This window comes from Monodelphis domestica, chromosome 2 (genome assembly GCF_027887165.1).
Source record: "Monodelphis domestica isolate mMonDom1 chromosome 2, mMonDom1.pri, whole genome shotgun sequence".
Taxonomy (NCBI): domain Eukaryota; kingdom Metazoa; phylum Chordata; class Mammalia; order Didelphimorphia; family Didelphidae; genus Monodelphis; species Monodelphis domestica.
Window position 1 is genome coordinate 333768228 of NC_077228.1, and position 121896 is coordinate 333890123.

A 121896-nucleotide genomic window follows, 5' to 3' on the forward strand; every position below is an offset into this window, starting at 1 on the left:
CATTTTTTTTCCATTTTCACACTTCCTTGTCATTGTAGAAAAGGGATGGATAGAAATCATTAGTAACTATTAGGGTCAAAATTAACTCGAGCCCTTCTAAGGCCACTAGCTTGCTGCTGCATTTTCTCATTCATTTTCCCTTGAGACAGAGTCAGTACCATATGTGTAGGTAGTGCAGTGAACAACAGCTATGGCTTTGGGGAGCTGGAGGGCAGAAAGAAGGTCAGTAATAAGGTCTGCTTTGGTAATACATTTTCTAGCTGATGTTAAGAATCCCCTCTTAAGCCATAGCATGCCAATGGCGTGACATATGCCAAATGCATAACGAGAATCCATGTAAATTGTGACTCTCTTATCCTTTGCAATGACACATGTGTGTTTTAGAGCTGTGAGTTCTGCACATTGTGCTCTTACATTTGAGGATAAGGAAGCTGACCAGAGAGTGGCAAATTCAATAACTACCATAGCTCCTGTATAGCACACACCATCCTTCATAAAAAAAAGAACCATCTGTGAATAATATTAATTCTGAATTATCCAAAGGGGTGTCCAAAAAATCATTACAAGGTGGACACTAAAGATGTACAATCATGTAATGGTTCTCTGGAAATTGGCAAATCCGGGAGCAAGATTGCAGGATTAAGAACTCCACAGTGTTTTAAGATGATTTTTTTTATTCAATAGGATTGTTTTATATCACATGATTCTTTGATAAGTAAACGCTTGTGTCCTATGTCTTAATAATAATTCCTCAACCTTGTGTGGGCACATTATGGTCAAAGGGAATCCTAATACTAAATTGGCAGATTTGGTTACTAATAAAGCTGTGACAACTAATTCCCTAAGGCATGGTGGTGCTTCTGAAGCAAGTGGGTCCAACTGGGCAGAATAATAGTCTATCAGGCATTGAGCAGGTCCTCAGTTAGTCCTGAGTTACTCAGTCCTGAGTTAGAATACCTGAAGCTACCTCTCTCTATTCAAGACATATAAGGTGAATGGCTTGTTGTAATTTGGGATGCCTAGAGAAGGGGCAGACAGGATAGTCTGTTTTAGATTCGAAAGAGCTATCAGATGTTCCTTTTTCAATTTAAGTGGTTCAGGGACCGAATTTTTTGTGAGTGATACAAGGGACTTAGTGATTTCCCCCTAGGAAGGGATCCACTGCCTACAAAATTCTGTTGCTCCAAGAATCACCCTCTTCTTTTTAGTGGAAGGAACACTTAATTTTTGGCTACTTTCAACACGTTTAAGAGAAATAAGATGGGACCCAACAGTTAAAATAAAAACTAAATATTGTACTTTGGCGAGACACCACTGAACTTTGTCTTTGGAGACTTTGTGACCTCTCTTATGTAGTTCCAAAAGGAGGTGTTTACTGTCCTCTTGGCATGCTTCAGCATTAGGTGATGCCAAGAGTAAATCATCCATGTATTGTATTAAATGGCTGTATTTAAATTTAATGGCATTAGTATCAGCAGTTAAGAATTGTGTAAACGAAGTAGAGCTGTCCACAAAACATTGGGGTAAACAGGTCCAGGTCCATTTGGAACTCTTCCATGTCAAAGCAAAGATATGTATGGGTATTAAAAAAAGTGTGGCACAAGTCTACTACAGTAAAGTATGTAGCTGGGCTAGGAATAAAAGAAATAATAGTGTTTATGTTGGAAACTGTGGAGTGTCTCTTTATAACGTGATTGTTAACCACTCTCAAATCCTGGACAAATCAATAGAGATACTTGCCATTGGGCCCCAATTTTTGTTTCTTAACAGGGTGGATGGAAGTATTGTATTCAGATTTATAGGAATTATGATGCCTTAATTAAAAACTTTGTTACTAGTGTAATGTCCTCAATTGCCATCTTCGAGAGAGGGTACTGAGGAATGGAAGGAGGTGGGATAGATTTTGTTTTAATTTGGACAGGGACAGCCAATTAAAGTTGGCCAACATCAGAAGATGATGTGGCCCAGAGAGACTCAGGTATATCATTTGGGATTTGAAAAGTAAGAGATTCCTATATGTCCTGAGTGTCCAAAAGAAGTACCAGGAGCAAAGTTAAGGTTTCCTCTGGCAACTCTAATGAGATAGAGCCATTATGAGAGCAATTTATTGTTGCTCTCAGTTTACTTAGTAAACCTCTCCCCAGTAGATTTATAGGGGAGCCAGGCATCAAGAGGAAAGAATGCTCCACTCACAAGGGTCCCATGGGTACCATCCTAGGGGAAAGCTTTGGAACCTTTAGGGGTATACACAATACCCCCACTACCTTTATTGAGCTGATGGAATTGCAATCTGAATCAGGTCTGCTCCTCAATACAGATCTTGAGGCTCTTATGTCCAGAAAATGGTCATAATAAGTGTTACTAACCTTTAAAGTCATGTGAGGTTCATCACTATGAGGTGGGGAGGAGTGAATAGGGATGATGGGTAGTAAGACATCAGTGTCTGGAAAATCAAAGAGTAAAACATTTGATTCCTGTGCCCCAACCCCCCATACACCTTCATAATCTTGGGGTATTTTCTTGGGTTCCTCCCTGAGGGCCATTAGCACCCTGATTAGTTTGGAGATGAGCTCTATTTAAAATACACTGTTGAGGGATCATTTGGCTTGAGTTATCAGTTATTTGATGTAAATTTCTAGAAAAGCTATCAGTCCTAAAATAATTTCTAAATTCATTATTGTAATTATAATTTCTATATCTATTATTCCTTTAATTATTGTTTCTGATTATTTGGAAGAACTTTCTACAATTCATCATTATGTGGCCCTTCTTTCCACAGAAGTGGCAGGTAAGGGATTAATAATTAGGTTCTTGGAGAGGGGCAAGTGCTATTGGTTGAGTATCATGCCATTTTTCTTGTTTATCAATTCTTTCAGTTAAAGATTTTAATTCTTTCTGGATATTTTCTAGTAGATCATTAGTTTTTTATTGTTTTTCTTTATTGTCTTTGAAGTCATAAACAGCCATAAGTTTGCCTTAACTTATCAATGTCCATTTCAGGCCACTTTGGGCAATTTGTTTTAAAATAATCTTGGAGTATCACGGAACAGTTGTTTACAAAATGTCTTTTTATATGTCTAATACCACTTTCTGTAGAAATATCAAGGTCTAGGTACCTACCTCCCAGTTCAATGAGTCTATCCATAAATTGGGAGGGTGTCTCATCATCAGATTGTTTCAAGCATTCAAATTTAGTCCAACCACCAGGTCTTTCTGAACCCTCCCTCATTGCTTTTAAAATGGTGTCCATAACATATTGTAGTTGCATATGTTCATTGTGATTGTTTTAGTTCCAATGAGGATCTACAGGTAGCCAGTGTGGTGCATTGCACCCCCTGACCTTATTAACATGAGAGATGATCTTATCCCTTTCATGTTCTGTCAAAAATGCATGGAGCAATTGCTTAACATCCAGAACAGTCAAAATGAAAGAATATATTGGCTATCTTTTTTGTGACAAGGATAGGTTTATCTTCGTAACTAGGAACATCTCATTTAAATTCTTTAATATCCTTCAGTTTGAAAGGTTTATATTGTCTTAATGTTAAGACATCCCCATTTGGTGTCAATGTGGGCACTTCCCTTAGGAAAATAAATTCATAGGAATCAGTCAGTGCTTATGGTTTTCAAGGAGGTCTCTGTGTGGATACTGAGGTAGTACAAATAGGAACCTGTATGGTAGGGGGATGAGGGTTTTGGGGGGCTGAGATTGGTAATGGGGTGAGAGAAGTAACAGGGCAGAAAGGGGCATCAGGAGAAGGAGATGAGAGGGAGTTTTAGCCAGGAGTTGCTCAAAATGAGCAAGGATTTTTTCCATCAGAGACATATGAGAAGAGTCCATTTGTATTTCAAGAGGAATGGGATTTTCCTCTCTGAGAAGTTTGGTATTAGGCTTGTAAAAATTTGAATTATACATTTTAATGGGATCCTCCTTTTCTACTGGCTCGTGTGAAGAGTGTTTAAAATTTTTGAATTGAATTTCTAATGCTTGTATTTTTGCTTGAAATTTCCAATTTTCAGCCTTTTACATCTTAATATTAATAAGTAAGAAAAGAAGAATTCCTAGCAGCATTAGGAAAAGGAGCCATTCATGAACCTTAATGGTCAATTTGAGAAAAGTCAAAAGGCTTTCTTGTAGAGAAACGATCGTGTTGTTTTGTTTTTATTCTCTACAATGATATAATGTGGCTGTATTGGATTTTTTTTGAGTTGTTGTTGTTGTTTTATATATATTTATATATATTGGTTCTGCCTTTAGGGGGCAGAAAGGTAGCACTATAGGTCAGCAGAAAGGGGGGAAAACCCAAAACAAAACAAAAACTGAGTGTTCAATATTAGCCTCTAGTGGCAGGAGTGAGAATGTTTAAATTAAGGATTATGGGCTGGTTTTAAGGGTGAGGACTCCTTTTAGCTGGAGTGGGAAATTTTTTCTTTTAAGAAGGCATATAGCACGCTGGGTGGGGTGTTTTTGGGAATAGGATTTAGTTAGGAGAGATGACCAGTACCCCCATTAAAAGGGAAAATGAATCCCCCACTGCTGGACTGGACTTTTGGGGGCAGGAAATTTAAAGCTCACCAGTATCAGGAAAAGCAAGCAGCAGGGACATCAGAAGGAGTTAGCAGGAGCAGCCTCTGTGAAGGAGAGACCTGGCTACCCAGCTCTCCTGGTGGGCAGGTGTAGGCAATGATCCTGAGAAGGCTTTGAAGGGTTTTCAGAAGGGATAAGAGAGGAGAAGGAAAAGGAGAAAGGAGAGAGGGAAAACCACAGCAGGAGAAGAAATCTCTTCCTCTAGTTCTTAATCCCTTTGTGGTTGCCATAAATTGTAGGATTTTTAATAATAATCAAAAGAGAGGGGAAAGAAAAAGGATTCTTTCAGTCAAGTGAGCAGAGCAAAGAGAGACAGAGTCACACCTGTAGCACTTTACCAAAAGCACAAGCTCCAAAAAAAGATCCTCACAGCATGGGTCTCAGTCAAATTTATCTCCTAAACATCCTTATGTAAAATGAGGATGTAACTTAAAAGGATGCTGGAAGTATAGCTCAGGTGTTGCAAATTTTCCATCTGCACAGCATACATGTATTATTTACATGTTTTAAACAAATTGTGAACAATATGGAGTTTGTGCTTTCGCATATAATTTTTTTACATATTTGTTGATTTAAATATTTTTTGGTGGTGGGGGTGTTTTTTTTTTTTGCCAGTGGTGAGGATTACTAAGCTATAATAACAAAATAAATAAATAAATATGTGTGTGTGTGTGTGTGTGTGTGTGTGTGTGTGTGTGTATCTGCTAAAAAATGAGAAGAAAGTTGTTAGGAAAAGGAAAAGTGACAAAGATTATTTGGAAAGCGGAAAAAAATAGAAAATTACAATGGTTTAGGACATGGCCACAGAGGAATGGAGTTGTCCACAGAAAATTTGATCTTGGTGTTGTCCATACTTAAGTGATTGATGAATGTTGAACTAAAGTGATTATTTATATTAAACCAGACCAATAATATATTACTTATTATTAAGTATTGGTTAATCATAGAATCATATGGCTGAAAGACCACAAAGGTGAAAGTGAAACTTAAAGACTACCTATGGGGGGCAGCTGGGTAGCTCAGTAGATTGAGAACCAGGCCTAGAAACAGGAGGTCCTAGGTTCAAATCTGGCCTCAGACACTTCCCAGCTGTGTGACCCTGGGCAAGTCACTTGACCCCCATTGCCTAGTCCTTACCACTCTTCTGCCTTGGAACCAATACACAGCATTGATTACAAGATGGAAGGTAAGGGCTTAAAAAAAAAGACTTCCAGTTTCCAATACTATTATTTTACAGATAAGGAAGTTCAGAATAGTAAAATAATTTACCCAATTATAGCTAGCATTTATGTAGCTCTTTTAAATCTGAAACACACTTTATAAATATTGTCCTCACAAAACTCTGGGAGGTAAAATACTATTATTATCCTCAATTTATAAAGAAGAGAACTGAGTCAAAGAGAGGTTATGTGACTTGTCTGGGGTTACACTGTATTAAGTTCCTAAGTTGGCTTTGAATTCAGGCCTTCTCTCATTTGGATCTATCTATTGTACCACACACAGGGTAACAACTAGTTAACATCGGTCAGTACTCAGGTTTCATAAGAGCATAGATTTAGGTCTGAAAAGGACCTTAGAGGGTCATCTAGTCGAATCCCCTCTTTTTAAAGAGAAGGAAACCAAGATCTAGAGAGTTTTATTTTTAGGTCATCCTTCCCTCAACCCCCGATTTTTAGATGAATTCAGGGCTCTGTCCTGGTTCCTTTCTCAGTGGTCTCATAAGCTCTCATCAACTCAACTATTATCTTCACACAAATGACTCCTATACCTATCAGTCCAACCTTTTCCAAGCTCCGCTCTTGAAACTACAACTGCCTGCAGGACCTTTCCTCCTTTATGTTCCATTGTCATCTTAAACTCACAAGTCTAGAACAGAATTTGTTCATTGTATTTCCCCCTAGCACCTTATCACCTCCTGACTTTTCTAAGTCATTCAAAGCCACCACTGCTCTTCCTGGAACCTATAGGAAGCCACTGAAGTCATCTAGTTTAATAGCCTAGTACTCATCCTTGATTCACCACTCTTACCCACTCCACCCCCCACCCCCACCCCAGTTAAGTCAATTGATGAGTATTGTTGATTCCACCTTCTTAAATTGTCTCACAATCCCTTCTCTTTTTCTTATATATCTATAATCCTCTTGACCTATTATTTTCATTAATTAAGCAATCAAAAAGCATTTATTCGGTGTCTATACTATGTTTCAGGTACTGTGCTAGATACTAGGGATACAAAAAATTAGCCTTATAAATGGTCTTATATGCATCTTCACCATGCCATCTCCATATAACTTCCAAAATGATATAAATCAAATCTAACTATACCACTTCAGGTTCAGGGCTTCTGTGATTCCCCATAATCTTTAGGATAAAATGAAAACTGTTGTTTGACATTTAAAGCCCTTCACAATATTACACACAATTTCCCATGTGAACTTCCATTAAGATGATCCCTGTACCAATATACCTGCTCTGAAACTTATAGTCTTATAACACTAAATGGGGCACTGAAAAGTTAAGTGATTTGCTTAAGATCACACAAATAGTGTATATCAGAGGTGAGATTTGAAGTTAGATCTTTTTAACTCTCAGTCCAATTTTCTACCTACTCTATCACATTAATCTCTCAGTCAGTCCATCTTTCCAGGCTTATTACACATTGCTCTCTTTCCCATATTTTATGCTCAAATCAAATTGATGTATTCACTAACATCCCTTACATGATATTCTGTCTCCCAGTTTCATGACTTTGCCCAAGATTCCCACCTTCACTTTAACTCAAAGTCTAGAAAGCTCTCCATCCTCACATCCACAAATATGCCCCAGCTCCTTTCAAAGATCAGTTCAGAGTTCAAAGATCAGAGAGCTCTTGATTCTTTCCATTGTGAATGCTCTCTTACAATCATAGTACATTTATTTTGAATATGTCCTATATTGACTTATCCACAATCATATTGTATCTTTCTAGTAGAATGTAAGTCCTATGAAGGCAGAGACTATCTCCCTTCTGTTCTGAGGCCTCTAGACATTGGCACATAATAGGTATTTGAGAAAAGCTTAATTATTGATTGCTTGTCCAAAGTCATACAACTAAAAAGTGGCATAACTAAGGTTCAAATCCAGCTACCATGCTGTTTATTTATCTCTAGTCCAGTGCTTGGTAAACTATGCTCTACTGTGTAAAAAAATTAAAAAATGATAATGGTGAGTCAAATAAAATATAGATAGAAAAACTGTTCAAAACTGTTCAAAAACTGTTTGGATACTTTTGATAGAGGTAATCAAAAGTATCCTCAGTGATGAAGTGAAGCTCAAATGTGAACTTCCCTTAAGGGCCAGGTGTAAGGATGCTAAAGAGATTCTTATTATAAAAATAAAGTATTTATTGAAATATATAAGGATGAATAAAGGATTTCTAATTCTAAGGAATCCTAAATCCACCCAAATAAACTCCCAGATTTCACAAGGAACCACTTCTGTGTTTCACAGGCTACACTACTCCTCCCTGATCTGACTAACCCAGATTTATACTATCTAAATAAAAATTACTGCTCTTATCCTTATAATTCTTAACTTCACCTTCAAATTCTGAAATAGCAAAGGCTAGCTCATTGAGTCTCAACAAGAATCAAGTTAAGACTCTGAGTCTTAATAGACTCAGTCCAAACCAAAGACTAGGTTTTTCTTTGGTCTTCCCAGAGTTAAATAATCTAATATATATATATATATATATATATATATATATATATTTATTTATTTATTTATTTATTTATTTATTTATTTATTTATTTATTTATTTATTTACAGATAGATTGGTAGATAGGTAGATAGGGGGAGAGAGAGAGAGAGAGAGAGAGAGAGAGAGAGAGAGAGAGAGAGAGAGAGAGAGAGAGAGAGAGAGAGAGAGAGAGAGAGAGAGAAATATAGATATTCAATAGTGTTTCCCAAGTTGGGAAAGGAAAACACTGAGCTCCTTCAGATCTTTCCCTCAGATAGAGAGAGGCAAAGATATTACCTCCTCCAGCCCTGAGAGAGAGTCTCTGAGAGTGTGTCTCTGCCAACTGCCAGAGAGAGTAACTGACACAGAAAAATGGTTATAACTGTCACATCTGAAATTAACATGCTCTCTCAGCTCTGTTTCAAACTCCAGTTCTTTTCTCAAGCCAGTCACTTTACTTCTTATCCCTAAACTAATAAAACAATACTTATTTTCTAATATCATCCTTACAATTTCCCCCCTTCAAGCATATGGAAAGATGAAAAATCTCTCCTATATGCTCACTATTCTATGTAATTCTGAAGCTATACCTAATCTTATCATTATTATATTTCCTAAAAATAGCCTAAATCAAATTTTTATCTTATCCTATTCTTATGGCTACATTTTATCAATGCTAACCTGTACTAGAGATATAAATGAAAGAAAAGAAAATTTCAATGAAAACAAATAATCAATGAAAACATATCTGCAGAAATTCAAGTGCAAATCATACAGTTACAGAAATTCAAAATGGAAAATACAAAATGTAAACTTTTAAAAAACTTTTGAAACAATAAAATACAGTTATAAACTAACTTATGTTTTACAAAAAAACTGAAGTCTATCTAAAATAATAACTATGTAATACTCAAGCAAACTTCATTTTACAAATTCTATTTGAACAATTCAAATGAAACTTTTTACTATGCTAAGTAAGACCTTATTCTATTGCTAATACAGAAAACCAAAACTAACTACATTAAAATTCAAAATCAACTTACTATACTAATAAAATCAACACTTTGTAATAATTTAACTATATACACACCTAAATAAATATACAGATCTGTACAATTTCTACACCTATGTATATGTTATGTACAAACTACATGTTGCAGTAGGAAAATAAACTCCCCCCCCCTTAAGATAGTCTAAGAAAAACTTTAAGATTTTCTTTTCAAAGATATGTATGTTTTCTTGATTTTATCTCTTAGGAACACATAAAGTCTTCCTGTGAGATCAGATCTTATTATTTTAATGTGTACAATTATTATTATTTTCCCAAGGTGATTTAACTGTATTTATTTATTTCTATGAATACTCGTCACCTGGTTATCATGGTGCAGAGTTTGTGAGAAATGTATCCTATATGTGTATGTTATTTTGTAGTGAATACTTACCAAATCTTTAAAGTCACCTTCTCTGCTACTAGAGCCCAATACTTTGGGCCCCAAGACAGAAGAGTGGTAAGGGCTAGACAATGGAGGTTAAGTGACTTGCCCAGGGTCACACAGCTGGGAAGTGTCTGAGGCCAGATTGGAACTTAGGACCTCCCATCTCTAGGCCTGACTCTTAATCTGCTTAGCTACCCAGCTGCCCCCTCTATTAAAGTTTTTATGTAAATGGAATCCCCAGGTTTTATTGAATGGAGTGCATAATCTAACAGACCCCCTTGAGTTAAAATTCCCATTTCTTGTAATTCTCTAACCCTGTTTTGTAATTCTGTGATATATTCAGCAAGTGCAAGATCACCTCCAAGCATAAATACATAAGCTGTTTTAAAACTTTTTGTCTGCAGTGGTGAATGTCCAAATAATATTTCATATGGTGAGATATGCACATCTCCTCTTGGTCTAGTGCGCAGATGGAACAGTGCTAGAGGCAAAATCTCTGGCCACTTCAAATGAGTTTCCATGCATAATTTCCCAACCATACTTTTGATTTTTCTGTTTAGTCTCTCTACCTGCCCAGAACTTTGAGGGTGATATGGGACATGAAATTTTGGCATTATACCCAGATTCTCATAAACTTATTTTAGAACCAAATCTGTAAAATGGCTCCCTTTGTCAGAATCTACTCTTAGTGTCAGAATCTACCATATTTTGGAATGATCTCTTTCAACAGGATTTTGGCTACAAAGCTTGTGTTTTTACTAGATGGAAAAGCTTCTGGCCATCTAGTTAGTTGGTCCACTATTACTAGACAAAATTTAAAATGTCCTGATTTGGGCATGTTGATATAATCTATTTGCAAATGCTCAAATGGTGTATGAGCTACTGGACAACCACCAAAAGCCTTGCTTAAATATGTTTTGGTTAAATTGTACACACACAGAGCAAGCTGAGCAGATCTTAATTGTCACAGTGCTAATTCCCAGAACTAACCAAGTTCTTTTAAAAGTATAAATTAATGCTTGTGTCCCAAAATGATCCTTTTTGTGTATTGCTTAGCAGATGTAAAAGTAAAATGCTTTTGGAACAATTGGTTTTCGCACTGATGTTATCCAAATCCCATTTTATTTTCTAGATCCAAAATTTTGCTCCCACTTCTGAACCTCATTGTCACTATATGCTTTTTCTAAATCTGTGATAACTATAACAGAGAGATTCATAATGCAAGCTGGAGCATTTTGGGTAACATATTGTACATCATATCTGCCATACTATTTCCTCTGGCAACTAAGTCTTGTTTTAAAGAATGCCCTTTGCAGTGAATCACTGCCAACTCTTTTGGTAGTTGGAGAGATGACAGTAATTCTCGAATTATTTCTGCATGAGCGATTCTTTTCCCAGTAGATGTTAAAAATCCTCTCTGAAGCCAGAGAGAACCAATGGCATGGCAAATTCCAAATGCATATTTGGAATTAGTATAAATATTTGCACGTTTGGCTCTTGCAAGCTCACATGCATGTTTTAAAGTAATTAATTCTACTCCTGAGCACTTAGGTTCCTAGGTAGTGAAGCAAACTATAGGGTCTCAAATTCACTTACTACTGCAGCACCTGTAAATCTTATTCCATTGTACATGTATGATGATCCATCTGTGAATAAGATAAGGTCAGGTTTGTTAAGAGGTGTGTCAGACAGATTTTCTCAAGGCCTTTCTATTAATTGCACTACAGTTTCACAATTGTGCAATGGTTCTCCCTGTGTTGGCAAATCAGGTATAATGTAGCTGGATCTAAGGTGTTGCATCTCTTTAATGTTATATGTTCATTCCCCAAAAGCACTGTCATATTTAGTCATGCATTGATCTGAAAATGCCTACATTCCTAACTTTCAGAGAAGTGCCTTGACTTCATGTGAACTATAAACTGTCAGTGGGCAGTCTAACACTAAATCTGCAGATCTGATAACAAGCAATGCAGTTGTTGCCACCCCTATTAAACATGGAGCTATTCCTATAGCTATGGGATCTAGTTGACCAGAATAACATGCAATAGGATGCTTATTTGGTCCTAATTGTGTCAGAACACCTGAAGCTATTCCCTTCCACTCGTGGACCTAGAGTGAGAATGGTTTCAAATAATTAGGGATACCAAGAGCAGAAGCTGATAATATTGCCTCTTTTAACTTTGCAATTGCTTGCAAATGCTCTAGTTTTAGCTTCAGTGAATACTTCTCAGTGTCTTTTGTTAAAGTAGTCAGTGGTTTTGTAAGTTCACCATAATTAGGTATCCACTGTCTGCAAAAACCTGTGCTTCCTAAGATAGCTCTGAGTTGCCTTTTGGACTTAGGGGAACTCAGCTTTTGTATGTCCCCTCTTGTAGAGCTCATACAGAAGAAGTTTACTATCACATAGGCACACTTTTGCAGATGGTGATGCTAGAAGTAAATCATCTACAAAGTGAATAAGTTTACTGTCCTTAAACTGAATATTTTTCAATTCTTTGTTTAAGATTTGAGAAAACAATGAAGGACTTTCACAGAATCCCTGTGACAAACAGGACCATGTATAATGATTTCCCTGCCATGTGAATGCAAATATCTTTTGTGAGTCTTCGTGAATAGGTATTGAGAAAAATGCAGAACATAAATCAACCACAGTAAAATTTTTGCCTGACTTGGGATAGATGAAATGATAGTAATAGGACTTGGCACAACTGGGTAAGATTTTACCACATGATTGTTAATAGCTCTTAAACTTTGAACAAATCTCTATAGAGTATTTGCCCTTCAGCATCTAGCTTGGGTTTTTTAACTTGTAAAATTGGGGTGTTATGTTCAGAAATACATGGTATTATTATGCCTTGTTGCAATAATGAATTTATTATTGGTGTAATCCCATCAATGGCCTTTTTTCTAAATGAGTATTGTGGAATGCATGGTGGCGGACTTCCTTTGGTCAGCACTTTAATAGGGGTTGTTGATTTTAATAAACCTACATCTGTAGATACCCATAAGTCTTTTGGAATATCATCTAGTATCTGATAGATGTTATTCCTTTCCCCCTCTGATTCTACTGTATCTAGAAATAATATAGGGAAAAGGTTTAGGAATTCTTCTGGGAGATTTAAAGAAATATCTCTTGGTGGGGTACATACTATTGTTGCTCTCAGTTTACAAAGGAGATCCCTACCCACTAGATTCATTGGGGAATTTGGCATTAAAAGAAAAGATGGTTCTACACTTAGAAGTTCAAGTGAATCCATTCTTGGTTCTAGCTTTATTTTACTTTTTGAGGTCTTCCTGTCACACCTACAACTTCTATTGAACCCACTGCTTTGCACTCCTCAGGGGATTTCTGCAACACAGATTTGGTAGCACCTGTGTCCAAGAGACAGTCATAAACTTGTGTTCCTATTTTTAGGGTTATATGGGGTTTTGTGCTATTTTCTGGAAAATGCACAGGTATCACAGGAGCTAACACACTAGGATCAGGAAAACTCAACACTTGCTCCTGTTCCTCATTTTCTAATTCTTCATTGATTTCTCTTGCACTAATTTCCCACATTTTTAAAATCTTTGTCATTTTCATTAGTTTTTATTTCATCTCCTATACTTCCTAGTCCCTTTTCTGCATATATTGTATTTTTAACTACACGGGCCTTGGCACACCTTCATAATGGAGTTGTACCTTTTTTCCATATCAAGTTTTTGGGGATTCCCACCAGCTACTTGGGAATATTTTGGATGAGCACCTGCTTTGGTATATTCTTGCATGGTATTCAGGTCTGCAGCTTGTTGTGAATTATGGTAGCATCCAGAATCAAAATAATTTGGGTAGTTTGGTCTCCCATACTAGAATGCATTATTAAATCCATTATTAAGCCCATAATTTTAATATCCATTTTGCCTGAATCCATTAAATCAATTAAATCTATTGCCTCAGTTTCCCCTGAAGCTTTGTCCAAAGAATTGTCCCTTAAATCTGCATTATCTCATGAGATGACCAGGTGTGTTACAAAGAAAACATCTTGGGGTTTGTCTGTATTGTCTGGGGTTGTAATTATTTCTGAGTTGTCTATAAGTTCTTAGTGTGGCTACTGTTTTACATTCCACTTTTAAATAGTTATAATAGTTAGCAAGTTTTTCATTACCCTGAATAGAAATCCAGGTCCTAGGACCTTTCACACATTCTTCCCCCTGGGTCCAGAGAGAACAAATCTAATCCTTTTTCAGCATGATAGACCTTCAAAACTTTGAGTCATACTTCATGTTCCTCCATCCCAAAAAATATTCTCTAGGCTAAACATTTACATTTCCTTCAAGTGATCCTTGAATTACATGGTCTACAGTTTCACTTGTATATGACAGAAACAAAATACCAATGCCAACTCTGCTCAGTAAGAGGTAATGGGAATGCCAGAGTAAATATAGCAAAAAGTCTGTCATTTTAATTCAAAAAACCTGTCCTTTGCAGGATTTCTAGTCTCAAGATGCATTTTTCATCAGACCCTGTCCTCTAACAATGGAGATTTGTGCTCAGGAAAGTGGAGAAAAGGTCATTGTGAGGTGGATAGATCAAAGCAAGACACACCAAATTTAAGGCTTTCTGGTGTTTTTCCAGAACCAGTGGAAGAAGTCTGACCTTGATATGCTATGAAGAACCACCTAGATAGACTTTAAAACAACCAGATCTATTATCTCAATTAACAAATCTTTAATAAATGCTTACTATACATAGGGAATTTTCCAGTGAGGAAACCCACTATAGATTCACACCTGTGTTTCTCATACTTGAGCCTTGAACAAGTTTGATGTCATTACTATTGAAAGTAAATTGTTTCCCTTGAGTGGGGGATGGCTGAACAAATTATTGTTTATGATGGTGATGGAATACTATTGTGCTATAATGAATGATGAAAAGATGGACTTCTATAAGAACTGGAAAGACCTACATGAACTGGTGCAGAGTGAAATAAACAGAACCAGGAGAACATTATACACAGTAACTGAAACATTTTGGGATGATCAAATGTAATTGATTTTGCTACTAAAAGCAATGCAATGATCCAGGCTAATTCTGAGGAATTTATGAGAAAGAATTCTATCCACATCTAGAGAAAGAACTGTGGGAATAGAAATGTAGAATAAAACATATGATGTATGTAAATAGTATGTATAGTTATAATTATGTATATTTATATATATTTGTGTATAATAGGTTTCTTACAAGCTTTTTTGTTTTCATAGTATTGCAAATTGATTTTGAATTTTGTTATCTTTATATAGTTTTGTGTTTTCCTGTACTAGAATAGTCAAAAGTTTGGTCTGATTTTTTTCATAGTATTTGTAAGATACATTTTGAATTATTTTAGATAGGATTTTGTTTTCTGTAACAGTATAGGTTACAGTGTGTTATTTTGTTATTTTATTATTGTGTTTTGGCAAATGTTTGCATTTTGAATTTCTTTAATTATAATGTTTTGACTTGCAGTTTTGCAAGGATATTCCATAATTTCTTTTTTCTTTTTCTTGAAATTCTCTTTCTGTCTTTTACATAGTTTAGTTTAGAATAGTTTAGTATAGTGATAAACTAGAATAAGTTTAAGATAAGAACCATATTTGGGTAATAAAATATTGGTTTAGGTATAGAATAAGAATAGTTTGGTTTACTAAGCTCATTTGGGAAGACCCTATTCCAAAAGGATCTCAAGGGAGAAATAGAAATAGGTAATTAAGAGCCAATTAAGTAATCTGGTTAATTAAGAATAGATGGCTAGTCAAAAGTAAAGGTTTCAGCATAGAGAGTTGGAAGTGTACCAGAGAGGCCCTTAAGGGTGGAATTCTAAAGAAATCAGAGAGGGATGGAATTCCAAGAAAGCCTATAAGGAAGGAGCAGTTGCTCTGGATCTCTCAATGACTTCTCTCTGGGAGGTGGACACTTAAGAGAGGATTAGCTCAATTTTCCAGTTATCTCTTTGGGGAAAGTTTGGAAAACTAGATCTGGAAAGTCAACAGCATGAAGAGAAGAAAGTCTGGTCATGAGAGAGTTGCCTGGAAAGAGAGAGAAGTAGAAGGCAGGTGGAGTTGATCTCCCCAGACAGGGAAGTTCAAGTTCAGCCAGCAGCTAAGGGGACCCTGTGGAGAAGTGTGGACCCCTGCTGTGTGAAACAGATGAACTTTTATTTGATCCTTGTGAAGCAGTTGCTGAAGAAGTTTTTTCTTGATAAGGAATTTATATTAATGAAGATATACTTTAGGATAGATTAGTTAGTCAGAATTAATTCAATAGATAAGAGAGGGAGTGAGGCTATTCTTGGTTTCCAAGTACTAAGTGTTCTCTTGTGGGAAAGAAATTGGGGATAGGGGTTTATAGTTAGATCTCATTAGATTAGGGGAAATTATAGTTACCACAGCTAAATACTACTATTTCCTTTCCTATCTTTTACTTTGATTACTTTAATAAATAAGAATAACTTTTACTATAACTGATCTCCAACAATTCCTTGAAAGCAAATATTACCTTGATTCCCTCAATAGTCAATCACTAGTGACAGCTATTACAGTGATCAATAACCAGGGCAAGATTCCCTTTTACATCTTTACAGGCATATGATTTGGGGTTTGGGTTTTAAAAGATAATTAGGAAAATAAATAATATGGAAATAGGTTTTGAGTAATAATATATGTATAATTCAATGTAATTGCTTGTCAACTCTGGGAGGGGGGAGGGAAGAGAGGAGAGAGAAGACATGAATCATGTAACCATGGGGAAATTTTTTTAAATTAAATTTAAAAGTAAGTAAATTGTTGTCAATAGATTCTTAACTATTAACATTTTAGTGTATCAGGATACAAAAAAAGAAATACTACTTCAACAAATTAAACCACTCTGTGTACATATGAACCCAAATCGACAATTTTAATAATGTTTTAACTCCTTTAATATAAGCATTTAAATTCAATTTAATAAACATTCATTAAGTGTCTACTATATTTATTATTAAGTTCTTGGGTTTAAAAGTTTTTGTTGTTGTTTTTAATGAGGCAGTCAGTCCCTTATCACAAAGAGCTTACATTTTTCTTGGGAGCACAAGATCATAGATTTAGAGTTAGAAGCCTCCTTAGAAGTAATATACAACAAAGTGTCCTCTGTCAGGAAAAACTGAGGCACAAAGAATTTAAATGGCTTGTCATGCAAGTAGTAAGTAGCTGAATTAGAATTTAAACAGCCAGTAGGGAAGAAACACCATAATCATAGATGGGTATAATAAGGAAGTATTATGTGATGGGGCAAAGGAAAGATCCATTCAGGATTCTCAAGAAAAATGTGAGGAGGGAGAAAATATTTTTGCAGGATGGAGGTTGGGAGAAAGAGAATTAGAGAATGACATAGCAGCATGAGAGACATCATAGGATAGTAAATGGGACACTGAACCAGAAATCAGAAAGATATAGGTTCAAATCTTACCTCAGAAATTTACAAACTGTATGACCTTAGATAAATCCCTTAAATTCTCTTTGCTTCAGTTTCTTCACCTGTAAAATGAGGAGATTAGACTTGATGACTTTAAGATTCCTTCTAGTTTTAATTCTGTGTTCTTATAAGGGAAGCCTTCATAGAATAACTGGTACCTACCCTAAAACTTGAAATAAGAGAAAGACTGCAGTTCTTTACCAGCATGAATGTAATAAAATATTTTATGCTACAAGAAATGAAGAGATGGTTTTAGAGAAACCTGGGAAGAATCATATAAACTAATGCAGCATGAAGTGAACAGAACCAGAGCACAATTAGAGCAATATTTTAAAAACAAAGAGTTCTGAAAGAATTGAGAATTCTGATCAATGCAATGTTCATCTGTGATTCCAGAAAACTTCCAATGGCAAGTGCTACCCACCTCTTGAGAGAGAAATGATGAATTGCTATGCAGAATGAGGACTACATCTTCAATGTGACCAATGTGATATTTGCTTAATTATGTTTATTCTTTCTCTTCTTTTTATGAAGAGGTGGGATAGGAGAGAGGAAACATAAATGCTTCATAATTTAAGGAACACTGTATTTAAAATTTTTGTAATTTATTTAAAATATTTTTCCATGGTTACATAAGGAACACTTTAAATATAAAAATGAATATTTAAATTTGGAGGGAAGAACAGAAGGAAAACCAGGAAGAACAGATAAACAATAAAGTTTAAAAGCTATAGGTGGATGTTATAATTTATATAAAAATAAAAATAACCTGTACATAGTCAAGACCTGGAGTTTCATGTACAATACTCTTTTCTACTTGGTATAGAGAAATGTTGATTTTATTTAATATTTGTTAAGTTTGTTTTGTTTTATTTTATTTTTTTAAAGAGGGACTCTAAGAGTCAAAGGTAAGGAAGGAGGAGATTCTAGTAATGGGAAATAGCCTATAACAATGCAGAAAGGAGAAAACCTAGCTCTAGGTAATATGGATCATGTGAAAGAGAGCCATGTGAAATAAGATTGAGAAGAACCATACTGGAAAGTGTCTTAAACTCCAGACTAAGGACTTGGCATTTCCCCCCATGAGTTATAAGAAGCCATTGAGGGCTTTTGTCATAGGAGTGATGTGGATCATGTTTCTTATATGTATGCTCTTGTGAAGATTCTTTTGTAGTGAAAGTTGAATTGGGGAAGGGAGAACCTGGATATAGATAGAGCAACAGGGAACTAAGAAATATTTTCAGGTGAAATCAGTTATGGTTAGAACTAGAGTAGAAACTGAGGGAAGGAGTGGGGTATTTGTAAAAAGTAACAGAGCTTAAAAAATGAAGTTTTTCTTAGTTTAATTCTAGTTTTGGAGATTAAACAAATGATGAAAAAAGTTCTGAAATCTTTTAATTATCTTATATCACTTATATACATTGTGATTATAGCACAGAACTCATTAAGGAAAACTTAGAATACAAAAAAGTTCTATTTCATTCCTAGGGATCATAAAGTTAAGATCACTTTTTATTAACAATTTTAACAAATATAAAATCTCCTAAATTATCTCTTATTTTGTTTTGAGGAAAAGACTATAGACAAATAGTTTGAGATAAATTCAAGGGTAGTCTTTTCTTCCAATGGCAATCCGTAATTATATTATAATCATTATTATTGCTTTGCTGCAGTAACTTTTGGATACCATAACTCTTCCAATTAGCCAGGTTCACAACATAGGAATCACCTTCAACTCTACTCTCATCTACCTTTCCATTTTCAATAGTTGCAAAGCCAAGCTGACTCTATCTAAATCTCACATCATCTCCTTTCCCCTAGAGTCAAAAAGATTTGAGTTCAAATCTTAACATTGACATTTAGTTCTATGACATTTAGTTCTATTATCTTAGGCAAGTTGGCACATCTTTCTCAATCTCAGTTTTCTCAGCTATAAAAAGAAATAATAATAGCTCTTTGCTTCCCTTATTGTGAGAATTTTTAAAAAAAGATAATACATATAATCACTTTATAGATTTTAAAGCATTGAATGTTGGTTGTCTCTTGAACCAAGGATGACGATTGTCTTTGTGCGTTTTTGTGCACAAAGACACCTGTGCATGGAGATTTAAGTGGAAAAGTCGATGCACAGAGACAGTCCCACTCTCTTGGCGTTGGAAGTCTGGGTCCAGTGGCACGAAAAGTCGTTACACCTGGAGACTTCCTCAGCTGCATTGGATGGCCCTGTTGTCTTTTGTGCTCCATCACGCCCTAAGCACTCCACAGTGCTTTGCTGCATCACCATCTCAGCCATTGAACCTTCTTGTTGGTTTCTTCTGCCTGTTCCACCGAAACAGTCTTCACATGCTGGGTGAGCAAAGCCCTAGTTCACCAGGGGTCGACGTCAACCTGATGGCTACCCTCACAAGGTTTAGCCGGCCTGTCAAAGCTGTTGCCTGGGGTGTGGCCGCTGCCGCATGCTAGCAGCTACTAGGAGCCACAAGTGAGAGGTGGGTGTCAAGTGAGGGTCAGTGGCTGGAGAGCTGCCCTAGAAGGGCACAACAAGCCCTCCATAGCAGAGATATTACCCTTCCCTGAGCACCCCATACACCCCAAAGCATTGAATAAATATTAGCTAGTAGTAGTAGTAGTAGTCATCCCACCTCTTATTACCTATCAAAGTAAACTCCTTTTTTAAAAGTTTTCAAAGCATTTTAAAGGTTTTTTTAAATGAAAAAAATTTTAATTCAGCCTCTCCCTCATCTCCCTATACCACAAAAGGCATCATTCAGCAAAATATATAGATTATCTATTTTGTGTTTCCACTTCTTAGTTGATTCTTTGGAAGTGAACATCCAAAAATTATTTTCAAATATTAAATCTGTAGCTGTATATACTGTTTTCTTGGTTCTCCTCATTTCACTCTTTACTATCTTATGTAGTTCTTTTCAAGTTTTAAAAAAATCAATTTGCAGGCCCTAAAAGGGACAGCTGGGTAGCTCAGTGGATTGAGAGCCAGGCCTAGAGAAAGAAGGCCCTAGGTTCAAATCTGGCCTCAAACATTTCCTGGCTGTGTGACTGTGCAATTCACTTAACCCCCATTGCCTAGCCCAAAGCACTCTTCTGCCTTAGAACCAATACATAGTATTGATTGTGAAATTAGAATCTGTTACCCTAAAAACTATGATTCCCAGAAAAACTACAATCCCCAGCAAAAACTATAATTCTCAGAATCCCACTCATTTCCTGTCATTATAGGCTGACATAGATAGGATATAAATTGGCTGAAATTCCATGTCTAGCTCTTTTCCTTCCTGTAGGCAGCTTTGGTGGAGCAGGGATTTTGAACAGGTAGAAAACTTAGTCACGTGGTTCTATTTTGTCAGATAATAAACTTTAAAAATACAATATTTGAAGTATTCAATATTAATTTAACTCTTACATGATTCTTAGGTGGAAGGTAAGGGTTTTTTAAAAACTTGCTCATCATTTTTTATAGTGTACTAGTATTCTATCACAATCATCCAACAATTTGTTTATCCATTTCTACTTAATGAATATCCCCTTAATTTCTAGTTCTTTGCCACTTCAAAAAGAGCTATTATAAATATTTTGTAATATATAGGTTCTTTTCCTTTTTTTCCTGAACTCATTGGGAAATAGATCTAGCAATAGTATTGCTAGGTCTAAGGGTATACTTAGCTTTATAGCTCTCTGGGCATAACTCCAAATTGCTTTCCAAAATGGTTGGATTGGTTCACAGTTCCACCAACAGTGCATTGCTGTCCCAAGCAAACTCTTAACTGCATTGCCTGCTTCCAGTCTCTCCCCTCTCCAAACTGTCCTCCCAAAATTTGCCATCTCAATATTTCTAAAGCACAGGTCAGACCAAGCTGCATCTATGCTCTAAAAAAGCAAAACAAACACACACACACACACACACACACACACACACACACACACACAAACACAAACCACTCCCTTCTGATTTTAGTGTAAAATATAACTTTATCTGTTTGGTCTTTAAATCCCTTCATAACCTTCCTCCAGCCTACTTTTCCAGGCGGATTATATATGACTCCTTCTTCTTCATTCTGCATTCCAGCCAAAGAAACTTACTTAAAGCTTCACATACATAACATGTTATCGCCTAGCTTTCTAAACCTTGGCACAAGCAGTCACCCTGGCCTGGAATATTCTTTTTTTGGTATCCTCCTTTTGGAAGCTCTAGCTCCCTTCTAGGATCAACTTGAGCTCCTCCTCCTTTGCTGATTGCCTCCCAGTACTCAGTGGTCCACAGTCCTCAAATTGTTCTGTTTTTGAGACATTCTGTGTGTTCTTATCTGTGAATACTTCCTAAGACAAGACACTATTTCACTTTGATCTTGCATCATCAATTTTGCATCATGACTAGGAACTAGAAAATGCTTGATAAATGCTTGCTCATTGAATTGAATTGAATTGGAAGAAGTTATCTTTCACATCAGAGCTGTGCTCAGCATTACATAATAACACAGTATGCCCAAAGTACACTCCCATAGTTTTTATCTAAACGGGAAACAATGAATCCAAACTTGCTTATCAAGGAGAAACTATGTCAACATTCTGCTTGTAATAAACACCTAGTTAGATGCATATATTAATAATTGCAACACCTATTCAGTTCTCTTCTATCTAAACAAGTTCTTTTCCACCATACAAGATCACCTTAAAAATATAAGATTGCCTGATGCAAAAAGAGCCATCGTTGGGGCTACCTTGAACACTAGGCTCATTTACTATAGTATAAGTTCATTATGGGTATGCTATTAAGAAATTTATCTGCCCTGTCTAGCATTGCATAATTTTTAAAAATAGCTGTTAGACAATGTTCTTTTCCTTCAGTACTAATTGAGAAGAATGACCACCTACTCAAAAGAATCTGGAACTTAACCTTAATGTGGCAAAGGTTATTTAATTTCATCTTCATGAGCCAATGCTACAGGTGTTATAGCAAGTAAGTACAAGGAATGGGAGCGGGAAGGCTCCTTTTTATTAATAAGATTCATTCCCTCCCCTCCTTCCCAATTGGCAGGTTACTAAGAGTTATAATTGAATCAGACAACCCAGCAGATTGGCAAGCATTTTACAGTCCCAATCACTTACACAGGTTTTAACTAATCAAAGTAAAGCAACCAAATCTGTAATCTATCATGTGTGCCTCTTCATGTCCTTCTGATGTGCATGTGGAGAAAAGGAGCTTGAGCTAGGAACATGAAACAACTCAATTTCCTTTTCTTTTTACTCCATTATACAATCTTATGAGATGAGTCTGCCATTTTGTTGGCACCTGTTCCTCACAGCAATTGGAGGTATTTACAAGCAAAAGTAAAAAACTCATCTTTTGAACATTATCTCTGTTTTATTAATCCATACCCTCTCTTCTCTCTTTTTTTTTAAAAGACAGCTGAGACACAATAGGCTTCTTCAAGTCAGGCATTTGATCTAAACATTTAATATATGCTAACAATTTGTAAATGACAGAGTGAAAAAGTCAGGTAGGTGGAGAGAATATAGCAATGGAGCAGGGAATGATGCAAAATAGTGTAGGTGAAAAAGTACTGAGTTTGCAATTAGAGTAACAGGGTTTAAATACTATCTCTTGTTAGTGACTACTTGCATAACATTAGACTGGCAACTCTCAAACTTTTTAGTCTCAGGACACCTTTATACTCTTAAAAATTATTGAGGGCTCCTCAAAGAGAAGATCTTGTTAAGGGGAATGAAATCTACTAATATTTGTTGTATTAATTTTTTTTAAATTTTAGTAATGTTATTGAAATAGTTTTAATCATGAAGCCCTTCTTAAAGAGGACCCCATGACTATACCTTGAGAACCACTGTTTTAACCAAAGCTTCTGGTTCATGTTTCTCCACTGTAAATTAAGTATTGGACTAAATGAGTTAAGGCACTTTTCATCCCCAAGACTCTAATCCTTTGGCACAGGAGACCTAGGGTCTAGTGACGGCTTTGCCGATTCTGCCCAAGTTCTATTTCCTTTAGGCTTCAAATTTTTCATCTTTCAAATATGGGGATTAAAAGCTCTCTAAGGTTCCTTTAGCTCTGTCATTCTGATGACTAGTATTTTAATGTAGTTTTGAGTATAATTAAGTAATCTCCCAGGATTGCCATTATCAGACAATTATAGTGTTGCCATAGTAGTTTTGACTGAGGAAATAATTTTTGTCATGTTTTTCTTTATATTGTAGAAAATATTAATGTAAATATCCTTTAATGTTCTCTTTAAGAGCTATATTTGTGTATTTGAAGACAAAATAAAGTTTTCATATGAAATAAATGCTATATTCCCTTAAAAGCATAGATTGGGAAATGATATTTTTCTTGCCTTTAAAAACACAGAATATCTTTACAATATTTTGGTTAAGACTTATCATTGCTCATTTGTAATCAACAGTGAGTCACATTTTGGCAATTTCAGGGGATATTAGTAAGCTACTTAAAGGAATTGCATAGAAGACATACTCTGTAGGTTGTAAAATAAGATAATCTGTTTTTACAATATCTCTTAAAGGCATCTGTTTAGTATTCATCTAAGGAAAAGATATTATTTCAGTCATTCACTTTTCAAAGAAGAAAATTAAAATATTTATATAGATACATCCTACTTTACGTAAGTAAGAATATAAAATTCTGGTCTTGCCAAAGTAGTGGTTACTATACATTTTACAAAAGGACTTTTGTAAATCTATCTCTTGCTCTATAAAAGATCTCATTCAGTAAAAGGTTCACTTATTTTTAATTTAAATTTTTATTTCTATTTATATGTGTATGCAAATCTTTTGTTTTCATATCACTTTTATTTCATTTTTTAAAATTCAATTTTATTTTCAGTTCCAAATTCTCTCCCTCCTCCACTTGAAAAAGCAAGTAAAGCAAAACCTGTTAACAAATGTTATAGTAGGCAAAATAAATCCTTGCATTAACCATGATAAAAAAATACCTTAATCTATAGTCTGAGTTTATAACTCCTCTATCTGGAGGTGGGTAGCATATATTACCATGCACCCTTAGCAATTATTTAAATAGAAAAATTATGGTGCATTTTTAAAAGTTTAAACCTTTTAAAAAATTATATGTAGAAACAATTTTTGACAAGTATTATATGACCTTTGGTGATTTAGATTCTCTTCCTTCTTCCCTTCCCCCTCGTTCGCAAAGGTAGTAATGATATAGGTTATATCAGTGCTATCATGAAATACACATTTCCTTATTCCTCATGTCCTGAAAGAAGATGTATTATACCTACAATAAAAACTCATGAAGGAAATAAAGTAGAAAATGACATGCTTTGATCTTCAATCAGACTCCTACAGTTGTTTCTTTAGCTGTGGACAACATTTTTCATCATGAGTCCCTTGGGTTTATCTTGGAAAATTGCTTTGCTGATAAGTTAACTGTCAAACAACATTTTTGTTACTATATACAATGTTCACCTGGTTCTACTCACTTCACTTTGCATCAGTTCATATAAATCTTTTCAGGTTTTTTTTTTAACACATTCTATTCATTATTTCTATGACACAATAGTATTCCATTACAACCATATACCACAACCTATTCAGCTACTCCCTAATTGATGGACATTCCTTCAGTTTCCCAATGGTGAATTTTAAATGGTTCATTTTGCAGAAATTCCGTTTGTCAACTTTACAAAATCAGATATGTCTATATAGAAAATATCAGGAAAAGTAGAAGTAAATTTCTATGGCACACTAAGAGATAAAATACTGTTTTTAAAATTCCAAAAGTAATTTAATGTTTATAAAAACTTCAGCATAGTATCTGTCAAGATATTTGATACAAAAAAAAACCCAACTAAAAAATGTTCTCTGAATATACAGGTATACCATAAAATGACAATATTTGAAACTGAAGGTAGGTTTAGTTTATCATTTATATCTTTGGATCATAATCAATGATGGAAAAGACCTTTGTCTCATTTTATAGATAACAAACAAAAGTACTTCAAATAATAAATGACTTGCACATGTTCATAAAAGTAGTACAAGGTCATCCGCTAACCAGAACTCTTTTAACTTCATCTGTGGAACCTGTCCTACCATCTTGATCTTGATAAGTAATTTGATTAATAATTCTTCGGAGAGGCAGTTGAGATGAAAAGTGAAAAACCCATGTCAGAATGAGAAATACTTGGTCAAGTACAGGTCCTGCATCTGAAACATACTGGGAAAATAATTTGACTTCCAATTGCTTCAGGTAAAACTCAGACTATAAGTTGCTGAATAAGTATACTTTTTGGTGGAGGGAATCACAGATCACAGTTGGAAGTTAAAATTTGGAAGGAACCTTAGAGGCCACATAGTTCAAAACCCACATTTTATAGATGAGGAAACAGAAAGTCAAAGTTAGTTGTCTATGTTTGTATAGTAATAAATGTCAGAGACAGGATTTGAACTTTGGTTTTTTGGGCTTCAGGTACAAACTTTGACTCTCTTATTGAGAGATTCCCTATACCGATGAAGTTACAAATCTGATGTAAAATGAACTACATTAATAATAGCTAGACTTCCATAGTTTTATCTATACTATGTATCTGGCACATAATATAGGTGATTAATATTGCTGAATACTGTCAAAAGATGAAATTTTTTGGTCCCATTAAATGAAACATCTTTGCTGTTACACTTTTCTATGATCAAGCCTTTCAGGTCTATAAAGAAATAAATCCTCATTATGTTGGGAGAACTATGAATCAATATTGCAGCAATAGTGTTAATTCCAAAGTAGTAGTATATCTAAAAACTGCCCTCTACATCATAAACATTAGATGTGAATCGTTGCATGTCTATACAGGAAAGAATTAACAAAATCTAATTACAGTTTGAGAAACATGCTTCATGTACTTACTTTTATGGAACAAAAATAGATCCACCCATTAAATTGGAGAGGAATTATTATCACAGTATCTAGATTTTTAAATATCTTGCCAAAAGGCATGCTTATCTTAAGAAAACATCTTATTTCCAAATACACTATAAAGTGTACATGTATTTTGTATTATATCCCATAGTATTTTGTCTGGATTTTGCTCCTAATTTCCTTCTAACTCATGTCATTTGTATGTATATACAAGCCAACAAGCATTTATTAAGCACCTACTATGTTTCAGGGAACTGTGCTAAACTCTGTGCTACATGATATAGAAATACGTTGTGCATGATAATATATGTATAACCCAGATAGAATTGCTTGCCAGTTCTGGGAGGGGATGGGAAGGGAGAGAGGGAGGGAAACAATTTGAATCATATAACTTTGGAAAACTTAAGTGGAAATTTGTTATTACATGTAATTGGTAAAATAAAATATCTTTATAATAAAAATTAAATGTCTTATTGATGAAAAACATTGTAACTCTCTGAGAGCAAGAATTCTGCCTTATATCTTAATAAAAATATGACTACAAATAATTGTATTGATTTAGAATCTTGAACCCTAGAGACTGCATTTCCTACAATCTCCTTTTCCTTTTCCTGTTTGTGTGTCTCCTTAATGGAGTTTTGAGTTTCTGTTTCTGTCCATGTGGTCTCTTGGGCTGGTATCAGTGGGAAGGAGGGAGCGTTTTAGGTGCTTGGTGGAGTTTTTTTAGTTCCTCTTTGCTCTAAGTTGATTTTAATAAACAGTACTAAAATAATACTTGGAGTATTGAATATTAATTTTAATCCTTGCATGTTTGGTGATTCAATGAAGGAACTTTAGAACTCAGAGCTTTTTTTTTTTTTAAGACCAGCAGCCCCACAGTTTAAAACTGCTACTGGTTTGCAACCAAAAGCTGCTTTTCTGCTGGGAGTTTTCAAACCCCAACTCCAGTCACCCAGCTGAGGCTCATTCCTCTAACTCTCCTTCTGCCTTTTGAGCCACTGGCAGCTGTGAGCATTTTACACCCCCGCCTGCCTGTCACTCTCCTACTGGGCCAGCTGACTTAATTTAGGGGACTTGGTGAAGAAGCTGCTCCCTGGCCATGATCTGGAGAGCAGCCCAATCAACTTGATTGGCCATTCCTGCCTGCAACTTGGCCAAACCTTGACTAAACTGTAAGCCTACTCCTCCCCCACTGCCTCAAACTGCTACCTCAGCTGTGGCACTCTGGGCCCACCCTAGTGCTACTTCTGCCTGCTTCTGCTGCCCTGATTGCGTTCTAGCAGGTGAGTATAAGCTCACAGCCAGTGTAGAAGGGAAGCTCCTTACTCCACTGGACAGCTGATTGCTGTCTAGGCTCCACTAGGCTCTTTGCCTTGGCTGGGAGGGTCCTGGCCCTCTTTTAACAACCCCAGCTTAACTCTTACCCCTCCTTGCTTTACCAAATTTGCCTTACTTCCATCTCTCAGTTTCCACCGGATTTTGTAGTCATATCCTCCATTTTGGCATCTGGCAGTCCCTAACCACACCCCTTACCCTGAAAACTGCCCCTAACCACCCCCCCCCCATTCCCTCCCAGTTGTAGTGCTGCCTCTTGGCCACTAGAAGTCAATATTGAGCACTGATTATTTTCTACCCTTTTTTTCTTTCTCTCTTTTCTTCTTCCTTTCCCCCTCTTCCCCCCCCTTTTTCCTGCTTAGCTAGAGGGTTTTTTTGCTGCCACTAGATGGCAGCAATAAATGATTAATTAAATTTTTTTCCTAAAAATCCAATAAAAATCATAAAAAACAAAATAACCTAATACCCTCACCTTCTACCCCACCCTTTATAATAATAATAATTAAAAGATAAATCAATAAAAATACACATTTTTTATTTTTTTATCAAAATGCTAAGCAGCATAAATGCTACTGTGCATGAAAGTCTTCTGCTTTTTACCGAATTAGAGTCATGTAAAATTCCCTGCTCCTCCTTGTACTCCTACGAAATTTCATTTTTCTAATCTTCATTCCTAAGACAAAAAATGCTACTATATGAGAGATTAAAGCAAAAATGCAGGCTGACTTCAATCAAAAAATTTCAAACACTTACATGATCTAATGAAAAATAATGATCCCATTCAAAACAAGTCTGAAATTTGCAAGCCCATTCCTGAACCACAAATAGAGGATGATCCTATTTCTCCCAAAATAAAGATGAAAAGGGGGAGGAGTCAAGATGGCAGGGTAGAGGCAGCAAACATTCAGACATCTGAAAACCCTTCCTTACCAATTGCAAACTAAATTCTCCTAGAGGACTGAAAACCAAACCTAACAACAAGACAGAGCCAAGGAACCCTCCTGCTGGACTCAACTTAAAAGGTATGCCCCTAAAAGCCAGAATGCAAGAACACTCCAGTTTAAGGGGAAGGAAGAAGGAAGGTCCTGGGACCCCTCCCCCACCTAGAGTGCTAAGGTTCCAGTGGCAGCTGGAACCGCTGGGCAGGCAAAGATGCTGGTCTGGAGGGAGTACCTTGCGGGCAAAGCTGTGAAAGGCCCAGAGCATCTAATACAGGCAGTGGAGAAGCAGATAGAGGAGAAACACAGAGTGCAGAGTGGGAGGCATAGTTGCAGCAGTGGAGACACTCCATATTGCTTCCCCCTTCCTGAGGTTTTGGCCCCAGGGCACATCCAGTAACCCAGCCAGACTTAATCCCATAAAAGTCTCCAGAGGATAGGGAAGCTCAAGCTCCAAAGCCCCTCCCCCACAGACTGTGCTGAGAGATTTGGTGACAAAGCTCCAAGGGTGAAGGTGGAAATAAAAGTCCAAAACCACAAAAAAATGAGAGGAGCAAGAGCTCAGGCAACAGCAGGGAGTAAAGAAGGGATAAGTATGAGCAAATAACAGAAAAAGAAATTACAAATGACAGCTTCTATACAGGAAATGAACAAAGAGCAAATGGAACAGAGGATGAGGGAACTCCAAGCAAAAAAACAGAAACCTCAGCGAATTGGATACAGGCTCTGGAAGAACTCAAAATACAACTCAAAACACAATTAAGAGAGGATGAAGACAACTTTAAAAGCAAGATAAGTCATCTGAAAACAGAAAATGGTGTCTTGAAAGCCAAAATTAATCAGATTGGAAATGATGCAAAGGAGATGAAAGAGAAGGCAAAGAAGATGAAAGATGACCTCCAAATAAAATCAGACCAGATGGAGAAGGATGACCAAAAATCCAGGGATGAAATCCAGTCTTTAAGAACCAGAACACAATAATTAGAAGCAAGTCACTTCACAGGGCAGCAGGACACTATAAAACAAAATCAAAAGAATGAAAAAAATTGAGGAAAATATGAAGCATCTTGTTCACAAAACAGAAGATTTAGAAAATCATTCCAGGAGAAACAACTTAAGAATCATTGGTCTACCAGAAGACCATGACAAAAGAAAAAGCCTGCACATCATACTACAGGAAATTATCCAAGAAAACTGCCCTGATATTCTAGAACAAGAGGGAAAAGTGGAGATTGAAAGAATCCACAGATCACCTCCTGTATTTAATCTCCAACTGACAACACCCAGGAATGTATAGCCAAAGTCAAGAACTATCAGACTAAGGTAAAAATATTACAAGCTGCTAAGAAGAAGCCATTCAGATACCATAGAACCACACTGAGGATAACAGAGGCTCTGGCTGCATCTACACTGAAGGACCAAAAGGCATGGAATATGATATTACAGAAAGCAAGGGAACTAGGTCTACAACCAAGAATCAACTACCCAGAAAAACTGACTATATTCTTACAGGGAAAAGTATGGTCATTTAACAAAACAGAAGAATTACAAGTATTTGTAAAGAAAAAACAAGACCTGAACAGAAAATCTGATGCCAAGCAAGAGGGGAAAAAAGAAAAACAAAACAAAACCCCGAAAAAAAGAGACCCAATAAGTTAAAATGTTACGTATCCCTATAAGAAAAGAGGTCATTGGTAATCTCAAAATGGAGATGAGACACCTCTCTCGTATACATCAGGTGTAGACCCTTCTGCAACATCTCTGCAACATCTTTCTCATGCTCTGAAACTCCTGGCTGATCTTACCTGATCCTTCTTCTAATCCCCCATTCTTTCCTGCCCTTTCTCCCACCCCACAACTAGTCCCAACCCCAAAGAAATCTCATTCTGCTATCATACCTGTTCCTACCCATGTTGCCTCAGCATCCCCACAGTCAACTTCTAAGGAATCACAGACATCAGATGACTACTTTGAATTTCTTTTCCCCTTAAGGGAAGTGCCAAAATAGACACAATGAGGATGTGGTAACCTTAAGACACCATATAACTTTCACTCCCCAGGAAATTAGAGAACTGAAATACTATATATCCTCTTTAGAATGTGAACCTATTGTGGTAACCAAGAAAATGGCTGATATTTTTTATCAATATGACCCATCCTAGAAGAATGTTGAGAATTTGCTCAATGATTTACTAATGGAACATGAGAAAAATAAAATCATCTCTCATGTTAACAAGGTCCAGGCACGTGGTACATCACACTGGCCAGTTCAGGATTCTTCATGGAATTATAACAGTACCACAGACTGGTTGCAATTACATCATTGTAGGGAAGCTATTATAATAGCTATGGTAGACTGCTCCGAGGATAGGGAAGCATGGTCATAATTTGAAAGCCTTAGACAATAAGATGATGAGATGGTCTCACAATTCATGGATAAGCTCATTGAGCTTGGGGGTAGATATCTAGAACTTGATATTTAAAAAGACAAAGATATTAAGCAAATAAAGAGACATTTTGTCAACAACTCTTGCAGGGTGGTTCATGATTATTTTAAGATGCATTGCCCATGGTGGTCTCAGATGGACCTTGAAGAGTTGAAAAACACTGCTGCTTATTTCTTTAAAGGCTAAAGGTTAAAACAGGAAGAGGCTAATAATGTCATAGAAATCTTGAGAAAAAAATCAAATCTTTAGAGCATAGGATTGATAAACAAGACAAAGGGCATGGTGCTAGCCCCTCTCCCAGAATCTATCAGTCCCTTACCTGCCACTTCTGTCATAAGAAGGACCACATAATGATGAACTGTAGGAATTTTTCCTGGGCAATGATGAACTATACCATCCAGAGAAATTCTTTTAGGAACAATTACAGGAATGATAATTATAATGGTGATTTCAGGAATCATGATTTTAAGACTGAAAATAATAATAATTCTAGGGACATAAATCAGGCACCTGACAACTCATACCAAATGACCCCTAAAGCAGTATATTTTGAATAGAGCTTGCCCCTGAACCACCCAGGGAGCTACTGCCCTTCAGGGGGGAGCTGAAGGGGCACAGGAATCAGAGGACACAACCCTTGATTTTCCATACCCTGAGGTCTTACTGCCCTTTGTTCCTATCCACTGTCGCCCCTCCCATACTAATGAGCCCCATGTAACATTAAATGTTTGTAACACCTATTATGATTGTCTTTTGGACACTAGAGCTTCCTGGTCTGTATTGAAGAGTACACCTAATTCAGACTGCAGTTCTATTGGCTCAGTTAATGTCAGGGGGGTACAAGGGAAACACCTAAAAGTTCCCAAGCTTTCCCCTAGAATAGTGTCCATAGGATCACTTAGTGTGGGATACTCTTTCCTCTTAATGCCTGACTCCTCTTTAAATTTGCTGGGGAGAGACCTTTTGTGCAAGCTTAGGGCCACAATAACTTGCTCTCCAGTTTGCTCTATGACACTGGAACTGCCTGAGGAATCCTTAACTTTACTCCCTGTACTTCTTTCAGATTCTCATGAAATGAAGGAGACTCCTATTTTTGAGGTCCAAACTGATATGATTGAGTCTCTCTGGCCCACATCTTTTTCTGATATTGGCTTACTTAAAATGGCTGTCTCTGTCCAAATTCAAATAAAATCTAGCCCACCTCCTTCCATTCCTCAGTACTCTCTTTCAAAGGAGGCAATTGATGGCATTACGCCAGTAACAAATTCCCTGATTGTCCACAGCATCATAATTCCCTGTAAATCTGAATACAATACACCCATCCTGCCTGTTAAAAAGTCCAAACTAGGGCCTAATGGCAAGAATGTCTATTGTCCAGGATTTGAGAGCTGTGAACAATCATGTTATAAAGAGACACCCTGTAGTTTCCAATATAAATACTGTTATTTCTTCTATTCCTAGCACAGCTACATACTTTACAGTAATAGACTTGTGCTCAGCTTTCTTCTCCATACGCATTCATGAGAACTCCAGGCATATCTTTGCTTTCACCTGGAAGGGTTCGTAATGGACCTGGGTTCATCTGCCACAAAGGTTCGTGGACAGCCCTACTCTGTTCACACAATTCTTAACTGCTGATACAGATGCCATAAAATTTAAATATGGTTGTTTAATTCAGTATCTGGATGATTTGCTCTTGGCCTCACCAAACACCGAAGCATGTCAAGTAGATAGCAAACACCTCCTTTTACAGCTACATAAGAGGGGCCACAAGGTCTCCAAGGTACAAAGTTCAGTGGTATCTCCCCAACGTATAATATTTAGGCTTTATTTTGACTGCTGGGTCCCATTTAATTTCTCCCAAACATATTGAAAATATCCAAAAAGTTAAGTGTTCCTACCACTAAAAAGCAATTGAGAGCTATTCTTGGAGCAACAGGATTTTGTCAACAGTGAATCCCTTGCTATGGGGAAATCAGTAAGTCCCTTGTAGCACTCACCAAAAAACTCAGTCCCTGAACCACTTAAATTGGAAACAGTACACCTAACAGCTCTTTCACATTTAAAATAAGCTATCCTGTCTTCCCCTGCTTCTAGGCATACTAAATTATGATAAATCATTTGCCTTATATGTCAACGAACAAAAAGAGATAGTTTCAGGGGTTCTAACTCAATTTTTGGGACCTGCTCAACACCCAGTAGCCTATTATTCAGCCCAGATTGACCCAGTAGCTGCCAGAGCACCACCATGCCTTAGAGGAGTAGCTGTCACAGCTTTATGAGACTTTTGCTCTATGACTATATCTAATACAAGGACAAACGAACCACAAAGGAGCATAGAATTTGACTTACAAAGTGCCAAATAAGCACAAAAAAAGGTGAAAGAAACCAAATCAATCCTACAGGAATTGATGACATTCTGCACAAAAAGCACAATGAGATCATGTGTGAGACTCAAGGTTGTGTCTATTTTAACATGTGTTAAATATAGGACTTCCTTGTACCACACTCTATATCAAGCATATAACATTGATTGCTCTAGCTCCATTATCCTGAAAAAATGAAGGAAAAGGTTGAACCAAGAAATTCTATTTCCCATTTGTCTCAAGATCTAGTCTCTTTTTCTATTTTCTCTCATGATGTAACAACTTACTGTAGTCCAGACTGCTAAATTGGGTTAGTGACTAATTGTTGTTGTACACTTATGGGACATGAAACACTACAAGAACCTTTTGTGAGTTGTGATATTTTTCCCCTTCTTTCCAGATTTTCTTCTTCAAGTTTTGTTTTTATATTTTTTATCTGACTCATGTGATTTTTTTATTTTAATTTCTTTGATTCCTTGATGTTATTTGATACTTGATTCATGTGCTTTATGACTTGACCATGTATCCCTGTGTAATTCCTACATCCATCCCTGTATCCTCCTCAGGAGGGAACATTTTAGGTGCTTGCTAGAGTTTTTTTTTTTAATTCCTCTTCCCTCTAAGTTGATTTTAATAAATAGTATTAAAATAATACTTGGAGTTTTGAATATTAATTTTAATCTTTACATAATTCTATCAGACAAAAATTCTATGAGCATTTATGCTATACTCAATAAATGCTGGCCAATTGGAGGGGGGGGAAACCCACTGGAGATGTAAAAGGCAAAAGACAATCCTTGCTTTCAAGAAGTTCACAGTCTAATGGAAGAGACACCATGCAAACAACTACTTGCAAACAAGATACATACAAGATAAACTGAAGATAAATCTCAGAGAAGTATCACCAGGGTGTGCTGAAGCCAGCTCATATTAGCTCTCACAAGTTAATTATACCATTTTCAATATAAGCATTTTTTACCTTGGAAAACTTCAACTGTTACAAATCAAAACTATTATTTTGTTGATTGTTTAGATCTAAGGGATAGAGAAAATGGTAATAGTTCAGTTTAAACATAAAAATATGTCCCCCATACATTGTTGTGGGTTTGTTGGTTTTTTTGAGATGTCTGTTAAACTTTTACTAGCACACTCTTGGAATGTGAATAACAATGAGAAACAACGGGAAAAGCTTCTTAGTAAAGGTGAGTGGGTACCTTAGCTAAAACTTGAAGGAAGTCAGGAAAGCTAACAATCAGAGAAGAGGAGAGAGAAAATTCCAGACATTTATTATAAACCCCTTGAACACAGGATTGGAAAACATGCCATACTTACATTCCTAGCATCTAGCTCAAGAGCTTCTATGTATAAGGTGTCCAGCAAGTGTCTGTTGAGATATATTCAACTTCTGTTAGGCATAAATGACCCTTCTTAAAATCTGACTTTAAAATATGATAAATTATAGAATATAATATAAAACATGTAAATATCCCTATATTAAATTTCCTTAGTAACCCTGAAAAAGACTCATATTTTGTGTAATTAGTGTTTAGTATCCAAGTGAAATCATATAATTTTACTAGCACTCACATAGCTTGGGGAGGGGGACAGTGTGAATTTATAAGTGCCTCAGCTTTTTGAACTGATATACACCTAGTATTCTTTTCTCTTGTATTCCCCAGGCCCATTCAATTTCCTTTCCTAAGATAATAATTATTGGCCCCTAGCCATGGACAAGTATAATAAAGTCATAGTCATTAGTCCTGGTCTCATAAAGTCTGGGACTGACTTCAGTGTTTGTAAATGAAGAAAAATTAATCACTTTCTTGCATACATGTGAGCTGTCATTGATTGTCCCTGAGGCTACAGCCTAAAATATGCTGTAAACTACTATACGCTGTTGTTCATACCTTTCTTGACCTGACCCGCCCATATGCTATTTGTAGACACCAATGATGGGTGAGTGTCTATTTTCATGGTTGTTGGTATGTCTATATCAAAGTTCTATAAATTGCAGTTACTTATCAAGTTTAGGAGGCCTCCCATTATACTGGATGAAGAGGGGCTTCTACTCAGAAAGACAGTAGTTTACATTTCTCTGTGCTGGATTGGAAGTAAAGAAGTCAGAGGTTCAAATCTCACTATGACACATGCTAGCTGGAGGTCATGATCAAGTCACTTAGACTTTCTAAGTCTCTATTTCTTTATCTATAAAATGACTATAATCATAGCAGTCACATTAGAGGAACATTGTGAGGATCAAGTTAGATAATGTATGTGAAGGGTCATATGTGTGTGTATGTAGGCACACACATATATGATGCTATACACATACATGTGATTTAAAAAATTAGAAATGTTGGTAATGATAATGGCACTCACATTTACTATTTCTTCCACATACTTATTATTGATTAACTCTGGAATAAAAGACCTCTAAGATATAAATGCATAACAATTGCATTGCCCTGCCAATCTCTGCATTAACCAACTAAATAACCAACTAAAGGATTATTTAATTGGTAGCATATTACTATAAATACTGTGTCAAGAAGAATTATGTGACCTTAGACAAGTCCCTAAATCCATTTCTGAGAACATTACAGCCATGATGGATGATCCTGAATCAATATAATGGGTAGATTTTGGTTGATTAATTTCATAAATTTCAGGGAACTTTAACAATAATATCACAATTATTAAAAACCTATAAAAATATATTGAAATTTAGAAATATTTTAAAATTATAAGAACCCAAGTTTGTTAGATTTTATATATAATTTTATTATATAATTTTGCATTTTATAACCCTTGTCATATTTATAAAATACAAGAGTGAAAATTTGTGTGAAAATTTGAAAGCTTTGATGGTGCAATTCTCAAGATTTCTTTAAAAGGCTTAAAAAATCATGGATACTGTTATTACCAAATATTCATACCAAAATAAGTGAATGATCAATGACTACATTCCCACCATGCTTATTTTCCCATCTACACTAAATTTTTGTGAGAATAATATGCATATGCATGGAAGTTATTCTTGATCAAAGTTTGGAAACATAATAGACAACATTTTGACAAACAATATCCTATAGTGGACAACATCATTACAGTCATTAAATTGAGTGAAAGGTTCCAAAAATACAAGAGTCTACTGCATTTATTGTCTATTGATTGTAAAACTTTTGATTTATTGGAACAAAACATCATCTCTGACAAAGTATCTTGTATCAAGCATTTCATCAAACACTCCTTTTGAAAAGGCTTATTCTTTCAATGCCCTTTTGGAGTTGGTAAAGTGGGTCCTCCCAGGGCACTTGACTACTTCTTTTGAGGTTCTAGGAGTAACTCTGAGGCATTTGTGGCTTCTAACACTATCTCCTCATGAAACCCTATCTGGTGTGGTTCCCTCACTGTTTGATATAAATCACTTTTTATAAGGAGACATTTCAGAAGAAAACATATAAGGGACAGAAGTTATAAAATATCCCCCAACCCAGGGATGTGTTCTCTCCCTGCATGCACTTATTCCTATGGAGGAAGTGGCATCAAACTAAAGGCAGGCTGGATGAAGCAGGTTGTTCCTCCATCTTAACTCCTCACTAGACATAGCTGCTCCTATTACCATCTCTACTGATCTCTGTTTCAATCTCTGGTTGCTGAGGGGACTCCTGATGGGGATTCTTCCAACCTTTCAAAGTCCATACGGCTGTAATTTGGTCAATTCTTTTGCAGATACTCATTCACCCAAGATCAGAAAAGGAGAAGCCCAACAGAAATAATGATCCCATGACCTCAGGGACACATGGTGACCAGATAGAAAATAGATCAGCCTGCTCCTCCCCATCCTGAGGGCTCACAGTAATCTTCCTCATGTGAAAACTTCCAGAGAAAGGAGCAAGAAAGCAGCTCATCAAACTTTGGTGTGAACATTCATTTCCACCTCACCTCTACCTAGTCATTAATCTCTCAAATTCCTTAGATAATTGAAAGACCTTGGTATTAAACTGGAAGACATGGTATTAAAATCCTTAGTCACTTATGGCCAGAAATGTCTCACTAAAGTTTTATGGACTGGATTGTCAGTAGGGAGAGAATATTACACATATTCTGTACAACCTTCCAGGAAGGTTGAATCTGTGAATGCTCTAAGGACTTGATTCTCACTGGCTATCAAAATCATACAGTTGCTTAAAAGATGTAGCAACTTTGTTTGAATACATTTTCATTATTAACATCCAAGAGCAAGGGCTTAAACTTGTAATTTCATCAGAATAAGGAATTCCCAAGTGAGGAAAATTCCATTACCAATTTAGGTCAGCATCTTCTTGCAATTTCTTGTCTTAGTTGTCTAATGATGTAAGGAAAAAAGAAGGGAAAGGTAGGGAAAGGAAAGGAAGAAAGGTGGGGGGGGGGGTCTCCCCCTGAGTGGTAGGGAAATTGATGAGGGATCTTTGTAGGTATGCTAGGGAGCATATTAAATCAGGCTAGACTCCAGGGAAAGTTAGGTAGGTTTATTTAGGGTTAGGAAGGGAAAGTTTAGGAAAGCCTGGGAAAATTACATTTCGAGCAGTTAGGCAGGGATCAAAGCTCTCCTCCTAGGGAAAAAGGTGCCAAAACCTGCTTTTTATCTGCCTCTGACAATTTCCACAAAGGAAGTGGGAAGTTGCAGTAGAGAGTCCTGGGATTTGGAGTCTCCCAGGGCGTAGGTCCCCCTCAAAATGCACAATGAGAAAAGGAAAGATTAAGTAACTTGCCTAAAGTCACTTGCCAGTGTATTAAGGAAAGTTGCAAACATTAATTGACAGCCCTCAAACCTAGGTTCTTTTTTTTTTTTAGGCAATGGGAGTTAAGTGACTTGCCCAGGGTCACACAGCTGGGAAGTGTCTGAGATCAGATTTGAACCTAGGACTTCCTGTCTCTAGGCCTGGCTCACAATCCACTAAACTACCAAGCTGCCCCCTCAAGCCTAGATTCTTAAGAACTGGCTGGGTGAAGATTCTAAGTTGTTGGATAGCTTTTCAACTATCTGACTCTGAAGCTGGATTCAACACAGAAGCTGTGAATCTGAGAGGCTCCCTGAATTAACCATCTCTTAAACTGCCTTATTAAACTTAAACTTGGATTATCACCAAGAAAAGGTTGAGTGGGACTTCCCCATTCATTCTGGTGACAGAGTGATTTGGGTGAAGATTCCTCTACTTACTGGATCTTTTAAGGACCTTCAACTGGATTCTTCAGTCTGACCCACCAAGGACTCTGGAGAGTGTGAGAATCTGGGCTCTCTGTTTGGACTTTATCCTTTATTTAACTGGTAGATTAGTTTAGTTGAATTAGATTAAGATTAGTGTAGGAACTTTATTGGGTTAAGAATCTGGGTGGGAAATAGTCAGATGGTCCATCGTTCCCTACCATTCCCTTCCCTTTGTTAATAAAATTATTTATTTACTTGTGTATGTTCCCTTTCCTAAACATTTTCCCCTTTCCCTTAAAAATCCCCTTATAACACCAGTACATGTCAAAGGCAGGACTTGAACTCAGGACTTCCTGGCTTCAAGTATGAATAAATAAAACACTTGTTTAGTGTTTACTATGTGCAATGCATTGTGCTGGGCCCAAGGGACACAAATAAAGAACTAAGACTAGCTGCTCTCAAGAAGCTCACATTCTAATGGAGGAGACAACCCACATAGAAGGTTTCAGCTAAAAGTCAAAAGGAAAAGTCCAATGGTCCTTAGGGTGCAGTGGCAAGGAAGATATTCCTACCTTTCCTTTATTGGGATTTTCGGTGATAAAATCACATCTGTTTCTTGAGGTTGAACCATTTGACAGTACCAAGGACTTTGATGACAAGATTTTTCCTTTCTAGATCTTCAGGTGTTGTGGCTTGTAGCCCCAGCAGGAGCAGTCTCAGTGGCATCTTCAGGGTTTCCTTCCTGGGTGACAGCTGAGGGATCTGGGCTCTTGGATTCAGAGCCCTGGGATATTTCCATCAGGTTTTGAGGATAAATGACAATCAAGGTAGCATTTTGACTTGCCTGGGTACAGGCTGCCTTATTTTTCTCCTTCAGGGTGCCTTGCTGCTTCAGTTAGGATGGTTTACAGTCCCTGCCCTGTTCGTGACAGTTGGTGGGGATGCCTGGCCCCTTATCAATAAGCTGCTTTCTTACATGGTTGCTTTGGGGGCTGGACTGAAAGCAAGAATGATGGGGGGGGGATGGATATTACCACTGCTCCAGTGCCTATCTGTTGGTGGTACTTGGTCAGCAGCTGTTGCTAGTGATGATAAGGAAGAATGACCCTCTCTTCACGATGCTTTTTCTGCTTAATGAGTTCTGAGTCTGCAACCTTAGGCACAACCGATAGTTGTTTTGAAATCATCACATCCAGAGTGCCTTTTTATCCCCTTTCTCTTCACATACACTTTGCTGTGCTGCCTCTCGACTAATACCAAGCAATAATATCAATGTATAAAACAGATATATAAGTTTGACAAAGGTGTTATCTACCGTCATGGAGTTTCCAAGGTAGAGTCTAAGGGAAAGAGTGATTCGCTATACGGAATTGTGAGAATCTTCCAGCTTTTCATATTCTTAGGTGACTTTGTGCATCTTGAATCAAAGCCCGGATCATTTCAAAACCTTTGAAATGAGGTATATAATCCTTCAAAATACATTAGCATAACTATCCACACCGGGTAAAACAAGTGGCTAAAGAACACCTATTGTCCAAAGAATAATTATTTTTATAGTTAGCATTTATAGCTTTGAGGTTTACAAATATTTCATTTTGTCCTCATAACAACCCTGAGAGATAAGTGTTATTACCATTACCATTTTTAAAATGAGAGAACCAAGGCAGGAGAGATTAACTGACTTGCCCAGGATCACACCACTAATGAAAACATGAGATTTGAACTTATGTTTTCCTGCCTACAAACTCAATGCTCTATCCCATGTGCCACCTTAGTGTGATAAATTATGATATTCATTTGATTATATAGACCAAAAAGTTATTCCATCAGAATATAGACTTGGACTGAAATGAAAATGTCTCTTTGAATAATCCTTTGATTCTTAAAGTGGATAATTTTCTAATGTCTCCTAAGCCTTATTTTAATATTTTGGACCTAATTTGTAACTTTAGTTTGTTAACTATAGTTTTAGTTTGCTGTGGAGATTTGTCAGATGCCTTGCTAAAATTATTTATGCTGACATAAATTATTTATCCCTGACAGTGTACATGATAGGCTAGTACCCTGGACACAGAACCAGCACTGCCCAAGTGGGACATTGGGTTATTCTATAGCATCCTGAATCTGTAGAAAAGTCCTGTAAGTGGTTCAGATGTTTAGAGAGAAAATGCCCCATATTCACTTTAAGGTCAAAGAGAAACTCTCTCCTCCTCACATTAAGGCCAAAGAGAATGCCTTGATTTAGGACAGAATAGCAAAGATGAAGAGTCTCGACTTCATGTGTCAGCTATAGGGAAGTCTTTTCCCCTTTAGACCTATCACAAGACTCAGACCTCCAGCTGCTGTGGCCAGAATTGAGGTCTGAGCTATTGTCTCCACAATAAGGAATCTTAAATGTATTTCCCTACTTTCTCTTCTTTTCTATTTTCCTACTTTCTCTTTTTTTTCCATTTTCCCTTTTCCTCCCTTTTTTCTTTATGAGGTATCAGGAGGTGTTAGAAGAACTCACTTGACTATCCTGTCTTAGGTGCTAACAGTGACAGCCTTAATCTCTCTTTTGAGATGATATTTATATAGTATTAGTTAGCAAGTATTGTAAGAGATTAATGCTACAGAAAACCTGGAAAAGCAGATGCAATGAATGGAAGCTTGAATATCTGTCCATCAAGGAAAATTCCAGAGAAGAATGTGACCTAGAGAAGGCAGTTGAACAAGGAGACACAAACTGCTTCTTGGTCACTCTTTTTCCTGAGACTTGAGGAGAAAGAGCTAAAGGAGATTTTTCTCTGCCTTTCTCTCTGATAGACTTGGAGCTTGGCTCTGAAGACCTTTGAAAGCTATTAATAATAGCACTCTTAAAGACTATACAACTTTTCTTATTCATTTTAAGATTTATAGTAGATTAGGAAAATCTGGAAATCCCTCTCTCCTATTCACATTCCCTTTACCCCTCCTTCCTTAAAATAAATCCCTGTTTCTGGTATTTTAGAGAGTGAGTTATCTGTTACAATTTTCAGTCAACTTACCCATTCTGAATCCCAGCTTGAATTCCAACTGAAAAGGACAGCAGAAGTTGGGGGGGGGGGAGGGAAAGAATTCTGCCTTCCCATTACCTTATTTCTCAGTGTGTTTGCCCAGAACCTCCAATTACCATAAAACCCCAGTAAGGAAACAACCTAATACAATATGTTACATATAAATTGTATTATAACAACTAAGATCTCAAAATATCATATTTGATCCAACTGTATTCAGCAGATAATGCCCTATTTAGGAGAGGGGGGAACCCAACTTCTGTATTTGGCTTCCAAACTTATAAATTGAAATAATAATAGTTTTATATATAAGAACATAATTATATATTAAATATTTGACATAAACAACTCTTTTAAATAAATATTCATTTTATCAGTTATTAAATTGGATAATTTTTATATCTTTATAACTACTTCTTGTTATAAATTAATTTGTTTAATTAATGTATTTATGTTAGTATTTACATTAATTTATTATATTATCAGTAAAATGGATATTAGCCAACATTAAAAATATATCTATAATATATTTCTATAGCATTTGTAATTCAACAATTCAGTCTAACATACTCGTGTTCTGTGTTTTCTATAAGCCAGACAGACACTGTGCTAGACAAAGGAGATACAAGGACACAGTAGTGTCTGCCCTCAAGGAAATTTTATTTTCTGTAGTCATCCAAGAAGAATATCTTAAATGCTTAGTATGTGCAAGCACTGTACTGAACACTGGGTATGCAAAGAGAGGCCAGAATAGTCCCTGCCCTCATGAGGTCAAATTAAATTAGGAGAAATGATATGCAAATAACTATATGCATGTATGATATACACAGTATAAATGGAAGGAAATCTTACAAGGAAGGAGGATGTTCTGGGGGAATCTCTGAAATGAGGTGAAATTTGAGCTAAGTCTTTAAAGAAACCAAGGAAGCCAAGAGTTGGAGGTAAAATGGGAGATTTTTCCAGGCATAGGGATCAACCAGTGAAAATGCAGAGTGAGGGGATATTCATCAGTGTGTGAAGAATAATCAGTAGGCCAATGGAACTGGATAATAGAATGTAAGGGGAATAAATTGTCAAAAGACTAGAAAGGTAGGAAAGGACTTGGTTGTTGAGTGTTTTAAAGAGCAAACATTTCAACAACTCTGTGAGGCAGGTCCAAATGCAAATATTAGTATCCCAATTTTATTAACAAAGAAACTGAGGCTTGGAGAGGTCATTTAAATTGCCCAGGGTCACTAGTCTCAGGACCAGTAAGTATCAGAGGTTATTTCACTTAAAAGCATAAATAATCATAATGCTACCTACCTTTTGAGAGTCATATTCATTCTACCTTCTCATTACCAAAGGACTAGGTAATTGCTGTAATCCTGTATAGACTTGTTTCATATTCATATTTTTTGGAAGGGAGGAGAAACTCTCTTTAAACACCAGGATGCATTGTGTATGACAGAGATTAGGAATTTAAACTAGTATTTTCTTCCCTTTTCCCTCTGGGGAAAGAGACTTATGGGTTGCTTCTCTGAAATTCCAGGTATGAAATTCTGAAGCACCAGAAGGCTGAGAAAATAGATAGGAAATTCCCATGTGGGCAGTAATGTTCTATGTCTCTCTGACCTTTAGTGATTTAATCTCTCTGGGCCTCAGTTTCTTTATAAAATGAAATATTTGTACTAAATTAGGGGTCAATAAACTAAGACCTGATGGCTAAATCCAATTCAATGTATTGTTTTTGTATGATTTGTGTGATAAGATTGGTGAAAATTTTTAACTATGAAGCCATTCTTGGTTCTTAGGTGTATAAGAATAGGCAAGAGGTCTGGATTTGCTAGGCACGGACAAGATAGTCTACCTTCCAGAGCTTAATCTGATTTGTCTTAAACCTCAACAGTGAAAACAAGCTCAGTGTCTCTTTGAGACTCCAAATGTTGATGAATTAATATAATACAATTGTTGTGCATGGATCATAAGATCATAGACCTCTATGAGATGAGTAAATAAAGTGACCAATAATTTCAAGGGTCCACTTTGGGATGCTTTGGACTGGGGCATAAACTTAGGAATGTTCTGATAAAATTCTATGAAATTTATCATTCTAGAAAGTTCCTTAACTTGTATCTATTTTTAGAGGCATTTAAATACAAGGAGACCCTAATGATAGCTACATTAAATTATTACAATTTTGGAAATATGCATGAAATTATTGTCTTAGATTGGATTTTACTCTGAAAACAAAGATATGTTATTTAAAGAACAAATTTGAAGTTAAGATCTGGGAGCAGGAAAATGGGAAACTACAAATACTGAAGAAATGTTTGTTGAAGACTAGGCTGGGCTCCAAAGGCAAGACAAGAATAAACATGTTCATATTCTGACACACAAAATTTATTATCTGTCAGACACTAAAAGACAAAATGAATAACTAAAATAGACCTAAGCTCTGTTGAGTTTTTAACACATAGAGAGAAATTTCGTTTCTCAAAGAGTACTGTAAGAATTCAGGCCTATATGCTTGGAAGGGTCTTAAGATATCATCTACTATTCTCTACATATCTCTGTTTGAAGCTACTGCTTCTATGAAATTAAAATGCCATTAAAAATGACCCCTCATTAACAAAAGCTTAACAGTTTTATTAGGTGATAAATTTTAGTGCCTAAACTTTCCTTTTCTGTTCATTCTTTCTCCTTTGTACTCTAAAGTCCAATTTAGAACCACGTATCCCTTTTTGGATGAAAAAATATTAGTCGCAACCTCTATATGCTAATCTTTCCTATACTGGGTAAATGTTAAATTAGTCCCTTGTAATCTATTATCAGGATAACTTACTGTAAGGGTTAAATTAGGAGTTTTGACAAAATAAGGAGTAACTTTTAATAATTTAATTTTTATGAGAATATAGTAAAGTTGTAAATTAATATTATCCAGAGCAAAGAAAACTTCTAGCAGCTTTTAACTCTGATACTTCCCAACTCCTATTTCTGAAGTGTTTTATACTTAACCTATTCTTTCAATTAAAATTTCAATTTAGTTTAATTAGAATAGATAGTAAAAGAATATAGTAAAATGAATATAGTAGGGGAGAGAAATATAAAAAAGAGGTAGAGAAAGAAAATTTCCTAATGTCTATACTAGTTATCCTAAAACTATAATTACTACCTAAAACCTAAAACTACCTATATATACTTATAACTGCCTATAACTCTCACTAATAACAACCACCCCATAAAGTTCCAACCCAATACAGCCCAATCAAAACCAACCCAATAAATGTTTAATCCCACCCCAATTAAGCCTGTCAATGAAGATCACCTTCAAAAAAGTTCAAGAAAGGAAAAAAAAAACCTAACAGCCCAAACCAAAAGCCCCAAACCCCAAATTAAAAAGCCCTCTAAAGTCTAAAGCCAAAAAGCCCTCTCAGTAAGATCAGGCCCACCTTTATATTCCAGTAACTAAATGCCAACCACCAACCCAACACACTCCCAGCAGCCAACTTCCCAGCCACTGCTACCCCTAACTGTCAGCAACTGACTGCCCAACCAACCGACACTGGCCCCCTTTTATAACCTTCTCCTACCTCACTTCCTGTCTCTATGGTTCCTCCTTCCTGTCTTTATAGTTCCTCCTTCCTGTCACTGTGGGCTGGTTAATCCCTATACATTTCTATGGTAAGAGAACCTCCAGGTCCCCCGTTAAATTAAAAAAGGAATAAAGAATTCCTTAAAAATAAAAAAAAATATTAATAAACAAATCAATTGCAACCTCTATATGCTAATCTTTTCTATATTGGGTAAATGTTAAATTTGTCCCCAGTAATCTATTATCAGGATAACTTACCCATTCTCCTTTATATGTTTCTTGAAGAACTGTATTTTGAATGAATGAATAAGTATTTATTAAGATACTGCAGAAGCAAATGTAAAGGTGATATAACCCTGACCCAAAGAAGTTTATATTTTCTAAGAGGTAATATAACATATATTAGGAAATGGAGGTCAGAGAAAGGAAGCCTTGATTTGGGGAATTGTGAGTGAAGCCAAGAGTCAGTTAAAGTTTTTTCAAAAGCAGTAATAGTATTGATTTGATTACTTTCCCAAAGGGGCAGTGGGGCATATATGTTCAGTTTCAGGGCATATGATAAGATGTGTTGTTAAGGTCAAGTTCTTCAGGTCCTACATGATAGGACATTAGTCCTTCAGCTCAGGGATGATCCTCTCTTTTCCTTCCTTTCAACCTTATAAAAAGTGGCAGGTAGTCATCCTAAGTAAGTGCCATTATCTTTCATAGATGATGCCTATACTCCTATGTATTCTTTATTATCATACACCCTTTCTTAATTTTTTGACATCCTTGCCCCCTATGATTCCTGAATCTTTTTCAATCATATTTGAATATACTCTAAAGTGTTTTATACTTAACCTATTCTTTAAATTAAAAATTTAGGAAACTTTGATTAACTGTCCACAATGTGCAAGTCATTATATGACCTATTGCTTCTATTATTATTTCCTAAGATCATCTTATATTCTAATGTTTACTAGTCACCACTATTTTGTGTCACTTATGAATGAATGTGATTGCTATACCACCCTATATGGAGACAATGAAAATACTAAATGTAGCTAAATTCTTGAGAGTATTTGTTTTTGCCATTTATTCAAGACTTGTTTATCTCCTGTGTTGTTTGATTATAAATTCATTTTCCTTGCTTTTCTTTCCTGTTTTCCTTCTAATGTAAACTCAGGGTAATTTTATGACTTCCTAACACCATTAAGATGGGCAAAGATCACAACTGCAGTGATCTGATTGTTGAGAAAGCTAAAAGAATCCTTTATAATATTGGTGGATTTCTGTAATGTTGTTTTGGAAATCTATTCTCACAGCTTTAATTATCTCCTTTATCAATCAGTTTATTAACAAGAATTATTATGTGCCTATTGTATAGCAGAACTAGGAACTGGACATTCAAACACATAGAATGAAACAGTCCCTTGGGATAGTATCAATAAGTTTTTAACAGTTGGTTCTCCAGAAAAAAGTCTCATACACTCAAAAAATTTTATATATACTCAACATAATCACATATTTGTATAATTGTATAATGGATGTTTATATATGTATATATACACATACACACATATATATCCATATATACTCAACACAATTTTCAGGTTAATCTACAATTATTAGCATTTTTCTCCATCACTTTCTTAAACCTGAACAACCAACAAAACAATAAATCAAGTCCTGATTTATAGCATTTGCTGATTTCCATGGTAGAAGTCTTCACATAGAAAATTTAAAATTCACTTCATGTAAGCTAGTTGAAACTGGCTCCATCTCACCAATATGAGGAACTTACAAGTACATATATAGAATAGATATAAAGTCAATCAGAACAAATAAATACAAAAGTATTAAAATACAGGGTATTTTGGGAGAGAGAACACTGGGGTACTGGTAGATAGAGTTGAGGTGAGGTCAGGAAAGTCTTCACAAAGAAGGTAGTGCTTAAACTGCAGAGATTTTTAAGAGGTAGATGTGACAAGACTGCATTTCAGGCATGTAGGTGGCCTGTATAAAAGCCCAAAGATGGAGATAGAGTATTGCATGTGAAGAACAGACAGGCCAGTTTGTCAGGATCTCAGTGTAGGCGAGTATAGGAGGGGAAATAATTTCCATTGAGGCTACAAATATAAATTGGAATAAAGTTGTAAAGGTCTATAAAAACTAAACACAGGAGTCTATATTTTATTTAAGTGCAGAAGTTCTTAACTTTGGGGGGGGGGGGGCATAGATCCTTTTGACATTCTAGTGAAACCCTACAGACCTCAGATTGATGTTTTCTAAATTCATGATATGAAATACATAAGATTACAAAAGAATCTATTTTGTTGAAAAGTAGTTATCAAAATTTCTTAAAAACATGTTCATGGGGCCCAGGTTAAGAATTCCAGTTCTAGAGAAAGTAGGGAGCTAGTCTGAGGGAACAGGGAGTTAGGTGGTCAGAACCGTGATTAAGGAAAAGTACTTTGAAAACAGTGTGTAAGAAGGATTGGAGTAGTGACAGATGAGAGAAGGCGACTAATTAGGAGACTGTTGCAATAAGCAAGGCCAGAGGTGATGAGAACCCGAGCCAAAGCGGAAATTGCAGGAGTAGAGATAAGGAAAGGATGTAAGAGATATTATGGAGGTAGAAATGACAAGATTTGGCAACTCGTTGGATATGAAGGGTAAAGAGTAGTGAAGAGCTGAGCATAATGGTGACAAGTTTGGAAGAATGTTTTTTTGTGTTTTTTGTTGTTTTTTTTTTGACAGCTTGGGAGAAAGTAGTATATGGGAGGAAAGATGAGTTTGTTTTTTTTATCATTTTGAGTCTAGAGATGATAATTAAACTCATGGGAACTGATGAAGTCATCAAGAGAAAATTCAGAAAGAGAGAGATGTCCTAGAACAAAAGGCAAACAAATTCATGGAGATAACCCATATATCTTTATTCCAGTCATAACTTCTTTTCTAAGCACTATACCAGACATTTCCATTTGTACACTAAACATCGTACTTGACAATTTCACCAGCAACTCAAATTCAATATATTAAAAAAAAACTCCAACATTTCTTCCAACATTCCTCTTCCTAGTTTCTTCCTATTAATAATACTCAGAGTCATACAATGTTTGTGAAGTGGGATTGGAATTCAGGTCTCTAATTCTAGGATCAGGGGTCTTATCCACTGTACCACCTAGTTGCTCCCTACTTTTATGATATATGTTTATCCACTGTGCATGTCTGTATTGTGGGTTCCTTTTCTTTTTTTTTTTCCTTAGCTGGACTTCCTCAGCTACTGAATTTATTTCAAAGATCACAACATCAAATATGATAAGTCTGAGTGTCTCACCCAACAGGGACATATGAAGTAGATGAGGCTCAATAGTTCAAAGATTCTGTTCCATTACCTTGATGCCAATCAGTGATGTCCCAGTATATTGAATTCGCTACTGAGATAGTTTAGACACCTAAGCAATGCATTATAAAGACCTTTTTTAAACCAAACCTGGGATTTCAAGAGTATATGAAACTCCTGGTATGGAAACTTATACTCTTACATCACATTGGTTTCTGCATTAATACAATGTAGTCTCAAAAACTTTTGTTTTCACAGTAAAAGATTGGATGATTTGTCCAGTCATACAGCTAATCTTTGACAGAAACAGGACTTCTTGATATTGAGGCTGGCTCTCTACCTAATATGTCATCTTACCCCACATAATCTCTCTTGATATTCTAATAATGATTAAGAAAACTTAGCTGTGTTCAAATATACACTGAGACACTCAGACTGCACTGCCAGTAGCATTGTTTTATAATAGATAAGATAACCAAAGCAATTCATAATATCAAAAATATAGATTAAAATGGCATCAGAAATAGCCTAGATTTTTTTTAACATACCATTTTTCACCTTATTTCCTCCATGAATTTTTCTCTAGTGTAAGTACTTAGTGTTTTCTTTTACAACATAATGAACATGGAAATATGTATTGTATAATAATGCATATACAACCTATATCATATTACCTGATATCTAGGGGAAGAGGGAGAGAACATGGATAGAAAAAAGTTAGAAAGCTGTGTCAACATGTAATATGGAAAAAAAAAACAAAGACAATGACTGGATTGACTATGAATAATTTCTGCTTAGATGACATAAAATATACCTCTGCCCAGATGACTAAATGTGAAAGAGGACAATCAGATTTGAAGAATCCACTCCCCAGTCACCCTAGTCTCTGACTATTGGTCTTCCCCAAGCTTTTTGTCAACTCAAGAGACCTAGACATTGTCCCCGACCCTTTTCAAAAGATTTTTTAAATCATCCCTTTTCTGTATTTCACTGGAAGTTCCAACACTGTGGTTCTGTGTGGCTTCTCAGATTATAATTTGTCTGCCTTAATTAAATACCCTTATTATAATTACAATGATAGTTCTGCATTTTTTTAAGTTCAAGGGATATTTGATACCTTGGGGAGGGGAAAAGATTTATTTGGAAGTGACAGTTATGTAAAAACAAAAGATGTCTATTAAAAAAAAAAAAAACCTTGACTAAGCCCTCCCCAAATAGATTCTGTGAACTAAAATCTGGCCAAATTAGAATTCTCTAATTTTACAGATGAGGAAACTGAGGCATAGAGAGGTAAAATGACTTGTCCAGAAAACTCTTGAGAAGTTAAATGACATAGTTAAACTTCATGCTTTAAAAATATCATTTTGTCAGCTTATATGAAGGATGGGAAAGTGAGAGCAGAGATGGGATACCATAAGGCAAATTACTTTGGGGGATGAAAAGTAATGGGGGCCTTGAAGGTGGCTATATGGAGTAAGAGATGGGGTTAAATTTGAGAAATACTGTGGTGGTAGAATTATTAAGAAATAATAAATGGATAACTAGATGGATAGAGAGTCAGACCTGGAGATAGGAAGTCTTGGGTTCAAATATGAGCTCAGATACTTCCTAGTTGTGTGACCCTGGGCCAGTTATTTAATCCCCATTGCCTAGCCCTTACCACTCTTCTGCCTTGGAACTGGATGAAAGGCAAGGATTTAAAGAAAAAGAGATTGTTGGTAACCTTAGGAAAGAGCAGTTTTGGTAGAGTGGTAAGTCAGTAACCATTTTGGAAAAGGTTGATAAATGATCAGGAGAGGAAGTGGTGACAAGGAGGATAGAAAGCTTTTTACAGGAGTTTGGATATGGAAATGAAGAAATATATATGATGATAGCTTGATAAGATTGTGAAGTAAAGTGGTTTGTTTTTTAAGGGGGGAGAATATGGCTAATGCAGAAATATATTTTATATGACTTTATCTGTATAATGTGTATCATATTTCTTGCCTTCTCAGTGGGTAGGGGAGTAAAGGGAGGAAGAGAATTTGGAAATGAAAAGAATTTTTAAAAAAAGAAAATATATACAATGTTCAACACTTATGGACTTCTTGCTTCTGCAAAAGACTGTGTGGGGGTGGAGGAGATGTTGTGTCTTCTCTTACCTCTTCTTTGGGACCATGATTGTTCTTTGTAATTATGCCAGTTCATTTTTAGTTGTTTAATGGCTATTGTTCTTTCCATTTACATTGTTGTAATCATTGTACATATTGTTTACTTAGCTCTATTCTGTATCAGATCATGTAAATTTTTCCATGCTTCTCTGTATTCATCATAGTCATTATTTCATGGGGGGGCGGGGGGGAATTTCATTACATTCATGTACCATAATTTGTAAAACCAATAACCAATTGCTGGGCATATATATTCCTCCTACCCCTGTACCAGTTCATTGGTACCACAAAAAGTGCTTCTATAAACATTTTGGTGCATTTGGGGACTTTTTTTTTTTTTGGTCAATGACCTTTTTCAGGAGTATGAACCAGTTATGGAATCGGTGGGTCAAAGAGTATAAGCATTTTTGTCATTTTATTTGTATAATTCTAAATTATTTTCAAAATGGTTGTGCTGATTTACAGCTTCCCTAACAACATAATAGTATGCCCATTTTTGATAATATTTAAAATGACTATTTTTATTTTTCTCATCTTTGCTAATTTTCTGAGTATGAGAGAAAGCTTCAGGATGCTTTCATTTGCATTTCTCTTATTATTAGACATTTGTATCATTTTTTTTTTCAAATGGTGGCTGAGAGTTTACAATCTTTTTTGAAAACTATTTCTTTATACCCACTTACCTACTGGGAGTAACTTTTGGTTCTATATTGCTGCTAGCTCTCTATATTTTTTGGATATGAATTCTTTATCAGAGAAACTTGATAAAAATTTTTTTTACCATTCTACCACTTCCTTTCTTATTTTAGACTTATTAATTTTGTTTTTAAAGAAGCTTTTCAATTTCACATTATCAAAGTTACCTCTTTAATCATTGTAGTCACGTCTATCCCTTGTTCAGTTCTTTCTCATTACTTAGAAAGCTATAACCCTTCTAATTTTTAATGGTATGGTGTCTGACATTCAATTCATGTCTCCATTTTGATTTTAGCAACCTAGTTTAAGGTATTGCCATATGCCTAATTTCTTCCTGACTGCTTTCTAGTTTTCTCAGATGTTCTTATAAAATAGGAAGTTGTTTCCTAAATAATTTATGCTCTTTTTTTAAAGATTTTTTTGAATAGTGGATTTTTAAATTCCATTATTTCTAATTCTCCCTTGTCTATTTGGTTTAATTGAATTATTTTTTGATTTAAAAATGATATTAAATGGTTTTGAATGTTTGTTTTATAATATAATTTGAAATTTGGAATTGCTATACTCTATTTCTACTAGGAATTATAGATTTTTGTTTCTCCAAATTAATTTTGTTATTATTCTATAGAGTTCTCTAAACTATCTCTTCAAGAATTTGGTATAGAATTAAAAATTAACTTTGGTAGTGTCATTTTTGTTATATTATCATGGCCCAGTCATGAACATTAAATATTCTTCAAATAATTTGTCATTAACTTTTTTAATTAATGAAATTTATTTGCAAGTGTCTTTACCCCTCCCTGCCCTCCCCACATCATAGAAAGCATCATCCAGGAGACATATATGTCTATATAGATTATGTCTTTCATGTTTCCATTTTTCAGTTCATTCTTTGAAGGTGACATTCACAAATTATTCTTCAAGCATTAAATCTGTAGCTGTATATAATTTTCTCTGGTTCTCATTTTGCTATTCATTAACCCTTGTAGATCTTTCCAAGATTTTTAAAATTAGCTTGCTCATTGTTTTTTAGGTCCATCATAATCATATACTACAATTTGATTAGCCATTCCCCAACTAATGGGTAATAACTCAATTTACAGTTTTGCCACCAGAAAAGGAATTGTTATAAATATTTTGGAACATATTTTTCCCCTGACAGCCCAGAAACAAGTGGGTTTAAGGGTATAGACAGTTTTATAACTCTCTGAATATAATTCTAAAATGTTCTCTAAAATAGTTGGATTAGTTCACAGCTCCACTAATATTAGTGTCCCCATTTTTCTATGTTCCCTCCAATATCTGTGATTTTGCCCTCTTGCCATCTTAATCAATCTAATGAGTGTGAGATGATATCTCAGAATTGCTTTGGTTTATATATATTTTTAATCAGTAGTGATTTAGAGCATTTTTTCATATACCTGTAAATGGTTTTGATTTTTTTATCTAAAAATTGCCTTTTCATATCTCTTGCCCATTTATTAATTGGAGGATGGTGTTTATTTTTATAAATGTGACAAAGTTCTCTAAAATTTTAGATATGAGGCCTCTATCCAAAAAGCTATCTCTAAACCCCACCCCCCAATTTTCTGATTTCATTCTAATCTTAGCAACATTTGTTTGATTTGTAGAAAAACTTTTCAATTTAACATATTCAAAATCATTCATTTTATATCTTACAATGCTCTCCATCTCTTTCCTCTCCTATCCGTAAATCTGATAGGTTCCCTGTTCTTCTAATTTATTACATTTCCTTTACTGTATCCATTTTTATCTTATCTTACTGAGTAATGGTGTAAGATATTGGTCTATATCTATGATGGTGAATCTAGGGCACATGTACCAAAGAGGGCACACAGAGTGTTCTCTGTGGGCATATGTGCTGCCTCCACCCACCCCCTTTCAGAGTTTGTTACTAGAAAGGCAGAGGGACTCTGATGTAGCTGCTCCCTTCCCCCCCCCACTGTGCCTGACATTTTTTCACTTTACTTGCCTCTCTGCCAGTAGCCCAATTGGTGGTTTCCTCCCTCCCCTTTCTGGGGTAAGGTGGGCAGCTCACAGGCAGCAGAGCTGGAGGGGAGCAGAGCACTCAAGTCACTCTCTTTCCCCCTCTACATTCTCTGAGAACATTCCTCCCTTCACTCGCACTTCCACCCAGCAGCCCAATAGGAATGCTTTCTCCCTCTCCCTGTCTGGGAGGGAATGCTTAGAACTGGGGTGGGGAGGAGTAGAACATGGCACACAGTCTCTAAAAGGTTCTATATCACAGGCCTATACCTAGTTTCTGCCCAACTACTTGCCAGTTGTCCCAGAAATTTTTACCAAATAGTGATTTGTTATCAAAAAAATCTGGCCTAAGCTTTTGTGAAATACAAGGATAATATAATATTTTACTACTGTTTGTTATATGTCTGTCCAGTTGCATTGATTTACCTTTCTATTTCTTAGCCAGTACCAGATAATTTTGGTTATTATGGCTTTATAATACAATTTAAAATTTGGTCCTGGTAGACCTCCTTCCTTTACATTTTTTCATTTATTCTTTTGATATTCTTAATCTTTTGTTGTTCCAAATGAATTTTGATATTTTTTCTAGTTTAATCCAATAATTCTTGGCATTAAAAAAGTAGATTAATTTAGGTAGGATTGTCATTTTAATTATATTGATTTATTTGTGTAAAAAGTGTTTTATAATTATGTTTATGTAGTTCCCAAATTGTTTTGGTAAGTACACTCCCAGTTATTACTTTATTCTGCCTGTGGTTAAATGGAGTATCTCTTTCTCTCTTTTCTTGCCTGGGCCTTATTAGTAATATGTACAAATGCTAATGACATGTGGGAAGGCTTCTAGCTTCTCCCCATTACAAATAATTCTTGCTGATGATTCTAAGTAGATATATAATTTTAAGGAAAAAATACATTTATACCCATGCTCTCCAAAGTTTTTAATAGAAATTGGTATTGTATCTTGTCAAAGGCTTTTTTTCTGCTTCTGTTGATATAATAATCTGATTTTTATTGCTTTCAATATTAGTATAATCAATTATGTTGATAATTTTCCTTATGTTAAATCATCCCTACATTCCTGTTACTAATCCTGTTTGGTCACACTGTATAATCTTTCTATTATATTGCTGTAGTCTTCTACCTAGCATTTTATTTAGGATTTTTGCATCCATATTCATGAAATTGGTCTACAATTTTCTTTCTGTTTTTGCTCTTCCTGATTTAAGTATCAGTACATATTTGTTTCATAAAAGAAGTTTGATAAAACTCCTTTTTTACCTGATATTTCAAATAATTTATTTAATATTGGGATTACTTTATTTTTGAATATATGATAGAATTCACTGGCGAATCTATCAGGTCTGAATGCTTTTTTTTCTTAAGAAGTTCATTTATGGCCTGTTTGATTTAGTTTTCTAAAAATAAGTATACTTAGATATTCAATTCCTTCTCTGATAGTCGAGGCAGCTTATTTTTTGGTAAATATTTTTCCATTTCACCTACATTATTAAATTTGTTTGCATATTATTGAGCAAAATAACTCCTAATAATTGCTTTAATTTCATCTTCACTGGTGGTATATTCACACTTTTCATCTTTAATGCTGTGATTTGGTTTTATTGTTTTTTAAAAATCTTATTAACCAATAGTTTGTCTATTTTGTTGATTTTTTTTCATAAAGCCACTGACTAGATTTATTATTTCAATGGTTTTCTTACATTGTTTTGTTGATCTCACTTTGAATTTTTAAGATTTCTAATTAGGTGCTTAGTTGGGGACTTTTAATTTGTTCTTTTTCTAGGTTTCTTTAATTGCATTTTTGTAATTTTTAAAGCAGTTCTTTGTCATCTCTACAAATATTTTTTGAGTTTTGATTGACTCCCAAATATTTTGTGAATTTTGTAGCTTTTTTGAGTGGGGTTTCTCTAGTATTAGTTTTGTTATTATTCAGAAATGCTTTTAATTTTTGTGAATTCATTTTTTAGGCTGCAACTTTGCTGAAGTAAATTCATATCATGACCATAGTTTTATCTCTTCTTTACCTAACACTACATATACTCTTAGTTTGTCTCTTGGCTTATAACTATTGCTAAAACTCTAGAACTATATTAAATAATAGCAGGGAGAGTGAATATACTTCTTTTATTCCTATATTTATTTGGAAAACTTCTAGTGTTACCAAATTGCACATTATGCTTATTTGAATTTGGATATATTGTATAAGATATTTTCAAAAGATTCCTATGTGCTTATTGTTTGTAAGGCTCTTTAAAGCATATATAAGTCTTTACTTCATTAAAGTATTTTTTTGAGAAAGGTATTATTTGACATTTTTATTTTTAACATTATTAATTACATCCATTATTTTATTAATGTTGAAATATCCTTGCTTCCCTGGTATGAATTCAGTTTGATCATAATGAGTAAGTCTTTGATAAATTACTGTAGTATGTTTGAGAGAATTTTGTTTAAAGTTTGAATCAATGTTAATGAATGATATTGCTCTATAATTCTCTTTACTTTATCCTCCCTTGGTTTAGGTATTAAGGCTATAGTTGTCTCATAAAAGAGTCTGGTGAAGTGCTTTCTTCCTCAGTTTTTTAGAATAAATTGTGTAGTTTCAGTATAAATTGTTCATTTACAGTTTAGTAGAATTCTCCTGTAAATCCATCAGGACTGGGTATTTCTCACCCTTATTCCCCAGATACTTCCTTTATAGCCACAGTTTAGTTTCCTCTTCTGAGATTTATTTCAAGTCTCTATTTGTTCTTCTGTTAGCTTGGGAATTTTATATTTTTTAAGGTAATCTATTTCTTTTATGTGCCCAGAAAATTCTTTTTCTTTGTTGATTTGGCTTACTATGTCTTTTCAATCAGGTTTATCAATTTTGATAATGGTTTATCAATTTTGTTAGTCTTTTAAAAGACCCAATTTTCAGTTTTGTATCAGTTAGTTACATAATTGGGGGAATTTCTAGTTTATCTGTTTCTCTTTAGCTTTTGACAACTCCTTTTTCATTCTTATTTTTGGTTTGTAATGTTTCTAGTTTTTTAATTCATATTAAGTTCATTGATACTCTCCTTTACTATTTTGATAACGTATGTTTTTAGTAATAAAATTTTCCTTGAGGACTGCTTTAGCAAAATTTCAGAAATAGTTTGTTATTCTTAATTTCTGTACTTTTTACAAATTTTTATTTCAAAATTGTCCTCCTCCTTCCCTACCCATTGAGAAGGAAAGCAATAAGATATCAATTATACATGTGAAGTTATGCAAAACATTTGTCTATTTGAATTATGTTGCAAAAAAACCCAACCTAACTACAAAAAAAAAGCAAGAAATATGAAGAAGGTGAAAAAATTATGTTTCAATCTGTATTCAGAGTGCATCAGAACATAGCATTTTTCATTTATCAGTCCTTTGGAATGTATTGATCAGAGCAGCTAAGTCTTTCACAATTGATCATTGTTATAATATCGCTGTTACTGTACAATGTTCTCCTGGTTCTTTTCCCTTCATTTTGTATCAATTCATTTAACTGCATATTTCCCTCCATCCTAATTTCTTCTGTTTATCCTTTTCTGTCTCCTTTTATCTCTCCCCACTCAAAAGGCTGTTTTGCTTCTGACCACTATCTCCCCACTTTATTTGCTCTTCCTCTTATCACCCTTCTTTTCTCCTATTCCCTTTCTTCCTACTTCCCTATTAGGTAAGACAGATTTCTATAATCCAGTTGATTGTGTATATATATATCCTTCCCTCTTTGAATCCATTTGGAAGAGAGTAGGTTTCAAATGTTGCCTACTGCCCCACTCCCATTTTCTTTCATGTAAAAGCTCTTCTTTACACACTTCTTTTATGTGAAATAATTTTTCCCATTCTTCCATTCCTTCCCTCTTCTCCCAGTGTATCTCTCTTCTTCATCTATTCATTTTTTAGATCTCAACATAATCAACTCATATTCATGCCCTCTGTTAATGTAGATTCCTTCTAACGACCCTAATAATGATAAAGTTCTTACAAATTACACGTATCATCTTCCCACCTAGAAATGCAAACCGTTAAATCTTATTAAGTCTCTTGTGATTTCCCTTTCATGTTTAACTTCCTTTGCTTATCTTGAGTCTTATATTTGAAAGTCAAATGTTTAAAATTCAGGTCTAGTCTTCATTAGGACTGCTTAAATGTTCTATTTTATGAATTATCCATTTTCCTCTTTGTTGGGAAACATATAAGGTAGGTAAAATCAAGTTGTACTGAGATTTTTGAAGGCCTAAACTTTAAAGAAAAGAAACCTATTAGTTAAGTGTATGTAGCTTATAGATAAGGAATTAAACTCCAAACAACCAATATAAATCTGAGTAAACTAATTAAGAGAAAAGATCATTCTTTCCCACTGCAGCGGCATATTTATTGTGCATAAATCAAGTGGCAGGAAATGAAGAGCTCAGAGGAATCAATACAGACTGTTTATACAGATTACAAATCTATCATTATTACAGAACTAAGAAGCAAAAACAAAGTGTGGTTAATCCTATCAGACCATAACATTATGGATCTGTAGCCAATACTCTACAATTCTAATAATTGCAAATGCATTAAGAAAAAAACACTGAAATGCCTAATTTTAATGCACAATAAATATTTTGTGGTTTACAAAATTTAAAAAAATATTTTGTCTGCCACAGTCATACAGTATATATCCTGCACATGCAGTTTTTACATGTCAATAAAACTTTTAGAACCTTGTTCATGCTTTTGTGTCAAGTATTACAGTTTTCCACTTTTTAATAGAAATATGTCCAACATCTCACTAACAAATTAATTTATGTAGTATGTATATTTTTTAAATGTCTGGACCTTTGATTTCTTCAGTATAGGAACTCCCAATGAGAACCTCCTAGTGAAGTAACTTCCTCTACTGATTATGATTGCCACCTCATTCATAATTTGTAGTCTTTGAAGACAAATAACCTGCTTACATGGGGTCACATAGCTATATGTCAGAGGCATGACCTGACCACAGGTTTTTCTAACTTCAAGGCCAGTTTTCTATCCACTACACCACACTGCTTCTCAAGTAATATGGACAAACAGTGTATGTTTTCTTCCCTAGGGAATTGGTCACGCATTACCTAAATATTGCATTTCAATGGCAAATGTAGTTTTGTAGTTCTGTCCTTGCCTATTACTTTACGACATTAAGCATTGTGAATTTCATGCTTTCAGCACCAAGGAGTCAAGAATATTGCACTAGAATGGGATAGTAATATATGCTATTAATAAATAACATCTGAACTTAATCACAATAAAATTATCACTATAAAACTAAACTGGTATTTAAATGGAAAGAATGATTTTATAGAAAAACCTGAGCATACACTATTCACAAAACTAAGGAAGCATAGTGAGTTTTGGAGTTAATATGACTAACATTACATTGGAAGACTCCTTGTATTAGTAGCATTTTTAAAATTAAAATTTATTTATTCAAATGTTCTTTTCAACAGAAGAGGTAGTATATTTATACTTTTGAAATCTGTAACAGACACTCAAAACAAGGAAAGCCTGATAAATTCAACATACTCTTCTAATAGTACAAAGATGTAATTCTGTTGATATTGCTAATAAAGACAAGAGACGTTTCATGTTCCAATCAGACAATAATTATAATTTTTCATAATACACTTCTGCCAGAAATAAAAATATTCAAAGGCTACCTTTTCCTCACAAAAAGTTGTTTCCCCACAATCATTTGTATCACTGGTTATTCCAATAACCTTTGGACTGCTAAAACATGATATTTTCTGCAATGCTTTCTTATATTCACCGACACCGGACGTCACCAAACACTTAAGAGTTTAGAGTCATTACCAGATTTTTAATATCTAATTACAACAACAAAAATGGCATGTTCAGACCACATTAGAAAGTAAATTGAAATCCAGAAAACTTAAGATTGTTTATATTACCATCATGCTTCAACTCAGAAAATGGAAAGTGTTCCCTTTCAAATTAGGACACATACCTGGTAATTTAGACTAAACGGTTGTTTGTGAGGGCATATAAATATACTGATGTCCTCATTAAACATAGTCACTTTGTGATATGGCTCATCTAGTTGGTCTAAAAACCAACCTTAGAAAAAATTGCACATATTCACAAAAAAGATTTATGAAAACTCTATTATAATATTTTGCTAGTCACTTCCTAGCAAAAGTTCTTCTGTGAAGAACCTTGTGGCCTGAAAGGTAATCTTCCAAATAATAAGATGATCCTTTAGTCTGGAGAAAAATCAAAAGTTAACTAGAAGTCTTATAATTAAAACAATATTCATAAATAAACATCTGGGTGTCTTATCTAACACTTTAGTTAATCTCAAAGTTAACTGGCACAGAGAGAGAAGGCTCCTTTCTCTCTATTCCAAACTCTCATTTGCTTGTGTTTTTCCCTGAAAATTTTATCAGATGGGAAGTTCCTCACTGTCAACAACGATTAAGGCCTGGATCAAGTTACTCTCCTTTTGCCTTTCCATTATGCTTCTTTTTTCCATTCTCCATCACTAGCTGCTTTTCTGATTTGCTTATACCATTTGCTGAAATACCATTTGCTGCTGCTGTTCGATTTTTTGATGTCTTGGGGTCGTTGTATGTTTGGTAGTAGAAATTAAGAAACAGAAAAATAAAGCTGATGGCATAAACAATGAGAGCCCAGTGCATCCATTTGGGGAAAGGGCAATCCGTATAGAGAGACAATGCTGTATGTCCAATAGTCACATAGAATTGAACCTGAAAGAAGAAGAGTATAGATTAAGATTAAATTGAATATGGACTATATATATGTATATATATATATATATAATTATCTTTTGAGAGCAACAAGTTTGCAAAGAGCTGACCCTGAAATCAGGGCATTTGGGTTGAATATCAGATCTGTTGCTACTCTCTCGGTGAGCTTAGGCAAGTTCTAGGAGTTCAAGAGCTTCTAGGAGCCTTAGTTTTCTCATGTGTAAAATTAAGGGATTAGGTTAAATGATCACTGAAGTGACTTCTAGTTCTAAATTTATGATCCTGGATATACAAACAGCACAAATGAGTTTTTAGGGGTAAAAAACAATTCACCGACCTAGAGAAATATGCACAAACACAGATCTTTCAGCACACTGAAAAGATGTACCACTAGTACTATATTTTCTATTATTATCAAAATTATCATCTATAATCTGATTATTTTAAACTGTTTAAATTTTTTTTCAAAATTCAGAGCTATCCTAATCTGTATGGCAAGAATATACATACTGTCCTAAAAGTCTTAGTGCTTTAAGTGCTTTAAAAGTCTTAAGCTTTAAAAGCTTTTGGAACTTTGGGGATAATCTGTATAAAAATATGGTGAAACAGAGCATCATAGTCATTTCTTGTTTACAAAGGATAGGTAAACATTTAAAACCTTTTTATTATAATAAAATGCATGGAAACTTGACAAATTTAAGTTCTAAATAAGTCTTAAAATGATCCTAAAAATTACCCCAAACTCCCAAATTATAAATTATGAAATTATCAATTGAAATCATGAAATTTTTTAAAGCAGCACTACTTCTATGAGGATTAAAGCACAGGAAAATATTTTAAATAAATAAATTGTATTGCATTATATAAGATTAACATGTTAGGTATTTTGTAAAAAGGGTTTTTCTTATGCCATGTTTTGTAGAGTTAATACTGATTTTCCTTAAGTTGTGTAATTCAAGTATTTCTCTTTTAAGGGTGGTTTATTACCAGAAAAAAAAAGTTATTCTCATGATGTTATGGAAAGTATATTGAGTTTGTAGGAAGAGAATCTGAATTTCATTCCCATTCTCCTACTTACTACATTCATGATCCTTTGAAAGTCACTCAACCTCTCTGGGTTTGTTTCCTTATAAGTCAAATAATGAGGCAAAACTAGATGACTTCTAAGGTTTACAGGATTTAGAACTTAAAGGGACCCTTCCCCAAATTAAGTTGTTTCAAATGATTTCATAATAAAACAAATATTTGGTAAGTATCTACTATGTGAGGTGCCGGGCCTAGATTCTGGATATATAGAAATGAACAGAAAAAGCTAAAACTTCTATTGGCAAAAATCAAGATTTTTGATTGTCTCCAGTTTCACAATGATCTTCAGAACCTACATCACTGAGAAAAGGGTGTGTATATAGATCTGAGTGCTTATCTGGGCTTTCACAATGAGAACTAGGTATAGGCTATGAGAAAAGAAATATACTCCATACAATTTACTTGGGATTTTTGCCTTTATTTCCTTTTTTCTGCTATAAGATCAATACATAGACAAATGTCACAAAACACTTGGATAATAGGAAAATGAATCTATATTTCTATGAAAAGCAGCTCTGATATCAAAAGCTTGGCGGAAAAACTACCAATAGTACTTCAGTGGCTAACAAGTCATTCACACCCAGTATTCTGAAAAGGTTGTGTTTCCTGTTTGGTTAGCTTAGTTGTTTAGCAACTCAAAGTAGAAATGAGTAGTATTTTCAACTATGATTCCACTGATAAAAATTTAACACAAACTATGATTAAATTCAATTATGTAATAAATGCCAACCTTTGAAAAAACAGTCATCAGGTTGGTTTCCGAATTTTTAGTTTGACTACATTTTAATCCTTTGCTCTGGAAAGCTAAGGCTGTTAGATCTAAATCCTAAGAGTAAAATGTTTCCAATTCTATTGCCTTTTCCAGAGCACCATCAAATGATCTTGGAATAGAGACTGGCATATTCTATGGCTAATTTACTTGCAACACTTATTTATTTAACAAATATATGAAGTTACCATTTGTTAGAAACTTCAAGGTATTGAAGGACATACAATGGTGAATAAGATAATCACTCAGTTACTGGATGAAGGAGTTAATAACTTCTAGTAGAGATGAAATGACATTTTAAAAAACTAATATAGCAGAGTTATTTGGGAAGAACAAAGCATAGACAAAAAAACAGGGACCATAGATTTTAGGCAAAGAAATTAAAGAATAACCTTTATACCAAAGTTTTTGGGATTAAAAAAGAGAAATGACTAATATGGATTTAATATCATTCAAAAATTTAAAACATTTGAGTATATTAACTCTTCTTATCATTTAAAAGGAGCATATTATCATAGGTTAAGAGTTGGAAGGGAACTCAAAGTTAATCTAATCAAAGGATCATAGAATCATAGATCTAGAACTGGAAGATAACTCAGAGGGCATCTAATTCAACCTCCTTATTTCATGAATAAAGAAACTGAGGCCTAGAGAGATTGCCTCAGAAAATAAATGGTTGAGGCATAATCTGAACATAGATATTTTGACTCCAAATCCACTCATATTTCTTCTGTATGACACCACTTCAATCTATTATATTGCTAATGAGACTTTAAATTGGTACAAATTCGGGGCAGAGGAGGACAAGGGAGTAATCTAACCATATACATTTAGTTATAAATACGATTTTTTCCTTTAACCAAAACGTGACATCTAAAATAGTTTTGTTTTGATTACCAATATTTATAACTACCCATTTGCAACAGCATTTCCTTTAAAATTAGTTGGTTTCTCATTATATACAGAGACTGATATGCTGTGTTACAACTGAATATAATAGACTTCTCTACTAGCAGCAATGCAATGATCCAGGACAATTCTGAGGGACTGATGAGAAAGAACACTACCCACATTCAGAGGAAAAACTGTGGGAGTAGAAACACAAAAGAAAAACAACTGCTTGATCACATGGGTCGATGGGGATATGATTGGGGTTGTAGACTCTAAACAATCACCCTGGTGCAATTATCAATAATCTAGAAATAGGTCTTGATCAATGATACATGAAAAATCCAGTGGAACTGTACATCAGCTATGGGGGAGTGGGAGGGGGGAGGGAAAGAACATGAATCGTGTAACCATAGAAAAATATTCTAAATTAATTAATTAAATAAAACTTTCCAATAAAAAAATTAATTGGTTTTTGCAACTTTGAATTTAGAATCATTGATCAAAGGTCATGTACTTTTAAAAATATATATAATACAACTTTGTTAAAGTCTACTTTTAAGCATGACGTGTAGTTTTTTTTTTATCTCTGTCCTAAGTGCCATTACATAAAATAAATAATTTTTTGGTAATTTGATTCATTACTTATCATCAGAATACTATTTATCATTATTCTATCCCTGCTCTTCTTTAGTTTTGTGTGTTTTGTTTATGAAATAGAAATACATTTTAGATTATCTAGTATAATTTCAAAAGGGTAACCTTTAATTAAACCTTCAATTCGAGGTTCATCATTTTTATGTTAGGAAGTAGTTAACATGCTTCATCATAAGTCCTTTGGAATTGTGACTGGCCATGACATTTATCAGAGTTCTTAAATCTTTCAAAATTATTTGTCTTTACAGTGTAGTTGTTATTATATAAGTTGTTCTCCTGGTTCTGTTTACTCTACTCTGAATCAGTTCATACAAGTCTTCCCAGGCTTCTCTGAAATTATCCTTTCTATTATTTCTTATAGCACAATAGTATTCTATTACATTCACATAAAATAATTGGTTCATCTATTTCCCAATTTTAGACATCGCCTTAATTCTTTGCCATCACAAAATGAGCTGTTCTAATATTATTTTTTATCCATAGTTCCCTTTCCTCTTTCTTCAATTTCTTTAGAAAACTGGTGGTGGTGGTATTTCTTTGGAAACTACAACTTAGTTGTATTGTTGGGTTAGGTTGATTTCTAAAATCCATTCCAATTTTAACATTTAATAATCCTATATTTTTCTTTGGGATCTTTGCTTTCCTTTTATCCTGATTTTGTTGTGCCTCCTCTTACTTAGTATTACCTCTTATTTCCTACCTCTTATTTGGTTTCCAGACTAATTTTTTCTTTGTAATTTACTATAACATTTTAATAATCTTAGATTTTTTTTTTAAACTCTTACCTTCTGTCTTAGAGTGAATAGTAAATATCAGTTCCAAGGCATAAGAGAAGTAAGGACTAGGCAGTTGAGATTAAATGACTTGCCCAGGGTCACATAGTTAGGAAGTGTCCGAGGTCATATTTGAACCTAGGACCTCCCATTTCCAGGCCTGGCTGTCTATCCACTGAGCTGCCCCCCTCTCTCTCTCTCTCTCTCTCTCTCTCTCTCTCTCTCTCTCTCTCTCTCTCTCTCTCTCTCTCTTTCTCTGTGTGTGTGTGTGTGTGTATGTGTGTGTGTATATGTGTATATGTGATCTATTTCAAGATTTTAAATTTTGAAACTTTAAAGTCTTAAATATTTTTGCTTTCTACTATATAAAACTGATTTCTTTGAAGATTTAATTTAATATGTATTTTACTCACCAGCTGTAATATAGTCAAATATCGTTTCCACCATAAATATTTCTGAATCCATGGGCCAAATGCAGTTAAGCCATAATATGAATACATAATCACGTGGATAAAAGAATTAAGTTGAGCTCCAAAAAATGCTGTTGAAAAACATAAATAATGATTATGTTTTAAATGGTTTATAGCAATTCAATAAGAACCTTTAACTCAAATTTTGTTGTATCAGGATTTTATGGGAAAAGAAGCAAATTACTTTAAATGTACATGGAAGCTTTATTATGAATTTATTCCAAATTTTTGGGTATGTCTTGGGACAGTACAAATTCAGTCCCATCTTTTTTTTTAAACCCATACCTTCCATCTTGGAGTCAATACTGTGTATTGGCTCCAAGGCAGAAGAGTGGTAAGGGGTAGGTAATGAGGGCTAAGTGACTTGCCCAGGGTCACACAGCTGGGAAGTGTCTGAGGCCAGATTTGAACCTAGGACCTCCCTTCTCTAGGCCTGGCTCTCAATCCACTGAGCCACCCAGCTGTCCTCTACAGTCCCATCTCTTAAACCTTCTCTGCATATAGAATTGTAAAATGTTAGCTATAAGAATGATGCTAAAAGACTACTGAATCACTCTAAGAGTTTTAGATCATCAAAGATTAAATAATCTTCATTATATTTTTCTAAAGAAGGAAAACACAAAAAGAAAAGTAGTCCAGAGTAGTAGAAATAACACTGGACCAAGTCTAAACAGGAGTAGATGGTGGTGCTCATCATCCTACAGGTGACCTGACCAATGTAAGGGTAGTACAAATGGCCCCAGTAGAAGCAGCCCAGGATGGAGTAGGCTGATGGTTCCCCCTTCCTTTTGAAGAAGGAAGAAGAGGAAGAGAAAGAAGGCAAATGTCAGTGGTTTCTTCCTTCTCAGCTGCTTGTCTAATTAAATGATCCCTTAATTGTCAAATCTGATGGGCTTTTCTCAGTCTTTATCCTCACTCACACCTTTATAGAATCTGACACTATTTACCATCCTTTCTTCCTAGACATTCTTTCGTGTTAGAGTTTTCATCGCACTGATCTCAAACAATTTTCCTCCTGTCTGACTACTCTTTGTTCTCCTTTGCTGGGTCACCATCCGTATCATACCTCAACTATGGGTTTAATAATAAAATCTAACATTTGGACAGCTCTGTAAGGATTGCAAAATGTTTTGTGTCTATTCTCTCCATATGCCCCCAAAATGGCTTTAATAAAAATAGCACTTTGCAAGTTATAAAACACTTTAGATGCATTATTCATTTATCCTGATAAAGTCCTTACAAGATAAGAAATACAACTATTATTATTATTTCCATTTTACAGATGAGAAAAATGAGTTAGCAAGGTTAAAGGTTTATTTATTTATCTATTGGATCAAGGATTCAAATCTTGGTCTTTTGACTTGAATTGCATCCATTCATTTAATAAGCAACTAAGTATTTCCTATGTGCAGTGAATTGTGCTAGACATGGAAAGATATCAAGTTAAATAAGGTATGGACCCTACTATCAATGACCTTACAATCCAAAAAGAAATATACAAGAAATAAAATATCAATTGCACTATGTTTTATGGGACAAGAGATGTATAAACACCACATAGGAACTATGTGGACCAGTGGTAATAGCAGAAATTTGTTTGCAAGGGATTTATGAGTCTAGGCTTTTACAAATAAAGTTTTTTCATTAAGAAAAAAAAAAACAGATCTACAAATGACATAAGGTTAACATGAAGACTGCATTTCCTACCCCTGGAAAGATGGTGGGCAGTTGTTGTCTGGAAGCAAGGCAAGAAGGGAGTAGTATGCTTTATACCTGTAGTTAGATATTTAATAGAAAGCCCATAGTTCTTTTATAAAATATTTTTCTTTTTTCTTTTTTTTAAACCCTTATCTTCTGTCTTGAAGTCAATACTGTGTGATGACTTCAAGGCAGAAGAGTGGTAAGGGCTAGGCAATGGGGGTCAAGTGACTTGCCCAGGGTCACACAGCTAGGAAGTGGTTGAGACCAGATTTGAACCTAGGACCTCCCATCTCTAGGCCTGGTTCTCAATCCACTGAGCTACCCAGCTGCCCCCTATTTTATTTTTTTCTAATTATGTGTAAAATAATTTTTAACATTCATTTAAAAATTTTTTTGTTTTAGATTTTCTCTTTTACCTGTCACAGAGAAGACAAGCAGTTTGTTATAAATTATTATATATGTGCAGTCATGCAAAATATATTTCCATATGTTTATAAAAACTATGCTTTAATATGCATTCAAATTCTATTAATTCTTCCTCTAGAGGTGAATAGCATTTTTCATCAAAAGCCATTCAGAATTTTCTTGGTTCACTCTAGTGCTAAGATGCTGCTATTACTGTATACAATGTTCTGGTTCTGTTCACTTCACTTTGTATCAGTTCATGTATATATTTCTAGATTTTTCTGAAAGCATTCTGCTAGTCATATCTTCTAGCACAATAGTAAAATATCACAATCATATATCACAACTTTTTCAGTCATTACCCAGTAGATAGGAATCCTTTCAATTTCCAATAATTTTCCACCACAAAAAGACCTGCTATAAATATTTTTGTTCTTTTCCTTGAGATATAGTAGTGTTATTGCTGGGGCAAAGGGTATATGCAGTTTTACACAGCTGTTTGGGCATACTTCCAAATTGCTCTCTAGTATGGTTGGATCAGTTCAGAACTCCACCAAAAGTGCTTTAGTGTCCCAATTTTCCAAATCCCCTCCAATATTTCTAATTTTCTTTTTCTGTCATATTGGTCAATCTGACAAGTGTGAAATTGTACCTCACAATTGTTTTAATTTGCATTTCTTTCATCAATAGAGATTTGGAGCATTTTTTTCATATGATTATAAGTAGCTTTGGTTTCTTCTTCTGAAAACTGCCTATTCATATCCTTTGACCATTTATACATTGGAGAATGATTTGTATTCTTACAAAATTGATTGTTCTCTATATAAAGATAAATGAGGCCTTTATCAGAGAAACTTTTTTTTCAATTATGATATCTGTGTAACCGTCTCCATCCTATTTTCTCCCTATCTCTCTCTCTGTCATTTCCCCTTTCCCTCCTTCAAAAGTATTTTACTTCTGACCACCACTTCCCTCAATGCACCAGCCATTCTATTAGTTCCCCCTCCCCCCTTTCTCTCATCTACTTTCCCTTCTACTTACAGGATAAGATAGATTTCTATGCCCACCTGAGTGTGTATGTTATTCCCTCTTTGAGCCAATACCAATGAGAATAAAGTTCAAGCATTGTCTACCCCTGCCATCTTCTCCATTGTAAAAACTCTTTCATGTCTCTTTTATGTGAGATAATTTGCCCTTGTGAGAACATCTTCTTCCATTTGGCCAAATTTGCTTTTTTAATAACTTCTCTTCAGTGGATTTTTGTGTCTCTTTTACCATTTGGCCTACTATTTTTTTTAAAGGTATTTTCTTTAGCATTTTTTGTGCCCTCTTTACAGAGCTGTTGACTCTTTTCATTAATTTCTTTATATCATTCTCATTTCTTTCCCCAATTTTCCTTCTATTCTTCTTATTTGATTTTTTAAATCCTTTTTAAACTCTTCCAGGAATTCTTTTTGGGTTTGAGACTATTTCAAATTTTTCTTTGAGGTTTCAGATTTAGCAGTTTTAACTTTGTTGCCTTTTTCTGAGTTTGTGTTTTAATCTTCCCTGTTACCAAAATAACTTTCTATGGTCAGGTTCTGTTTTTGTTATTTGATCATTTTCTGAGCTTGTTATTTGGTGGAGAGCATACTATCTAAAGCTTCAGATTTTCCATGATTCTGTATTCAGAGCTAATTTTGAGGATCTTTAAGTTTTCAGTTCTTCCAGGGTAGTATGATCTAAAGAGGTATAGTCATTGCTCTCCTGGCATGGATTCTTTTCCACCCTGAAAATGTGACCAGGATCCCCACTCCCTTGAAGCTACATGCTCAGTGTGCTAGTGTCCTTCTTTGCACTGGGCCTGCAATCCAGAACAATGTATAGGTAGTGCAAAGGAGTCCTGCACCAGTGCCAGAAAAAGGTCCCTTATTATCTCCTTCTGGCCAGTTGTGGTCTGACCTCTTTACTGTCTGCAGGATGAGAACTCCAGAGCTGCAGTTGCCAATTCAGTCACCCCCAATATTTGCTGCTAGCTTGCTGCTCTGTGTTCCCCTCTCACTCCAGTGAAAGAGATCTTCTCTACCAACTTTCTAAAGTTGTTCTTGGATGGAAAAATAGTTCACCTTTATCCTTTTGTTGGTTTTGCCATTCATTCTAAGGCAAAGTTGTTTTTATGGGAATTAAGGAGAGCTCAGGTGAGTCCTTGCCTTTAGTCTACCATCTTGCCTATACCTCAACATGTATTTTTTTATTTGATTCTTACAGCAATCCTATGATGTGTGTGCTACCTCTATTTTGCAGAAGAAGAAACTGAGGAATTCCAGTCCCCTATCACCAATTGCCTCTTGAATATTTTGAACTAGATAGCCAATAGACATCTTAAACAACATATCCAAAACAGAACTCATTTTCCTTTCCCCAAAGTCCACCTCTCTTCCAACTATCTCTATTTCTGGCAAGGATACCGATATCTCACAGGCAAATTCCAGGTAAATTGGTTGATAATTCCGTTATTAGAACTAACCCCTTACTTTACTGAATATATCCAACCAATTGCCAGATCTTGTCAATTCTGCCTCCATAACTTCTGTTCTCCTTAGTTCCCTTCTTTTTTACTCACAAAGACACTACTCCATTTCAAGTCTTCATTAAATATTGCCTTAATTATTCTGATAATTTCCAGATCAGTCACCCCACCTCAAGTCTATTCCTTCTCCAATTCATTTTCCCAATAGCTGGCAAAGTGATTTTCTTAAAGCATAGAGGCCTGATCATGTCACCACCTTACCCAATAAATTCTGGTGACTCTCTATTCCCTATAAGATCAAATATGAACTCCCCAGTTTAGCTAGTTGAAATTAGATGAAATGACTCTGCAGAAGGTCCAATCAAAGCAGCATCTGACTTCCTCCAAACTGACTATTAGCAATAGATGGGTTGGAAGGAGGAAGGCAGAGTATGGAAATAACCACAGATTTGTGTTTGACAAGGTATAAGTGGTGAAAGGTCCAGGATACAAGAGACTCAGGAGAAAGGACAATATAAAGAATTAAGATTATAAAGACTAGAGTAGTTCTTGGGGTTTTATTAAAAATTCAGATGCTCTTTAGAACTGGTTTACATGTCTTAATAATAAATAAATAATAATGAATAAAAATATTGAATAATCTTTTAATTCCAGATATTCATGGTAAACTCAAATCAGTTCAAAAAAAAGACATGAACCTACAGAGCTGACCTGGGAGATTTCAAACTGAGGATACATGTCTCAGTATCCTTTTGAGAGAGATACACTAGAAGGGCCCTACAATAAAAGGTAACTGATCTCTGGGCTTATCTTACTCTGAGTCATAACAAGGGAAGACAAACTTCCAAAGTTCTAGTGAAAAAAGCACAGGGCAAATAGTTCTCCACCATGTAGTTTTTCTATTCCATGTTGTCCTGATCATAAGTATGACCTTCTTTACTCCCACATCTTCTTTTAGAAATGAAGTTAAACCAAGAAGGAAGTTTATTGGCATATCTCTAAACTGCTAAGTGCCACATTCAGACAATCAATTCTCCATTATTTTCCTTCACCAAATTTATACAAAATTCATACATTTCATTCAAATATATTGATATTCTTCACTCATTACAAATTCTTAAATATGCTCACCTTGTCCTCCTGCTACCCATTTAATGCCAATCCACCACAATGTAAACATAGTACAGTGATGATACACATGAAGGAAAGATACTTGGTTGTTTTTCTTCCTCAGAATGAAGAATACTGTATCCAAATATTCAACTCCTTTTGACACAAAGTACCACCACAGAGCCCCAGCTATCTGCAAAATGAGGAAAATAAACATGTTTGTAAATACAAAACACCACAGTGTAACTTTGTTCATTTCAAATAAATCTATAATTATTACATGATATGTTATGTGATATGAATGCTCTAAGTATCATACAAAACACAGAAGTTTTTAAGACTTTATCTAAATTATTATAGTATCTTAAATCTTAACTTTGTAAATATGGGCTTCAGATACATATTCCTAGTGTACCTCATAATATAAATACTTTACTTTCCTTTAAAAAATATAATGCAGCACGTCGGCTATGGGAAGGGTGGCAGGAGGGAGGGGAGGAAAAGAAAATGATCTTTGTTTCTAATGAATAATGTTTGAAAATGACCAAATAAAATGTTTAAAAGTAAAAAAATATATATATATATATAATGCAGTACATGTTTTTTTTCTTAATTTCAGCAATTAAAAATCCAATAGAAATGATTTTTATAAATTGAGATCAGAGACAATAACCACTAGCAATAACATACTAAGAGCTTTATAGCTTACTTTGTATATAGTATTTATTCTCATGATGATCATTTGAGTAAACAATATAAGTATTACTCTCATTTTGTGCATAAAGAGATAACACTTTAATTAAACATCTGATTTAGGATTGAAACCTAAAAAATATTTAATCCAATTATCATGTTCATTTTTCAATATAACTGCTGCCAAAAAGTTGTAGTATATATTTCTTTGAAAATTAAATAGATCTGTGATTTCATTTATTTGGATATACCCCCCCAAAACATATGTTCTTAACATTCAAAACATTTTCTTCAATAAATCTTCTACAAAAAGTTCAGCCAATATGCTGCAAGTCTTCCTCTATGGGCCTTTATAGACTTTATATAAATACCAATAAAGCAGATAGGCTATTTTTAAAATCAAAATAGCGATAATGCCTAGATTATAATTTTTTCCCTTCTATTCTTACATTCTTTTGATGATATACTTTATATCACCTTTTATGTACAGTTGTTATTTATAATATAGTTCAGTCTGCTTATTACCACAATATTTCTCCATTGCCTTTAAGTAATCTTCAAATTTTAATTTTTCAGAGACTATGACTTCTATAAAATAGCACTAAGAATTTAAATATTAAACTATGAGTATTTGTTTTGAGGAGAATTGTTTTGTCTTTGAAATAACTTCACAATTGCCTAAAGGTCATCCAGTCCATTTAATTTTTAAAATTTTTTACTATTTAAGGGGAAGTTTTTGATTGATTAAAATTATCACCACAGACAACATTTTGTTTGGCCAAGCCTTCATTCTTGAATATACTTTTTAATGAACATCCAGTGCTATGATCTCAGAATAAAATTTTCACACAGAGGTGACATTTAACCAGTTTCTCTAGACACAAATATTTAGACTCTGACAAATGCTTTTCTTGGATTTGTTTTCTATGTATGATTTCATACATGTTCATTTTAGGATGAATTGTGAGCTTTATTCTCCCCTTCAAGGTCTTTGTGATAGTCATGTTAGTCATATGAGTTTCCTCTTATATATTTTCTGATATATCTAAAAAGAGAATGTTGGCTTAATTGTCTGCCACACCATGCACACACACATTCACATGGTTTTTCCTTCTGCATAAGCTATACTCAGGGCTGTTTTAAGAATGAAACATTGTCGTGTGAATTGTATTTAACTTTACTTCACTGATTACATTTATAGGATTTTTTTCCCTCTGTAGAGTCTATAGATGTATATAAAAACTTGTAGATGCATATAAAATTATAGATGGAAAAAAACTTAGTTTATATCTGAATTCTATTTCACATTAATATATGTATAACATTTCTTCCCATATACATCTTCTGATGCTCAGATAAATTTGATGGATATATTAAATCTTATCCATGGTGATCATACTTATAGTTTTCTCAGACATCAGATTCATAAGAATCAGTTTATTCAATACTCTCAATATTGTATTACTTCTAGCAAGGAAGTAATTTAGCAGACAGAGTAGGCACTACTTTCTCTAGTCTAGCTGCTTTTCTCTAATGCTATCTCAATTTCCTTATATAATAAATCAGGCACTGTGACATTAAAATACAAATGTAATGGCTCTACTATCATTTATGGTAAAAATAATTTTTCATTAAAATCTTTACATATATTTTATATTTTTCATTAGTTGTGCTCCTGCCAATGTTATCCTCAAATGCCTTCAGTTTGAATCTTTTACCAAGAATTCCTTTTAACTTATTTCCCCCTTTATTTCTTTTTTGATGTTGTGATTTTACTGAGGTGATATTGTTCATAATTTTCCACAATTTGCCTTAATCAAATGTTTAAGTTTATATTCTAAACTAGTGTTGCTCTTGGCCAACAGCTTTCTCTATTTGGCAAGGAGTTCAAATGTATACTAGCTCTTTTGGCTCTCCCTCTTTATGGTAATTGATTTGCACTTTAAATTTCTTTAGAAAATTATTATAAATCTATGTTGATATCCGTTCATTCGTTTTCCATATTTCAGCATCAATAGATTACTTAAATAACTCAGGTTGGAATTGTTTTAATTATAACATTATATTCTTTTATCATTTCTATTCTTCCTTCTTTGTACAAATATTTTTGCTCTATCAAGTAAATGATATATATATATAGGTAGATAATCTAGGATGACTCCTACTTCAGTAATGGGTCTTTTACTGATTGTTAAATATAACTTCATTTTTTTTTGTTATCATAATACAGTGTTTACCATATTGAGCACCAACCAATTCTGTTCCCTCAGTAATAATTCATAAGTCAGTTAGTTAATGAACATTTATTAAGTGCCTACTATGTGCAAGTGCCTACTATGTGCCAAGTACTGTGTTAAAAGTTAGGGATAACAAAATAAAAAACAAAAGACAGTTCCTAACCTCAAAGAGCTCACAATCTAATGGGTGAAGAAAATCCACAAAGGGAAACTAAAAAGCATGGGGAGTATGTGGTGGGGGAGAAGTAGAAAGAGACTGTATTTCTGTGTGTCAGAACTTAAGGAAGTCCATAAGTGCATTCAGATAGCTAGCATGAGTATCCTCCTTAAATAAAAGATCTGAGAGCAACTCTCTACTCTCTACCCTCTACTTTGTTCAATAAGAGAGAGAGGCCAGAGTGGGAAGAAGTACTGAAGCAGTATAAGTTCCAGGTTGATATAATCTTTTTAAGTCAATGAGGTGATAAGCATATATATAGATAAGCTCTATATAGTAAAGATTTAGCCTTTGGTCTCTCCCATATTTTACTCTCACATAATATAATTTTGACATTTTTGCAGTCCTTTTCTATGTTTATATTTACATTGAAACCATTAATTATCAAAGAATATGATAATTTAATTTGGAGGGATTTACTTTGTTCCTCAAAGAATTCTCTATCTCGTTATCTTTTTTTAAGAGATATAGAATACATTAGTTGACCTTATTTTCAAAGTAATTTTTTTTGCCAATGCATATTATAAACCCTGCAATAGGAAGTAATCAAATATCTTATGAGACTGTTATTTGCTGCCTTCTAAAGAAAAAATAAAAATCAAATCTTCCAACTTATATTCTTCTCTAAAGAAAGCATGTAAACTATTTTCTCATTCAACTGCAACTTTCTTTTGTCTTCTGGTTTTACTGATGGTAAGAATATAAACATTAATAGCATTTCATTTCTTCCAATAGTGTCAATAAACTATTATGTCAATGTTTACTGAACAAGTATCTCATATTTAGAGAACCAACAGTTAAGTTAAAGGCTACATGCAGTATAAATATTGTAATTTTTGGCATCCTCTACCCTTTTCCACCTCAATGTCATGATCACTGGGAAAGCAAAACAGGATGAAGTAGCTGCACAGAAATTAAACCTATTTTCCTTTGTTCATAGGATTCTATGATTAAAGAATTCATCACCAAATGGTCAGCCTGTGGATGAGCTGCAATTCATTAGGCCCATCCTACTATACTACAACATATATTTCTCAAATTGTGGATCTGATCCTTGCCAAATAATAACAGGATATTTTTTCCCCTTGTGTTGTTCTCATTAAGTCCTATTAAGACACCAGATGGTACAGAACGATTACATTACAGTCCAAGATTAAGGGTCTAGTGAGAGGTGACCTTTGAATATTTTTAATTTTTCAAATGAAAGAAAATATAATTTTTCTGAAAGAAAAACCTGTGATCTAATAGTATTTTCCTGTAAAGTGCTTGCATCTTTAAGTAGATGAATGCAATATGGAAGGAACAGGAAGTAAACATTGAGATTTTAAACTAGTCCTTAAGTAAAATCTGTTTTTATCCTCTGGCTGTTTAGGAGCTTGACACAGATTTTTTCACATTCAGGCTTAAGTGTTTAGATTTTTACTGTCTCATGTGTTATACCTAGCATTTGTTCTATGTAAAAGAGATAATTTCTTTGTTTGAAAATACATTTAAAGAGCAAAAAGGTAATTCAATGTATAGAATCAGAAAAAAAAAATCCCTATTCAGGACTCAGGACTATTTACTATAGAGTTTTAAATGCTTGGGAAAAAAAATGAAAATGATTGGGGAGAAAAGGATAAAACAAATTAGCTACAGTAAATCTACACTTTAGAAATTCCCAATATTACATCATTTAAAGGCATTTGGACATAAGTAAACATTGTCCAGTAGGTAACATGCTTCCCGATCTACTGTTATTCTCCCATATGATACTGGACTATTCCTATTTAAAGTGAGTACTTCCTATATTTGTTTGTACAATACTCTTAGAATCAGCAAGACTATGAGAAATTTAAAATTATTTGACTATCCATTATTATAGAAATGATTTCCAAAATTATTCTCTCAGTAAAATAAAATCCATTTTTATATATCACTGTATAGCTTCAAATAAGCAACATTTATATTTTGAAGCATTAGTTATGGTATCACAATAGCCTCATTTAAAGCTTTAAATGTAAAATACTTTGACAAATTTGATATGGCTAGCAATATGTAAATTTGATTTAAGATAACTAATCTCTATGAATGTCAGACAACTCAATAATCCTATTATAATTAGTAATCCTCCTTGGGAAGTTTCTAGTACAACATGAAAGTCAAAAAAGAAATGGTTTATGACATTTAATATAATGACTAACATATACCTTGTTAGGTACTCAGTAACTTATAAGATAATGCTAATCTAAAGCTTCTCATTAAATTCTCATTCATTCATTCAATTAATATTTACTTAGAATCATAATATTTACTATAGTCATAATATTGAACATGATTGGGTATATAAAAAATGAAGAAACTTATCTAATTAAGTTTATAGTCTAGTAAATCTAAGCAACACTAAATTAATATATTTAATATAATAATAATTCATTCATTCGTTTACTTTAATGTGATAGTAACAAAACTTCCCTGCTTGTCTGTCTTCTGAATTTTCTCCTGCCCACTTGTGTATATTTTGAAAATATTTGATTGTTTTTTTTTCTTATGTCTTTTTTCTTTCACTACTTACCAACTCCTCCCCACTCTTAAATAAAAGTTCTCTCCTGTTTTTAACATGTACATAGAGTCAAGCAAAACAAATATCAGATTGGTCATGTTTGAAAATAACTCACTCACTAGTCCATCACCTCTCTGCCAAGAGGTGGGATCAGATTTTCATCACTAGTCTTATGAAGTATGATGGCTCACTGCATTGTGATCAGAGTTAAATGTTACAAAGCTGTTTTCTTTTACATTACTGTAGTCACTGCATAAAGTATTTTCCTGGTACATTAGAAATAGATAATCTGTGGGAACTATTTCTAGTTGCAGTAAAGGATATATTCTGGCTTGTGACTAGAGAAATACTAGGGGAACCTGAGGGTGCCTAATTGTTATGGAGATAGAAATATGTCTTCAGAGATAGAGAGATACTAGAGGGGTTACTTTGGGGTTGCTTATTGATCACTATTGATTGCTAATAGATCAAGATATTTCCTACCCTTCTCCGTTCACCTCCCAGTTTCCACCCACACCTTCTGCCTCCCTTTCCCCTCCCCCAGTCTTAGTCAGTCACCTTCTAAGTAACTCAGGGGAACTATGAGATTTCAGAGAAATATTTTTTACTCTTCTTTTCTCAAGTAAGGGGGTTTATTGGGAACAATAGGATGGAGAACTGAGGTAAAATGAGGTGAGAGGGATGAGGGTTTCCTTAATCTATATAGAGGATTAGGAGGATTTTGGGAATATCAGTCCTGTCACAACTGTGACATAAAAGTCTGTCAGGGAAATGGAGGACAACTGTTATATCTTCTTTCTTCTTCCAATTACACAAAACCACCATCAAAAGTTAATTTCTTCTCAGCCTAACTCCAGAAGCCCCCTCCCCCCAAGGGTCCTTCAGCCTGGGACAGACGCTAACAGATATCAGTTCTCAGCTTCTTCCCCCTTCAGCCAGCAGCCAAGCCAGACTCTCTCCAAAACCAAGAGAAATAGTTCAAAGCCAGAAATCCCAGCTTCTTCTTCACCACTCTCTCAGAGCCACCAAGGTCTCTCTCTCTGCCTAGGTCAGGAAAAAGCCAGTCTCTCCCTTGGTCAGAAACCACAGAGAAGAAGATCCTCAGTTTATCTCCTCTGGCCAGGCTCCAACTGACTTTCCTGGGAACATTATGTTTGGAATCTTCACCTTGATTGACAGATGATGTCCCCAGCTTTCTGTCTTGCATGCTTGTCTTGTCTTGTAAATCCTCTCTTCCTTCATGCCTCTTCCACACTGGTTTTAGTCATTTTGCTATATACATCAGTCCACTTAAGTCTCTCCCTAGGTTTTTCTGAATTTATCCTATTTGTCATTTCTTATAGCACAATATTCCACATTATATTCATATGTCAAAATGTATTAATTTCCTAAATATTAGGCATTCACTTTTTCCCTCAGTTATTCATTATAACAACAAAAACAAAAAACGGCTACAAATATCTTTGACCTCTCTGGGATAAAGGAAAATCACTAAGTTAAAGGGAATGGACAGTTTAATGACTTTGGAAGTGTCATCCTAAACTGCTGGGCAGAATAGTTTAATTCACAGTTTCACCAAGAGTGAATAAGAGTGCTTTTCCTCCTACAACTAGGAGCGTCCTCTACCAATCAAATGCTATTTTCCTGCTTTGTCATGTTTGCCAATATTATTTGTATAAGGTAGAATGTCAAAGTTGCTTAAAACTGTATTTGGAATTTCACATTGAGAGCTAGAAGAAATCTTGGAAATCAATTAATCTAATCCTCTCATTTTACAATTTAAGAAATAGCTTTTATTAGTGTTGAATATTTTTTCATTTGAAAAGTGCCTGTTCACATCCTTTGACCAATTATCTATTGATCTATTCAGGAAAAATTCTCATTCTCAGAAACTGGTATCAATTTTCTGTAATTCTTGGATAGCAGATTTTTTTTTAATCCTTACTTTCTGTCTTAGAATCAACACTGTGTATTGGTTCTAAGGCAGAAGAATGGTAAGGGCTAGGCAATGGAGGTCAAGTGACTTGCCCAGGGTCACACAGCCAAGAAGTGTCTGAGGCCAGATTTTAATCCAGGACCTCCCATCTCTGGGTCTGGCTCTCAATCCACTGGGCCAACCAGCTGCCCCCTAGCAGATTTTTATCAGAGAAATTTGCTACAAATTTTTTTCCAGTTAATTGTTTCTCTTGTAATCATAAGTATACTAATCATGCACATAAAATTGCCAATTTTATATTTTATTATTACCTATATCTTCTGATTTTGTCAACTACTTTTCTCTCTCCATAGCTGTGAAAGTTTTCTCTTTTCCTTCTCTAATTTGTATATAATGTGATTTTTCTAATATTTAGGACATATATCTATCTAAAGCTTATTGTGGTACATGATATGAGACAGTAGTCTAAAACTAATCTCTTCTAAAATGCTTTCTAGTTTTTCCAGCAGTTTTTGTCAAAAAGGGAACCCTTGTTCCAGGAGTTGGAGTCCTTGAACTCACTAAACACTATATTAAAGATATTTAATTATTCCTGGGTCTTGTTTTCCTAGTGTGTTATGATAAGCAACTTTTCCATTTTTTTTAAAGCCAGTTCCAAATGGTTTTGCTGATTACTGTTTTACAGTATAGTTTGAGATCTGGTTGTGCTAGGTCCCCTTCCTTCCTATTCTGCCCTTAATCTCCATTATTTCCTTTGAGATTCTTTACTTTTCCCCAAAAAACAATTCTATTTTTATTTTGTCTAGTTTTATAAAGAAATAATTTGATTGTTTGGAATGGCAACAAATCTGTAAGTTAATTTTGGTAATATTATATATAATTTTGATTGTGTTAACACAGCTCAACCATGCTAATTTATCTCCTATTACTTAAGTCTTATTTCTGAAAAAAGTCTTGTACTTATATGTATATAAATTCTGGATGTATTTTGGTAGGTGCAATCTCAGATATTTTATTGATTTATAATATATTTTGACCAGAATTTCTTTTTTAATGTCTTCATTCTATTTGTTAGTAATATACATAAGATAGATAATTTTGTGCATTTATTTTGTGTCTTGCTAACTTATTGGTTATATTAATTTTAGTAGAATCTCTAGGATTAATAAATAAAGCATACATAAAATTAACCATAAATAAATTATAACATCTGCAAAAGATTTTGTTTTTTCTATGTCTATGCTTATAGCTTCAATTTTTTCTTGTCTTATTGCAAAAGCTAGAATTCCTAGAACCATATTAAATAATAATGGTGACTAGTTATCTTTATTTCATTCTTAGTGGAAAGGGATTGAATGTTTCTCCATGATAGAGAATGCTAGTTCATTATACATTAGGTAATGTTTGCCTAATTAAGGAAAGGTCAATTTATTTATTATAAAAGAATGCTATATTTTGTCAAAAAATTTTTTCTTGCATCACTAAAATAATCAGGTGTTTAAAATTGTTTTGTTATTAATATTAATTATTTTCATTTTGTTAATATTGAATGAATTAATATTTATTTCTGGCATAAAAACAAGTTGGTCATGGTGCATAATCTTTTAAATGTATTACAGTCAACTCATCAAGAATTTTTTATTCCAGAATTTTATATTGTTATTCACAAGTTATTGATCTATAGTTTTATTTTTCTATTCTGTTTCTTCCATCATGAGTATAAGAGCCATATAGAAGAAATTTAGGGTTATTTCTTTGTCTGTTTTTACACACAATTTATGTAATATTTAGAATGAAATGTTTTTAGAATAGAATTCACTTGTTAAATCCATCCAATTCTGGAAAGTTTTTCTTTGGGAGTTAATTTATGTTTTGTTAATTTTTCTTTCTGAGATTGAGCTAGTTTAATTCTTTCTTGTTCTGTTAATCTGATTATATATTTATATATATATATATATATATATATATATTTACTTCATTTAAATTGCCAGCTTTATTGACATACAATGCAGCAAAATAATTTCCAATAGTTTCTTTCACTTCCTTTTATCTGTTTTTCTTTCCTTTGTAAAATTAAATTATCTAATAGTTTGTCTACTTCATTAATCCCCATCCCCCAAGATAGCTTATACCTTTATTAATAAATTCAGTAGGTTGAGGGATTTTTTGCTGTTAATTTTGCTAATCTCTTCTTTGACTTTCAAATTTTCTATTTGTGCTTGTGTTTTTTTTTTAACCTTTTAAAAAACCCTTACTTTCTGACTTAGAATCAATACTCTGTTCCTTCTAAGGCAGATAAACAGTAATGGTTAAGCAATAGGAGTTAAGTGACACACCATGGGTCTCATAACTACAAAGTATCTGAGGACAGATTTGAACCTAGGACTGCCCATCTCTAGGACTGGCTCTCAATCCACTGAGTCACCTAGCTGCCCCCTTTGTGTTTAGTTTTGATTTATTACTTTTATAGTTTGGTTATTTGCATGTCAAACTTTTTTCCTTATTTTTTATTTGAATATACATTTTCCATTCACTGCTTTGATTGCACCCCAAAAGTTGTGGTATGTCTTATTGTTGTCATATTATTTAATAAAATTATTTGCCATTATTATGAGTTGTTCTTTGACCTCTACATTCATTAAGACTACATTATTTAGTCTTCATTTAATTTAAAATTTTTTCCACAAGTCTTCCTTATAATTTTTATTAAGTTGAGGTCAGAAAAGGATTTATTGGATATTTCTGCATTTAGGTTTTCTTATATACTCTTGCACATCACCAGTTTTTGAAAGGTGCCACACAGGATTCCTCTTCTAGTAGCTACTTAGACACCCTTTTGATTCCCAATGAACAGTCACCAGAGATCTAGCATACCTAAATTTTTTACAATTCTATTTGGATCTTTAAATCTTTTTTTAATTGAACTTTCTATTAAATTTGATTGTCTTAAAGTGGTTCACAGAGGGTTCCCAACTATTAGAGTTTTGCTATTTCTCCCACTAATTCAATTAGCTTTTCTTTTTTTCATTTCTTTTTTTAGCCATTACCTTCTGTCTCAGAACCAATACTAAATATAGGAGTACATATACAAGGCATATAGGAGTACAAATATAAGGCAGAGGAGTGGTAAGGGCTAGGTAGTTGGGGGCAAGTGATTTGCCCAAAGTTAAACAGCTAGGAAATGTCTGAGGCCAGATTTGAATAAACATCTCCAGGCCTGGCTCTTTGTCCAGTGAGCTGCCTAGTTGTCCCTAATTAGCTTTTTTGTTTAAGCAGTTAAATGATACTCCACTCAATGCTTGCACATAAAGTATTAATACTATTCAAGGATTTAAGGTACCTTTAAGCATAATATTTTTCTCTTTAAGCCATGCTCATTTTAACTGTGGCTTATCTGAGATCATGATTGGAACTCCTTTCTTTCTTTCTTTGATTCCCCTGAGGCATAATAAAATTTCCAGCCCCTCTTTTAAATTCTTATTGAATAGTTTTAAAAGTTAATTTCTCATAAACAATATAATGTTGGATCCTTTTAAAAATAATCAGTTGTGCTGTTTGTTTTTACTTTATGGGTGATTTTACCCTACTGAGAAGCAGAATGGATAGATTTACCTTGGAGTCTGAAATCCCTAACTTCAAATCCTGTTTTTGGAAGTCACTTAACTTTTCAGCACTTTTAACACCTTTCTAACACTTTAAGTTGCAGAGAAGCTCCTGACCTTTACTGAAAGAGGGAATTTCCTCATCCATCAGTAAGTTATACTGTTGAAATCATGCATTCGGCCCCTAAACTCTCCTTCCATTCATGGTTATTATTGTGGCTTTTTCTTAACTATCACATTATCTTACTTTTTCTCTATTTTTTGTTTCCTATCTCTTTATAAAAGAAAAAGAAAGTGGGAAAGAAGGGCAATAAGATCAAGAGTAGTGATCAATATGTCAAATATTCAGATTCCACTAATCAATAAGGGGTTGAAGCTTATTTTTCTTGGGGTTATTTCCTCTCTAACTCTCCTCTTCTTCATCATACACTCCTCTCCTCTGTCTTTATCTATCTCCCTATTGAAAGTAATTTATTTCTCCACTAAATGTACAGATTTCCTTTACCTTATTCAGAAGCATTCCTTCCCCACATCCTAATGTTTGCACACTTTTTTTACTGTAATTAAAAAAAAAAACAAGAAGTTCCTCCTTATTTACTCTTAATTGTTCCTTAGTGTAAAGGCAGAAGAATGGTAAAGGCTCGGCAATTGGGTTTAAGCCCAGGTTCACTGATATGGGAAGTATCTGAGGCTAGTTTTGAACCCAAGACCTCCCATCTCTAAGTCTGGCTCTCTATCTACTAAGCTACCTGGTTGCCCCTCAATAAATATTTATAGTGCCTATTATGTGCTAGGAACTGTGCCAAGCAATAAGAAGAAAGAAAAGCCAAAGAAAATCCCTTTTCTCAAGGAATTCATAGTCTAATGGGAGAAGCAACATGCAAACAACTATATACAAATAAGATATGTACAGGAAAAATTGAAAATATTCAACAGAAGGAAGGCAACAGAGGGATACAGAAAGGCTTTCTGTAGAAGATAAAATTTCAGCTAAGGCTTACAGGAAGCCAAGAAAGCCAAGAGGCAAAAATGAGAAGGGAGAGCATTCTATGCATGGGGGAGAGCTAGGGTCAGATCAATGTCTTATTTCAGAATAGTAAGAAGGTCAGTGCCACTGGATCAAAGAGTACATGGAGCAGGTGAGGGAGGAGGTGTAAAGTATAAAAAGACTTGGAAAAGTAAATGAGTGGTACAAATAGGTTTCAAAGGGCTTTGAACACCAAACCACAAAGAGACTTTTGTATTTGATCTTGGAACTGACAAGTAACTAGAGTTAATAAGTAGGAGAGCTGACATGGAAGATTTGTGCTTTAGGAAGAACAGTTTGATAAATGATTGAAGGATTAAGTGGAATGGGGAGAGACTAATAGGGCAGGTTATTGCAGTAGTCCCGGTGTAAGGTGATAAGGGGCTAAACCAGGGCAGTATAGTCTAAGAGAAGGGGGGGGAGCAGGGCACATGTGAGAGATGTTACAAAAGTAAAATTTTTAGACCTTAGCAACAGATTAGATATGGGGTATAAGAAAAAGTGAGGAAATAAGGATGACACCTAGGCAGTGAGCCTAGGGGACTAGAAAGTTGATGGTAGCCTCAAAAGAAAAGGAAAGTTTTGAAGGAGGGAAAGTTTAGGGAAAGAATAAGTCTAGTTTGGAATGTGTTGAATCTTAGGTGATCTTAAACTGAACATCAAGTTTCTGATGCCTAACAGGCAAATGAAAATATGAAACTAGAAGTCAATATAGGAGTAAGACTAGATAAAAAGATTTGAGAATAACCCTATTCGAATAAAAATACTCAATCATCATTTAGCCCCTTTCAGTTTCACACAGCCAGGATATATTAGAGGCAGATCTTGAATCTAGAGCTTTCTGGTTCAAGGACAATTCTCTATCCACATGTCTATGCTGACTTTCAAAGGAATGAAATCAACCATAAAATAGTGGAGGGGTACAGTGGATTAAAAATAAATACACCTTTTTCTTCTCTTCTCTTTTCTCCTATATTTTAAAAAGTCTATCAAGCTCTGGTCTTTCATCAGTAATTCTTAAGTCAGAAACAGATTTGGTGATAGAAGGAATCTCAGAGATCATCTAGTTCAATTTCTTCATTTTATAGATGATAGAAGAGAGGTTCAGAGAGTTTAAGTGACTTCCTCAATCTCACAGGGTCAGAAAGGAGCTGAAGTTTCAAACCTAATCCCTAAAATTTCAAATCCATAACTCTTTTGGTTATGTTTTCCTTGTGGAAAAGAAAATGTTAAACTCTTACCTTTTCTTAGAATAAAACACTGTGTATTGGTTCCAAGGCAGAAGAGAGATAAGGGACAGGCAAGGTGGGGGGCGGGGTAGGATAAGAGACTTGCCCAGGATCACACAGCTATGAAGTATCTGAGGCCAGATTTGAACCCAGAAACTCCAGTCTCTAAGCCTGACACTCTATCCATTGAGACTCATAGCTGCTACACTCCTTGTAGAAAATTAATATTGAATTGGGAAAAAATTTTCTTTTTGGCCTCCAAGAAGAATTTGATTTTAAAGCTTAAACAGTTTCACCCCCCCAGCCTATTAAATGGGTTGGGTCCTCCCTTTTTTGTTAAGATCTTTTTAAAAGAATAATAGGGCAAGGTCAAGTAGCCACTTGATTACCTATTGTGATTAAATGAGTATGCTGGACAGGTGACAGTTTTGGTGGGCCTCTTGACTTAGGACTCTCCCCTTCCTGTGATGAAGTGAGAGAAAAGTTGAGTTCTGAGACCACTTCCTGTTTTCCAATTAGAGATATCCTAGGGGAGGGACTGGATGATGATGTTCCAAGGATTATATATATGAAGTGTGCCAGAGGAAGTTGCTCTTTTGCCTCTCTCTCCTGGCCATGCTTTGGCTCTCTTTTTGGCCCAGCTCTCCTGCACAGCTGCTTGCACATGGAACCCACTTTTTGCCCTGCTCTTGTTTTCTGGCATCCGTTTGTACTGTGCAGGGAGTCTGCTCACTTGTTTGATTTCCTTAGGCAGTCTTTTAATAAACTAATTTTTAAAATTCAATATATAAAGCCTCCAGAAAATTTAATTCCTTACATCCTATGCTGCCTCATCAGAAAAAAGTCAATATATAAAAATTAAACACTAATATATATATGAAAATGAATGGATAAGAATTCTATATAATGTTTATAAATATGATTATGAATTTATCATCAACAAACAAAAAGAACAAGAAAGAGGATTCGATAAAGAAGTATGAACTACTGTTACTGCAATAATGTAAATAAAACATTTCTGAGAGATTCTAGAATTCTCATCAAAACAGTGACCAATAGTAACCTCAGAAGACAGATGGTGAAGTATTCCTCCTATCTGTTGGCAAAGGAGTGATGGATTAGGGGTTCAGAAAGAGACATGCAATATGTTGATCTGGTTTGCTTTACTGTTTTTATTTATTACAAGGGAGGACTCATAAGGGGAGGAGCGGGATATTGGGGATAATGACAGAAATGCAAAAAGAAGCATTAATAACACAGTTAAAATACTGAGCAGAAAATAAGTATAGAAGGAAAGAAAACAGAGCATCTTGTCGAATTCAGTAATTGTTAAAAACCCTATATATAATATTTTAAAAGCTAAATGAGTAATTCCTTAATATTTAATCAAATATAAATGTTCATAGAATTAAAATTTTGTAGCTCAATCCAAGGCACTTATTAATGATCCATTGGGAATTAGGCATTGTTACAGACACTGAATATAAAAAAGACAAAAATTACATAGGCTCTCCCTTCAAGAGGCAGCTAGGTATCACCTTGGGAGCTAGACAGGAAGACGAGTTTAAATCCTGCCTCAAATACTTGCTAGCTGTGTGTGATTCTGGGCATGTCAATTCACAGCCTGTATACCTTAGTAAAATGGGAATAATCACTTCCATGTTTTACATTATTTCTGCAGCAAGTTATATTCCCATTTGAGGGTGTAGGGAGTACAGATAGATGATTTGGTCTTAAAAGACAAAATCTGACAGGAAAATAGTAGCTTTCCAATAAAACTCTAGCAACACTGAGTTATCCAAATAACCTTATTGAAAGTATAAAAATAAGCAATTCAGTAACTACCAGTGAGATATTGTGGAATATAGGCCTAATCCAAGGGTTTTAGGGGTAGTGAGGAAAGGGAGATATATTCAGTAATTGTTGCTTTGAAAAATATCTCCCTCCATAAAATTCTCCATTTTTGCCCCGTTCATTTAAAGTTTTTTTTTCTAAGTATCAATTGATATTTCTGGGGGAACACAATGTTGTGCACAAGTGCTACCAGTAAAGGTTGACTTTTCCTCAGAAAAGGAACTAATGGTAATGGAGACTCCCTTTGTGATCCAAGTTTCTCTCTGTTGCTAGAATTACTGTGGAAAGTTCTTAAACTGCTGCAAGAATCTTCTTTCCAATAGCTTTTTAAACAAGAAATAATTTATGCTTACCAGGAGATATTAAAATATCAACTCTCTGTACCAGTTCAGTATGATAGAAATCATTTTTGTTGTTTTTGTTTTCAGCTCCATCTTTAAATAGACTTAGGGAGAATTGTTTGTTTAACAGGACAAGCAAAGGAAAGACAACATTAAAAATGAATCCAGACACAAGCAAGAAAGCCACAAAAAAACTAAGATCACAGATGACCTAAAGAAAGTTTTCTTTGGAAGCTTGCCTATCAAAGGCAGGTTTATTCATTCTTCATCATTAGTCAATATGAGCACAAGCAAAGAATGAATTTCAAATATAACTAAAAAAAACCATCCAGTTTATAAATCAAATCCTTGATTTTATTCATTTAATCATTCAAGTGAGGCTTACCCATTAATTGTGGAAGAAAACTAAGATTATGGGATTCCTACACATTCTTTTTTTTTTTCCTAAACCCTTACCTTCCATCTTGGAATCCATACTGTGTATTGGTTCCAAGGCAGAAGAGTGGTAAGGGCTAGGCAATGGGGGTCAAGTGACTTGCCCAGGGTCACACCAGCTGAGAAGTGCCTGAGGTCAGATTTGAACCCAAGAACACCCCCCTCAGCTACACTGAGCTACCCAGCTGCTCCCCCTACACATTCTTTATAAGGGTATTGCCCTCGACTCCTCAAACAAATTATTAACCTCCTTAAGGGAGAACACATTTATTCTACTTCTTTTGGTATAAACCAAAGTTTTATCACCACAGTGTGGGCAAAGGGTACATTAGCAGGTAAGTTCTTGGTGAACTGAATAATTTATTACTGCTCTTTCATATGAGCAAAATGGAAATCTTTTCTTACTAAAGTATCATAATATTCAAATCAATAAACACTAAGTTCCTACTAAGTATCCTACATATTACTAAGAGCTAGAGATACAAAGAAAATGAAAATTTATCCTGTTTTCATCCGATTTATATTCTACAAAGTTGTAACATAATAGAAATTCTCCATTTCCATAATGTAGGTATAATGGGAAGAACACTGGATTTGGAGTCAATAGACAAATTCAAATCCCAAGTAATTTTAACCCAAATTACTTCTCTTTTTGAAACTTAGTTTCCTTATATGCAACTAGATCAATAAACCTTTTAGAGATGGAGTGCCAGGCCCTGCCCCCACCCTACCCCCAGATCAAGTGCTGTGCCAAACCCCCCAAGACCCTATGCTGAGCCTCCCCCTTATCCCACACAGGGGAGGGAAGAAGCACTCCAATTGGGCTGCTAGGAGGAGGGGCAGGTGATGGGAAAAAATATCATCAGGAATGGAAGAGAGGGGGAGGGCAGCTGAATGCCTATAGATAACTCTCTACATGCCATTTTTTTGGCACCCTTGCCACAGTTTCGCCATCACTAAACTAGATGTTCTAAGATCCTTTCCAACTCTAGATCCTATGACCTATAGTCAAAAACACAGTTAAGCTGAAAAATAATTATAATTTGTTTTATAAAAAAAAAATGTGATCTACTAGTATCTTCCAAATGCTGGTCCACAGACGTAGAGTGATGCAAGGTCAGTTAAAGAAATAATTTTTTTCTTCAAAACTTTTCTAGTGAAGGTCCCTATACCTCTTAAAACCTAAAAGTTTACCTAACAGAAAGAAAAATGACTCCTGAAATTAATTTGGCTAATGCGAATCAACCTTAATCCAATTAATTTCTTGGTAGCATATACCACAGGCCCAATATCTATTTACAATCACCAACCAGCAAGCAGCACAAATAATTCAGTTACTTCAATTATTATAGTAACTGTACTTAAAGATGTAATGCATTCTTTTGAAAGCATAAATGCTAATGAGATATTCAGGTCTCCTTTAACAAATAAGGAGGAAATACAAGGTATGTTGTCTGATTTTGATTGCAAAAATAACAGCAAATCAAATTCAGAGATTTGCCAAAAACTTGGCAATAACAATAAAGCAGAATTTGGTTGTCTGCCTATAGGAAGAAAAGGTTAGTTTTTTTCAGCATTACAATGTCGATTTTTTAAAAACTGGCTCATTGTTTGGCTTGGATGGGGAAAGCTCATCAAGACCATGGTGTATTGTCAAGGGAGATCAAAGAAACCCATAAAGTCCATCATTTTTAGAGACTTTTAGAGGTCATTAAAACTTATTTTGGAAGACAAAACTTACAGAATTACTTCAAATGTAGGGTCTACATTTGACAAACAAACTAATTGTTTGATTCAATGGATATCACCATTTTGGATGTATTTATAATTCAAATATATAGTTATGTAAGGAACATTTTTTTGGTTACATAATAATAAAAAATTAGAAAATCACTTTCAAATACTATTCTGGACCTTGTAACAATATTTTTAATGGCAAAGATAAACTTATTAAATAAAAAGGAACAATTATGCTAAATTGTTTCAGTTTCTACAACTTTTAATTCATGTATTTTAGAGAATCAGCATTTGCATAGAAAGCTAGACTTAAAAGTGAAAAGAATCTATGTTTAGAGTGGTGGCTCTGATCTTTAAGCCATGTGACCACAGTCACATCATTTAATCTCTTAATGTCCCAAGCAACTCTACAAAACCGTAAATTACAGATAAATTGTAGATCAGTGATAAGAGTTTAACATGCCAATGAAATCACAGATCTGGACCAAAAATACTTATAATTTATAAGCACGAATACACCTGAATAATTTTAAATGGTTTATAGCAAAGATGAACTATTTTATCAACATGCTTTGGGCTACAGAACATTGATCTTTGTTCAAATATATGTACTTAGTAATGACTGCATAACCAAATAGCTTTTTATATGTTATCATTCTCTCAAGGATTACTATATTTTCTTTAGACTTTACCAGACACAAAATCCACTAACACACATTTCCATCAAAACTCTACTTAACTGTTCTTATACTTCAAAGCTTTTTCTGACCAATAAAGCAAACCACAAATAGTTCATAGAATAAACCTAGAAAAAACAATCTCACTTTCTCTTATAGTTTTCAAGTGTTAAACTCCAGACATAAATAGAGTTATTGGTATATACTTAAAATAATATGTACATATATATGTGTACACATATGGTTAAGCTTAGAGAAAAATAGACACTGTTAAAATAGAAATTCACTATAACACTAAAATGTCTTTTTCATAGATTGCTGTCTATAAATTTAGGCATTTTACTCAAAGCTGTTTCTTAACAAGAAGGTAGCTAGGTAGCTCACTGGGCCTAGAGTTAGAATACATCTGAGCTCTGATCTGGCCTCAGACACTTACTAGTTGTTTTACCCTCAACAAGTCACTTAACCCTGTTAGCTTCAATTTCCTTCTCTGTAAAATAAACTGGAGCAGGAAATGGCAAACCACTTTAGAATCTTTGCGTAGAAAACCCAAAATAGGATCATGAAAAGTGAGACACAATTGAATGACAACAAAAAAATTACTGATCAATATTACTTTAAATATACTTACCCTGACTTCATTCACATCATCTGAATAATTGACACTCTGGCAAATATAGCTATATCCTGCAGCAGTTGATGCCAAAAATAGCTAGAAAAAAAATGGATGTATGTTTAGGTAAAAAATTCAACATACCAACATTTAAAGCTTATTAATATATGTAATAATTTAAAAATATTTGTATTTAAAACATGGACAATTACTTTAATAAGGGATAAAGATACCAACATTTAAATACATATTTTAAATTTTTAAGTAAGAAGGCAGATAGACATAATGCAAGCTTTTGTTGTAACAGGTTAAAAAAATCCTGCAAGGTCAGTAATATTGAAGAGAAAGTTGAAGGCTACTTTTCAACAAATTCCAGAGTGGGCTAGGAAAAACAAGACCGTGATAGGAAATAACAAGTCATGATAATGAAAAGGGAAGCAAATGTGTCTAATTCATTTTTGTATCCCCATCAGAGATTAACACAGTATTTTATTTTACAGTAAGTACTCAATAAAAGTTTAGTTTACAAACTTCAAAGATTAGTCCCATGGATTCCATGGTGAACTCTATGCAAATGACTCACAGATTTATATATATGTCTAGCAATCACCACCTTCCTGACCTCAAATCCTTAATCTCTAACTCTAGCTAGACATTCCATATTCAAAATGTCCACGTAGAACTCATCCTCTTTTCCCCCACTCACATCTTCAACCCATTCTTCCTCCTAACTTTTCTACTTCTGCCAAGGGTACAACTATTTTTTTCAGCAACCAATCTCACAACAAAAGAATCATCCTCAATTATTCTCTCCTCATATCCAATGAGTTGCCAAATCTTGTCAATTTTACCTCCATAACATCTTTCAATTTGTTCCTAGTCCCTCTTTCAATAGGGCTACCATCTTCATTCATACCTATCACCTAAAGGGGCAGTTGGGGAGCAACAATAGATAGAGTATTGGGTTTAGAGTCAGGGCAGAGATGAGTTCAAATCTAGCCACAGACACTTACTAGCTGTGTGGCCCTGGTAAAGTCAATTAACCTGTTTGCCTCCGTTTCTTAATCTATAAAATAGAGATGCTAATAGCATCTCCCAGGGTTGTTGTGAGGATGAAATGGGATAATATTTATAAAGCACTTAGCACAGAGCCTAGCAATAGTAAACATTATATCAGTGTTATTATAATCATTATTATACTACTGCAACAGCCTCTGAATTTGTCCTCTTGCCTCCAGTCTTTCTTTTCCAATCCAAAATCCACACACAGTTGCAAACTGATATTCCTTGCTCACACTCAACTCAAGTACCACTTCCTAAAAGGGAGTCTTTATTGTTAAACTCAATAACAATGATGATTCTTTGTGATATTAGCAGCACTCACTATACAAGATAATGAACTAGAAATAAATCAGTTAACCTTTCTGAACATTGGTTTAGTCCTTCCTAAAATGAGAGTGATTGGACCAGATAAATTCCTAAAGTTCTTTTTTGCATCTTTTAATCTGTGATTCTATGACCATGATTCTAAGGCTCCTTAATTCCTAGACTTTCTATACCATCTCCATAATCATATCAATTCATACTTACTATATACTATGCCCACAGTCAAACAACACAAGTCAAATATGCTCCCTCCCTGATAAGCACTTAAAATGTAAATTTTTTATGGTGCATAATTTGTAAAAAGCTTTATATCCTGTTTTTAGCATGTTAAATTAAATTAATCACATTTATGAGAACTGTTTTTTGTTTCCTTGATTAGTGACATCAAACAATTTTAGAATGCTATTATCTAAAACAATACTTAAAATTTTCAAATGCTACTTTATTTTGGGGAGACAAATTAAAAACAGACCAATTCTCTCTGATATCTTTTTCAATTCTCAGGTTCAAAACACAATACTAGGTGAGAGATAAACAACTTAACTAAAACATGTCTTTTCTTTTGTGGAACTTATAGTGTGGAGTAAAGATGCCCACATAGGTCATTAGAATAAACAATATTGTGTAATTCATTAGAGAGATGCAAAACAAAGTGTGATGTGAGGTCATTACTGACTAGGGAAGATCTAAAAATGTCCATGTTAACTTTAGTAGTAGTTAAGAATTATGCTCAGATACAGGGAAGTATTTAATTACACTTTTACAATTTAAGTTTCTCTAACCACTCACGTTATTATATAAATATCTAATAAACATACCTCTCTGAAGATAAACATGTTAAGTAAAACCATTCCAAAATTATAGACAATCAACACTAAACGCATCTGGAAAGGTTCTCTGTTCTTCATCCATTTAGGGCCCAGCCAGACAAAGAGGAGATAAAGAGTACTTATACATAATGTAGGCAATGGAGACTGCATTAGAGGCCAGTTCTCAACACGTTTATCTAGGAAATGAACAGAAATTAAAAATTAGTCTAAAACTTTGAAAAATTCTATTGTTATTACAAAGTCTCAAGCCATTTTTTAAAAATGAAAATATAATCATCTACTTGTTCCCAAACTATCATTTTAAAGTGATGAGGCTTTCTCATCATTTATGTATTAAAATTTTATCCTCTCTTCTCATATGTTAAGGAACACTTGAAAACCAAGAAAGTGACAAAGTTCACTAAAGGTTTTGGAGTTAAGGACTAAATGAAAAGTTAAAGTAGCAAGATGAGAGTCTAAGCATAAATTTTTTAAGGGGAGATAATAACTGCAATTATTAAGATTATGTAGTGTTATTGTGTAAGTTGGAAACGAGTCTAAGTTAGAGAAAATGGACATAAGTAAAGCAAGAATGAATTTAAAAAGAACCTGTTGACTATGAGTTTTACAATAATGGAGGCTATTAAGAAGAAAAATTACTGAATTTCATTCTTTTGAGGCTTAAAAAGATGATAGACAATTATATTTTTAGGATTAGTTATACAGGAAGTAAGCAGATAAAATATTGTCTTAAGATTCATTCCAGCACTACATCCCATAATTTTATAGAAACTATTATTATGATGTCCTGTTATTTTGAACATTTTCTTCTTAAACACCAAAGAATGCCTTACTTAAAAAAAAAATTCTACAAAGGAATTTAGCCCCTTTCCAATCCCACAGCTCAATGTTTCTGTTTATCACCAAACCCTACATCTTCTAGGTCAAAAAGTGAATAAAATGGTTGATTCAGATAGAGACAACCTTTTTTTCCCCTAAATTAAGATTTTAAGCAGCCAGAATTAGTCCATTAAGTTCAACTATAACAAACAAAAGATGAAGAAAGGCCAAGAGCTGGGCCTAGAACTTTTGAGTAAAAGAGGGATTTATTACATTTAGAAAAATGTGTGATGTTTTCAGGAATTCCCATACTGCCCCCTGAAACAGAAAGCGAACTTTCTAACACCAATACTTAATTTCCCAATAATGCTATAGGGCAGGAACGCATGTAATATCACAGTCTCTGAGGAGTTGAATCATGAGCTTCGCGGCGAGCGACGGCGGTGGCGGTTTTACCCAGAGGGCTTCGCGCCGGCCCCTCACCTCTGCTGGGCCCGACAGTCACAATCTCTGTCCCTGCTACAGGCGGGAGCTTGTGCTCCCCGCCGTGAATATCTTTTTCGCCATCTGGCACATTGTTGCATTTGATGAACTGAAGACTGCTTATAAATATATAGACTCAATCCTCTTGTACTTCCGGAACACGTCATCTGCAACCTGTTTCTCTGCCTATGGCAGAATGGTTTAGAGTGGGTCTCAATATATCATTCTTAGCATTTCATATTTGGAGGTAAATAAGTAGACCAGAGATGAGTGGACGGGAACTCTACTCTCCTACAACCATCGTTAAAGTAGATATCCTTGAATATGGTCAGATAGAAGAATGATGCAAATTAGCCTCTTAACTTATCTTTTTTTTTTTTACTACCCAGAGGGCACGAATTCTGTTTTGCTGAGTTCTTAATATACTACAAATTCCGTCTAGTTGAGCGCATGCAAAAGCCACAAAGTGAAAGGTTTCTAACTAAAAGAAACTGTTTCTAAGAATAACTTGTGGAATATGGTGTTTACTTTTTTAAAAAAAAAGGTATTTAAAAAACAATTCCACTTTTTTTTTTAATTTGTGGAAAGACTTTTCATTTCAGTGGTCGGTGTTTGCTCAGTCGCGTTTTCTCAGCAAATTTACTGGAGTGGTTTGCCATTTCCTCCTCAAACCCGTTTTAGAGAGCAGTAAACTAAGGCAAACAGGGTTAAGTGACTTGCCTAAGGTCACATCACTAATAAGAGTGAGACCAAATTTGAATTCAAGAGGATGAGTCTTCCAGGCCCTGCATTCTATCCACTGTTCCACCTAGCGGCCCCATTTTCATGTTATGCTCAGAAAAAGAAATAAAATGGAATTACATATAAATTAATATAAAAGGATGCCTCTGGTATCGACAGATTTGAACCTGTACTCCCTAAAAACAACCATAATTTTCTGAATAATTGTATTAATTATTGACTGTTCTTAGTCTGTTGGAGGTTTTTGTTTACAGGAGGAGCATCTAGTAGCTTATTTTGGTTTTATTGAAATAACTTCTTATAAATTAGTTATAGAGAACTAGTGCTTTTGAAAGACTGAAAACTTTGTATATGTGTCCTTGTAGGAAGCTGCATAATTTACTTTATATGTCATATAGACAATTACATGGCTATATTTACAAAAATAAGAATGGTAGGATTTTTTAATTAACATTTGAATATTAGTACTACATATTGCATCACCTAGGAATTTCCCGATATAGTTACAAAAAATTCACATACTTTAATTCTTAGGCATAAGTGAACATATTAATAAAAGATATATTAAATTAGCTTGGAATATATTTAAAGTTATTTTAAATGTTTTCATTCGTTTCAGTAAGAAGGAAATTTGGTATTTTAATTATTGTTATAATCCACTGATAAAAGATATTCTTAAGGACTTACAAGTTATACCTTAGATTTTTCAGAACAGAAAATGAGAGAGAATATTGTGTAACCACCCTGCTAGCCCTTACTGTGATAAAATAAAAGTCTAAAATTAAAACTTCTTTTCAGTCTTAACGATTGCATATAGCTACTTAAAACTGCTTGATCTACAACTATAATAAGTGTATCTTATTTATATTTTCTAAAAGATTACAGGTGACCAAAAGGGTAAAGGAGAAACAAGGAGTAGGTACAAATATACAACATATTATCAAAAATTTCTTAACAAGAATTGTAAAGTGTATGCTCAAGTAGACATGATTAGAAAATAAGGTAAATTAATCTATGAGATGACAACCTGAAGGCTGCCTTGGTATAAAGAAAATGCTAATAGACCAAAAGATCTACCTCCCAGAGTTGTAAAGCGCTTTGCAAATCTAGAGTCCTATATAAATGATATCTATGATTATCTAAAGTAACATTTTTAAACCTTTTTTGAGGCAGGAACCCATCTCTATTGATGCCTTCAGACCCTCTTCTTAGAATAATGCCTTATATAAAATGCATGAAATAACTAGAGTTACAAAAGAAACCAATTATGCTGATTACCAAAATATATCTTTCTTATGCTTCTCAAGTAAATTTTTTGAAAAATTTTCTACAATTTGTGCTTCCATTTCCTCTTGTTTGTGTTTGTCTCTCCAGTGCTTAGCAGAATAAATGTTTAATAAATGCTTGTTGCCTGACTGATGTAAGCCATATAATGTCACTTTGGTCTTTTGCATGTTAAGAGTATTCTATAGGATATTATTGCAGCCTCTTTTTTTTGTTGGGGCAGGGAAAACAGTTGCAGTATAAATAGTGCATATGTTTTTATTGTTTGTGCAGAAAATTCATTAACAAAAGACTTTCTGAATTGTACCTGATTGTACCCAAAAGTGAAAAAGTAAAACAAACCTTTGATATCGGTACTGCTATAACATATATTTTAGCAAATATTCCCTTTCAAAAATGTAACTCTAAATGTAAACTCTAAAGAGTCAGCATGCCATAAGGAACAGCGCCAAGAAACTCTGTACTCAAACATTATTTCTGATACATATTTCTAGTGAAGAAGGATTCACACTCTAGATCTTGTTTTGCACTAGTTAACTTTCTATTATAACTTACTGAGAATGTGTCAGTCTATATTGGTTGGGGAAATTTTCCTTATTTGGGTGTGCCTTATACAATTAAAATCATAAGTTCAGTCCCTATACAATGCTCAATATTAAGTTTGGGGAGCAACTAGGTAGCCCACTGGATGCAATGCCAGGCCTGGAGTCAAGAGGACCTGGGTTCAAATGTGACCTCAGGTATTTCCCAGCCATGTGACTGAGCAAGTCACTTAACTCCAGTTGCCTAGCCCTTAGCACTCTTGTGCCTTAGAATCAACACTTACTATCAATTCTAAGACAAAAGGTAAGGGTTTTTTATGACAATTTTAGGAAATTTCACTAGTATAAAAGCTTTTAATTATCAATTTTGTTTAACTTTTCTGATTTTAGTCAATTGTCATGAAATTCATTTTTGCTGTTTTTAAAATTAATTATTTTCATGAAATGCTTTAGGTTTATTTTTGTCTTCTTTATGTGATAGGACTTGAAATGACTACATACTATACTTAGAAAAGGTATATTACCCCTTTGTCTGTTGTACCAAGATCTCTCATTACAGTTTAGTATGTGGAACATAATATATTTACATCCTCCTAACAAGTCACCAATATTTTGAATATTTTAGTTCTTAATTAAGTAGGTCAATAGGTCATTGCTCTAGCCCTAACATCAAGAGCAGTCATATCTGTGTCTATATTTGACTTCTATTCCCTTTCTAAGAATATTCATAGATTTGGAGGTGTGAGTCCAGCCTCCTCATTTTTAATATGAGGCAATTGAGACCCATAGAGGTCAAGGACCTCACCCAAGATTAAACAGGTCAAAATTTGAATTCAGGTCCTCAGATTCCAAATACATTCTTATTCCTATTATGTCACACTGTCTTGGGAGATATTAGATCCTCTTTTATTCACTAGTCAAGTGAAGTCTGTACAGCCCTTGAGGTTAATTTGGACTAGATTCTTGGTCAAGTTGAATTAATTAACCTCTGATGTCTCTTGCAACTCTGATATTGTGACTTTTAAATTACAAAAAAAGCAAGAAAATTTCATTTCTTAGAATCTGGCCTACATGAAGTTAATTCAAATAACTACTTAAAAGTTATATGGAGAAGTGATTTTCTTTTAAATACTGGCATATTTTATAACTAAGACTATATTTTCAAAATTGGGATTTGTTCTGTAAGACAAAATATTTTAAACCTCCCTCCTCTCCTTTATACTGCATCTACCACAGTTTAAATAAATAACCAATAGAGGAATTCATTCTTATTAAGGTCCAAACTTCCCTGGTCCATTGGGGGCCTTAAAATAGGGGTTATGTAATGATATTTCAAGAAAGAAAAAAATAAAATGGAAGGGGGAAAAGGTGAAGAATATGTAACTCTTCTTTATTTTTCTTATTTTCCCCCATTGGTGATTCATTTAATTTCACTGCCTCTTCTTCCTCAGAGTCAATTATACTGTAATTGGAATAACAATTTAAAAAGAAAATAATTTTTATAACACAAAAAACATTAAAGATAAAAACTCACAAACAAGTAAAGAGCTGCCCTATATCAGAGTTGCTATGGTATCCTATTCTCATATGTAAACCAGAGGGCAAGGACTTTTTTTTTCCCACACATTTGATACAAGTAGCAATGGCACAACTTACAAACACAATAAATAATCTATGCAACAAATAGAAAAGTTCTTGATCTAAAGTAAGATTTTAATTTCTGCACATGTTTGTTATTATTGATGCCCTCCTAGATTCAGTTTCAACTGATACTTTCTACTTCTACTTCCCAAACTTTTTATTTTTTTAAAGTATTCCTCAAAACCTGCTTCCTCCAATTAATGGGAAGAAAGGTGAAGAGAAATAATCCAGTCTAAATTTTTAAATTAAAAATGAACTTATAAAGTGGAAAATAAATAAGAATTCTTATACTATGCATGATTTATAATCCTGACACAGACTAAAATATTCCTGAAATCTTCATGATTATAGAGGCTAAAAAATGTCCTATCATGTAGAGGGAGAAAAATAAGAAAAACTCAGGATAATAATGCAGAGAACATTAGTAAGAAAAAGAAGTAAAAGTTTTTTTTTTCTTTTTTCCCTTTAAATTTATTTCTTTAATTAATTTATTTATTTTCCATGGTTACATGATTCATGTTCTTTCCCTCCTGTCCTCTGTCCCCCCCCCCACATAGTCAACAAGCAATTCCACTGGTTTTACATGTATCATTGATCAAAACCTATTTCCATATTATTAATATTTGCACTAGGGTGACTGTTTAGAGTCTACATCCAGGAAAGATTTTTTTTTAATGGAAAAGAAGGACAAAGAGGTAAGGTACTTTGACCAAGAAGAAACAGTATTAGAAAAGGATCTAACTGGATGATTTAGGAGAAGTAACAACTTTTTTAGACTCAGTTTCTCCCACTGTGAGGGTGGTTGAACTGGAGTAGGCATTTTTCCAGGTCTATAGTTTACAATGCACAGGAAAAAGAATGGATGAAAGTAAGGAAACATACTTTTTAAAAAGGACTCTAAGGGGCAGCTAGGTGTCTCAGTGGATAGAGAGCCAGGCTGAAAGAATGGAAGATCATGCATCAAAATCTGGCCTCAGATAACATCCTAGCTATGTGACCCTGTACAAGTCATTTAACTTCAGTTGTCTTACTTCTCTTCTACCTTAAAAAGGATATTTAATATAGATTCTAAGGCAGAAGTTAAAGGTTTTAAAAAAGGATTATAATTTATCTTTCATATCAGTCTTTTCCACCAAATATTTGTGACTCTCCTTGGCATAGCAGAAAAGGAAACTGGATTTGGAGCCAAAGGAACTGGGGTCCCTAGCTCTGCCTTTTACTAATACTGTAACCTTAGGCAAGTTATAACTTCTTTGGTCTTAGTTTCCTCATCTGTAAAATGAGAAAGTTGGAGTCTATGGCCCTGTCCAGCTTGAAATCTATGAAACTCTCCCTCTCTGACCTCCTAAATTCTGTGTTACAACTTAGAGCCTATGTCCAGCAACATTACACTCTAATCAAAAACCTAAAAACATTTTTGCCATATACTATTAACAACTCGAATTTGAAATCAAGGTAGCAAATATTTAGCTCACCTGCTGTGAGCCCAAGGAGTTCTTTATTCTTTTGCCCTGAACAATATAAATATGTATATTCATTATCCCCGGTTTCTCTGGAAGATGTATTCATGAATAAGTGAATTCTAAAAATAAATAAGAGGCACCTAGATGGTTCAGTTAGATAGAGAGCCAAGTCTGGATGGGAGGCCCTGGGTTCAAATATGATCTCAGACATTTTCTATCGGTGTGACTGGACAAGTTATTTAACCTCAACTACCTAGCCTTTACCACTCTTTTGCCTTTGATCCAATACTTAGTTCCAATCCTAAAATTTAGTTCCAAAACCTAAAGGTAAGTGTTTAAAAATATAAATAAATAAATGTATACTAGGTGCCAACCACCATGCTAAGTATTGGGAATACAAATACAGAAGCGAAGACAAACCCTCCTTTCAAGGACCTTACATTATAATAGAGGAAGACAATTATAGGAGACATGCAATAGGAGAATGCATTTTTTGGTTTGGAAAGTTACTGAGATGGTAAGTAGAGACACAAGGGAGAAGACTGACACATGGGTCCCTTTGTCAGGTTATCACATACTCTACTTACCTACTAAATATTCATTCAGATGAACACAACTGAAACACTAAACACTATGAAATTATAAGCAGTTATTCTAGGTCTCCTTTCATATAATTTATACCTAAAACAGTTTATACTTCCTCCAATTTAGTGGTTCTTATTAACCACTTCACCATTTTTTTGTCATGACCCTTTTTGCAGTCTGGTGAAACCTATGAAACTTTTTGGAATAATGTTTTAAAATATGTAAGATAAGGAAAATAAAGATGTGATTTTTTTTCCCATCCAAGTTCAGGGACCCCTTGAAATTTATTCACTGACACCCATAGAGTTCATCCACCCCAGGTAAAGAACCCCGTTCCCATTAATAAAGAGTTTTTGAAATATCACACCTTCCAATTAACCGAAAGTAAGGTGATGATGAATTCCTCCCTAACCACCACCATTTACTAAAATATAAATTGAGTCTCATTAAACAGTAATTTCTGCATGTAATTTCTCTATACCTCTATAGGGTCTTTGTCTTTTATAGGTTTATTCAAAACAGTGTTTCCAATTAGATTATAAATTCCATGGTGTATTGGATCATATCTCTTTATCTTGATGAATACAGCATTCCTGATGAGCATATGGGGACTTATAAACTAATTTTAGGGCTCACAGAGTAGTTTGCAATGACTTAGGATCATTCTTTAGAATAGATCGATGGTTTCCAACTATTTGAGAACCCTTCCAGAAGCTATATTAAAAAATTGATCATACTGTCACAGAGGAATAAATGGATTATTATTATTCACTAATTAAAAAAACATAATGAAAAAAGCTATAATGAATTCAGGAATGCTTTGAAGTGAATAATTGTTTTTAATGGCAGAATGTAGACTTGAAATGGTAATACATTTATACATATTTTTAATTTATTCAGGGTATAAGATATTTATGCTAAATATTTTGTTAGAACTAAATAAAAATTAAAGGCCGTGTAGAACAGTAGAGCTATGAAGACCTGAGTGAAGTCCATTCTCTGATTCATTTTGGCTATGTGACCCTGGACAAGTCATTTCATTTCTCAGTGCCCCAGGAAACATTCTAAGACTCTAAATTACATTGGCAGAGGAAGTTAACTCCTGGAATCTTTCCTACAACATCCCTACACCAATGAAATCACTGATTCAGTCCCTATTCCAATAAAAAAATCAAAGTGACAATATTTGGTGCCCATATGGATTCTGTAACCGTTTCACAATTATCTAGAGGTTTGTAGCCCTCAAACTGGGCACTATTAAGATCAGATTTAAACCAATAACTACAAATACTTTTATTCGATTCCAGGAAAGGTGGTGGGCAAAGACTTGAGATCAAGTGACCTGTTTTCTTTGTGTGTCATTTACTAGCTTTGTGACTTAGCAAATTACTTAATCTCTCCATGCCCCAGTTCCCTTATCCATAAAGAGATAAATAAGTACTCCAGAGAGTTGTGGGGGCTAAAATAAGAATGTGTGCATAAAAGTGTTTTGGCAAATTTTAAATTACTGTCAAGCAATACTGTCACCACCATTATTAGTTTGCCATAGTTCAGTAAGTAACTCAAATATTACCACTTGTTTATATGATACATTATAGCTCAATATTTTGACTAATTATTAGTTTCAGCACATATTGAAAGCTAAACAAAGGTATCTTTTTAAATGCAAGAATTTGAAGAAAAAAATTATAAGTTTAAATAAAATATAGCTCAAAGACAAGCTATAAATACAAATGATAGGGGGAACTAGGTGGCTTGGTGGATTGAAAACCAGGCCTGGAGAGAGGACGTCCTAAGATCAAATCTGAAATCAGACATTTCCTATCTGTGTGACCCTGGACAATTTAACCCCCATTGCCTAGCCCTTACCACTCTTCTGCCTTAGAACCAATACACAGTAATGATTTCAAGACAGAAGGTAAGAGTTAAAAAATAATTTTAATACTTCATATAATGAGTAATACATACTTGGGTTCAAATAGTTTTAGGATATATATTCCTAAAGAAATTTTTCATATATCAAGCTAACAACACACATTTAACAAGCTAATGACAAACCCAGGAAATAACAATAAAAACACAACCCAGGTGTCATAATGCCCAATCCAGTTCTTTTCACTACATTGTACTTCTTCTATAATAATAATAACAATAATAGCTGACATTGATACAACACTTAAGGATTAACAAAATACTCGTCATGCATTATCTCATCTAATCCTTACAACTTAGTTTAGAGAAGATAAAAGACCTGCCCACAATCACACATATTTAACATTAGGGTCAGGATTCCCAGAATCACTTGATTCTCAAATACAAAAGCTTCCCTATTCCACTGCCTCTATATTACATAGATACCATGTTATAGTCTGTTTTAAAAAGGAAGAAAGTTCATATTGATTCTTTATGACTATAAAATACCTTAACTGAAATTATGCTCAGTATTTTCACAAATGATGTTAATGACAATTATTAGTAGTGTTCCTTCAAGAGGATGCAGACAGGGGGCAGCTGGATGGCTCAGTGGATTGAGTGCTAGGCTTAGAGATGGGAAGTTCTAGATTCAAATGTGACCTCAGACACTTTCTAGCTATGTGACCCTAGGCAAATCACTTAACCATAATTGCCTAGCCCTTACCACTCTTCTGCCTTGGAACCAATATACACAGTATGGATTTAAGATGGAAGGTAAGGGTTTTACATAAATATATATGTGTGTGTGTGTGTGTGCATGTGTATATATATATATATATATATAATTCAAACAAAGAGAAGCACCTAAGCAATAGTAGAAAAGAGAACCTGACATCAGAAGGTCTAGATTCAAATACACAACAATTACTTATTAATTGCATGATCATGGGAAAGTCACTTAATTTTTCTATTCTTTAGTTTTTTCATCTATAAGAGGAATGATAACAGCTGATATATAAATATATATGTGTGTGTGTATATATATATATATATATCCTTAAAGCCTTTCTTGAACTCCAATATATCTTCATCCTTGATGTTTCATTAGCCCTTCAATTTCAAAATGTAAAACTAAACCCACCACTCCTGAAAATGTCCTTGTTTCTGTTGGAGGTACCATTCCTCTGTCATTCAGATTTTTAACCTTAGAGCCAAATATATAATTCTTCCCTATCCTTCATCCCAACTATTATATTGTTTTCTTCTTCCTTAATACTCATAGAGCTTTATCTGATTTATTCTTTGCTTCACTCCTTTATTCTGTACCTATGTTCATGCATAACTCTCCAGTAAATTTAAATTTGTTTAAGATAGACTTTATCTTTTTGTCTTTGTATTACTAGTGCCTGTTCTTTTGTAAATATTTAACTGGACTGAAGCTATAATACACCTATAACTTAAATGAAATAATGAAAGTAAAGCCTTTTGTAAATTGTAAAGCACTATGCAAATGTTATTTGTTATTATAATTAGAAATAAATAATTTATGTAAGGAAAAGATATCATGAAAAAATGTAGCTACTTGCTAATTCTTTGAATTGGAAAAGTTACAAATATCCATGGCACCAATTGCAAAATTTATGTTTCCACAAGCAAACTAGATGTTCCCATGTACTTTTTTTTCTTTCTTAAAGTATTTTGACCATGATTTTTATTACTCTTTTTTCCCCCCAAACACACAATTGGAAGACCTTTATAACTGAGGAATATTCAAGATGGACCTTGTAAGATATAACAAAATGAATGAGAAAGATGAGCCATTCTTCCTGAGTAAAGTAAGAAATTGGCATTAAACAAAGTCAAATTGGGAAGTAAAATTAGAATTCAGTTATATAAAGAAACCAAAGACTCATTCTTACTTCAAGGCAATGCTGTGTGAGTGCTAACATAGGCTACGTTCAAAAACAAGCTCAAGAAACTCACTCTGAAATCCCTCCCACCCTTTCTAGATATATCATAGAGGGCCCTTAAGGGCTAATGCTTGAAACCTCAATGATCCAGGGCAACCTAATAACCCAGGGTGACATGAAACAGGGCTGACCTTCCCATTCTACATTGGCAGAATCTGATCTGGCACAGGAATTGGGAGAGATAGAGTAAACTTAAGAAGATACCAACTACTACTGAAAATTATTATAGACCCAGAGTTATCCTGAAAGAGATAACAACTTTATAACAATTTCAAGCAGAGACTCAAAGTGGGGAAAAAAAGTATTTTTCACAATGACTACATGACAACCTAAAAGAAATGCAGCATCGGGTAAAAAAAAATGTAAAAAATTCTGGAGGAAAGAAATGGATGGGGAATAAATAGTTTAGAAAAAAGGTGGTACATCAAGAGAAAGAACTGTGGGAATAGAAACATGGAAGGAAAACATTTGATTTTTCACATGTTTATATGGGTATTAAATATGGGATTTTGGTTTTTAAGAGATTATTACAAAAATGATTAATATGGAAATAGATATTGAGTTATAATACATATATAATTCAATGGAACTGCTTGTCTGCTATGGGAGTGGGGAAGGGAAAAGTTAGAGGGAAAGAATGTCAATCGTATAACTATGGGAAAATATTTAAATAAAAAATTTTTAAAGGGTAGAAAATCATATCCATGAAACAGATTCCCTAAAAACTAGAATAGACCAAACAAACCAATGACTCCATGACACAGCAAAAAAATATCTGAACAAAATCAAAAGACTGAAAATGCTTGTTTTTTAAGTATCTGATATAAATAAAAAATTGATTCAGAGAACAGGTCATGTAGAGATCTTTTAAGAATCATTGGACCCTCTGAAAACCATGACTTTTTAAAAAGCCTGGAACTATACTTCAAGAAATAATAAATGAAAACTGCCAAATCTTTTAGAACCAAATGGCAAAATGAAGATAGGAGAATCTATCAATCATTTCTAGGAAAATGAAAAACAACAACAAAAAGAAAAAGTCCTAGAAATGTCATTGCCAAAATCCAGAGCTCCCAGGTTAAAGAAAAAAAATACATAAACACTTTGAAAGAAACAGCTCAAGTTATAACAAGCCATAGTCTGAATGACATAAGATTTGACACTTTCTACTAAAAATGAAAAGACATCTCAGAATACAAAATTCCCAAAGGTGGAGATAAAAGCTTACAAGCCAAAATTGCTCAGGTTAAAAAAAATGAATATAATTCCAAATGGAGGAAAAAATGAGTCTTTAAAGGAAGAAAGGACTTTGAAGCATTTCTGATGAAAAAATATGAGCTGAGTACCAACTTTGACCAGCAACATCAAAATCAGTTCAATTAAATACCTTGCAGCCAAATGTGGAGCTTTTTATTTTAACATTCAGACTTAAACTGAAGAACAAAGATAAAGTCATCAGACCAAAAAGGTGTGACAAAAATAACATCTTTTATGAATATGAAATAGAAATCATGAATAGAATTAAGGGATTCAATCTGGTAAATAAAATGGTTAAAGGACTATGTGTAGCGGTTGGTAATACTATAGAGAAAGCAGCAACAAAAAATATCCCAAGGCAAAAAAAAAGTAAGAAAGTAGAATGGCTATTTGATGAGACTTTCCAAATAGCTAAAGAAGAGGGAAAGGAGTAAGGGGAAAATGTACCTAACTGAATGCCTAACTCCAGACAATAGCAAGGAGAGATAAGGTTTCCTCAAAGGAACAACACAAAGAAATAGAAGAAAACAGTAGAATGGGAAAGAGAAGAGATTTCTTCAAGAAAATTAAAGATATCAAGTGAATGTTTCATGCAAAAACAGCCACAATAAAAAATAAAAAAGATAAGGACTTAACAGAAGTAGAAGAGAATAAGAGGCAGCAAGAATATATAGAACTATACAATCAGTGTATCAACCATTATATCACCAATAGCCATGATTGTGCTGTTACTAATCTAGAGCCATTCTTAGAGAATGAAGTCAAGTGGGCCTTAGGAAACACTGCTAATAACAAAGCTAGTGGAGGTGATGGAATTCCATCTGAGTTATTTAAGATTCTAAAATTTGATGATGTTAAAGTGTTGCACTCTATATACCAGCAAATTTGGGAAACTCAACAGTGGCCACAGTACTGGAAAAAAATCATTTTACATCCCAATCCTAAATAAAGGTAATGCCAAAGAATGTTCAAAACATCAAACAATTGCACTCATTCCACACTCCAGCAAGATTATGCTTTAGATTTTGCAAGCTAGGCTTCAGCAAAATATGATCTGAGAATTATCAAGCATAGGCTGGTTTTTGAAGAGGCAGAGGAACTAGAGACCAAATTGCCAATATCTACTATAGTACGGAGAAAGCAAGGGAATTTCAGGGGGAAAAAATCTACTTCTGCTTCATTGACTACATAAAGCCTTTGACTGTGGATCACAACAAAATGTGGCAAGTCCTCAAAGAGGTGAGAATACCAGATCATCTTATTTCTTTCTTGAGGAATATATATTTGGGTGAAGAAGCAACAGTTAGAACTGAGGATGGAACAGATTGGTTTAAGATTGGAAAAGGATTACAATAAGGATGTGTATTGTCAACTTATTTAACTTATATGCAGAGTACATCATGAGAAATGCCTAGATGAATCAAAAGCTAGAATTAAAATTGCCAGGAGATCTGCCAACAATATGCTGACAATACCACTCTAATGGTTGAAAATGAAGAAGATTAAGAAGCCTCTTGCTAAGGGTTAAAGAGTGTAAAAAAGCTGGCTTGAAGCTTAATGTTAAAAAAATAAAGATCATGGTCCCATCACTTCCTGACAAATAGAGGGAAAAGAAACAGAAATGGAGTGTCCAATTTTACATGAAGGGGCTCAAAGATCACTGCAGATGATGAGTGCACTCATGAAATTAAAAGATGCTTGTTCCTTGGAAGGAAAGTTATGGCAAATCTGGAGAGCATACTAAAAAGCAGACATCTGCTGACAAAGGCCTATCAAAGCTCTGGGTTTTTCGGTAGTAATGTATGGCTGTAAGAATTAGAAAAGCTAAGTGTCATCGAATCGACACTTTAAAATTATGTTAGAGAAGAGAGTTTCTTTTACAAAAAGATTAAATCAGTCAATACTTAAAGGAATTAATTCAGACTGCTTATTGGAAAGATAAATTGAAGCTGAAGTTTAAGTACTCTGGCCACAATGAGAATACAGGACTCATTGGAAAAGACCTTGATGCTGGGGAAATTGAAGGCTAAAGGAGAAGGGGACAGCAGATGTCATGGAAACAATAAACATGAGGTTGGACAGAATTGGGGAGATGGTGGAAGATAGAAGTGCCTGGTATGCTTTGGTCTGTGGAGTAATGAAGAGTATGACACAAGTGAAAGAATGAACAACGGGAACTTTGAAATGCAAACATAGGACTCAAAAGAAATCCAGAAAAGTGGATTTATTTGAGAAATTATAAGGAACAATTGTTTAATGATTTAATGCTAATATTCTAATAAAGGAAGAAGTGAGGATCTCTTCAGAAGTTAATGTTCAAAGGGTAATGAGGAAGTTAAATAAGAAAAATAGATGTCACAGGAGGGGACTGATTCTTCCCTGAATATCTTAAGGACTGTAGAAAGGAGGAAAAAGGGGTGAAATTTACTATTTATCATGATTGGGGTGCATAAGAAGAGTATATATATGGAGGAAAAGGCAAGAGTAGTTGTAACAAGAACCTCACTCTTATCGGAAATGCACAAAGGAAAGTAGGACATTTACAACTGTTTGATGGAGAAATTCATCAAACTTAATGGGGAAAAAAAGCAGGGTGAAGATATGATTAAGAGAGGATAATATCAGGAAGAGGATAGTCTCAATCAAAACAAATTTCCTGATCCTGAATTAAGGATTAAAACAAGGGGGTGAAGGGAGGGAAGGGTAGGAAGGACAAAAAAGAGCTAACCTCTATCGGGAAATAGCTAAACATTGTAATTATTGTAAATATTGGAGGTGGAAGAGAGAAATTACTAATAGTAACTAAAATAAAAGAAGTTCATTAAATCATTTTAAATGCATAGAAGGTAACTAGAAGAAGGAAATACTGATAAGCAGGGCAGTTTTGAAAGTAATCTGTGGAATTTATTATATCCTTTTTTAAAAAATGAATTTTAAGGGGCAGCTAGGTGGCACAGTGGATAGGTACGGATTGAGGAAGACATCTTCCTGCAGTTAAATCTGTCCTCGGATACTAATTAGCTGTTCAAGCCTAGGCAAGTCACTTAACCTTATTTGCCTTTAAAAAAAAATAAACTGTGAAATAAAGATTCCTAGTGTCACATACAATCAATCCTCATCTGTTCTGTTGTGCATTTGAGGAAAAACATTTAAATAAAAATCATTTAACGGTATTTGTTTAAAAAAAAAAAACCCTTACCTGCCATCTTAGAAGCAAGACTAAGTTTTGGTTCTAAGACAGAAGTGCTGTAAGGACTAGGCAATGGAGATTAAGTAACTTGCCCACAGTTACACAAGTGAAAAGTGACTGAGGCCAAATTTGAATCCAGGACCTCCTGGTCTCTAGCCCCTGTTCTCAAATCACTGAGCCCCCTAAGAATATTTTAAAGTTTGCAAAGAATTTACATGCTATCTCATTTGATAGCCACAACAATTCTATGAGGCAGCTATTATTATCTTTATTGTCCAGAATAGTAAAGTAAGACTGAAAGAGGTTAAAAGACTTAGGGTCACACAGCTAAGTAAATATATATGGCAGGATTTGAATTTAATATAATGACTAGCATATGTATAATATCAACTATGTACTCTGTGAAGCACTTTACAAACATCTTTGATCTTCACAACAATCCTGGGAAATAGGTGCTAGTATTACACCATTTTAAAGTTAGGAAAACAGAGGCAAACCAGAGATTTATATGGCTTTCACAATCTCACAAAGATAAGTGCCTGAGATCATATTTAAACAAAGGTCCTTCACCATATCATCCCTGGCTGCCTCATCGATCATTTTGAATTCCATTCCTGTAGGCTGTCCACTATACTACCTAGTTGCATTTGGAAATGCTCATAGGGATGAAAGGATTGTACTGAGTTTGTGTTTTAAAAAAATTCAATTTTAAAAAATAATATAAGTTAGAGGAAGTATGTCATATTTAGTTCTCATTTTCATATTTTTGGCTTAATAAAATTTTACAAGAATTATTTATTTGACTAGTACTATGGAGTTTTGCTGTCTTCCTTAATCAGGAGTCCTCAAAAACTTATGCAATGTTTGAAATCACAAAAATTAAAAATTGTCCAAATTAGTAGATACTCCCAAGTATGTATTCTAAATTTTCTTAAGGATAAAGGATTACTATATCACAGAACAAATTTTTTTAGTTTCTGGGGTTTATGGAATCACAAAGGTCTCCTGTACATTAACAAAGATTTAAAAAATCTTTAGTTGAACATTAAAAAAGTTAGTATGCCTAAAGCCAAAGGCCTTAGGCAAAACAAGTTCAAAAGCCAAAATGGTTTGATTGTGAATAAAAAACAATAATTATAGAAAAATTATAATGGAAAGAACATTGGCTTTGGAGACAAATGATGTAGGTTCAACTCCTGGTTCTTCTATCTACCATTCTATCTTAGTCAAATCATTACAATTTTCTAAGCCTCAACCTCCTGAAGAGATTGGGCTAGCTCAGAGGTGTCAAACTCATATGGTGAAACTCTTCAATAGAGTTTTCTCTAGCTCTGTCAGCTTGAAATGATCTCTCTGAATTTCACTATCCTCTTAGCCCTGCTTTTGGGGTCTCCCAATGCAACTCTTGGACTTATTTCAGAAACTCTAGCGTGCCCTACTCCTCACCACATTAAAATGTAATTGGAGAATGTTTAAATGTTTAACAAAATAAATAAAAGTACAACACAGATAATGTTACTTTTTTGTTTTCTAAGTCAATATGGTTCAAGATTAGAAGGAAAGCACAGCCAAGATTAGAAAGAAAAAAAAGAAAGAAAACAGAAAATGGAAAATGGAAAAAAAATTTTTACAAGAAGTTTCTTTGATAAAGGCTCCCATTCCCAAATGGAACTCAAAGAATTGAGTCAAATTTGTAAGAACACAAGGCATTCTGTAATTGATAAATGGTCAAAGGATATGAATAGACAATTTTCAGAAGAAAAAACCAAAGCTATCTATAGTCATTTTTAAAAAATGCTCCAAACCACTATTGATTAGAGAAATGCAAATCAAAACAATGCTGAAGTACCACCTCACACCTCTCAGATTGGCTCTGACAATATGACAGAAAAGGAAAACAATTGGATCTGTATCCCAGAGAGAGAAAAAAAATGGGAATGGATCAGTTTGTACAAAAATATTTATAGCTGAGCTTTTTTTTTTTTTTGGTGGCAAAAAATTGGAAATGAGGCGATGTCCTTCAATTGGGGAATGGCTGAACAAATTGTGGTATATGATGGTGATGGAATACTATTGTGCTATACAAAATGATGAAATGATTGATTTCTATAAGAACAGAAGGACCTACATGAACTGATGAAGATTGAAATAAGTAGAACCAGTAGAACATTACACACGGTAAATGAAACGTTGTGGGAATGATCAAATATAATAGACTTCATTACTAACAGCAATACAATGATCCAGGACAATTCTGAGAGAATTATAAAAAGAATGCTATCCACCTCTATAGAAAGAACTATTGGAGTAAAAATGCAGAAGAAAACATATGGTTTATCACTTGTTTATTTGGGTTTATGATTTGGAGTTTTGGTTTTTTTAATTACTCTATTACAAAAATGAACAATATGGAAATAGCTTTTGAGTAATAATACATGCAAAACCCAATGGGATTGCTAGTCAGTTACAGGAGAGGGGAAGAAGAGGGGAGGGAGACAACATGAATCATGTAACCTTGGAAAACTTATGTGTAGATTTGTTACTAGAACAAAATAAAGAAAAAAATTTTAAAAGAAAAGAAAAAATGACAAATAAATATTAGAGGGGATGGGAAAAAATTAGGACACTAATATACTCTTGGCAGAGTTGTGAACAGATCTAACCTTTTTGGAGAACATATTTTTCAAGGTTCAGTATCTTGATTCTAATTGAATACTAGCCCAGTGTCTTTATTTGTAATAAAATATAGGTTCAAATTCATTGAAATCATACTTTAAAATATATAATTTGTCCTAATACACAACTTTAGGTATTTGCCTTTTTTGGTTTTGAGTGCTATATATTTCAAATAATTTGTTTTTTTAAGAATTTTAATGAATCTTGGGTCTAAGCAGATGTTAGATCTCCAAACCCAGCATTCTCTCCACTGCCCCATTCATACTGCCTCTCTCAATCAATCTTGTTTGTCAAGCAGCTCTGCAAAAGGTTTGGCAAAAGATTTAAACTTATCAATGATTACTACAAGTTGAAAAGAAGATTTCATGGATACGAAGATTGATTCTATAGCAGTGCCTGCATATTCAATTTCTTGTTTATTTTAATTTAATAGCATCCATCTAGTTGTTTTGCTTCTCTTCATATACACTTATTCATCCAATGTTTATTTTTCTGAAATAAGACCAAGAGTTGCATTGGGAGACCCCAAAACAGGGCTAAGTGGATAGCAAATTTTTTGCTCACAACAAATCCAATGAGATAGGCCATATAATTATCATTATCTCTGTTTTATCACTGTGAAAATTGAGAGATTTGACTGAAATTCTCCCTGAAGGTCCCTGTTTCCAAGGTCAGGAATTATTCACATCATTTCAACACTACAAAAAGAAGCAATATAAAAAGTTCAAGCTACCCCTTTCTGAACTGTTCAAGTTACAATGTGGATCAAAGCATACTGTTTTTCACTTTAGTTTACTTCTGTGTTTATTTGGGGGTTTGGTATGTATATGAATATTTTCTCACAACAATGGCCAATATGGACATATAGTTTACATAATCAAACATGTATATGCCAAATCAAATTGCTTACCATCTTCAGAAGGGGATAAGAAAGAGAGAGAGGAAGACAATTTGGATCTTACAATTTTGGAAAAAACATATGTTGAAAATTGTTATTGAATGTAATTAGGAAAATAAAAATATTAACAATAAAAAGACCACCCCTTTCTTTACAAATTCTTTCAAAATCCTTTATAGGATAACGTGGACAGTAAAGAAAAAAGTCATTTGAGAAAGTAAGCATATATGCCTCCTTTTTACTTCCTAAATATCACGTGGCTTCATTAGCACAATCAAATCAATAAATGAAAAACTGCAATTTATTTTGATAAGTTAAAGTCATTACTATTTGATAATTTTTTCTATTTCTATTTCTATTCTGCCCCACAGAAAAATTTCAAGAATAAAAATAAATTTCAAAGGATACAATCATATTGTCACACAGGTTTCAAAAGCCTATGTCTGATTCAGTGGATTTAGGAATCAGTGTAATCTAAAATTGTATTAACATACTAGAATATTTTCTATTAACAGCATCCTGGCACTAAGTTTTACACTAATTCTGCCAACCCACTAAGATAACATCTTAATATAATATTAGCAATTTGCTTAGCAGAATCTGATAAGTAGGGAATTGAACAAGCCAAGGCAATATTTCCCAATTACGTCCTAATAATGCTGCCTCCATTCTATCTGCTCTCCTCAATTTCTTTCCTCAGAAACCACCAAGGATAGCTTTGTGTTCCTAGGCTTTGAGAAGTGAGCTTTTCCCCCTGTCTTGTCTGGAACCAGGATTCTGTTATCTTGGCCATTTCAAGAACAAGAATATTCCTTTTACCCCCTTGAAAGCAGAGACTGTCTTGCTTGCTTGTTTTTGTATTTCCAGTGCTTACCACAGTTCCTGTCACATGAGTGCTTAATAAATTTTGTATCATTTATACATCCTAGGCCCCAGATCCTTGCTATCAAATAAAGATTGTAAGGAGGGATGAACTCTAAAGCAAAAGTAAAAGTGACAGGAACTTCAATGAAGTATTTGAGTAAAGAAGATTCCAAAGAAAGCAATGTGTTTGCCTATCTTATGTGTCATATATAGTATGAACTATTGATCCAATCTAGAAAATTATAGGCAGTCTCTAATTTGAGAATAAGTTCTATCCAAAAGTTTCCTTTTCTATAGATAGAATTCTATAGATAATGCCAAAAATTATTACTTTTCCCCAAAACTCTCATAAAAACAAATAATATTGATAGCCTCACTTCTTACTTTACTTACTTTACTGAAAAGACTAAAGACTAACTTCTTTAACTTTCTTCTAAATTCATCTTTACCTGTGCTATTTACCTTGTATGTGAATTTAAACAAGTCACTGAAACTCCTTAGGCATCAATTTTCTCATTTCTCTCATTCTTTGTAAAATGAAAATTTGACTAGATGGCATTTGACATCCTTTTCTTCTTTAAATCTATAATCCTATGATAACTGCTCTCTGCCTTCTCTTCTTTGGAGATTTCATTCATTACCATGGCCTCATGTACCACTTCTATGCAAATGAGTCTCAAATCTCTCCCAAGGGCTTTCCCATCTTAAATTTCCAACTGTCTTCTGGATATTTTGCCCTTTCTAGTTCAACTTATATAAAATTGAGCTCATCTTTTCAAAATCTGTCCCTCCTTCAACCTCTTTATTTCCTTTAATGGGATCACAAGTTCTGTGATCTAAGTTCCTCTATTCAGAGGTCTCATTTTACCCTCTTTTCAACCCCAATTCAACCATTTCCTCCCTGGTTCCTAACTTACATCCTAATCTCTTGTCAAATTCTGGTATTTCTATTTATTCCCTCCTTTCTACTTGCACTGAAACTATCCAAGTTTAGACCTTATGTATTCTAGTAATTTCAATAAATAATCTTCTTGCCCCAGTCTTTGATCCATCCTTCATACTGTTGTCTGTGTAATTTCCATAATGAGTTGCCTCCTGACTTTATCCCTCAAAAACTTTCAGTATTTCCCTACTGCCTACCAAATATAGCATAAACTCCTGATCCTGGTATTCAAAACCCTCAATATCTGAATGCAACTTTATTTTTATATTTTTTTTTCTTTTAAGAGACACCACAGTCTAACTAAACTCTCCATCTTCTCCAATTTTAGTTTGTCTTTTGATCTTGTGCCTTTGTTCATACCATCTTACCATCCCTTAAATGAATTCTCCATTTCCATTTGTTGAAGTCCTTAGATTCTTTCAAAGTTTCAACTTAGATTTTCCTGTTCAATGAAGCTTTTGTTAATACTCCTCTTTCTCCTGACAAAAGTGATCTTTCTCTCTTCAAAATATCTCAGCACTGGCCTTCCCTATTACACTTTTTACAACCCCATTTTGATCATAGCTTCTTTCAATAAATCTCTCTCCTCAAACATATATACACACACAAAACTTCTATAATCTTGTGGAGAGCAGGATTTCTGCCATATCAATTTTTACATCCTTAGGACCTAGCAATTTGCCTTACACACAGAACATCTTTGATAAATATGCACACAGCAATTACTTTAACTTAATAAATAGCTACAGTGAATGTTTTACCTATTCTGAGCTCCCTTCAGTATTACAAGTACTAAAATTGAACTATGTTGAAAAATTTTCCAGTCCACAATAGAAAAAAATTCAGTACAGGAACAGAAGATTTTCTAAAGAGGAAATGCAAATTATTAATAATCATTTGGGAAAATGTTCAATTTCACACAAGATCAAAAAAAGTATAAATAAATGCATTTTTTATATACTAACATAGACCCATCAAATTGTCCAAAGTAATTAAAAGCAATGTAATTCCTTGCTAGTAAGATTGCAACTCATTCATTGCTGGCAAAATTAAAAACTTGCACAATGTTTTTGAAGAGCAATCTGGAAGTCCACAATAAAAGTTACAAAATAATTAATTACCCTTTTACCCAATGATATTGGGAACATACATGAATTCTCCATTTATCAGTATGTAAAGACACTGAAAATCTATCTCAAAGCCTCCTTTTCCATGCACACTACTCATTACTCTCCTTCACATGTACTATGTACAATCAAACTGATGCAATTTTCTGTCCCACATAGATGATATTCTATCTTCAGGCTCAGGCCTAGAATATACTCCCATTTTATCTCAGGCCCCTAAAATCCCCAAATTTCTTCAAAGCTCAGTTCAAGTACTATCTTAAGAAACCTATTTTGATCTTTTTTCTTTTTCTCAAACCCACCTGAAAATTAATCCTGCCCCACAAGAGAAATAATTTGTGTGTGTGTGTGTTTTACCCCAATACAATGTAGGTTTCTTGAGGTCCAAATTGTTTCATTTTTGCCTTTGTATCACTAGCACATAGCACAGTGCTTGCATAGTAAGCACTTTGTAAATGGGGGAGGGGGTGGAGCAGATAGGTGGCACAGGGAATAGTGTGCTGGAATCAAGAAAACTCATCCTGAGTTCAAATATGGCTTTAGTCACTTACTAGCTATGTGGTCCTGGGCAAGTCAGTTAACCTTTGCCTCAGTTTTGTCATCTGTAAAATGAACTGAAGAAGGAAAATAGCAAACCACTCCAGTATCTTTGCCAAGAAAACTCCAAATGGGGTCAAAAAGAGTATGACAAAACTGAAAACCACTGGACAACAACAAATATGTCTTCCACAATGCTACATTATCAGAAGCAACAACATAGAAAAATTAACTCAAGATTAAATGTAACAGCCAAAGAAGCAAACTCTCAAAACCAAAACACTAGAAATACCTTAAAATGCCAAATAACAGGGTAATGGTTATACAAACTGTGGTGCATTAATAGAATAAAGTGATGTAATAAAAGCAGCAATGCATGATTTCAAAGAATACAAAGTAATCTAGAAAGACCTTTATGAAACAATGCAAAGGTGGAAAAAGATGATCCAGAAGAATATAGTACATACAACTATATGAAGAAAAGTAATTGGAAATATACAAACTGCTGATAGGTGCTTAAGGCAGTGGGAGGGGCAATAAAAGTGATAGGACTCTTTATGCAGTGAAATTAACAGTCACTAATGAAATCCATCACTGAAACAAGAAGTTATGAAGGAACTGTGTCAGATTCTGTGGTAAGTGCTGAGAATATAGGCACGAAAAAGCAATATTCTCTATTCAAAAGGAATTTATATTCGAATAGAGGAGATAATAAACACATAGAAAGTGAATAAATATAAATATAAGTGAATAAATATAAACTAAATAAATAAAATGCATACTAAATTCTTCAACACAAAGTGGTTTGGTAGGGATAGCACTAGCATTTGGATAGATTAGAAAAGGGTCACATAAAAGGTGTTTTGTAAGGTGTGTCTTGAAAGAAGAAAGGGACTCTGTGAGGGAGAGGTAAGCAGGAAGTGTATTCCATACATAAGGGAAAGGTAGTACAAATGGGATGGAGACAAAAGATTGAATGTTATGTGTGAGCAACAGATAAAAGGCTTGTTTGGCTACATTGCAGAGTAGAGGAGGAGGAGGAATATCTAATAAGTCTGTAAAGATAGGATGAGGCAAGATCATTAGGGGCTTTGAAAACTAAACAGGGAAATTCATATTTGATCCTAGAGGCAACAGGAAGTCATTGGAGTGGACTGAGTAGAGAGGAGTCACATGGTTAGATCTTCAATATAAGGAAAATTACTTGAGAAGTAGTGTTCAGGATGGACTATAGTGATGAACAGTTTTGTGGGAAGAAAGACACTTGGGAGGATGTTGCTAATATCTAGTTCAGAGGAGATGGGAGCTAGAACTAAGATGGTATTTATGTGAGTGATGAAAAAGGGTCACGATTGGAATAAAAGGGGTCATTGTGGAGGTAAAAATAACAAGATTTGACAACCAAATGGATATGCGATGTGAAACAAAGTGAAGAGTTTAGAATAACAGCAAAAGAAAATTTTGCAAAAAGGGATAATTAAGATAGAAAAGAGAAGGTAATGAGTTATGGGCATATTGATTTTGAGAAGTCTGTGAATCATCTGCAAAAAGATGATGGACAAATCCATGGGACCAGATAAAGTTGCCAAAGAATACAGAGGTAGAAGAGAACCTTGGCTAGAACTTTAGGGAACATCCACACTGAGGAGGCATGATATGAAGCTAAGGCGTTTGAGGAACATAATTGTAGTTGTTTGTAGAGTGATCCCTCACCTATTGGGAGTAGCAGCATTATATTTATTTTATTATTGATATATATTTTAAGACTTTATAAATCCCACTCTCCTATAAACTTTTTCCACACTCTTATTAACCTACAATCACTAAGCCAATCAGTGCCCAAGATACAGAAAATATATATATATATATATATACATATATATATATATATATTAATCCTGTGATACAGTGAAGTCACAATTAGGTGAACCAGGATATAGCAAGGGGTGACTGTATTGATGCTTAATGTGAAGTTTCTGATAAAAGATCTAATTTTCTTAAGTCCTACCTACCCTTGGAGGCCAAAATCAACATTTTCTCAATTTCTATTTGAAGGGCTGCATGATCCTACAGGCATGTAAGACATTGCCTTCAACTATGAATAAGGAATCATCCTCATTCAGAGAAGAGAATGTGATAATCTGGATAACACTTTCTGTTGTTCAAAGAGGACTCTCCATATCATGGAATAGAATAGTTATTTGTACATACAGAATGTTTGTGAGGTCAAATAAAGGTGATGAATATAGTCAAATTATTTTTCCAGGCTTCTCTACTAGCAACTATGCAATGATCATTCTGAGGGACTTATAAGAAAGAATGCTTTCTACATTCAGAGGAAAAATTGTGGGAATAGAAACAGAAGAAAAACAACTTCTCAATCACAAGGGTTGACTGGGGATATAATTGGGGATGTAGACTTTAAATGATCAACCTAGTGCAAATATCAATGGTATGGAAATGGGTCTTAATCAATGACACATGTAAAACCCATAGGAATTGCACTTCAGCTATGGGAAAGCTATGGGAAGCTTTGGGAAGCTATGGGAAAAGGATTGGGGGAGGGCAAGGAAAAAACATGAATCTTGTAACCATGGAAAACCATTCTAAATTAATTAAATAAATAAAATTTAAAAAAATTTTTTCCAGGGTCTAAGAGCTATTTATGAACCAGAGTCATGAAGTCTAACTATAAACTCAATGCCCTTAGCATTAGAGAACATGATTCTCATTGCAGTTAGTGTGGTCAACCTTGAAATCTTCTGTTGTACAATTGCAATTTATATGTTCCCATCATGTAGCATATCTTAATGTTAATTAACAATTAATATTTTAAATAGACACTAATTTTTAAATGTTTATAGAAAAATAACTTTTAAAATATATTTCTAGGAAAATAATTGAATAGAAATAACAAGATATTTTAAAGGTCAATATAGACTATATTTTAAAGTTTCTAGATACACAGCTCCTTGAAAAGACTTGCTTTCAAGCAATATTTTGGATATGATCTACTAATGCATAAAAGATTACTTATGCTGATGCCCATTTTCTTTAGGACAGAATTTATTAGGCTAGGAAGAAATCTTCTACTTAATTAAGTGTAAGTAGAAATCTAAGAAATATTTGGAAATCCCAGTAAGAAAAGTGTTGAAAAAGGAAATTAAAAACTATAAATTATGCCAAAGGAGTGCTAAATTTGAAATACTTCAGGGCCATGAAGACTACCTTAGATTCCTGAATTTTTCTGTATATATTTTTAATTCTTTTCCTATAACACATTCCTTCTAATATCCTTTTTAAATACATTTTATTTCCAACCATTTTTATTTCCAAGTTATTGAATCATCACCTTTTCCCCAGCACCCCAATACAGCATTTGATTTTCCTTCTTTTGACCCTCTCTAGAACTCAATGAAGTTATGTCCAGAACTGATCTTGGAATAGGAACAACATGAATAGGATTAACAGAAAAGTAGAGCATAGGTTAAATAGAGGGGATAAAGGATTAGGCATGAGAAGGAAAAAAGGATGTGGGACCACACATATTCCAAATATTCTTCTGGCTTGTCCTGGAAGACATTTTTCTACAGGAGGGTACAACAGAATCTATCTATTAAGAACATATACCTCTAAGTCTACTTCAATTCAGATACCCCGTCTTGATTACTAGTAGGTAATTGATTCCAGTAAGTAAGCATATCTTAGGTTTTGAAAACTGATAGCCTAAATAAGAGGGAGCACCTTTAACTCCTATTAGACAAGAAGGAATGAAAATTTCACCATTTATTACAATAGAGGACTATCACTTTTTTTAGGACTATCACTTTTAAGGAATAGATAGTGGTTCCATATAATAACCAACCTATGTATAATATTTATTATAGAGAATGATGCCCATGATGAAAATCATTTGCCTAGAAAACATGTAGTCTATATATAATCTTAGCTAGGGAGAAATTAAATATAATCAATGTTAACCTAGACCAAGGGTTAAGTTTTGTGTGTGTGTGTGTCATGGACTCCCAGAGCAATGATATTTTTTAATTTATTAAAATAAAATACATTGAATTACAAAGGAAGTAAATTATATTGAAATAGTTATAAAATGTTTTTCTTAAAAAAACCAACTTTATAGACCCCAGGTTAAAAACATGTGACTAGATTTTCCCCACCCCCCTCATCCTACCATTTTTCCTACCCTATAAATCCAATTTAAAATATCTATACAAAAATCCAGAGTTAGAAAACACCTCAGGAGCCTCTGACTTTAATTTGGCCAAGATTGCTCTTGATAATATCCCAAAACTATGGGTCACCTAGACTTCTCTTGAAGAATATTAGTTAGTAGAAATCCACTAGCTCCTTAGGCAGTGCTATGACTAAAAAGGGAAAGAAAGGTGAATCCAGACATGCAGGTGTGGCTGCTATAGCTATTAGGACTTAAGGAGTGACCTGTATACTTGGGTAATTCATAACTCCCAAATATGCAAAGCACAAATTATTGCATTACTTGCTAAACAGTATGCCATGAACAACATTGCACAACTCTATAATAAGAACCTGATGCAATCTACAAAATGGCAATATTAAGGCAACAATGAAAGTTTAAAATATTTTCCAGTCCCCCCCAAGTATAACATAGACAGGACAATGAAGTGCTCCATTAAAATACAACTAAAAGAAAATGAAACAATTTCAATGATACATTGCTAGTGTATAAAATATTTAATCCTGAAGATTATGAAAATGAATTGAATGAAAATTATCCTGGGGTGGGGAACAGAACTAAACTATTTTTCTCATAAAATAGTCATAGTAGTATGAATACCAAAGGCTTGTTTAACTTATCCATTTCCACAGAAATTGTCTCCTATTATAAATCTTCTGTATAAATCTCCTATATAACATCCATTTTATTGTACTACTTGCCTTGTAACTATTATTTTCTATATCTTTACAAATAGACTGCAGAAATATCTTCATTTACATACAAAAGACTAAATGAGAGGGTATGTCTTCCCCATTGCCTAACATGATACTTTGCATTTAATAAGTATTTAATTGAATGTATGTGTTTTTTCTCAATGTATAAATAATATTGTACCACAAAAAATACTAAGGAACCTTAAGGACTTCTTTTTTTTAAACCCTTTAAGTTTTAAGGAAGCTTTTAAATTTTGAGATTTTTTAAAAATCTAGATATGATTCATCAAAGAAAGATCAGTATAGATGCCAAAGTATAATGACTACTTTTTTGTTTCAAAATGTAAATTATAAATATGACAACCATGACAAAGCAACAACATGGCTAGGAAAAGTTTGATGATGTGTTTAAAGTTTATGTACATGGATTTGGTTACATGTCAGCAAAAAGAGATAGTCTTTCAAGATTTCTTCTTTCTTATTGCACATTCCTACTCTGCAGTGCCCTGAGAAATCAACAAATTAGAAACATCTATGAGCGAAAAGAAATCTTCAGAAAATAACATTCCTCAAAGTTCAGAGTCTAAATGGGCTATCTTCTTTTTCTTTTCAATGGGACAGATTAATTAGAAGACAAAGCCCACCAAGAGCATACAAGTTACTCTAATGAAAGCAGAGAAAGATTTTAACTAACAAGTCTTTGTTAAGTACCAAATTTTCTTTTTTTTCTGATGTCACTGTCATGGAAGATTGTGGGGTTTCCACCCCCCACCCCATTTGAATGCTAAATTAAGCCTGTGCACAAAGTAGACTTGTCAGATGAGCTCAGAAGATTTGGGAGTGAAGGGTGGGGCAGTTAATTCAATAAGCACTTAGTACCTGTAATTCTAGGGGATACTGCATACATAATCTTCATCTAATATTTCAACTCTATTACAAGAGTAGATAGGGGTGATAGAAGCTCAATGTCAGAAGTTTCTGGGACATGGTATCACTGTGTGTGTGTGTGTGTGTGTGTGTGTGTGTGTGTGTGTGTGTGTGTGTGTGTGTGTGTGTATCCGCGAGCCTCTCTATCTTGTCTGTCTCTCTGTCAGAGACAGAGTCAGAGTCCAAGAGCTTCAGAAAAGGATAGATACTGCAAGACAGATATAGTGAGAGACAAGAGACAGTCACAGAGACACAAAGAGAACCTAAGCGTGAAAAATTCATTATCCATCTTAAGTGACTGCAGTAAACCGGATTTAGGCATACACGGAATCGTTCAAAAGATGTAGAGTTAAGAGAGAAGAAAGTACAGAGGATGGATGGAGAAAGGGAAACGGGAAAGAAGAAAGGGGAAGGGAGCGGGGGAGGAGCTCGGCCACTTCTGCAGTGACTTGTAGAGGTAAGGGATTCTGAAGCCATTTTGATGGTGTTCTCTCAATGCAGGAGTTGGATGGGGAGGGCCAGGCGAGGGAGGATGGAGTAGCAATTCGAGACCAGGAGAAGGAGGGGCACACTGCCTCCTTCCTCCTCTCTGGCTCTCTTTAGGCTGCAGGTTGGTGGGGGATGGGGATGTAGGTGGGACTGGGGGTGGGGGTGGTGAAGGGGAAGAGCAAGGGAGAGACGGCAGGCAGCCGCGGCGCACTGGGAAGGGACAGCGCGCTTACCTACGATTGTCCAGGTCCATCTGTAGAACTCGATGGTGTCGTTGACCGCGGTGGACACAGCATCCAGCATGCGCGCTGGTTCCGCGTCTAGGAGCCCCATCTTGGCGGCAGCGCGAGCAGAGGCAGCAGCCGCAGCGGCGATGTGGTGGCGGAGACCCTGGCAGGAGCCGGGAGGGTAGAGGCGGGAGGCTACCCAGACTCTGGCAAGCCCAGAGGGAGCTGAACAGGCGGTGATTGACAACTGCTGTCTAGCTCCTTTCTCCTAGTACTTGCTCCTGCTCCTCCTCCCGGGCCGCGGCGGGGATGGGGATGCTGATGGAGATGCAGAGGCAGCAGCGGAGCGGGGCGCGCTGGGCTGCGGGAGAAGTCGCTGTCAGTAGCACCGGAGATGAGCAGCACTTACGGGGCCCGGAGAGGGAGAAGTGGCTGCTGCACTCTGACAGCCTGGGCGCCGGCCCCACAGCTCCAATCGCCTCCACTCGCGTCACATGACCTGGGGGCGACACTCCCCCCTCCCACGCGCTACTTACACGATCCCATCCCGGGAGATACAGAGGGCAAGCGTGGAGAGGGGGAGGAGAAGGAGGAGGAGGAGGAAGAGGAGGAAGAGAAGAAGGAGGGAGGAGAGAAAAGAAAGACGGAGAAAGGAAAAACATAGGCACACGCATGCGCATGTACGTG

At 34.6% G+C, this 121896-nt stretch overlaps 1 protein-coding gene across 2 annotated transcripts; it reads right to left on the reverse strand.

The window, feature by feature from the left end:
• Positions 1-57583: 57583 nt before the first annotated feature.
• ELOVL4 (ELOVL fatty acid elongase 4) lies at positions 57584-121350 on the reverse strand. Of its 2 annotated transcripts, none has more exons than XM_001366108.5 (6): positions 121216-121350; positions 91695-91882; positions 89509-89589; positions 70372-70543; positions 64569-64696; positions 57584-59982 (listed from the first exon to the last, which is right to left on the reverse strand). In XM_001366108.5, the coding sequence occupies exons 1-6, from the start codon at positions 121313-121315 to the stop codon at positions 59707-59709; spliced, it is 945 nt and encodes a 314-aa protein (XP_001366145.1). In that variant the 5' UTR covers positions 121316-121350; the 3' UTR covers positions 57584-59706. The 2 variants fall into 2 exon arrangements, with proteins under 2 accessions (XP_001366145.1, XP_016286655.1); XM_016431169.2 differs by lacking the exon at positions 121216-121350 and adding an exon at positions 92799-92929.
• Positions 121351-121896: the final 546 nt, after the last annotated feature.

Coding starts and splice junctions, on each gene's coding strand:
- ELOVL4 (XM_001366108.5), bottom strand. CDS start 121,315: ATGGGGCTCCTAGACGCGGAACCAGCGCGCATGCTGGATGCTGTGTCC. Junction 91,883..121,215: donor ATGGACCTGGACAATCGTAG/GTAAGCGCGCTG, acceptor TTCATTTCCTAG/ATAAACGTGTTGAGAACTGG. Junction 89,590..91,694: donor ACATGTTTATCTTCAGAGAG/GTATGTTTATTA, acceptor TTTTTTTTCTAG/CTATTTTTGGCATCAACTGC.